Below are 143,248 nucleotides of genomic sequence, written 5' to 3' on the forward strand. Positions count from 1 at the left end.
TCCTGATTATTGTCAGTATGACAGATGTCCTAAATACCAGGTTAAAGCTGAATACCAGACATTTCACATCTGCAGGAGAAAGGGCACTGCACGGTTATTTCCCATCTCCATTAAGTGTGCGGTGTCCTTCGCATTCAAACAGAGCACTCGATCTTTCTTGGACAATTTATCTCTCTCATTCTTTTCTCTTATGGTCTCCCACAGCAAGGTCCCCAAAGTTATTTAATAAACATAGATGTTATGACATCCACCCACAATAATTCTAAATATCATACAGGAAACATCGCCTAATAAATGATATAATTACTGTGAAGAAGGAAACCAGCACTCCTGAAAATTCACTGCTCTTTATCTTGTTGTAGAAATTGTTTCCATTTCTTTTCCTGAGTGTGTTTTTTTGTCCTGCTTTGCTTTTCAAACTCCTCTTTTGCCTCAATGCTTGTGATCACGTGCAAGAAATGTATATCTCCAGGCACAGAAATACAAAGTGCAGTCATTCTGAACTGGCACGGGAATGCAGGTCCACCCAGTTAATTTTTTCCTATTGTACTGGGTGGAGTGGCTCTGCAGAACCACTCATATGCACACCCTTTCTTTTTTGGTATTGTTAATTATTTTAAACTGCTGTTCAGGTTGGTAGCATAGCTTATTACTAGAGAAAATGGGCAGTTTCTCTCCTTCTGTGGTGACTTGCAAGTTATGAAAAGCTTTTTAGCTTGATTTTTTCTGAATTCTGACATGTCTTGCTGATTTATCTATTATGCTCTAAAATAAGGCCAATTAAGCCCAGCAGTTAAGCCAGACAAAGAGAAAGACATGCATTTCCCTACCCAAAAGGTACTTTTGAAACAAAAAGACAGTGCTTTAAGCCAGTAAATGGTATCTTTTGCTTTGAACTAAGGACAGCACCATAGGATTATCACTGACTCTGTTGTCATGGGCACCTCACATTATTACTCCACTTTGCTTTGCTACCACATTCAGTCAAAGCAGTGACACACAAAGGAGAAGGCAGCACTGTCAAGTGCTCCAAGGACGGCATTGCTGAACGCTGTATTTTAATAATCTGACTTGTTCACATGAGCCACGCCAGCCTCAGCCAACAGGAGCTGTTGTTGGCCAACCAAAACACAGCTGTTGTAACTCATTTTGAAGTCTACCAGCCTTTCTGCTGTCCCCTTTCAGAGATTAAGCTTAATCTTCTGTATGTGAGGCTTATGTCACCTTATTCAGGAAGGGTTTCACTGACAGCCTTGGCATTTTTTTCCTCTTCCCCTCATCCTTTGTGGTTCTGGCAGGGAAGAAGATTTAATTTTTTGTAAAAAGCAAAACAGTGTGATTGCCATGGGTTCTGCCTCACAGCCAGCCCGTGGCTGTGCAAGGGCCCAGGGAAACACAAGGTTTTTGGGAAAAGTGTGAGCTGTATTTTGGAATGTTCTCCATACTGGGGGAAGCCAACCCTCTAGTGTGGCTTAAGCCAGTGGGCACATGCCCAAAACAGAAGCTGTGTTTTAAGTTGAATTTTCTTCTTTTTTTTTTCTTTTTTTTTTTTTAGCTTTCCCTGAAACCCAAGTGAAATTAAAGTGTGGGAGGGGAGGCAGTTGTCTAATCTGTATGGATCAGAATTTCATAAAATCTTGAGTAGCAGCAAAACAAGGCAGCTGAGCCTCCTCAGCCCGCCGGCCTCTCCCCATGGCCTCATCTGTGCTGTGCAAAAGCCAAATCAGAGCTGTGAGTGACTCTGCTCCACTGCCAAGGACTCATCACATCGGTTTGTGCAGAAGGGCTTCTGCACCAAAGATAGCCTCAGACATGTGGGTTACATTTCAGGTCTGCTTTTAGAAGAGGGCTGTTCCCAGGGAAGCTGAATGTTGCTCTTCAGACCTATGATTGTTATAAAAGCCTAAATTTGAGCTTTTTTTACTGCCTGGGTCACAGTGCTCCTCTAATGACCACTGGTTGTTGCCACATTTGAATAAGTTTCCCAGATTAACCAGCAAAAAGAAGAACCCTCCACCCTTGGTTCTTTTTTTTTCATTTTACAATTATCTGCTGTTTCTCTACACTTGCTCTTTTATCCTTACGTTTTGCTCCTGCCTGGATGTGCCCAGTGCCTTGCAATTAAAACGGAGCTGCTCTATACAGTTCACAGTCTAAGATCACATGCTGCCAACCCCTGCTCATTAGAGCAGTCCCACCGGAGAGAATAAGGCTGTTTCACACCAGGCCTGCCTGTTTGGTGTGGTTAAATTCTGACCTTAAGTTAGGTATTTTAAAACATCAGCAAAACGTTCTCTGACTCACTGCTAATAATATAGCTGCTAATGCGACGAATCTCTAAAAAATACAGCCAAATATTTTTATATAATAATCAGAAAACTTTCATTCCCAAAGGGAAGGAACGGTTGCACTTTCAACATCTCTTGTGTTTTGGCCTGGAGGTGTCCTACATGCTGTGCCAAAAAGTAATAATTAAAGGGACACAGTCAACATAAAACTAAGTTTATTGAAATTCCTAACCTGTGCTCCTTGGCAATGCAGTAGGGTGTTCAGAGTGAAGAGTTTTTTAATATAAGTTTGTTTTGCACCACTCAGGTTCTTTGTTCTTTCTGCAGTGCTCAGTTTTAACTATAAAATCTGTTTTTTCTGGTTTCGCTTCTAGTTTGTGTTCGATCACTCAGTGTTTCTGTGCGGTATGTGTTCTGAATTTAAAAGACATCTGCTTCACTTCAGCTGGATCCCCTACTGTCAGTCTTTGCTTCCTCCTGTTATGTGCCTGTTAAAATATCACTGGCATGAATATGCAAGGAAACTAAATGCAAAGCCAGCACCACAAATAATTGCTGATCCTTTTAAAGTGTCCAAGCCTCTCATGAGGTCTTTGATGCAGAAGCTGTTAAGCAAGACAAAGATTTGGACTGCTCTCTTTGCAAGCAGTAAGAGTGAGCATCTGCAATTACTTTATGAAAGAAACCGCTGGTGGGAATTACAAATCAATACAATGCAATGTGCCTGGTGTATTTTATTTTAATGAAACCCTGCTTCACACAGTGTTTGGAGTTTCTCAGCTGCCTTGTTCATCCCTGGCATCCAGGCAGGGTGGTAAAGGAGTGAGCCACCCCCTCCCCAGCTGGGGTCATGTGGCAGATGCTACAAGAGACCCCACAAATTTTGCCGATTTCTTTTTTTTAGTGGGGTTTCCCCTGACTGGATGGTGCTGCAAGTAATTCACTGTAAATCACAATTTGCTTGGTTGCCAAGGGTTTGCAAAATTGCAAGAGATTGGAATGAAAAGCAAACAAGAAGTATAAAAATGCGTGGCTGTGAGTCCGCGGGCGGGCGTGCCGCCCTCGCCCGTGTCAGCAGCAGCCGTGCCAAGCAGACATTCCCCAGCCAGATGTTGGCACCCTGCCCTGCCCAGGGAGTCTCGGGTGGAGAGACAGACTCCCACCCCTGGGTTTGAGTGCAGGGGCTCTGCCCCCCATGCCAGGCTCAGGGCCTCGCTCGTGCAGCCCCCCAGCTTCTGGCCAGGAGCCACCTGCATCTGGCCAGCAAAAACACTGAGCCAGAGGAATTTGTGTCCATCTGCACCCATGGCCTGTTCCTGCCCAGGGTGCAGCTGGAGGTCAAAGCTAAACCAATCTTGCTTCTAGGAACACTGCCCTGAGCAAGGCCTGTCTGATCCAGAAGATTTGATGTTCTCAAGATGAAAAAGAAAAAATAAAAAACAACAAAAAGAACAAGAGTCTTTATGTCAAAGCTGTGCCATTATTTCCCCTCTTACAGGGGTCGGAACAAAAGGGTCTGGTGATCTTACAGGGACAATCACAGCCCAAAGGCTGTGCAATAGCCTGCTCTGCCAGTGACTCCTTTTAACATGCCCAGAGATGGGGAAAAAGCTGAAAACAAAAATTCTATCAGAAAGTGCAATGGATAGACCTGAGAAATCCATAGGCTGCCCATCAGGATTGCTCAAGCTGGAATGGAGGATCTGGATACCACACTCACCTTTGCCTGGGAGAGCCAGCCCTTCCTCTGCAGCAGCAGCAGCAGTGAGGACATGACCCAAACAAGAGACTCTGCACATTTCCAGAGATCCAAGAGAGCACTGGGAAATAAGTACTGTAAATATTTAGGTTGTGTGAATGCTCAGACAGGTCAAAAAGCCAAGGGGAAGAATGAGAGAGGCTCCCAGCAGAGCAGCACTGCCGGGGAGAAACCCTCTTCCTCCCAAGGACCGGGTGCTTTGCTGTGCTGCTGAGCTGCTTCTCTTTGGAATTTCATTTAATTCAAATCTCTTTCTTTCTTGATTTGTAATTTTCCATGAAAACCGGTTGTTTTATACTTCTAGGGCTCAGTAGCCACTTGGCTCCTTTCCAGCAGATGCTCCCCACGCACAGCCAGGGCTGTGTGCTCCTCTGTGCTGCAGCTTTTATTTATATATTCCCTCCCTTGAATGCAATGAAGAGGGGTTTGTCTGCACAGCAGCGGGGTGAGAGGGGGAGCCTGCAAAGCCCACAGGGTTCAAGGGTGAATTTAGACAGAATTACAGCCACGTGCAGGGGCTGCTCCCGGGAGCACATGGGGCCTTTGTGGATGTGAGCAGAGTTGGCAGCTCCGGGTGGCTCTGGCACAGCTGCTGGGGGCTCAGCCCCTCCGGATGAACGAGGCACTCCCTGGGACAGGCTCCTGCTGCTCCTGGGGGCCAGGGCACTGCAGAGCACACTCTGCTCTTGGCTGCTCTTGAAAGAGCAGCATGACCTCTCTGCAGAGGGAGGTTGTCTTTGGACCGGGAATAGCATTATTCCCTCTGTCCTTTTGCAGCATCCTGAGCAGGTTTGGATATAAACACCCAGGCTGAACAGCCTGGCCTTGATCTGCACTCAGCTTGGCCCCCTGCTGCAGTGGGCATCCTGGAGAAAGTGTGCCTTTTGGGCTTTGAGTGTTCCCAGGATGGGGAGAAAGCTCAGTGCACCCCTTCAAAATGCTGCATCTCTCCTGGTGAAGGTGTGGCCCCCAGGAAGAAATGCCTCATTTGCTGAAATTCAGATGGTTTCTCAGCCACATTTGGGATGTCCAAATCCTATCCAGAGAGGCTGGCCCGTGTGCTGCAGTGGGGAGCTCAATCCCTGTGAGAGCTGGTTGGGACTGCATTGTGCATGTGCACAAGGGAGAACCTGCTGAGATGATAAAAACCTGGGCTGTGTCCCCGTGCTGGTGTGTGGCTGTGCTGATAATATAACAGTTCCTGGGGCAACCTGGAGCAAAGTGACAGGATTGCCCTTTACTATGGAAGTGAACTGAAAGTGAAATTATATTCTGGATGTGAAAGTAAAAGGAGTTGAACAAAGAAAACATTGGATTAGTACTGAGGGGTCACCCAAACAGCCAGGAAAGCCCTCCAGGTCCCTGATACTCTGATGTGGGTGTCCAGTACAAGCCAAGAGCCCTTTGCTTTTGATGGCAGCATTGTGGCATGGGGATTTCCCCATGGGTTCCATTTTGGGGGAATCCTCTGTGACAACACAGGCTGTACCATGTGTTTGAAACCTTTTGAAAACTCTTCCTGCAGCAGCTGGCCACTGGTGCCCTAACAGTGCAGGACAGGCAAGGATCACCTGACAACACCTTCTCAAGAAGTGATAGCTGCTCTTCCTCAAACACTTTCAGCACTGAGCACATGGTTTGCTGCCCCACCAGCCCTTACAGAGGCAGGAGAGGGTGTGTAACAAACCTGGATGTCCCTCAGAGAAACTCCTTTAGAGCTACATTAACTTTTTGGAGCAAACTACTGTGAATCAAGTCACCTCAGTTCTGTTTTGCTCTGCCATTGACTTGTTCTTCCATCACAGGAAAGTCACTTCATCTTGATATAAGTATTGTAGGAACATATATCCAGGGGAAATCTGTTCCATGCTTTTCTGGTAATGGCTGTGTTCACTTTCTACTTGTCCATGTTCAGTTGATCTGGAGATATGCCTTTAAAATTTAGAGGAGGGTAGTTTGGATTAGAAGTCCTTGTTAAAGAGTCAAACATGCAACAGATGGTTTAAAATTGTAGTGAAGATGTAATTGGTTAAAGAGTGAGTTAAATGGAAAGGAACCTGTGGTTGGTAGGGCAAAGAGCTCCATGTTCTTATCCAATCAGCCCACAAAAACAATTATGGGGCTCCTACAAAGATTTTAAGATTCATTGTGCACTTGGCTGCCCGCTTTTTGCTGTAAAGAGTTATAAATGTGTCATGCTCCCCATGGCATTAACTTGTCTGGCAACACAGCCCCTTCTGAATGAAGTATTTCTATGGTGGCACCACACAAACAGTGCTGGAGCTTGCTACGAATCACTGAGTATCCCCTTTCCAGAGCAGAAATGAGGGGGGGAACTGCTGACACCCCAGGGCCTGTGGACTTTCCTTCTGCCTGTGCCAGCTTTGGGACATTCTGCAGAGCTCTGCATTCCCCAGCTGCTTCCCATTGCTTTTACACAGGACACATGCAGGGTGGTAAACTGGGAACAGAGCTTGTCTTTGGGTGTGGCTTTTGAGGTCTACTTAATGAGACACTTGTGCTCTTTTGCACATCCTTTTGATGTGCTTTAGTACAATTCTGATCCTAAAGGGTATAGCCCAGCAAATATTCATCCCAGACAGTCTTTGGGGTTCTTTGTGTTTGAACTTTGAAAATTCACCTGTCTTGCTTAGGCAATAGCAAAAATATTCCCCTAGAATCTGGTTGAAGAATTTATGTTCAAGACCCAGGATGCTGTCATTATACTGATCTCGTTATACAACTGCCAATCCAGCTCATAGACCGCTCCTTCTGCACCTCTTACCATCACCTCATTCTTCATCCTCACTCTCCTATGCTCCATATCTTATACAAACTATGCCCACATTTTCACCCCTGAGCTTCCAATGTAGAGAAGACACAGCACCCATGTCCCTGGGTCCAGCAGTGTCCCCTGTTGCTCCCTCTTCTGGCCCCTGTGCTGGAATGGATAATAAGATGCTTCTCATTTCATCTTTATTAGGCTTTCCAAAAGGCTTTGGGAAATAAGATGTCTGTCTGAGGGGTTCTCAAAATTCACAGGCTCAGTTAACTAGACTAGAAACCACTTGGAGGGCTTTTTAAAAATTTTTTTTACCTGTGAAAATTTAACTTCAGCAACCAGTTTTCTCTGCAAGAAAGACTGAAATTACAACCTCTTAACTGCAAGAAAAAAGCTGCTTTCCCTGAATTCCTTAAAATGCTATAGGTGTTAGTGATTAACAGTGTCAACCTTCATTTCTGTCTTTGCAATACTGAATTTTGTGCATATGGCAAGTGACGCAGGTACACCACCTATTGCTAAAATGGACCAGCACTTCCAGCAACAATAATTCATTGCAGCTGCTCATAGTTTTGCCAAATTGCAACTATTTGGGTTGAAACTTCCTGAGCAGAGAATATCTGCTTCATGCTGATTACTTTGCTTTAAATATCAGCAAAAATGTTTCAGCTGTTCTTTGGCCAAGATTAAAAAGATCAATATTGGGCATTGTTCTTACTGCTTTGATTATGGTGTAGGTTTTTATCCCTTCCATAAAATAAATTCTACCACCCACATGTGTTGTACTCTAAGCTTGTCATTTCTTGGATGTGATTTCTGGTGTCAGGCAGGGTTGTCCGAGAGCCTCTGTGAAACAAATGGTAAAATCACAGCTGATTTCATTGCCTCCTGTTACAGTCTGTCTCCTGGAAAACTTGCCTTCTCTGCTCCTGTCCTCGATCCCACCATCCAAGCTGAGTAGCTCTCTGCTGTGCTCTCTTTCAATCACGTGCATTTGGGGGTTTCACACCTCCTTCCCCTCGGTGTGGCAGAGCTGAGATGTGACCCAGGTGCTCTTTTCCCTCCCTGAAGTCAGCAAACAGACTGTTTTTACTTGGTTCCATGAGTCTGGACATTGTGAACATTTCCCACTCGATAAAACCTCTCTGCACTTTCTGCATCTGGAGTGTGGACACTCAACACCTGGGAAATGCTCGTGTTACATGAGTTTCTTCTGGTTTCTTCAAATTGTTGTCTGATTTTACAGCCAATATTCTAATGGGCAGGTTTTTCGGACAAGGAGAAAACCAGATACCTGAAGCTAGTTATGAAAAGATTCCTCCCCCTCCTGCCCCCTACTTAGTTAATATGATAGTTACTTAATATCACTTAATATGATTTAAAGTTGTCAAGAAAGACTTGCTGCAGGAAAACAAAAATATTCACATCTGTCACTGTAACTAATGGGGACTTTCTCTAAGCGCAACCCAGAAAGTCAGGTACATTTGTTTTCATTGCTGTTGGATCTTTCACCAAAAGCATTTGGTTCCCCAGCAGGATTTCCTGCTCTGGCTTCCATGAGATTAATTGTTTCAAAAGCTGGAGTGGATGGAAAGTTGTGATGACTAAGGCCATATAGAGCTAGCACTAATTCTCCATGCAGGAAAAACTGATATTTTGAGCAATGCCATGTGTTTCGGTGCTGTCTAATACTTCATTCAGCTGTTACATATTTTTACTTTATTCAGTCATTATTTAACACACTAAGGAAGGACATGAAGAGGTTCCATGCTGTTGTTGATTGATACCTTTTCCTTTATAGTCCTCTCATAGCAATTTTTTAAGTTTCATTGTCACACTCACAAACATTACCATGCAGTCATAGATGAGTCTTCTTCAAACTCAGGGCAGGTGTTTGAGGCTCTGCAATCAAAAGGAGGAGATTTTGGTTTGTGTCATTCATTGCTACTCCTAAGTATGGTCACAAAGAATGGGATTTAGGATAAAGTTTCTCTGTGCAGTCCTGGCTGACTGAAGAATACATTTGAAAGACTTCAGCTGAGAATGGTTTTCTTTTCTTGGCTTCTGCATTGTCCAATGAAGATTTCATTGGAAAACTAGTTAAGTATATCTCTTCTTCAGCTGAAGCTGTAGCAACCACACAGCTATAAATTCCTGTGTAGCCAGACAGTGGCTCACGAGATCCATGGAGTCATGCCCACTTTGTCAAGCTCTGGACGTCCTGAGAGGAGAGTCTGGAAAGTCAGCATTTGCCTTGACTGCATGCTTGGCTGGTTTAACACCATGAGCTCTGCTGGGCTCTGCAGGAATAGTCTGGCTGACTACAAACCAATGACCAGAGACAGCACAGCCACGGGAGCAGAATAGGAGGAGACAGTGGTCGTGGTTTAACCCAGCAGGCAGTAAAACACCACACAGCTGCTTGACAGACTCTCAGACACACACACACAACTGAGGAGAGAACTGGCAACAAAAAGTACAGGACAACAGTAAAGTCATATATACTGCACTGCAGTGTGGATGATAACTGTCAGAATAGCAGACCTTTACTACATTTTTTCCCCTAATTCCTAATCTTTTCCTAGCATGGAGCCAGAGTTTATATTCTGGGCCAGCCCTATTTCTAGATAATGTTTAACCATGATTCCCTCTCACTGATTATCTTACAGCTCAGTTTCAGCTGCTTTGCTGGGCAGCATGAAGCTTTTCCACATGGTCTGTGGACATTACTAAAACGTGACATGAGCCTGGTGCTTTCAGCCTGGAGGGATTTGACCCCCCTTCAGCAGAAGGCTGAGCAGCTCCTGGCTCTCCCCAGGCTCATGGTGCAAAGAGGAGCACAGAGAGCCTTAACCCACACACTCTGTGCAAGCTTGGGTGAGATCCATGTTGCAGTACAGCATGGATTGATAGTGCATTCAGAGCATGTCCCTCTCTGCCACCCCTGCAATTTGAGCAGCAAGTGTTTAATCTCTCATTAATTATTAGGTATTCCTTGTCTTGCTTTGCTCAAACCAGGAGGTTGGGGATGGCTGTAATTCTCCATCCTGCCTTTGGGAGAGCCCTCTGGAGGATTACAGGACAGAATTGTTGGCCAGGGGCATTTCAGGGCATAAGCCACAGAGAGGCTGACTGAGGCACTTTGTTCAAGATCCTTCACTCCATTAGCTCCAGGATGCCAAATGAAAATAAAACAGAGTACGCTTCAGTGCAGCTCTCATTGCTTCAGGTTTTAAACATCGCAACATACGCCTCAGCTACCTTGTACTGTCTCCAGCTGGTGCTTTCTGGACATGCCCTCATTGAAAGAGATAATTGTGTTTTGTTTAAGTTAATTTCTGAAGTTTAAAAGCCCATTTATATCTGCCCAGTTCAATGAATTGAACCTCTGCACAATAGCATATTCAGTTTCTGCTGTAACCTGCTACTGCTGCTTTTAGCTGTAGCTGTAACTGCAAAATAGCAGCCAAAAAAAAAACCAACCAAAAAAAAAACCCCAAAACACAAAAAGCAAAACAAAAAAAGCCCCCCACCCAAAAAAGCACCACCACAAACACTCACTTCATTTTTTTCTTTTTTTTTTTCTTTTTTTTTTTTCCCAATGACATATGACTGTGCTGTCTTCCTCAGCTGAGAGAGGAATTGGAATTCTCTCTGGCTTTGCTGAAATCACTATTGCTGAGAACATCTGTAGAAACGAAGTAGCTTTTTCTGTTCCACTTTCACTGATGGCAAACTTCAGAGAAGGTCAGGCTCATGGGTGTTTGTGTGGATTATTTTCATGACACTGAAAAGGGTAGAGCCTGTCTCACTGCAACCAGCTGGAAATACAGCAAGCTCTTTAAAAAGTACATGATTTAGCTGCCATCAATGTATAGATTTGGTAGCAGCCAGACTGTTCTTCACCACTGTCAGCAGTACTAACCCAACAAGCCAAGGGCTCTGAGAGGAGGTCTGGCCATGTCCTGAGCAGTGCAGAGCACTGTTTGTGCTTGAAATGCTCTAGTTTCTCATTCCCAGCCACCATACTCAGGCTATAAGAACAAGCACTGAAAGTGAGAGTCCCTGCTCTGTGCAAAGCCTCACTCACAGGAGATCTGTGTGCCAGCAGAAAAATTCCTTCCCTCCATCTCCTCCCTCTGAGCTGTGTGCCCTTGCAGGCCAGAGCAGCTGTGCATTGAGCTGCTGTGCTCTGCCACATGTGGGCAATGCCCTGGTGGGGTTTTGCTGTAGAGATTTACTGGGTTTCCTTGGGATACGGAGTCCTTGGTTCCCATCTGAGCCATCTCTGTACAACCTTTGTACATCTTCTCTTTGTACAACCCTGACCACAGAGGTGCAGGGCAGAGCCAACCAGTTGCTTTGGGCAGCATGGAGAAAAGCTGTGGTTGTGTTCCTGGGGTGTGCAAGAAACAGCAGAAAACAGAAATATTCTGCAGAGCAGGAGGCAAACCCTGACCATGCTCCTCATGGGAGCCTTGGCAGGTTTGCTGCTCTTGCTGTCAGAGGAACTGCACAACTCCCATCCTTGTGCCAAGGTCAATTGGCTTTGCAGTCTGCATCTGTAAATCACATCCCTTCCTCAGGTGAGCCCCTCAGACATCTGCAGAAAGCAAACTCCCAGCTGGGAACAGTATATAAACTAATGAAATAGAAATGCCTGGTACAAAAGACAATAAAGACCCTACTTGTTACTACTGAATAAACAGTTTGATGGGAGTTTCCATCCTACCACCAGCATTTTCAGTAGATGCAGGCAGAGGGTTGTCCTTAGAGCCTGTAATTTGGTTTGCTTCCATCACCACTGGTGCTTTTAAAAGAAAAAAGCTGCTGCTTTTTGTTTTATTTTATTTTTAAATTCTGGCAGGAAGAAAGTTAAAGGAATGTTTCCTTGAAATATATTTTGACAGAGGCCAGCATGTTAAAAATCAGAAGAGACAGCTCAGTTTTTAGTTCCTTGGTCTTTAGGAAGATTTCAGAGGAGATGAGGAGATAATTGTAAAATGGTCCCTGGGAAGTCATTAGCTTTTTCTTTTTCATGTGGTCAGGGGGTAACAGAAAGGTTGACAAGCTGTGGAATTAGCCAGGTTGCAATGTTGACTACTCAGAATCAGATGCTACATGCACTATTCTAACCCTTAGCACTTTTTTTCTCATGAGACATAAGAGCCTGATTAATTTTAGGCAATGTACACTCTCATACCCACCAAACCCATGGGATTCCTCGGGATGCAGAATGTCTTTGCAGTTGGCTACTGTTGTTTCCCTGCCCCATCCTCATGGCAAAATCTGGCCCCAGATTTTAAAAAGATACAGGAAGCATCTTGTTATAATCTATGTAAATAGCAATCCTCTGGTCACCTCTTCTTGTTGGATATACTGACCTTGCCAATATTTAGTCCAGCACCCAATGGTGAATAGTAAACCATTGTTCCCTGCTGCTGTGAAGTAAGGCTCTTGTATCAGTGCAAAGTGAGCATAAACACTAGTGCATTTATGAAATAGGATTTGAAAAGTCACATTCTGCAGGTGCAAAGTAAACAGGAAATGATGGAAAATCAATGCACTGCTTGAGAAAGCAAGTATTCCAGCTCGGTGCTCTCAGCAGCAGTGACCTTTCCTTTTAATACAAGAAAGTGGCAGAACCTGGCACCCTATCTTTCAGGGCAAAATGTCATGGGTCCCCATTTTGACAAGGATGGTTCAGATAAGGTGTTAGGAAAACTTTTTGAGAGTTTGTAAATCTGGAAAGGATTGCTTGGCAAGATCTTAGGTGTCCATCTTGGGGTAACTTGCAGAACAGTCTCAAGCAGGGGATAGACTGAGGCTTTGCAAGGTTCCTCTCAGCCAGCATGTAACAGTGATGCCATAACATTTAAAACCCAGCACTGAGTATCAGGACACACAGAAGTCCATGGAAATCCCAGAGGCAGGGTGACATCTAATGCTGCTGGTAGGAAGCAGAGAGGAGATGACCCACAAGATGATCACAAGCACCAGTGTCATTCCCCCCATCTCCTCCCAAGCCTTTCCTCGGTGAGCCGGGGCAGTGGCAGCGCTGTCAGTGCACCCGGGCCACCAGCAGATGGGAGCCTCACCGGCAGGAGGCCAGGGAAAGCTGCTTCTGCTGCTCCAGAATTAAACAACTGGGTGCAAAGGCAAAATATCCTCTAGAAAGGCTCTTTTTCACAGTGGCCAGACAACCAGGCCTCAGGCAGGAGTACAACAGATTCCAGCAGAAACTAGACACTGTTTAATTTCTATTCAGCGTGGTCATCAGACCAAAGCTTGGGGTTAATCTCACTCAGTGGCACCAAGGTCCTGGGAAAAAGCAAAGCATGTGGCAGAAACCTGCTGAGAAGACAGTAACGAGCACTACTAATGAGAGAGGGAATCAAGCATGCACTGCATCAAAGGCACAGCACTTCCTCTTCACCTACAAGTCAGCTGCAGTTCAGACCTTGGCAGTAACGAATAATTTCCCTCTGCAGTGTGTTTTTAACACCTTTTGATCATTATTTTTCTTTACCAATATTTTGTTTTAACAGCCATAAATAGCTCCAGCCGTGGTCTGAAGCCCACGGTGGGAGGCACTGTGCAGACAGGGAACAGGGTGTCCCTTCCACGAGGAGTCCACAGCCTGACAGGGAAGGAGCCATTGCCACTCTACAGCAAATACTCATTTCTCAGTCCTTCCAATGAACCTGGCAAAGCAACAGATTAAGACACCAGGGATCAGTGCTTGCCACACTCATTTCATGTGTGCTGCTGAGCAGTTGTATTTTCATGTGTGTTTTGTGCATCTGCTGCTCTCCAGCCACCAGTGGTGCCTGGGGAGGGAGAAGGGCTTCTCCAAAGCAGACTGAATCTGATGGCTCATTAGAAATAATATTGGGATCATAATCTGAGACTCTGACAGCTCCTTCTTGTGCCCTTCTGTGTGTCTGCAGCGATCTTCTCAAGCAAGCACTGGTTGCTGTTGTCTGCCTTAATGGGCTGGGGTTTCTCTTTTCTGAATGGTGGGGCTGCAGGGGAAGGGGGATGTTATGAGAGAGCAGCATGTGTGACCAGGGAGGTCTGTCACACACTCAGGAATAGGCAACAGCAAAGGCCTGACCTCCCAGCAGCTGGTGCCATAGCCAGAAGTCAGCTCTTATCATAATATATCCCTTCTTCCCCCTGGAAAATGGGTTTGTCCTTCTAAAAGAGGTTTTCTCCTTCTAAAAGGGGTTTGTCCTTTGAAATGGGGAGCATTTGCAGCTGAGTCCACATAAGAATCCTATGAAATCCTCATGATGGGCTTGTTTTTAGCCCTGTGGATCTGAACAGCACGTTCACCTCGGGCTGCTGAAGACCAGCCCTGCATATGTGATGTGCTCACAGATGGCCCTGGCCCTGGCCCCAGGGATGAAATACAGACAGCAGGCAGCAGGACTCGACAGGTCCTGCTCCATGCCTGAGTTTCCACTGGGATGTTTTACTGTATTTTCTTTAAAGGGAATTTCCAACTATGGGTGAAGTTTGGTTATTTCTACTGTTTTTATTCATCCTGCTGAACCCAGGGAAGCTGGGCTAAAGGGGTGATTATTTTCCCTAGCTTCTCTGGGAGCCTTGGGCTAGATTTTCTGGTGTTTCAGTACTGGGAGATGCAAATAATGAAAAATTCACCAACAGTCTTGAGCATACCTTCCAGCTCCTGAAAAGCTACTCCAAGGGGGTTCCCACTGCACAGGCTGGATATACCTTCAGTCATTGAACTCTGGGGCCCCAAGGACAGCAGTACCAGACATCCCATTTTGCTGCCCCTGAGCATCTTTACGTGTGAGGCAGACCCCAAGTCTTTCCACACTCATCAAGGGGCCAAAATTACTGCACCACTTGCAACAGAGAGTCTGCAAATCTGCAGAGCCATTGCTGGCCACAGCGCTCCCCCAGCATTATGTCTTGCTCCCTAGTGCTTGGGGTCACAGTCGTATCACAGTTTGGTATTAAACAGACACAGGGCTCTGCTGCTGAGCCTCTCTCCAGCTGCACACACTGCTGTGCCCTTGCAAGGAGGGATATCAGGGTCTCATTCCTATTGCCCCTCTCTAGACCATCCAATAGGGACATCAAAGAGCTGTATGGTCATAGCCCAACACAACCTGCAAGAAGCTGCTTGTGTTCTTATTTCATTCCAGCTTTCTTCACTACATGAGATTCTCCTCCTGCTTCCCCTGCCCTAAATGAGGGCAGAATGAAGCCCAGCATGTGCACATACCTAGACTTTCCTTGTCATTCCCAGTGACTCCTCCTTGAGCTGTCCTCCTTTTCTTAAAACTAAAGTGTGTTGGGGCTGAAGAGAAGCAGTGAATGAGTGTTGTCTGTGGAATCCAGCTCTTGGCCTGGCTAATTTGGCAGGTGGCCTTTGAGCAGATCTCACATGTTTTACAGAGCTGGGTGAAAAACATTGCTGCTATTTCAAAACTGGGGCAACAGAAGCTCTGGGCTGGTTCTGCCTGTGATCACGGAGCCTGAGGGATAGAGGATGCAGTAAGAGAACTTTGCACTCTCACTTTCCAAAAGCATGCCGAGAGTAATAGAAAATTATGTTCTCCTTCTACAGAAATGTATTGCTTGAGGTGGAATTAGTCAGAAGCATTATTGCTTTCAGTAAAAGACTGCAGGGCCGGGGGTAGCCAAAAGAATATTAAAAAAAAAAAAAAAAAAAAAAAAGAAAAAAAAAAAGAAAAAAAGAAAAAAAAGAAGAGGTGTATTTTAAGGCCATGCGTATTTTAAGACCACGAAACTTTGTGACGCTTCCCAAGTACTGACCGTGCAAAGTCATCGGGAAACTCCCGATCCTGCCACCACATCGGCGACTCCCTTTTCCCCTCGGGGCGTCCCGGAGCGGTGCCGGGAGCGGGGCAGGGCAGCGCTCAGTGCGGACACGGCACCGGGCGAGGACAGCCCCCGCCCCTAGCCGGGCCGAGCCGCCGCCGGCGCCGCGGGGCTCTCGGGGGGCCGAGTTCCCGTCCCGTGTCACTTCCTGCGGGGCCGCGGGGCCGCGGGCGCGGGGCGGGGCGGCGGCGCCCGCCGGGGCTCGGGGCCGGGGCCGAGGATGCGGCGGAGCCGGGCGCCCCGGCTGGCGCTGGCCGCCGGCCTCGGCTCGCTCCTGCTCGTCCTCTTCTACTTCCAGAGCAGCCTCAGCCCAGGTGGGTCCGCGGGCGCCGCGCTCTCCGAGGGTCCCCCGGCGGTCGCGGGCGGGCGGAGAGGGGAGCGGGGCAGTGCGGGCAGCCCCTTGCTGGCTCCTGGAGCCCCTCGGGTGTCGGGCGGTCCCCGGGGAGCCGGGGCTGCCTCAGCCGGTGAGCTGCCGGCGGTGGCGCATCCCGCTCGACTTGGCGGGGACACCCGCGCCTCCCTCCTAAAGACACCTTCTTCTCTCGGCTCTCTGTCCTGCCCCGCGTCCCTGCGGGACACGAAACCCTGGCCAGCTTTGTGCCATCGTGGAACCGTGCACAGCTTCGTGCAGCCCTCCCGTGTTCGGGACGGGAAAAGGGAGCCGCTCCGTCCCGCAAGTGCCCATTTACACCCGCGGTCACTCAGATCCCTGGGACTCTGTTTGAATGGCTCAAGGGACTTCTCTACTGTGTGCTCTTAGAAATTTCTTTGAAGTTGGGAAACAATCCTGAACTAAAATCTGAACCGTTTTGTACTGGGGGGATAATTTATTTCCCTGCCTTTTTCTGCCCCTTTGGGGAAATTAGCTCCCCTTTCCCAAGAGACGGTATTGGGAAATTCCTGCCGTTTTAACAATGTACTAATGTTTTCTGAGTACAGCAGCAATCCATCAATGGGGCCTTTCGAGTTACATCTTAAAATTCAGAAGACTGACTTGACTGAAATGTTAATAGAATTTTATCAGTGTAGACTAAATGAAATGTGATTTTCCTTTTATAGGGGCTGCTCCATCACTTTAATGTTTTTTTTCCCTAAAAATAAAAAAAAGGCGTAACTTGTTGGGTAAGACTGAAAAGGAGTTGGGTTTCAGCAAGCATTTGTTATTTCTAGATGAGCATGTGAAGCTTGTCAGATGAATTCAGAAATCCCAGAAGACCATAATCAGTATTGTATTCCTTAGTAACTTCTTCTTTTCTTAAAGAAATGATTTATGCATCTTATTTTAGTGTTGGGACTGCTCAGTAAAAACTGCAGCACTGAATCAGCTTTAATCTCCAGGGGCGCTAATGAAGAGATGATTGTGTTTTACACTGGATACGCTTTCTAGCATCTGACTAGAAAACATGTCTCTTTCCAGGGCTCGGGTTTTCAAAAAAGAGATTCTGTTGGTCTGAGTCAGCAGAACTTTCTGTGCTTAGTTGACTTTAATTCCTTGCCTGATCTCAGCCCAGTTTCACAGAGTTCCCATGAGGTCAGAGCAAGCCAGGTGATGGTAATGGTGCTGGTGTCTCACGAGGCGCTGGAGGGAATTTGGGTCTGGAATGCTGCCTTGAGAAGTGCTGGCCAGCTGATGCCTTGGGGAACGCAATGCCCTGCAAATCTACTCTTTCACGTGGGGCAAGTGTGATTTTTGGAAGTTCCCATAGATGGTGATAGGTCTGAGGTAAAAGTCTCCAGCTGCTGGAACCGAGTCATGTTTGTCACTCAGTGGGAACCCGTTTGTGAGGGTGTGAATGCCCTCTGCAGATTTCCCCATTAGGTTCCAAAAAGAGGTGAGTTAAAGCAATATTCATGTTCTCTACCTGCTTATTTTCTAGCCACACAGTTGTCTCCCTGGGTACAGCCTTCATTTTTGTGCCATTTCTTTCCCTTATTATTTTTTCAGTTTACAGTTTTTCCTTTTCAGATCAGTGAGAAACTCACACTAGCAGAGGAAAGGTCATTACCATATACAGAAAAGAAGCAAGCTAAAGATTGCTTCATTTTTTATCCCAATGAAAAACAAACTGAGGCCAATTACTTGAACTTTAGAAGTTACAAGTTACAATAATAGGTAAACAATTTGCAAAAGAAAGTGTCATCTTTAATGTGATGGCTGCCTGGGGTTTTTTTGGAGTTCTAGTTGTCTGGTGTCATTTGGTTTTTGTATAATAATGAAGAAAAATGCTAGGAAAAAAAGAAGCAATGGTATGAGTTTCCCCCAAGAGCGGTCAGATCCTTTCTCCATCGTTAGCAGGATTGAGCAGGTTGCCTTCCCTGGGCCACCCACAGTCAATTACATGGAACAAGCTGAATTAATCCTTGCTAATGGCACATAGAGACCAGACTTCCCTGTGACCAGGACAAGGAATGGGAAGAAGGATGATATAGCCAGAAACCTTTAAGCTTGAGAGTGCTAAGGGCTCACTCAGCTCAGGGAGCAGGAATTAACTGCTGTGTTTGCACGACTCATTCACAGCTCCATCCGGACAGTTGTGCGCCGGAGTGGTTTGTGCTGAGCTCCATGGCTGTGCTGGAATAAGGGTTTCTTGTTCTGCCTCAGGAACACCCACACACCAGCCTGTGCTGAAATAACTCTGCTCCTGAATGCCACTGAGTTGGTTATTTTGGTGGTGGGCTGAATTAGTCTGTACTGATGTCAGTGGCAGAATTCCCTGTTGTACCTCCTGGAGGCAGGAATGAGCTCAGTGTTTGCCAGAGGGGTGGTTCAGGTCTTGGTGCTCCACAGGGAGGTGGTCTTGTGTGCTTGAGTGTGCCCTGACTTTGTGAACTCTGTTTGCCCTGGTGATTTTTTGCTGCCTTTCCTTCCTGCTGGCTGTACTAGTGAGCAGACACGGGGGCTGTAGGCCCAGCTTTCCCCTGGCCCTGGGGTGGAGCAGTGCCATCCCTGTCCCCTGATCACTTCAAGTCAGTGCTGACCTGTCTGTCCTGTTGGCCATCAGCTGTCCTGCCCCAGGCTCACAGATACATGGCCAAGGGCAGGATGTCTGTGTTGCAGGAAGGTGTTGAGATGGTGCAAAGACCTTCCACACCATGCCACGGTGGGTAGTTCCATGGTTTACCTGGAGTAGTCACCTTTCAACACCTCCTGCACCTGGGCTGGTGGCGTGGGCAAGTGTGCTCAGCTCCCAGGCTCTCAGCCATCTCATCTGGGCTCAGGGGGTGATGAGGGCCACCAGGAGTCCTTGGCTGTTCTGGTGTAACCCCTCAGGCATCCAGGAGATCCTGTCTGGCCTCAGCATGATTGTCATCTGTCTTCTGAGCTGATGTTCCTCTACCGTTCTCAGCAGGAATAGCGCACCGTTAGCTGTGCTGACTTGTGCACGCTGTACATTTTCTGCATAGAGGTGAGAATACACAGCAGGACTCCCAGGCTGGTATTTCATCTCACTCTGCTGGCAGCACATCTAGGCTGGCACAGCAGGAGATACTGGAGGCTGCCATTCCGTGTCTACATCAGCGCTTTGGTCACTGCTGTTCTCAGGGGGACCACACTGATTTTAGCAACAGTGGGGGATGTGGGATGACTCTGAACAGAATAGAGGGAACAGGGAACATTTGAAGGAGGTTGAGGAAGGTGAGTGGCAGGTCCTAAGGCCCTGTGTTCATCTGGTCTGAGGTTTCTGCAAGGCAGTGCTGTGCAGCTATGTCTTTGGGGCAGCTGTGAGTAGGCAAACTGTATTGACATCTGGAGAGCTGGCAGATTTTCTCCAATAAGAAAGAAAGAAAAGCTCTCAATCTCAAAGTGGTCCCTTATTTCTGCCCTGGTTCTGTCCATTTGCAGTGTCCAGCTGTTGTTTCTTAGGTCTTTCTAGCAGCATTTGCTCAGTGCTGGCTTCAGCACTCCCCATGTTGTTTCACAACCTGCTGTCAGCACGAGCTCTTGGACCTCACGGGGCTTTGCAGGTGAGATATACTCAGCCTTTGGTCTGACTCTTTCACAACAAGAGATATCAGAAGTGCCAGGGTTGTGATACTATTTCAGAAAACTTTCCAAGTGAGAAAGCAGCAAGAGCCCTCTCTCCATCCTTATCTGCTCCTGTATCAACCAGCTGGATCTCCTCTGGGCTCTGATAGAGCAAAGCCTTCTCCAACCCCTTCACCAGCCTGAGAAGGGCGTTGCTTCTCGTTGTTCCAAATTTATTGATCCCAGTCAGCTCCGTGTCTGTGCCTAAAGATTGGTCCCTTCAGGATGATACAAATTATTATAGAGATTATAGATTTGATAAGTGATTTGACCCACAGAGCTCAAGTCCCTGAACCTAGAACTGCACCTAGACCTGGCGTGAATGGAGATAAATACACACTTAAATATTAGCAGACCTTTGGAAACCATGGATTTTATTTTTATTTTTTTTCCAGAACAGGAAAGAGCCTATTTTAGGTCTCAGTTCCTCCCCATTGTTTAAAGGTATTTGGAGGCTGAAATTCAGCCCCTGCCTTGGGACCTGCGTGTGGTTCGGCCAGCGAATGCTCTGAGCCTTGGTCATGCCTGCAGCTGGCTGACACATGTCCTCAGCCTTCCAGATAAGGAGGGAGATGCTGATTTTACCCTGGCTAAGGCTGCAAGCACAGGCAGGGATGACAAATCTAAGCCACCCTCAGATGATATTGATTTCTCTTCTCTTCTCTTCTCTTCTCTTCTCTTCTCTTCTCTTCTCTTCTCTTCTCTTCTCTTCTCTTCTCTTCTCTTCTCTTCTCTTCTCTTCTCTTCTCTTCTCTTCTCTTCTCTTCTCTTCTCTTCTCTTCTCTTCTCTTCTCTTCTCTTCTCTTCTCTTCTCTTCTCTTCTCTTCTCTTCTCTTCTCTTCTCTTCTCTTCTCTTCTCTTCTCTTCTCTTCTCTTCTCTTCTCTCTCTTCTCTTCATTTTGTTTTGTCATGGGGCAATTTTGCCCACCTCATTTTTCCAGTCTTAATATCATGATGCCCAGGATGCAGCCCCTTCCTTTTGAGGAGCCACTACTCACAGGACATCATTTGTCAGCCAAGATGTTGGTAAACACAGGCTGGAAGCCCTCAGATCTGCCACCTTTGGAAAAGACGTGAAGTGCTACCTGTTGGGGTAGAAAAATCCACCCAGTTCAGTGCTGAGAGCAGGACAGTAATGAAGCCCATCTGCTCCTGAGGGCCAGGCTTTTCATGAGGAATGCTTTCTCTAGTCTTTCTTGGCTTTATACAGTTTCCTGAGAATCTCTGATGCAAGAGATTTTGGAGGGGAAAGGAGCGGGCTTAGCACACATGGAGTTAACTCTGTCCCTGCAGGAGAAATTTGTGTCCTGGTGGCTCTGCTGGCTGGCTCCAGCCTCTCCTGGCCCCACATTCTTCTGGCATCTCAGCATGGCTGTTTCTCTCTGGCAGCACCTGCATGCATCTCTGGATGCACCTGCATTTTGTTGCCACACACAAAACTCCAATATCCTGCAATAAGAACTCCACAAAAACAGCACCAGCAGGACTTTTGCCTGTGTTGGTGCAGGTCAGTGAGGTCCAAGGCTGGGAGACGAGTGCTTGTGCAGCGGCCAGGGCTCTTCTGAGGATATTGGGATTTGTTATGTGCTTTGTGTGTTGTTATTTGTTATGTGGGATATATTGTGTTTGACCAAGTTTATTTCTTGGTCCTGGTTTCCCGCAAGCATCTGAATGGAGAGCATGACAAACCCTCCATGTTAATTCCAGTGCAAACACAGCTGTCTTTCCCAGGACTCCATATCAGAAGCCAGGAAACTACAAAGGCATTAGGCACTTAACTCCCAGTACTGCCCCTTGGAGCTGCATGCCCAAAGAAGAGCTTAACTCCCCGAATACTTCTGAGGGGCCAAGGGGAGATGTTTCACTTTGAGCCTTTGAGGCGCAGCTGGGCAAAAGCCCAACACTTTCCTTGTTCAAAGGCAGTTAAGGATTGCTAGCAGTCTGACAATGGGGAAACATCTCACTGAGGGGCTCTTGTGGCCTGAAAGACCTGGGTTTAACACCATTGTGCCTTGGTCCTGCCTGCACAGCACAGTTTGCACTGAGAGTGAAAGCAGGGGCAAATGGACCTACCCTAGGAGCTGGAGGTACCTTTCTCCCACAGTAAAATTCATCATGGATGGAGGGGAGTCAATGGGGAGTTGAACCCCACATTCCCAGGCTCTGCTGCCCAGTTTAGACCAGTCTGCTCTGTCCCATACATACACCTGTACCTGCAGAGCTTTCAGGTAAACTGAGACACTCTGTCTCCTGTCTGGATCTGCAGCTGTGGGACAGGTCTGTATTCAGCCACAAGCTCCCTGCAATTTCCCCACTGATTCACATGCATCTTTTAATTTTTCCCTTCTTCAAGTGGAACTTCCTCCGTGGCAGTAAAATGTTCCCAGCAAGGCTGGATGGTGGGAGATATTACTAAATGCCTCCTGTAAATGCTGCTGCCCTGTGAGGTTGTCCCCCATCCTTGATGCTCATGTCCAGATGCTGAGATCCTTGCTTCATGGCTGGCTGTTGTGATTTATTCTGGCTATGCCAGTTTTTGCTGTTGGAGGTTTGTACTCCATGTCTTTCTAGTTATTAAATTACCCATTGAAGTCAGTTGTAGAGCTCTGATAAATAGGGTTCAACCCCCAAATGTCTCTTCTTGCTCTGTTCTCCATTGAGAATTGCCTGTGGCTTCCACTGGGAAGCCAAAATTTCAGTCTAAGTCAAAGGTCTGCTGGGCAGAGGTGAGAAGAAAGAGTTTTTTTGTATCCCCAGGAGCTGGGTGGCCGCTGCTTGGGCTCATGCTGTCAGGAGCTGTGGTGTGCTGGCTGCTCAGCAAACGGGGGCTGCAGCAGCAGCCAGGCACTGGCACCTCTGCAGTCTGCAGGAGGCAGCAGGGGTGGTTCCAGCAGCCAGCAGTGCCAGTTCCCCTCTGCATGGAGCCCAGCAAGCCCAGGACACTCAGCAGCCAGAGGAACCTGCAGTGGCCAACACCCTGAAGTGTCACCCCACCACTTCCCAGCTCACAGATCTCTGCTCCACTCTTGGTGGGCTGAATCTGTCAGAGCTCAGGAGTGCCCTGAGTGTGTTTTCAGTGTGAGCCCCTCAGACAGGTCAGTGATTGCAAAAGGCAAATACACGCACACTGCCCTGTGCACACACACTCCCCTGCCACTGGCAAATTGATTTCTGCATCAGCCCCACACATTGCTGTGACTCACTGCCTGAAATATGGATTTTCAGTCTGAAAAGCTGATGAAAGGCTGTGTGAGGGCACCACATGGGATCAGGACCACAGTCATGGCAACAGATCTCCATCTTGCACCTGGTGCTGTCCTTCTGACCTGCCACCTTGTTGATGTGGGGACATCTTTATTCTGGCTTCTGGTGGACAGGGAGAGGGTAAGTGGGAGGGAAACTGAGCTCTCTTTCAGAATTTCTTTTGAATGCTATTGAGCAAGTTTCATTTTTTTCCCAGACCCTTTGCAGCAGGCCTTACTGGGATGTCTGGGGTCTGTAGGCTTTTTGAAGGGCCCTGCCTTGTAACCTTTTCCACCTCTCACCTTTTGAAGTCTCAGAGGCAAAGATCTGCCTCAGTTTTGTTTCTAGACTTGGTGATCCTTGCCTCAGAGATCCTTGCACAAGTCCACTCCCTTTAGCTTTCTGGCATGGCATTGAACACGTTTAGCTTCAGGGTGTGGAGGTGTCCAGCCTTGAAGCAGGCAGTGGGGAATTCCTGCAGCCTGCTGGAGGAACAGGCTGGCTGCTCTGCCTGCTCCTGTTTTCCCCATAGTGCCCCTGAGCTCTTAATATCTGGATGAGTTTTGACTAAATAAATAGTTGTAAATTTATGGGCAGGCAGCCTGATGGGAATTTGGCTGGGAAGGGCTTGGAGTTAGGTTTTCCTGGGAGAAAAAAGCAGGGTTTTTCCTCTCTGGTTAGGAGTGTAGCAGCTCCATCACCTCGGGTTCAGCAGCTACATCCTCAGCTGAGGTGGCTCATCACTGTCTGCCAGTGCAGGAAGGTCTGGCCACATAACCCACATCCTGTGGCAGCTCTGTGCCGAGAGGAGAAGCACCATGGGGTGTAGAAAATGGTTGAGGACCTGGTTTTGAAGGTGTGAGTGTGTGTGGATTTGGTGTCTGCCAATTCTTCTGTCCCAGTTGAATGTGCTGTCCTGTGCCACCTCAGGTCCTTCCCTGTGCTGTGACGAGAGCTTCCTGACCTACAGCGGGGCTCTCCAAGCACCAGCCATCCCCAGCCCTGGAGGCAGCCCTGGCTCTGGGGTCTGGCTGCCTCCCTGTCTCTTGGCATGTCCTACCTCCCCTCCACCTCACCAGGGGTCCCTGATGCACTGGAGCAATGATGGCAGAGGCATTCAGTGCTCCCAGCACTGAGCCCTGGGGGTGCTGTCACACTGTGCAGCTGCTCTGGCAGCTGTGAGACCCTGCAAACCGCAGTGCCCTGGGTTTGTGCTCGGGTGAGTCTGTTACATGGCCATGTACACAAACCGTGCTGAGCACAGGTGCTGAGACCTGCTGGGCTGAAGTAGCACTTGATCCTGGTGAGACACAGCTTTTTCATAATTGGACTTAATTTTCATAGACTATCTCAGTGTAGCATCCAGCTGGACTTGGAGCTGTTTTCTCCCAAAGAGTGTCTCTGAAGGTGTGAAGCCTCTGCAGTGGCTCGAGTGACAGATGAGGAAGCCTCTAGCCTGGCAGATGGGCAGGTGCTGGTGTCTCTACCTGTGGTACTTGTGCAAGGAGATGTGCCATTAAATGTTCTGGATCTTCACAGCAGTGCACAGGGCCCGTAGGTCCTTCCCATCAGCTTGTCACTTGTGATGTGGAGGGATGCTGAGGCCGTGAGTCCTGGCCTCCAGTCACAACGTGCTCACAGCTTTTCCTTCTCCATGTAAATGCCACTTGATTTATAGCCCTCCATCTCCTGGCTGCTTTCTTCCAGGGAGGGAGCAGCAGCAGGTTTGAGCCTTCCTTTGAGAGAGAGAGAGAGAGAGAGAGAGTGTGTTCTCTCTCCCTACAACTTTGCAGCCTCCCTGCTAATGTGGAACCCAAACCAAGCCTGCTCTCTGGCCAGATGTTGCTTCACTGACCTTGCAGGAGGATGGGTAATATTGACATGAGGTTCAAAGGTGCTGTTTACTTGGAGCTGCCGTGTGTGGGTGTCTCCGGGGCTGCCTTGCCTATTCTAGAGAGCTTTCTTCAAAGCAGGGACAAGCTGAGAAATCAGCACAAACTAATTGGAGGTCAGAAGCTTCTCAGGAGCTCCCCACCCCCATTTGTACTGTGCTTCCCTGCGAGAGTGTGGCTCTGCCTGCCACAATCTCTGCACAGGCAGATTTCCCCACAGCAGGAGAGGCAGCGAGTTCAGTCCTGCACATATCTACAGAGCCAGGCCCTTCCTTTTGGCAGGGGTGCAGGAGCAGCATATTCACAGCTGGGTCGCTTCCAAGTTTACTCCTGGCAGTATCAGGGAGATTGATTTCCCTTTAGCTTAATAGGATCAGCAGGCACAGGCACTGTGAGACCCAAACAAGGCTGAATTGATGCTGGTGGAGTTTTGCATCAGTAGCCCACAGCTGCTGGGTGATGTAGACACCAAGCCTCGCAGTTCCCTTCTTCCTGAGGTCCCCAGCAGGAAGGGTTAAATCCAGCAGCCACTCAGACAAGCAGCTGCCAGTGATGCTGGATATGTTGTGCCCCAGAGTTGCAATGGCACTGGAGGTGTTTGTGTCCTTTGCTGAACATGCTGGCTGGGGAGACAGGGCTCTTCAGTGGTCATTATTAAATGCAGGAGAAGTAGACACGAGGGGCTGTGTGGTGGGACCACCACACCACTGTGTGTTGGAGATGGTTCTCAGAGATGGTTCTCCCTAGTCTCCAGCAGGCTGTAATTCACTCCTCCTCCTCTGCGAGCTCATGCACCTCTTCAACTCCTTGTAAAGCCTCTTGTTGTATAACTTGTGACAGAGAGTCTCACCAGCTAATGACCTGTGTCATTTAGAAGGGCAGGACACAGCCCCTCATCTGCCTCAGCTGGGAGCAGAGGGATGAGAGCCATGAAGCAGAGCCAGGGAGGGATGGCTGTGTGCAAGGTGCTGCACTGGGAGGAGTTTGCTGAGTGTGCATTTCTTCTCAGATCAGCTGGCTGAGGCTTTCATCAATCCCAGATGCACAGAGCTGAGAAGGTGGCTTGAAATATATTCGGGTGGCAAGTTGAGCCATCTGACATTGGAGAGACTCCTCTTTGTTGTACCTGTGCAGGTGGCCCGTGTGCGGAGGGCACAAACAGCATCTGCCCAAACCAGACCTGAGCGTGGGCAGGTTTTGAGCAAGCCCAGCCTGGTCCCCTGCGTGCTGGCCTGCCGTGGCCTCAGCAGCTGAGCAGGAGGCAGCAGGCTGGTGCAGATGGTCTCTTGGCTTGGCAGCTCCGTGGTGCTGTGTGAGCAGCTGTGGGCTGCCTGAGCCTGCCCAGAGATGGGGTCCTGCAGGGGTATGGACACCACATGGGCAGGATTTTAGGGAGAGGTGGATCTCTGGTGCAGCCTTGCCCAGGGAAAATCAGCCCCTGTCCATCCTGGCAAGGATCCCTGCCTTGGCACTGCTGGTGCAAGCTCTTCTTCTGCAGTTCCTTCGGGCAGCAGGCTGCAAAGGAGGAGTTTATTGACAAGGAATGGGAATGCTGGCAGTTCAGGCTTGTATTATAAATGCAAGCAGCCAACTGGGGCCAGGAGAACGACAGGCGTAATGAGGAAGAGAAATTGCTCTTGGAAAGCTTCTAACTTGGCTTATAGGAGGAATTAACCATTTGGAAACAGAAGATTGCATGGTACTTACACACAAATACTTTTATTTGCTCACAGAGGCCGTCTTCCTGCTGGATATTGTTAATTTTCTGTTTCCTATAAAGATCTTAATTGCAGTCCTTGTGACAGTAGAGACCTAGGGACACTGCCCCAGCAAAATACATCCCTCCAGCCAAAATGCCTGTGATCTTTCTATTAAACCTTCCTGGCATCTGCCTCAGGCTGGTACCAGGTGACCAGAGCCTCCTGCTGCTGAGGAGACATGAAGGTTTAGGAAGAACCCCTGCAGTGAATGGGACAGAGTGTCCAGACCAGCTGCCATTGGCTCTGTTCCTAATATGATCCCCACAGACGATACTGGGGCATTTGGCAAGCTCCTTGAAGCAGCTGGATTCCTTCCTTCCCTTTCTGCATGATTTATTGTGAGCTAATCCTATAACTGTCACCATTTTCCATCACTTGATTAGAGTTTCCCTGGCTGATCTTTGACTCAACTTGACTAGATGGGAATAAGAAGGCCTTCCTTGAAAAACAGAGCCTGAGCTATGCCCACCTCTGGGGAGGAAGGAGCCACACAGCCAAGGCCCAGCTGTGCCAGCCCCTGAGCCTGGGTATGGCTGGTGGCGCTGTGATAGTCCAAGAGGTGCCATCGGTGAGAAACGAAGAAAAGTTATCTTTAGAAACATAAAGGCAAAGTAAACTGCAAGAAAGCAGGAGCCAAAAGAGGAAAGAGCTTTTGTGAAGCTTTATAGAAAACAAGGAGGTTCTTTATGTAATTTTAATATCTTCCTAATGGCAATAAGTTTTTCCTAAGTAAACCTTCCAGAATCTTGAACATCAAGAGTAATGCACAGGTGGTTTTAAAGCATGTCCAGAAACCAGATCTCTGAATCACAGTCACTTCTGCAACCAGTGGCAGCCAGTCCCTGCACTGGCTTGGATACAGCCAGCACTCCCTAACAGTAGACATCTGGCTGAAGCCTGGGCAGACCAGGGATTTCACATTTCAGAGGTTTCTTCCAGGCAGTTAAAAGATGAGCAGCCTCCCGTTAGGGGAAAGAAAAAGGCAAAAAAGTGAAGTTAGAAAGATAATTATTTTCCTGCCCAATGCGTATGACATGCAGTAGAAATCCAAAGTAGTGCAGGATGTTCTGACCCCATCTCACGTCAGGAGTTTAATGTTCTTTTTGTAGCAGCTTAAAAAAGCATCCATCTGACGACACCCCCTCAAACCTCGCAGCCACCCTCCGTGGCTGCTGCCTGAGCTTGTGTACAGCAGATGGGAGGCAGAGCTGGCTGCAAACCCCCCGGCACTGGGTCATCCCTCAGCCTGGGTTAGCTCAGAGTGCTGAGTGTGCACTGCAAATGTGAGGCTCTGTGGGCTGCGTTTGTCAGCCAGGCACGAGGAGCAAAACACACACAGGTCCATTGTCTCTTTTGCCAGGCAAGGGCTCCAGCAGCCTGCTGGGAAGTGCCCCTCCAAAGGGTGCTGGTGGGGGCTGCACACAGGGTCACACTGGCTTTGCTCATCTGGGAGTTCTTGCATGCCTTGGATAGTGGAAAGTCAGCTCCAAGCTTTCCAGTTTCTGCTAAACCTGTAAGAGCATTAATAGAAATGGACAGTGGAGATTACACTGTCAGCAGTGCTTGCTGTGTTTCTTTGGAGCACTTTCAGCAGAGATCCCTCTTTTTTAGTGGTTTGGAGCAAACCCCAAATAGCTCTGAGCACTGGACCGCTGCCTCCTCCCTCCCATTCCACATCCCACATGGTGCTGAGCAGGGGCTGATCTCACCCAGCCACCCAGCATCCTCTTCCCAGCCATCAACTGTGCCAAAGGCACAGCAGATCCTGGGGAGTGGAATGGAGAAATTGCCCCTTGGAGAGGCAGTTTCTGGATCCATTCAGTGGAGGAAGGAGTGGTGATGTGAAATAAGGTCTGGTTGTAACATTTCTGTAGTGATGGCAGTGCCAGCCCCATGTGTGACCTGTCAGAAGGCTCCCTTCAGGTGTGACTGACTCCTGGCAAGGAACATGGCTGGGACATGTTCAAGCTAAGAGAGAAGATCCTGAAATTTGGTGGCGGGGGGACAGCCATGAGGAGGCTGGGAAGGGGGTCAGGTCAGCTGTGGGGCTGTCACAGCACCCGCTCAGGAGGTGTCTGCGCTGTCCTTGGCACATGGGCATTGCCTGCCCCACAAAGGCTGCCACAGTGCTTGAGAGGAGGCATTTTCCAATGAATGTCAAGGTGTCTGTCTTGAACTGGATCCACATGGAGAAACCTGAAGTCTGGTGGCACTTGAGGCCAGTGGCACCTTATGCTGCTGGCCCCTGCCCTGTGTTTGCTGTCTGTGGTTTTATTGCAGCTGGCAAGAGTCACTCAGCATGGAAATGGTTGTGGGTAGGTGACAGTCGTGAGCATGGGTCACTGCAACCCCAGAGTGAGGAAGCAGGGAGCATCCATCTGCCTCTTGCAGGCTGGAAACCATGTCAGTGCATTTAACGTGGGGCTTCTGTGCTGTCCCTATGCCTGTCAGCCCTCAGATTTCTGTGAGAGAGTCTGCACTGTAATTTGCTCTGCCACCTCTCGATCACCCATGCCAGAGGCACTCCAGTCCCACGAGCCCCATTTACAGGGATGCTGCCTGCAGATGACTGTACACAGATATCAGGGATCTTGGGCACAAGTGGAGGCAGGTGTGCTTGGATTTTTGGTCCCACTTCAGTTCCCTGAGGCTGTGTGTTTCCACCCCCAGACATTCACCATAACCACTGCTGCTTTTGGCAGGCCTGGCTGTTCCCTGGCTGGCTGGAATGAGAACAGGACATGTACTCATCCCTCTGCGTGGCTCTTCCCATCCATCACTTCCCAGAGAGAATAGCTTAGAACCTTCTTCCACACCCTCATTAACATTTCCTGAAGGCAGCACACCCCTTGTCCCTCTGTTGTCTGTGGACTACTGCATTCCAGCTGTCAGGCCACATCCCAGGAGGAGTGAATGACTTTTCCTGTTAAAGACGGTGCAGTCCATGGAGTTATCCCATGTAAAACAGTGACTCACTGTCCCCTCTTTGCAGTGTTTCTTGGCTGGAGGAAGGCTGTCAGTGCCAGGCAGCCTAGCTGCCATTACCACCCAGTTGTGCCACACAGCCCTGGCACTCTGGAGAAGCTGCAAGGGAGTGATTGCTGAAAACAGGGTATTATTTTTAGGGGGTGACACCTCCTTTCATCTCCTTCCCAAAGGAAGCAATCTTGGACATCTTGCCTATGTACACCTGGTTATGGTGAGGCCCAGGGATCCCAAATACCTTTATATCTGTCTGTGTGTGTGTAGGAACTGTGTGGTTTGGGGCAGGAAATTCTGCAGAAGGGTTTGTCCCTTGTGCTTATGCATTTGGTGGAAATGCATAAGCACAAGGAAAATGGAAAATGCTCCTTTCCCTCTTGGCTGAGAGGTTTGTACTGCTGTGCCTCCTCAGAAGTGAGCTGTGTCACCTCAGTTCAGTGCCTGTGGGTGCTTCAGCAGCAGACACATGGGATGAAAATGGGGCCTGAGGATGGGGTGCCCCATCACCCTTCAGGACCCATCTATGACTGCTTGGAGTTTGCCTTAAGTAGCTTCCCAAGAAAACAAGAGAGTCATTTGTACAAAAAGGGGAGATTTCTGGGCAGGAAGGTCTGTGTGATAGAGACTCCTAGGGGCCCTCCCTTGGCTCCACAGGAATGTGCTGTGTTACAGCCAGGTACTGGAGAAGAGGAAGAAGATGGACCATTGTTCAGCCTCCATCCCTCTTCTGCACCCTACTATGGATGTTAAAGATGAGCAAAAGCAGGGAACACAGTGCCTGCTGTTTTTTCCACAGTGCCTGTGGAAAAGCAGGCCACATAACTTTCTCAGTCTCGACTGAGAAAATGGCCTGGGAAATCATAAGGAGGAATTAAAACAATCCTCAGAGATAGAAGACAGCCTTGCAGGTGTTGTTTGTCAGTTTCTTGTTTTTTTGCAAGAGAAGGTCGAGGGGTGGTGTACCCCACTGACCAATGATGGTGATGTGTTAATTCACTAACCAATAAAAGTTTTACCTTCCTGTACTTTCACATATCAGTCTATAAAAGAAGATCTGAGGTAATAAACATCGCTCTCCTGTTCAATGCACAAGAGAGTCCGTGTCGTGCTTCTCGCTGTTCCCAATAGAGCAACAGCCTACCCCTCATCTTGCCGAAAATGGTACTTTATCACTGTGGCTAAAACATCACTTCTGTGTGACCCCAGTGCCGGTGGAGATGCAAAACTACCCTGTCACATATGCGGGTTCACCCATCCAGGCTGATTGGAGAGCCGATTTTTCACCCCCTGCTGCAGCTCCTTGTACGTGGGCTGTTCTCTGTGTAAACCTACTCATGTGCACGTCCTGTCTTGCCCTGCTCAGGTTTGCCCTGAGCTGCTTTCCTTGTGGTTTATCCCTTGGTGTTGTGGGTAACCTCCTCCCAGTCTATCTCTATTTCCAAGTGCTGGGAGGTGAGGGGAGGTGGTGGGGTTTAATTTCTTGGTTTGGCTGTTTCAAGAGGACTAGGGGGGATGGGAGAAAATGTGAAGCTCTGGGAAAAAATAAAGCCTGAGATAACCATTCAAGCTTCCCTGTACTGCTGGGACTCCGTTCTGTCTGGTCCAGCCAAGTTCAAGTCACTTGGTTTAATTTCTGCTAAATGAAATATCATTAAGTCAGGAGCCACCAAATGGAGCCCCTTTGCCATGGGGATATCCAGGCTGACAACATCTAGACACTGGCTATGCTTCAAAATAGAATTGTATGGCCCAAAACCAAGCTATTTGAGGTGATTTCTGAGCCTGAGAGTTAGGGTGCAGCGCTGGTGAAAGACACTCACCCAGTGGTTTCAGAGGGACAGCTGAGCTTCTTGGTGCCATGCCAGTGCCTGAGGGTTGTGGCTCAACTGGTGACATGGAGAAATGCCACTGAATCATCTGATGGCTTTGCAGGGCACAGGGATGTGCCTGCCTGCTGATCTGCTCAGGGAGGCAGAATCACAAAGGTCCTGCCCTTCTCATACGCTACATTAGCCTGGCTGGGTTGTCTGGGAAGGACCTGCTCCAGGACCCTTGCAGGGATACAACAATCCTGGCCCTTGGCTCTGCTCTAACGTCTGAAAATGCTCTGGAGCAGGCATGGGAAGGTTCTGCTGCTCCCCAGGATGCTGCAGGCTGTCAGTCTGCTGTAGGGAGCAGGAGGGGAGCTGGCAGGGGAAGGTCTGATGGAGAATTATTCCCGTTCCTGATCAAGTGAGCTGAGACAGACGTCTCCAACAGACTCTCTGCCGCCTGTACCTCAGCAGAGAGACATGCAGAGCAGCCAGCCCTTCCCAAGGCTTGGCCCACAGAGCCAAGGGCAGGCTGTCAGGAATTACTTGGGTAATACATCACTGGCTTGTTCATCAGCAAGGAAAACACTGGAAGAGGCCGGTGGTGGGTCTGCCTGTGACCACACTGCATGGATCTGTGTGAGCTGGCAAGCTGTTACCTGTGTCAGTGCTGAGCCTCTGCAAGAGGACATTGTCATGAGGCAGAACAGGCTGAACAAGGCATAACTGGGGAAAAGCACCATGAAAAGAGAAGCAACGGTGGGAAGGGCCACAGGGGCATTTCCTGAGCTATAGAGGAAGTTGGTCTGGAACAAGAAATGCATGTTTGTATTGTAAATATTAGAGTTACAGAGTCTGCGAGTTGATGCCAGCTCCCCTCCATCACTCCTGCTCACCACTCACTGGCACAGCCCCAGGATGAACAAAAGAGGTCAGGTACAGCCTTTGCTCCACAGGGATCTGTTTGCTGCCATGTGGAGCCTGTGCAAGGTGCAGACTGTTGATATCTGAGCTCTCCTTGGGGAGAGGTGCTGTGCCTGGGACACCCAGGGAAAAGACCAGAAATCATCTCTTCTGGTAGTTCTCTATGGGGCTGGTTGCTTTTTTGCCATTGCTTGTGCTTGTCTGAGTATTGTTGTGACATGTTCTCTCTCCCCAAAGTTCTTTCTTGTGTATGTTCTGCTGCCTGTTACCTGCCAGAATGGGGCATGGATGCTGCCCACTCCCTCTGAGTGTTCTGGGTGCAGACATCTGGATGAGCCCTGGCACTTTCACCTCCTTCCACTTGCAGTTCCCCAGCAGAGGTGATTGTGTCTGAATTCACAAAGATGAAGGATGCATTTAAGCAGATCAATCATGTGGCTCTATTAGATTTCTTTTCCTAAGCTTTTTAATTAAGTCTCTGTTGTCTATATCCTTGATTTTCTAGATGCAGGAAAAATGAGCAGTCACAAGAATCCAAGGAGATTTGATTGCCTCTTTGAAGCCAAAAATTTGATTTGCTTTTGGAGCCAAAAAATTCCCATTCCCAAATCAAAACCTTTCAGTAAGAAATAAAATAAAAAATAATTCCCAAAGGTCCTCCCTTAGCTCTGTGAACACCAGAACTGCCACATTGTTCTTTGCAGCCAAGAGTATGATGCGAGAAAGCAAATGGTCACTTATTTTATCATCTTGTCCACCAAAGAGAGGTCACTGCCTTCCACAACATTAAGGCAGTAAATGAGTCTGGAGTTCGCTGTGGGATCCTGTTGTTGGATTCTCACATCACCATAGTTTTGAAAAATATCTGTATTTAAAACCAAACGAAAACAACAAACAACAATCAGCCTTTGTGCTTAGACAGAAATTAAGGAATCGTGTTTTCCACCAGTAGGAGCCCAAGCATAAAGGCCAGAGCTCCCTGGAATTAAACTGCTTTCTGGAGAGAACATTTTTTGACCCTAGAGTTCTGATCCTTCCAGTCAGGGCTCTTCACATGGGCCACTGAACACTGCCAGGGGTTCAACTGGTGCATCCATGTGGGATTTCTTGGCCTCCATGTGTTCATGCATCCTCATGCAGTCTGTGTGTCTAGCTGCATGTCTCAGTCTTTGCTATCAAACCAGGAGGGAAAGCTGAGCTCAGACTGCAAGAACTGTCTGGATCCATCACTGCTGCTGCCAAGCTCTATTTTCTTTTTCACTTTTTTTCCCCATTTTTTTTTTTTTGTGTGTGTTCTGTTTGGATGTTAAAATCAAAAATTGGACAGATTTAACAGCCAGTGGCTGCAGTTAGGGTTTGGCTTTGACTGGCACAGTTACAATATCCTCTCAGAAATTCTATGGCAAGATCCTTCTCTGTGTCTCTCGGGTGCATTATTTCAGTAGTGAGGAGCCTGTCTTTGTGGAGTGGCATCTTTGTGGTCAGGGGTGAGTGAGCTGTGACTGCTGAGGCTGAAGCACTCACTGATTACCCCTGGCAGGTCCTGGAGAGGAGTCAGCAAGGTCTGGAGAAGCTCTTGCTGTGCCCACAAAGAGATCCAGGTCCTAATTTCTGGCTCTTCCAGCGACTGACTTAAACCAAGTGCTAACCCCTGTACACCGCAGAGCTCCGGTTGTTCACCCTTCTGGCAGTACAGTTATTTGTTTCCCACTGTATACTCTTCCTTCTCCCATCAGTTCAGCTGCACACATGCCATGTGTGCCAAGCAGACAGCTCCTGTCACCAGTCCTTTTTCCTTTGTTCAAATCAGAATCCATTGAAAATATCACCTTCAATTTCAGAACAACTTCTTTGGTGTGAGGAAGAGCATTCCCTTCCAAGAGGGTCTGCCCTGAGAGCGGACTCTTCCTACAGAACAAAGGAGCACCTCTCCCACTGCCCTGCTGGCATTTGCAGGCTGTAATTTGCACTGATCATTTCAGGCACCGCAATTATTTTTTTCTCTTTTTTTAGGTTTTGCACAGACACAACAGGAAGCAAAGCTGGGGCTGTGAGACAGCAGCAGGGAGGCAGTGGTGGGGTCAGGATTAGCTCCTCAGGGCCTCTGGGGTGCCTGCTCATGTGCAACATGTGTTGTCTCTTCACTTCCCTTGGCTGGAGACCACTGGATCTCCTCCAGGTGTTAACCCTCTCCAGTGTTTCATATTGGAGATCACATGTGGAGTTTTTGACTTCTTGTGGCTGCAGGATCCAGGTTATACTAGTAAAGAACTGTTATTCCCATCCCCAGATCTCTGCCTGAAAGCCCCCTTGATTTCAAAATTATAATAATTCGGAGGGAGGGGTTCTACATTCTTTCATCCCAAGGGAGGCTCCTGCTCTCCCTAGCAGACACCTGTCTTCTAGAACCAAGACAGGTTCCTATGAGGTTCTAGAGACATCCATGGGGTTCTAGAAGCATCTATGAGGTTCTGGAAGTTTCTATGGAGTTCTAAAAGCATTTATGAGGTTGTAGAGATTTTTTATTGAGTTCTAGAAGCATCTTTGGGGTTCTAAAATCATTTTGGTTTTTCGGGCGCCATTTGTCGAGTTCGGCGGGAGAAATGCAGCACTCAATATGAATGATCAGCAAGTCTCATTTATTGGTAACTCTAAAACCACTTATATAGCATCAATAATTAGGCTCATACATATTGCAAAAGCAAGCTCATTATTGGATATTTCTTTTAAGGCCAACTCCACCCAGTTCTACATTCCTGTGATTGCTCATCTATGCTGAATTCACATTCTTCTGAATGCAGCGTCCTGTTCTCAGTTAACAGTTATCACTAAGGTCTTCCTGACTTTTGCAACATCTCACACCAACTGTACTCCATTGTCTAATTCTTTCCCAGCTAACTGCTGCATGGGAACATGACCTTTGCTCTCTAGCCATCAAGCCTCTTCTAGAGGTTCTAGAAGGTTCTAGAGGTCCTAGACTGTTCTAGACTGTTCTAGACTGTTCTAGACTGTTCTAGACTGTTCTAGAGGTTCCAGGCTGTTCTAGACTGTTCTAGAGGTTCTAGGCTGTTCTAGAATGTTCTAGAGGTTCTAGAAGTTTCTAGAGGTTCTAGGTGGTTATAGACTGTTCTAGAGGTTCTAGACAGTTCTAGACTGTTCTAGAGGTTCTAGAAGGTTCTAGAGGCTCTAGATCGTTCTAGAGGTTCTAGACCGTTCTAGAGGTTCTAGACTGTTCTAGACTGTTCTAGAGGTTCTAGAAGGTTCTAGAGGCTCTAGATCGTTCTAGAGGTTCTAGGTGGTTCTAGAGGTTCTAGACCGTTCTAGAGGTTCTAGACTGTTCTAGACTGTTCTAGACTGTTCTAGAGGTTCTAGAAGGTTCTAGAGGCTCTAGATCGTTCTAGATGTTCTAGACCGTTCTAGAGGTTCTAGAGGTTCTAGAGGTTCTAGGTGGTTCTAGAGGTTCTAGAGGTTCTAGATGGTTCTAGAGGCTCTAGACGGTTCTAGGTGGTTCTAGATCGCTCTAGGTGGTTCTAGATGGTTCCATGGGGTTCTAGGTGGTTCTATGGGGTTCTAGAAGCATCTTTGGGGTTCTGACTGTGTTATGGGGTTCTTCTATGGGGTTCTAGATGTTTCTATGGGGTTCTACAGGAACCTATGGGGTTCTAGAAGCATTTAGGAGGTTCCTATGGGGTTTCTATGGGGTTCCAGAAACATCTATGGGGTTCTAGAAGCATTTATGAGGTTTCTGGAAGTTTCGGTGGGGTTCTGGAGGTTTCTGAGGGGTTCTGGAGGATTCTACGGGGTTCTGGAGGTTTCTGTGGGGTTCTAGAAGCATCTATGGGGTTTCTAGAGGTTTCTATGGGGTTCTAGAAGATTCTGTGGGGTTCTAGATGTGTCTAGAACCCCACAAACTAGGATTTAGCCTGGAAAATATCTGACAGCTTCATCCTCAAGCCCAAAATGAGTTGGGGTTCCTCCTGTTGCATCCCAGCCACTCACTCCCACTGATCTGGGGTTTCCAAACCTCTTCCTGTCTGGCACCTGAGCAAGTGGGTGTGAAGATGTCCTGCATGTGAAACACCTGCCATCCCTCTCTGCTGGTGTGTTCCCAGGGGGTGATCACATCCCAGCTCAGCCCGTACCCACATCCAGCCCCTGGCACCTCCCATGGCACAGCAAGTCCTGGGATCACCCGCTCACCTGGCAGCCCTTCTCAGCAGCTCTGGGTCTGCCTTGGTCCCAGGAGAGCAGAGCTGTCAGTGCTGCAGATGACAGTCACCAATGCTGTGGATAATAGCATATGGATAATGCTGGTTTTTGCTGTGATGGCAGATATTTCACCTGATTTGTTTCAGGGCTTCATTTACCTTTTTTTATGACTATCACACTGGCAGCTGATGGCCCAGAACTAATGTATCTGGGACCTCCTGCCACTTCCAGCAGCAAAGTAGCAGAAACTGCTGAATTCCAATATTGTGAAATTAAATCCTGTTAAATTTCACTCCCCTCATCCAGGATGAACTTCAGTTTCCCTGTTGGTGTTTGTCTTTCCCTGACATGGCATCCTTTCTCAAGTCTTTGGCCATCATCAGTATCTTTCTCTTTTTATGGCAACTCCTTCTCCAAGTATTAATCCCAAAGCTAATCTGAGAAGTATTTTTCTAGAAATCTGCCCTCTGCCCAGTATTTCTCATTTAAGTGCCACCTGCTTTCTTGTTGCTTATGACCTTCACAGTTCACCTAATAAACTTCATCCTCTCTGACTGAAGTCCTTGTTCCCTCTGTTGTCTCTCTGTGTGTATCTGGGTGAGGATCTACCACATAGGCTTGATCTACAGAAACAGCTTATTTTATTTACAGACAAGTTTGCATGGCTGTGAGCTGTGTCTGGTAAGTGCCATGTTGATTTTCATTCTTAGTTATTTATTATCCAGTTGCACCCACATCTTTTAATTGCTTTCTTTTCTCCAGACTGTTTTCTAAAGCCTGGGTAATGCTGATGTCAGCCTAGCAGGCTTGTTGCTGCCTGAATCCTGTCTCTAAGCCAAACTCTTCAATTCACGCACTGGATTTGCTGTTGTGGTTGCAGAGAACCTCCCTCCCTTTTTAAGGGTCTCTGCAGCCAAAACAGCATATTCTTTCACTGCTGCTTCCAGCAGTCTGGAATAGGTATGATCCAGTCTTTCCCTCACCTCACACATGTCTGGCTGTCTTTGCAATCATCTAGTACACCTAAATATTCACAGCTTTAAAGTCTATTCCCTGTTCCAAGGACAGCTGGCAAGACACTGAAGCCCCAGGTCCTGCTGCAGTGTTTATGTCACACTGTGGGAGAGTAGCTTAGCTGTGATGGGACAGCACTGAAATCTGGGGTACAGGAAGAAAGAAAGGAGGAAGTGTGATATTGTCTTAAGCTCCAAAAGAAAGCCTGAAGCCCTTGTAGCACAGGAGACTCAAAAATGTGCCTGAGCTTCCTTTCAGGCTCATCTTATCCAGTGATTTCTGGTCAGTGTCTCTGCCTCAGCACAGTGGTTTTGGTCTGCTCCACATCACTCCTATTCTCTTGTCTCATCGTTTGAAGATTCAGAGAACAAATGTGGTCCTTCCTTCTGCCTGTGTGAGTGAAAAACACTTCAGATTTGGATCACAGACATGCACTGTGTTGATACTTCTCACCCAAATAGTGATCCTGCAGTTGCCAAGGGTTGGTGTTTTTTCCTCTTTAGAAAGTTGATATGCCTTGGCTAAGTGATGTCACGGCTTTCAGATGCAATTGTGGCAATGCTAAATTTCCAGGGATTACCACTGCATGTGGTGGAATCTGGGAACCTCAGTAACAAGCTATAAAGTCAGGAGAAAAACCAAGATTCGAAGGACTTGGCAGCTGCTCCATGATGGAATATCCTGCTGTACTCAGGGCCATGGTGCCAAATTGCAACACAAACCATTAATTCACTCACATGATACTCCCTCCTCAACACTGTCATTTATTTTAGTATTCCTTGGCCTTCTCTAACTTTTTGGGAGTCCCAGGGGTATTCCAGACGTTGGTAAACCAATGGTACAGGGAATGGTTTGCTCTTGCTCTCATCATGAATGAGTGGAATAGTAGGGATGTGTAAATTCCAGCCATCTGGCAAGAGGGAGGGCTGGGACAGGAGTGTGTGAGCAGTGATGCTGCAGGTGCTGGGACTGGTGAGCAGGGGGTGGCCACAGCCTGGGCTCATGGGGCAGGGCTGTGTCGGGTGTCCAAGGCTGATCTTAGTGGGGTGGACTCCATTAAATCACTGTCTCCAGCCTGTTGCTGGCTCAAGCGGCTTGCAGCAGCCCTGGCCTGCTTACCAGTGTGACAGCCAGGTGATCCCAGATGTTTTGGGGATGCTTTGGGCACAGATAGCCTGGACTTGTCTCTGTTCACACACCTGCAGCCTCTCTGACCAGCGTTATGGAGCATGGACAGTCCATCCCACGGGACACAGCGGATGCTGCCCTCCTCCTGCAGGGTGCCTCATGGAGGTGTGCAGGGCCACAGCTGCATCTGCCACGGGGCTCCACCCTGGCTCCAAAAGTCACCATCGTGGCCCAGCTGGGATCCCGGCTGCTTTTCTCCTCGGGATGCCGTGCAGACAATTTCTGAGCGGAGAGACTGCCTGCAGCGGAGCCGTGTAAAAACCAAAAACCTGCTGCCAGGCCAGGCCTGGCTGTGAAGGGTTTGGCAGCGCCTGGGGCAGGGATGGTGTCATCGCTTTGGAGCCGTCAGGATGCAGCCAGTGCCGAGTGCCGGTGTCTTCCCCTGCCAGCTCAGCACTCCTGGCCTCCTCCAGCTGCACGGGAGCAGCCTGGCAGGGATATTTTTTTTCCGTTTTTTTTATGTCTTCCCCATTTTTTCTGGAACTCTGTACAGCAAGAGCATAGCAGGGATCCCAGGGGGTTTGCTGCTATCCAGAGAAAATGCCTTGTTCTCTGCCAGATCTTGTGCTGGGGAAGGGCTGGAGGAAATCTATTTTGCAACGTTTCTGCTGGGGCTGTTGGCAAGAGCCCTGCAAAGTGCAGCAGCCACTGGCCAGGCTGGTCCCTCTGAAGAAAAGAGGACTGAAGAGGTCAGAGCATGGCTGTGACCTGCCTGACCTCTGCTCCTTCCCCTCTTTACTGCAGATTTGCCTTTTGTTGAGCCCAGAGAGCCTCCTGCCAAGCCAGTGTTCCTCGGGGCCATGACCTGACGCTGCAACAGGCACCGAAGCCTTTCCCTGGGCCGTTTCCACGCTGCCCTGTGCAGCACCAGCATGAGCTATTTGCATTTCTAACAGCCTTATGTCAGCCTGAACCACCTGGGGTTTGCTTCTGTCCCGGTGAGAAAGGTTCTGGCTGATGCACGTGTTAATCACAAAAAACAAACGCCTCCACGTTGTTTTACTAAATATAGGAGCAGTGTCTGCTGCAAGGCACTGCCAGCAGCCCTCAGCGGGGTCACAAACCTACATCCAACAGGAGTTTATCAGCCCCAGAGGGGAAAGGGGCTCAGGTTTAGTGCTCTCTGTTTGCAGAGGTGAGCTGCAGTGAGTCAAGTTTTCAAGGTCAATCTCGTTCCCTGTCATTTGCAGAGGGCTGAGCCTGGAAATGTGAAACTGGGCTCCTCTGGGATGAGCATCGCAGCCCAGCACTGCATGTTGGATTTTCTGCTTATCTCCCACTGGCACGGATGCTATTTCACCCTCCTGTGGGGTAACTGATGTAGAGGATTGAGGAAGAAAGTGTACCTTCTCGTTGAGTCACATCTTGATCAATCCAGTGCTGCAGGATGTGTCATTTCCCACAGACGCGCAAGCGTACAGGCACTGCTGATGAAATCTGGTGAGGTCAGGCAGTCATTTCCTCCTAACTGCAGCTCCAGGAATGAATAATGTTTAGCTGAGACCCTGGTGACTTTGTGCTTTGGAGCAGTTTTCATTTAAGCAAAATACAAGCATGTTAAAATGAACTCAGGATCTGGATTTTTCCTTTTGGTTATTTTGGTTGTACAGACGCCTGGGACATGTATAACAAATTTGGGGTTGTTCGGTGACGGTCAGTGAATGAAAAGATCCAGAGCCCCAAACTGTCATGCGAAAAGCTTCTGTTAGAAACCTTCACATTGCCAGAAATCTCTTGTGGCAGATGCTTTTTCCAGGAACTTGGAGGACTGGAAGAGCCTCCCAGGCCACAGTCTCCTGAACAATGTGTCCTATCTTCCCCTTCAGAAAAAACACAGTTCTCCATTTTAAAACTCATGGTGTGATTCCTTCTGTGGAAGCCAACTCCAGGGCTGCACAGCCCCCATGGTTACAAACCTTGTCATGTGAAAACTGTCATGGCATCCTCTGCCAGTGGAGAGAGTCAGAGCCAAGAGGCAGAGGGTGGGTGTGTGGTGGAAGAGCTGCTTGAAGTTGCTGCAAGTGAGAGCCTGTGCCCCTGCCATGGCTGGCTCCATGCATTGGCTTTGGGATATCCAGGCCACATGGTTTGTCTCCACTCTGCTGGAAACAGGTCCCTGAGGGGACCTCAGGGGCTGAGGAATGGCAGCTGAAGCAGATGCTTCCTACCCTGGAAGGTGGTTGCATCCCCAAATAATTTATGAGCATGAGAACTTGAGCAGCTGTCACTGATTGGGTTTCTGGTGCCACATCCAGCCCTGGGTTTGGTGCTGCTGCAAATGGACCTCAAAAACAAAACAGCTGATCTGCAGGGTAGGGAGGGGACAAGGACTGCCTGGGCTGCTGTCTTCAGCTTCCAACACCAGAGGAGATGCTGCTGGTTTAGAAGGGAAGAAAAAAAAAAAAAGAAATAGCAAATAAGAACTTCAATTGATTTACCAATCAAACAAAGCACGTGACCAATTTGTGTGCTCCTGTCTGTGTCTCTGAGCCTGGAAGTGCAAACTCAGAGCCTGTGGGAGCTCAGCACAGAGCTGCCAGTGCTGGATCTGCCCCCTATCTCTGCCAAGCACAGAGGCTATCTCACCCCTCACAGGGCTGTGGCAATGCTGCTCAGGGTCCTGTCTCCTCTGGGTCATTCCCTTGAACATACAGCCTGGACAAAGTGGCATTTCCCAAAAGCATATGGATCAAACTTTTCCTAGGAGCTCTGGAATTTGTAATTGTTACCTTTATTTACGGTGTTTTATTTGTTAAAAAATAGGTCTGAACCTTTAGAGTCCTAACTGCAGGTTTTGTTGTAAAGTAAAGGGGAGGGAAGAGCATTGCTTGAGAATTGCTTCCAGTGCAAAATGGGTTTGTCTCTTCTTGGGAGAGGTTGTCTTATCCCAGCTTGGGCATCTCAAGAGAAGGTGAGGGAAGCAAACCCTTCCAACCCCTCTGATTTTTCTCACTCCTTTTTCAGCCTCCGAAGAGATGAGATCCACCTGGCGAGGCAAGGCTGGTCGCAGCCCACTCCAGGCCCTGTATGAGAGCGACCAGGTAAGGGGACAGGGACAGAGAAGTGCTGGGATGAAGATCAAGTGGAGCACTGAGTTCTAACCCTTTCTTCCTCTCCTCTGGTGTGTGGGACACTGTGCCAGGTCCAGCCACTCCCAGGATCCTTGCAGCTGAACCTCTGGCTGTGTCTAAAAGACAATACCACACTGCAGGGAGGAGTAACTTGATAAAAACTGCTTATGGCCCTTGCTGGTACTTGGGCAAACATTTTAATTACTAGTGGGCTGAGACCTAGCCAGGCAAACCTGGGAGACTTTGCCATCTGAACATTTCAGAGCCAGCTCTGGGCCATCATAGGGAAAGAGCTTCATTGCTGCCCTTTTTGAGCTAATAAATGACATGTTTCTGTGCTAGCTGCTTCATATCTATGCATGCACATAGGTATGTGCACATATATATGTTTACATAGATATAACTGGACTCAGCCATGGGGGATTTATAATTCTGGAACATCTCAGGCCTCTCCATCACTCTGAGCTGTGACAGCTATTCCTGCTGAGAAATGAGCAACCAGGCACAGCTTGGGCAAGGAATCACTCCCCTCCAGGTGGGCTTAGTGGGTCCCTCCCTGTGCAGGAATCAGGGAAGGTGTCCCGCTTGTCCTTCACAGCAGGGCATGTGGTCAGAGCCCTAAAAAGTGTCTGTTTCTTTCTGCTGCATTTCCCCCTGGGCAGTTTTCCCCTCATTCAGCCACACTTGCCTTTGCAGAGGGATCTTCACCCACAACTTCCCTGCAGGAAGCCCTGTGGGAAGCCACCCTCCAACGGGTGCATTGCCACATGCCCCAGCCACCAAATGTGCCCTGCACCTCCCCTGTCCATGGGGCTGGCAGCTGTTGCAGCCCCAAGAGCAGAGGGCGATGCTGGTGGCCCCTCAGTGGGCTGCCATCCCTGCTGCCTCCCCACTGCCCGTGTCAGATCTTTCCAATGCAGCCAGAGTCAGATCTTTCCATATGTGTTGCTTTGTGTTATTGTCTAGGTTGATGCTCTGATGTCTGTAAGCAACCAAAGTACATTTGCTCTCTGAAAAATGGCAAATATGGACTCCCTTGGCCATGATGCCAGCAAACCCTGACGCTGCTGGAATGTCAAGGTGTTATTTCCTTAAAAGTGATACTTAATTTCCCTGGCTTTTAAAGAGAAGGAAATGAAGGGAGCAATTTTGGTCTGAAATAACTGCAAGACATGCATTTATTCCAGTGGGCGGCTGCTGAAAAGTAGTCACATTTATTTGTTGCCATGCCTGCAGACAGTGTCTGTCTGTCTGTCTCTCTGGTCCAATAGTTTTGAATTATGCCAGTGCAGGGAAAAACACCTGAAAAAAATCACATTATTAAAATGCCTCTTTTTCTAAACCCTTTCAAAAAGGTTTTCCAATTCTAAAAGCTGACGGGAAGGCTCCAAACAAAAGAAATTGCTACTGAAAGGTTTGGCTGTGTTGCAAGGCAGCATGAGAATGCTTCTTCAGCTGTGGTTATCACCTCCCTAGGTGCTGTATTTTCTTTGTAGCCTAGTAGCCAACAATGTCAGAGTCATACCTTGCTGGCAGTTAGCATCTGTTCACCTGAATTTCCTTCATTTTTGCATTTTCCCTTACCATGTTCCTGTTGGAAGGAGTAAGGATAGGATACTTTCTCCTGTCCTTGTCTCAGATTCCTGCCCATGCAGGTTCCTGGAGAAACTGGTCAGTAAGGTGACTTGGACTAGGTTATTTCTTTTGTGGAAACAAGATCCAAAAGAGTCTGAGTGTGGTCCATCCCTTGCAGAAGGAGTGGTTTGCTCAGATGTTTAGTGTCTCTCTGAAGATGACAGGTCTGCTGGATCATCCACAGGATGGACAGTTTGTCTTAGTATCCCAGCTCCTGGCAGGAGCTTTACAAGCCCTTATAATTGTCCCTGGAAACACGTCACTAGCCCCCAGGGAGCAGTGAGAGAGCACCTGAAGCCTGGCAAAGGGTGTCCTTTAGCAGGCCTGGGCAGTGACAGCTCTCAGCAGCCATGTAGGCAGCAAGGCCTGCCCTTGCCCTTCATCTGGAGGTTGCCACATCTGTGCAACTGCAGAGCTGTTTGCTGTGGCACCCTCTGACGCTGGTAGGATTGTCTTTACAGCCCCAAAGTGGGAGCCACTGTGATGTTGGGAGATGGTGGTCTCTGCATGGCATTAAAGCCACAGCCCTGTGGGGTCAGGGCCACCCTGGGTTAGCGGCTGCTTGCTGATGCTGTTTCCAGATGAGGCTGTTGGATGTTCCCAGCAATGAGGAACATGAAATTTCCCAACCCTTGTGAGCAAAACAGGGACATGGTGGGCAGGAGGAGGAGGGGACGTTCCCCTTCTGACTTCCTGGAAATGGTTTCCTGCCCCAGATGTTCTAATGACATTTTGGGATTTCTGACAAAAACCATGACATGAAAGGTCATGTCCCCAGATCTGCAAGGGGGTTTCAGCTGGGCCGGGGTTTAAGGGACTCTGGGCTTCTGGTAAGCCAGTGCAGCAGCTGCCAGTTCTTGATGTGACGGTCAGAAGGGTTAAAGAACCGTGTTCCTTGTCCCTGCAGCCAAAGGAATCTGACCAGACTTGAGGCATTGGACTGGGCATTAGAGACCATTTCCATTTTCCTTTCCTTGGCAGGACACCCAGGCCGTTTCCGTGCAGCATGCCCAAATGTGTGTGCCACGTTTCTGCCCTTGGCTGGGGGTTCCCAGCAGCACACATGTGTGGGTGTCAGTGCAGGGCAGTGCACAGGCTGTGCTTCTGTCCCTGGGGCATGCATCCCCCCACACTGGTGTGAGGGAGAGCGCATTGGCCCAGTGTGTGTGTCTGCTTTTAAAAACTGCTGTTATTGACTCTCTCTGCTCTGCCTGTTCTTCACTCACCCCCTTCAATTTTCCTCCTCATCCAGCTCCTCATCACATTTTGTCCTTTCTTTTGATGCCAACCTATCCAAGGATTAAGTGCACCAAATCCAGTTGGGTTCACAGTGAGTGCTGTCTCCAAAATCCCGTGTGGGTGACTGACCAACCCAGTAAAGGGGAAGCAGTGGGGACAACTGTGGGCCAAATGTTGTGTGTAGGCCACAGTCAGCTTGGGCAAGCCGGTGACCATCTCTGTTGGGTTTTTTCTCCCCAGTTTGAGCAGTCGTCCCTGCAGGCCGTTCACCAGCAGAGAAGGGAGATGTTGAGCAACGTCTGCAGCCGTTACACCCGCAAGCGGCGTCTCCTGCAGCCGGATGACTTGCGGCACTTGGTGGTGGATGACACGCACGGGCTGCTCTACTGCTACGTGCCCAAAGTGGCCTGCACTAACTGGAAGCGGGTGATGATGGTCCTGACGGGGCAAGGCAAGTACCAGGACCCGCTGGGAATCCCTGCCCATGAGGCCCACGTCCCCTCCAACCTGCGCACCCTCTCCGAGTACAGCGTTCCCGAGATCAACTACCGCCTGCGCAGCTACCTCAAGTTCGTCTTCGTGCGGGAGCCCTTCGAGCGCCTGGTCTCGGCCTACCGCAACAAGTTCACTCTCAGCTACAACACGGCCTTCCACAAGCGCTACGGGACCAAGATCATCCGGCGGCACCGGCGGGAGCCCAGCGAGCGCGCCCTGGAGCGCGGGGACGACGTGCGCTTTGAGGAGTTCGTGTACTACCTGCTGGATCCACGGACACAGCAGGAGGAGCCTTTCAACGAGCACTGGGAGCGGGTGCACTCGCTCTGCCACCCCTGCATCATCCACTACGACGTGGTGGGCAAGTATGAGACCTTGGCCGAAGATGCCAACTACATCCTGCAGCTGGTGGGGGCCGACACGAGCGTCAAGTTCCCGGCTTCATCCAAGACCACCAGGACGACAGACGACATGACAGCCCAGTTCTTCCAGGACATTAGCCCCTTCTACCAAAGGAGACTCTTTAATTTATACAAAATGGACTACTTGCTGTTCAATTACTCCATCCCCTCATACCTCCGCATCCGATGAGGCAGGGGCTGCCGGGGATGAGGTGAGGGAGAGCTGGATAACTCTCACCTTGCCACAATTCCCCTCCTCCTACTTTGTGCTCATCTCTTGGGTGACTTCTTCCCTGTGCCCTTTTATTAGGGTCTGCTCCACCTCCTGATGCCTTGTTCATGCATGACCTGGAGGAAGAACACTTCTCAAAACACTGGGGCTGGAGCTTTTCCTTCCCTTTCCCTCCCAGTCTTCAAATCTACAGGGAATGGTGGTGGGACTAGACACTTCTTGCCTTGGTTAGGGACTTTCTATTAACTAAGAGACTCCTCTGTAGATCCAAATCTTGGGAAGGCTCCTTTTTTGGGCAGGATCCCTTCAGGTCTTTCTCCTCCATACTGAACTGTTTGGGGGCAGACATGGAGTCTCAGGAGTCAGAGTGGAGTGTATCAGAGACTTGCATAGAATCAGAAATAAAGCAATAATTTAATGTATTTTTTTCATTTTATTTAAAATTGCCCACACTTTTTCTCTTGTTCTCTGTCCTCGTCCCACTTCCCACGCCATCCCCTGCTGAGGGGGATGTAGCACACAGAGGTGTGTTACTCTGACCATATTTTTATCCCTGCAGGGATTTTTTGTTCCTCTCCTTCCACATGTTCTCAGTTGGGGTGCAAAACACTCCGAAGACAGAGAGGAAAGGCTTGCAGCAGGTCCTCAGTGCTTTCCCCTGAACTGCCACAGCAGAGCACTCAGTGCCTATGTGTGCATGTCTCTGGATTTCTGGTCAAATCCATTAAATCCAGGCCCCACACCTCCCATTTTTTAAAAGCAGGTGATAAAGTTGTAAAGCCATACAGACAGCATGGGCGCAGGTGTCGGCTCTGATGAAATCACATCATCCACAGTGTCCTGCCCATGGCCCTGCTGGCAGCACTGGCTTCTTTTCCCATGAAAGCATGGGCTGCTCCTGGGTGCAGCCCCTTTATAAAAGTTATAAAGTGTTTGGGGGAGCACAGGGCTGGGATGTGCAAGATTGCTGTGGTAATGGAGAGGTAATGTTGGACTGGACAGAAAAATCTCTGCGTGTGTGTGCTTGTGTCCCTCTGTGTGTCCCTGTGTGTGTGTGAGAAAAACTTGAGGATAAAAACGGGGAGAGAGACACCTAGAGGGAAACAATCCTTTGCCTGGTTGCCTTTGGATAATCATTCCTTGAAGAAAAAACAGGGAGGAAGTGTTGAAACACAAAAGAAAATGACAAACCGAGCCCTAGGATTTTAAATTAAAACCAGTCCATATTTCAGTCTTTCCTCTTTTCTGTTTGGCCTTGGCTTGCTGGCTGCCTTTGTAAATAAACACACTGGTAATAGATGCTGTAGAGTGTGTCTGCTGGCTCGGCTGCAAACACTTGACTTATTAGTGCAATACAATGGGAGGTTTTATAAAACCGCAGTGCTCTCAGTATCTGTAAAAAAATGGTGTTTCCATCTAACAACTTTCAGCTGTTATATCTTAACCTTTTCCCTCTCTGCCTCTGAGTGGCATCTATATGCTGACACTCCCTCCTTGCTTGCTCCATTGGAGATTGGCTTCAGCAAAGCAATGAAAAAGAAAAGTAAATGGAGCTGCTGGTGATCCTGGAAGTGTGACTGATTCTCCCAATCTGCACTAGAGATCTTGAAGAAATGGCCTTTCTCATGCTATCTTGGTATCTCCCTGTCTAGCTGAAACACAAAGCACAAAAACAGATTATATGATGCAACAAATTTCATCTGCAGCGTTCAGGCTTGGAGTGCATTCCTCCTGCTTTCTCAGGAGTCTCGTGTTCCCTGCTTAGAGCTGCCTTTGCCTGGAAAAATCATTGTTCAAATCACTGCAACATCTTTTCATCGCTTTTGGTCATGAATCATAATTTGGGGTCAGATACAGGGTCATAAAGGGATGGATTTTTGGATGGTTGTTTGTTTTTATTTTTCCTAAATACTGTTCCCTGCCAGTATCTGTAAAGTGCTGGTGGCACAATGAGTGGCAAGGACAGATATACTCACTCCCAGCTGTGCTGTCTGTGGGTGTTTAGACAATATCTGGCTGGCTGGGAGCTGCTTTGGGCTTTCTTTGGTGTGAAAGTGAGGAAATAGAAACCTCAGGGTTTTGTTCTTCAGCCAGGTGGTTTCTAATCTTTCCTGCAACAGTGGCAATGGGGAGGTGGTCCCAGCTGTGAATGGCTGTTTGATTGGCAGCCTGTCCTTGTATCCCCATCAGACCTGACCCACTGACCCAGTCAACAGCCCAGCCACACACAAATGGACCAAATGCAGCCCTGCATCCTTGGCTGTGAGCTTCTGAAGGCAGGACCCTGTAGAGGTGTGTTTTGGGTCATGTATGACCTTTAGAAATACCCACCTTTGGGCTGTTTCTATAAAATCCCAACATCCACAATCCAAACCACCTAGGTCATACCCTTGACTTCCTCTCTGCCTAAATCCAAAGCTTTCCAAAGGAAAACCTAACTATGCAAACAGAAAAGAAGCACTTTGTATTTCTGAAGCTAACACCTTCAACCGGGGCTGGAGCTTTCCAGGACAGGAATCGCTCAGCACATGCCAAAGTCAAATCCCTGGGACCGGGATGCTCCGGGGCCAGCTCTGGAGTGCTGTGGGTCAGGATGCTGCGGGGTCAGGATGCTGTGGGGTCAGGGATGCTGCGGGGTCAGGATGCTGGAGGGCAGGGATGCTGCAGGGCAGGGATGCTGTGTGTCAGGGATGCTGTGTGTCAGGGATGCTGTGGGTCAGGGATGCTGCAGGGCAGGGATGCTGCAGGGCAGGGATGCTGTGGGTCAGGGATGCTGTGTGTCAGGGATGCTGTGGGTCAGGGATGCTGCAGGGCAGGGATGCTGCAGGGCAGGATGCTGTGGGTCAGGGATGCTGTGGGTCAGGGATGCTGTGGGTCAGGGATGCTGCAGGGCAGGGATGCTGCAGGGCAGGGATGCTGTGGGTCAGGGATGCTGTGTGTCAGGGATGCTGTGGGTCAGGGATGCTGCAGGGCAGGATGCTGCAGGGCAGGGATGCTGTGGGTCAGGGATGCTGCAGGGCAGGATGCTGCAGGGCAGGGATGCTGCAGGGCAGGATGCTGCAGGGCAGGGATGCTGTGTGTCAGGGATGCTGCAGGGCAGGATGCTGTGGGTCAGGGATGCTGCGGGGCCGGGGCCGGCTCTGGGCAGCCGCCGCCCTCGCCGCAGGCACGGTCTGACCCTTCCCAGTCCGACCGAAAGCGCTGGAGGACGGGAGCAGGACGGAGCTAGGAGGACCCCGTGTGACCGGTGATCCCAACTACAGGCGGTGTAATTCCCTGTACGGGCGCTGGGAACAATATCTCTGAGGGCTCCCGGTTGGTTGGGCTTTTTAAACTGTTTCATTTCGTCCCTCTTCCTTTTTAGAGGAGTAATTATCAAGGAGGCCTGGGCTATGTCTGAAGTGTAACTGGATTTGGTTTTCTCCTCCACTTGGAAGTGGGAATGTGGCAGTGGCTGATGTTCAGCAAGGGCATGAACAACAAGGGGATGCTGGGGTCTGCCCCCCAGAAGCAGGGCAGGGCATCATCCCCTCAGCCCTGTCCAAGCACTCCTCCCTGAGCAGGGAATGTGACCAGCAGAAGGTGCCAGTCCAGCCTCCCTGAAGAGACAACCGTGGTGGTAATGTGCCCCCAGCCCCCTGAAAGGTTCCCATCCTGGCCTCAGGCTGCAGAGCTTGGGGACCAGAAACTCTAAATGAGTCTGGTTGATCTTAGAGTCCTGAAGTCTTGGAGTCCTGGAGTCTGGCCCAAGGCTTGGGAGCTGCTGGGGAGCTCTCAGAGCACCAGGGACACAAAAAACAAGAACAGCCTCACTTTGGTATGTTCATGTGTGCACAAATATACAAGGAAAATAATGATTATGTTATAATGTATAACAGAATTACTGCTGGGTCAGTGTATGTATTATATATTGAGTAGTTACATTTGTATATGGCTATAATACTTAATAGACATTTGTGTTACGTATGTCTACATATGTGTGTCTGTGCACCATCCCATTTATTATTTAAATACTCATGTACCCCCCAGCATAAAAGAGAGCAACATTCCCTTGCTGCACTGTTGAGCTTTGCCACAGTCCAGCATGGCTCAGGAGTTAATGAAGAGCCAGCCCCTTCCTCCCAGTGCCTCCTTCAGCTCCAGCCTTCCAAGTGTGGTGGGCACTCTGCCTGGGCTGTTGGTTTTCCATGCTGTGGAGCTGCTGGCCCCATCCTCATGGCCCATGTGAAGCTGTTGAGTTTCTCCTTCCAGTGGAACAAAACAGAGCTTCAGTGATCAGGAGGTTTCCTTCCAGACTTTCCTGTACACCACAGATTGGGTTGTTTACCAGTTGGAGGATTAAATAGACATTCATGGAAGAGAGGGGGGAAAAAAAGTGTGCTCAAGTATGTCTTGGAAGCAGTGTCTCCCTTGAAGGAGGCTTTACAGATTTGCTGTGTTTGCTGGCTGGCACTTCAGTAAGGAAGCTCCATCTCACAGAGTTTCTGGAAAATTACTGTGTTAGGATGGAGGCTGTTGGAAGCAGTGTGGGGAGAAAAATAAATTATTTGGCTATCCCTGAAAACAAACCCCTGTTCCCACCTGCATGTCTGCTAACACTCCACATTTTCCTTTATTCCCACTAAAGTTTACAACAAGGTAAGCCTTCCACAAGCATCTCACAGCATTGGATGGGTTTATCAGTCCAGGACCAGCACTGAGCCCAGAGGGGCAGATCAGCAGCCAAGGACTAAAGAGCAGCAAGAAAGAAGCTCTCTTCTTCCACCTCCTCCTTTTTTAAGCTATGGCTTGTTTGGGAGCTGTGAGGACTAAATGCAAATAAAAGTCACTGTTGGCTGAAACTGAGGTGCTGGTGACTCTGGCAGGGTGGATCCAGCCCAGTGAAAAGCTGGCACAGTAATGACACACACACACACAGGCACAGAGAAGCCAGGGCCACTGCTGCCAGTGACTTCCCTGCTGGGTTCAACTGAAGACAGAAATCACTATGAAATGTCCCCACCCTGTCTGGCCTCTGCTACCCACACAAGTCTGCTCTGAAACTGAAACTTGTGGAGGAAAAGGGAGGCAAACAACCCCTTCTCCAAATCTCCCTGACCAAATTACTCCAACACAACACCACAGGGAGCATAAAACCAGGTAGGGCCCGCTGCGATGTACTGAAAATTCTTAGAAGCTGAGGAGCCTGCAGATATTTAAACATCAATTTTCTGCTTTTAAGGGGAGGGAAGGGGGAGGATGTGTGGGCAACTCAGGGGCTTTTGGCCCTGCTGGGATGGCTGGGGCAACTGGTGCCAGGGGACAGAGCAGTGCTGCCCACTCACTGGAAGGGCTGGGGGTGCTTTCTTAGAGGAGCAAGTTCAGGTGGAGTTACAGGAATGCTCATCCAAGCTGTGCTCCAGGGTTACATGTAAGCTTTGTTAGCAAAGGCCCTATCTCATTTGCACAAAGAAAAAAAGAGGAAAGAGTAAACAGGCTGAGCAGCCACATAACTAGCCTCTCGCTGCCCTTAAAAGAAAGGAGAAAAAAAATCCCCTTTTATTGAAACCATTTCCTTTGGTTATATCATTTCTCTCGAGGCTGGAAGCAATTTTAAGTCTTAAGTGCGTCTCCTGCACTAAGTGCTCACGCACGAGGCTGGTGTTTGGCTGCCCAGCAAAGGGTGCCCTGGAGAGCAGCACATCTTGCTGTGCCCTCTTCATTTCCCCACATCACCTCTGAGCCCCAGTGCCTCCTGCAAGGGGGGAAGCCCCAAGTGCAGCACAGACAAGGTGCAGCATCGGTCACCTTGGCGCAGCTGAGTCCCACAAGGAGGACACAGATGGCATCCATTACGTGTTCCCATCCCTGTCCTCTGTCAAGTGACAACCAGATTAAGCTGAGTTCTGCCCAGAAATCCCCCAGTGAAGGGACATGCCAGTGCCAGGGCTTTGCTGCAAGCACACAGAGAAGCACCCATGCATTGGGCACTGGGATTTGATGCTGGATGGAGGAGTGTGACTGGGGTCCCTTGCACCAGCCACTGGCTCCAGTCTGAGGTCTTCTGCAGACCTAGAGGAAGCAGGGGCAAATCTGTGTTATTAAGAGAAAAGCAGAAGGAGTTTCCCATGTTCTGGATCCTGTAGAGGGCTGGGGTATCCCCAGCAGCTTACCTGATTCACAAGAGCAGCAAAAGCACCAAGCTCCAGAGAGGACCTCTCTGAGGCAGTGGGGACAATGCAGCACGGAGGAGCAAACATGGTGTTGAGGCAGGGGGAGCTGCTTGCCAAGACTGCTCAAGCCAGTGCCGAATTTGAGCTATTAAAGCTTTACAAAGTAAAGCACTAAGCTCAAGCTATTAAAATACATACATACATATCCTCTAACACAGCCCCTCAAACTGGAACTGGCAGTCTGATGCTTTGCTTTCCCCACTGGCCCCTCAGCTGCTGATGCAATCCTCACCCACAGGTGCCCTGGCAGAGCTGGCAGCACAGAGGCTGCAGCAGGAGATAAAGCAGTGACCCCCGAGGCAGGGCAGGGTGTGCCTCGCCTGCTGACACCTCCCTGCCAGGGAGCTGCCCTGCACAGCCCCAGCTGCTCTGCCAGCATCAGGCAACTTGTCCTGTGTGACAAGAAAAAGAAGAGGAAGCTTGGAGAAAGGAGAGGCAACAGCTCTTGTGTTTTCAGGGAGTGCTTTTCCCCATGCCTGGCAGCCCAGAGCTGTTCAGCTTTTGCTGTTCAGGACCTTCAGCCACGTGTCAAACCCACACAGTGGCTTTGGGACACCAGAGCAGAACAGGGAGCAACGAAACACCCAAGGCACTCAACACAGCTGAGATTCAAGTGTTTTAGAGCTGGCAGATCCTTGGATAAGGCATCTGTCTGCCAGCAGACTGGGAGATTGACCTCCCCTTTTCCCTTCTCCAACAAGAAGGCAGATAATTAATAAAGATGAGGCCTAGTGACATTTTTCAAAGGTTTGATCCCTGTCCTCAGCTCCTGACTTTTCAGCATCTTATTATCTGGAGGACTCTATTGCTTCTTTAATTTCAGTGAGAACTGGCTCCTTTCAGCCCCAGAAGCCTCCCTGACATGTCCCTGGTAGCACCAGATTGCCAACCTGGAGCAAGGACCTGAGGAGTCACTGCCACAGCCTTGTGCCTGATCGTCACCCAGACCAACACAGGCAGCTTCTGGACTCATCCCAGAGCAGCTGTTAATGAGTGGATGGTGACTGTGGGAGAGGCTTTAATTCTAACCTGAAACATGTGCATGGCAAAAAGTTCTTGGTTAGGAAACACTGATTTTCCTGAAGCCCTGTTAAAATTGTGTTGTCCAATCCTGAATGGATGAGAAAAAAATCAAGTAGTTCTACCTGACAAGTTAGAACTAGAAACAGGCAGTCATGGCAAGAAAAAAGCAACCTGCAAATCCACAGCATTACATTTATTTTTTTTTTTTACCCACTTTATTTGTGTGTGTATTACTATAAACATTTTGACTACTGGACATTTCATAAACCGTAAAAACAAACCTTCCTGCCCTCAAAATGCAATCTAACCAGCTTTTTGGTCAGGCACCAGCAATGCTGTCAGGGCAGGTAGGTAGTATCCCTAGATAACCTTCCGCTGGGCATGAGCCAGCAACTCGCTGCCTCAGATCCTGAGCCTCTGAGCGATGGAGAGGAGACAAGTTTAAAGACCTGGTTGCTCTGCTACTCCAGGGATTCAGCAGGAGAAAAGTGGGGCAAATAAAGAATTTCCCTTGATGGAAAGTCAGAGTTCGATGGAGGGATGCAACATCCGCTTGCAGGATCAGACGCAGTGACCTCGGCCGGCTTTGGAGCAGCCTCAGGGCTGTGTCAGCGCTGGGGATTGAGACCACAGCCCAGATGCTCCTTCCTTCCCTGCGGCCCAAATGCTCCTTTGTTGCCTCCTTTGCCAGGTGCAGGTGTGAGCAGCGGGTGCTTCTTAAAACCATCCTGCTCCCTTGCGAGGGCTGTGGGTGCTGATTCCTCGGGGCGGGCGAGCCCGGCTTTAAGGCACGGTGGGGAGGGCAGGGGGGTGTCGGGGTGGCAGGGGAGGCCCAGCCCAGCCGGGTGAGCCGGCGCTGATCCCAGCGGTGCCCCGGAGGAAAGCACCGTATGGCACGAGGGATGAGAGCAGCACGTGGAGTCTCAGTTCCCCAGGTTCATGTCTGTGCCGTGGATGAGCCAAACCAGGCGGAAACAGATGGCCAGGAACCCAGTGCCCAGGAGATCACCCAGGGCAGTGAGGTAGGGGATGGAGAAATTATCCGGGTCCAGAGCCTTCCTCCACATCAGGCGCACAATCAGGTCGGCCACGTAGAGCAGGATCCCCACCTGAGGGAGGCAGGACAGCCCTGCTGTGAGGCACGGGAAGGTAACACACAAACCTCGGCTCAAAGCCAAAGGGATGGGGCCATGGCCAGGGTACCAGAGCTAACAGGGGGCACTGAGCAGCCACACCTTCCCCAGCAGAGCTGAGCTTCCCTAGTGGGATGGATGGGATGGGATGGGATGGGATGGGATGGGATGGGATGGGATGGGATAGGATGGGATGGGATGGGATGGGATGGGATGGGATGGGATGGGATGGGATGGGATGGGATGGGATGGGATGGGATGGGATGGGATGGGATGGGATGGCATGGCATGGCATGGCATGGCATGGCATGGCATGGCATGGCATGGCATGGGATGGGGGGATGGGATGGGTGTAGCTGCCTCCTACCCTTTGTCATCACATAATCCACGGTGCCAGAGTCCTCTGCTGCCAGCTACAAGTGTGGAGACCCTGCTTGAACTGCTCACCATCACTGCCTGCCCAAACCAGAGCCTGGCCCAACCAAAAACATCTCCCAAATGTTCCTATTCCTGTGCCTTGAAAGGGAGAGCTCCCACTCACTCCACCAGATGAAAGGTTCCTGTGAATATACAGGCAACCCCAAAGGACAAGTTCATAGCCAGACTTTTTTCTCTCCATCCTTCTTTTTTCCATTAGAAATTCAGATCATGTCTACTTTGTTTTTCCTAAAAGTCTCAGTGGACAACTTGAGTTTGAGGCACTTTTTACATCAAAGATATCCCAAGCAGAACTGACATGTTAAAAAAAAAAAAAAAAGGAAAAAAAAATCTTTGTTTCATCTCGACAGTTTAAAAATTTTTGTTGTGATTTCTTTTAATTCTTATTTCATTCCCAATTCTGATAAACAGATGGAAGAAAAAAATACTTTGGTTAAAGATTAAAGACTGTCTAGTTAATTGAATTAAGAAGGGAGAGAGTATTTGCACCCCACATCTGTGGTCCCTCCATGGGAGACCATAGCACATCAGTAACCAAAGCCTGAGGCAGCATTTCTAAAGGTGAAAACTGCAAGCTGGGTTGGGAGAAAGAGAGGAGGAGAGATGGGGGAAGCAAATTAAATAACAGAATGACAGAAACTAAAGCTGGATGGAAACTCAAAAGTTATATAGATAATTTGTCTTCCTCAATTCAGGATCAAATACATCCACATCTTTCCTGATGGAAAATTGGTTTGACTTGTGCTAAACAACCCTCAGAGATGGAGATGCCACACTCTAAGCAATCAGCCCCATGGGTTTTTTTTCTCCATTTTTGTTTTCCCAAGGCCTAACTTAAACCTGCCTTTTTCCATTTGAAATCCATGATTTCATGTTTCCTCCACTAGTGACCACATAGCAAATGTAATTCTGTCCCTCCCTACAGAAATTTGGTAGCTTAAAGGCTGTTAACCTTTTTTCTCAAGGCTCTCTACGTTGGACTAGTTAACCCCAGTCCATTCAATCACTCCTCTGAGGTCATGTTTTCTGGGCCTCTGATCTTGGGCTTCCTCCAACGGACCCAAATTTTCCCCCCAACCCTCTTTCTTTCTGTCTTTCTTTATAAAGCATAATGGAGGGGAGAAAAGGGCCAGGCTGAGTGTATTCTCCTCCACTGGCCTCCATGGGAATCTTCCAGGGGCAGTGGTGTTGCTGGGATGCTGCTCTTTATGCTGTCATTTATTCTTTGTATTTTCATGCTTGGCTTTGGTTGAGGAGTTACCTCGATGCATAAAGAGAAGAATAAATATTTTCCTTTACAACTGTGGCTGTGCTGCTGGGCTTAGGGTTGTGCAAAGGTCAAGAAAAAGTGATTGTTTACACACACAAGGAATTCACCCTCAGACACAAGGCTGCTTGTAAGGCAAAGTGAGAGTCAGTCACCTCATCATGCAAATTAATGAACCACTGATTTAAAAGGGCAAGTGAAGTCAGAGCCTCTGAGTTCAGGCAACAGCCACATGCATTTCTGAGTGAGAAAAATAAACTTTACAGGGCAGGAAAAACAGCAAAAGAGAACAAGCAGGACAAATCGGACGATCTGCCCATTGCCTACCAGGAACTTTTACTTTTGAAGATGAACTGCACAGGGCCTGGGCTTTCCCTTTGTGTTTTAGCCACATGGCCCTGCCCAGAGGGATTCCCTAGGTCTTCACCATAATACGTGGCAGTGGTTTCTAAATTGGGTGAGGAAACCTGCTGCCTGGAGTTCACTGCTCCTCACTTGCCCCTTGCTGCGGTGACTAGTGGCAGCCTGGAAATGCTTAGAGACTCAAGGAGTGAACGTTTTAAAACAAGGTGCTTCCTTGCTAAGAGTGTCTCTGCACACTTACTGCAGCTCAGTGAATGTTGAGAACTTTTCCTCCTCTCATGCCTGATCCCTCACTCACCCTAAAGCACAGCTGTGCTCATGTGGGAGACTAGAGCCTGGCAATTTGGGTGAAGTATTACTGGACCTACAGAATGTACATGATTCTTGGTAGAAGCACAGCTGAAACGACAGCTGAAATGAGAGGCTGCTGCTGAATGGTTTACTGTGGCTCCTTTTTAACCTGGAGAATACTTATCTGATAAGTTCCTTTTGGATGAGAGTTTGGGGCTTACCTGCAGCAAAGCAGCAGCCAGATAGAACATCACAAAGGTGAAGGACAGGGATGTGTGGCCTCCCTGCAGCAGATGGATGGTGTACAGGAACACGAGGTGCCCTGGGATAACCAGGAGGAACAGGACCCGGGCTGACTTGGAATTCACCCCTGCAGAGCACAGAGACAGAAACAGAGGTAACAGCAGCTGGAGAGGGGGAAGGGAGGACAGGACACTGCATATTTTAATGCATAAACCTGGGGCTGCCCCCTTCCACCAACCACATTGCTAATGCCTTCTCTAGATCACACAGACATAGGAAGCATCTGCAGGATGAATCCAGCAGCTTTGTCTAGCGTTGAACCTACATGTGAGAGGTTTTGTGCTCTGTGCCAACCCACTCTGACTCTTGAAGACACTCCTCTCAGCTGCTCTCTGCCTCCCACAACTCCTGCTCTGCAGCACTACAACACATTTTCCCAGCTTATATTTTGATCTAGCACTAACTCTCAACCTAACAGGGAAAATCAAGAGGAGCTCTATAAAGACTACCAGACCCAAAATTGAGTTTTGCTGATGCTTAAGTATTTCCAGTGCTGAAGATGGAGGAATTGCTGATTTTCTGCAAGATTATGGTCTATTCACTGCTCTGTCCACAGGTGATGGCTCTAGGCTGGCCATTAAAATTACTTTCTGTTAGATCAAATCTAAGATTCTATTTCAATTACTTTCTTTAGTGCTCCCTGAAGGCCACTTTCTTTGCATGCCAGTGAGCAAATATGCCATAAGCCTTTTTTTCATGCTGCCCACTGCAAAGATGCTTCCTCTCCGATCTGAGTATTCTCTGTGGAAGGGGAAAGTTCTGCCTTTGAAACCCACCTAGTCCTTCACCAACCAGGCTTGGGAAAGGAGCTATCTGTGATGACAGGCCTTGAGACATGGACAACAAGGGCTCAGGGTCTACCTGATGAGAAGAATGTAGTGCATGGGTTGGGCCAGTTCTGCCTCATCTTGTAGGGCAAAACTCCAGGCATGCTCCAGAAGTGCAGGAATGTAGAAATTCGGCTGGCTTGGATGGCAACCAGATTCCCCCCAACACCTGTGAGGACAAAACACAGAAAACCTGTAACCCACCTTCACCACAACAGGAAACATCAATCCAAAATCTAGCCTAAGGTGAGCTGATCTGCATTCATTGAGAGCAGCAGTGAGAGAAAGAGAAGACCTGATCCCTGCATCCCTAGTGGTGCTGCACTATTCACTCTGCAGGAACAGCTCCTAAAAATCAGGAAGGCTCCAGTAATTGTGTTCTTCTGACTGCTGACTGCAAACATTTTCCCTTTCTCCCCAGCTCTGGATGTAAATGCCATGTGGCCTCTGAAGATGATGTAATTGCACCTGGTTTGACACAGTCTGTGAGCAGCACCTGAGGAAAGCAGTGCAGATGCTGCTCATGGCCACTTCTTGGATTTACTCACTCAGAGAACCATTATTGTTAAAAAGACAACAAAACATCACAGAGAGTGATTATATGTCTGTCTGAAGGTACCTAACACACTTGTTAAGTGAGAAAGCATCATGAGAATGAATTAGAACCCAAATATGTTAGCTAATTAAAGTAAATTAATTCCTTCTAGACTGATTAATTGAAGCAAACATTAAAAAGCAGCTACATTTTCCAGTAGAAAATAGAGGATAATGAGCTATGGAGCAAACTTCCACCACCCTAAGTATTTTCAGGGTGGAAATGCCACAGGAAAGATAACGGTGAGCCAGATGCTACAGGCTTCTCATACTTTCCCTTCCTTGGAGAAGAAATCATCATTAAATGTGAGATTTTCCAGATGGGAATCAAAGAGAAAACACCCAGGCTGTCTCACTGTAGCTCAAGATGGGACCAGTCTGAGCCATGCAGTGCCACACTTTGCACAGGCAGGGTCAAGGGCTGCCTGTGCAAAGACCCAGAGCACCTCCTAACTCTGCCAGCAGCTCTGTCAAACGGGTCACCTGTCCCCACAGAGCCATGCCTGGGGCTGCCACTGCTCTGCTAAATGGCTGCTGACCTTCCCAAGCAGGTTCCTTGACTAATCATGCTGGAAAGGGTTTGTCAGCAAGGTGGTTGTCTTTATGCAGATCCAGGAAGGTGGCAGCAGGGTGACACCCGCTGGCACAGCAACAGGACACCATGCTCTGAGGGTGGCATGAGGCCCGAGGAACCTGGGTTTGCCTTGGAATGGGCCTGTGCTAAAAGAATATTATATTAGCAGAAAAATATGATAGTGGATCTTCAGGGATTACCAGGATGCTCAGCAGTTTGTACTGATAGGTGTGTGTATAAAAATACTGTGAATATAAAAAAAATATAAATATATATAGGTATATAGATATAGATATACACATAAAATATATTGAAATATATATAAAATCCAATTATATCCAATCCATACTTACCATCTTTTAGATACTTACACATATATAATCTTATTATATTAATATTTATCAACAACCTCTATAGGGGATGATTGCACAGCACAAATTACTGAGCAGAGGGAAGGAAAGAAGGGAAAATGGATTTATTATGACATCCCAGTAGGTTTGATGTTATGAAAAGTCTCAGCCTAGCTCTCAGAGATGCTGTTAACCTTTTTGTACAGCTCTGTCCTCGCTGCTATTTTGCTCCAGAGACACTTCAAAACATAACAGGAATGTGATGGGGACCAGGAGCTTCACATCCACTCATGATGGGACTTGAACACTGTGTAGGGGCAATGGTGGGTATCAGAACGCTTGGGAGGAAGGGGGGGTAAAAATAAAAAGGATGCATAGAACCCCCATGCCCAACCTACCATTAATCACAGGTGTGAAAACTGCCATGCCTTCAAAGTTTGGGTCAGTTACAGTTTTATCCAGGATGAGCCCGCCAATGCTGTTAAGAAAAGGACAGGAAATTAGAGTGGATCAATCTTTTCCCAGGGCAATTCCTACACTGTGAAAATTGCACATTGACATGGGTTACTGCATCTTCTCCATTGCCAGGGCTGGACTGTTCACCATGTACTCCTTTTACAGCTCAGTTTTCACCAACAGAAAGCATTACAGGTTTTTTTAATGGTATAATGAGTTCAGGAGGGCTTCCTTGTCCACCCCCAAGCAAAACTGGTAGTAGTTAGGAAACCTTTATCATCCTCCCACAAAGTTTTGTTACACTTCTATACTGGTTTTAGCAGTTTTTTAAAATTCTCTTCTAGATCTCAGCTGGTTGTGAAAGATGTTGCACAGGAGGAATGAACCACCTGGCTCTACATTTACCAGTATTTTCTCTTTGCAGCTGAGTAAGAATGAGGCTGAAGCCTGACAATTTGTGATGATCATCATCTGTGCTTTCAGCTTCCTGGCTTTCAGCCATGAGGTGCCTGGATGTGCAAGTGAGACTTTTGCTTTTCCCAGTCCTTTGGGGGCTTCTCATCTGCTGTCTCACAGCCTGTTGGAGAGTCAGTGGCTGAGAAGCTCTGGGCAAATACCCTTCTGCTGTCCCTCCCAGGGTCACCTCTGATGGCCCTCTAAGTGAGCCCAGGGTCTCTCTGCAGTGTGCAGACGGGGCAGGGTGGGGAGCAGTGCCTCGCTCACCTGCTGATGCTCATGGCAACAATAACCGGCTGCCACCCAGACTTCAGCACTTCGGCCAGGGAAGGACTTTGCTTGGCAATAGCAACCCAGAGAGGGATCATGACAATGAAGACAGCACAGATCAGAGGAGAAAGGTACTTCACATCTGGCAATGTGAAAAGAAATGAAATCTTGATTTAAATACCCGTAGCTTCACTGGTTGCCAAAATTGTATTGCACAAAGATGGGAAGAAAGACAGCAGGACTCTTGCTCCAATTGAGTTATGTTAGAGGAAAAAATCACATGAAGCATGATAGTCCCCACAAAAACACCTCACTCCACCACAGAAATCCATAATTAATCCCTGAAATTCACTGCTAGAGGATGCTGTTTGAAAATCAGCAGGATTCAAAGCAAGTTATATTTAAAGACTAAGAGCTCTCCAATTCCATCTCCAACTAAGAAAGACAAAAAGTTACAAAATGTCTGGCTTCAGGGTACAAATAAAAGAGCAGGGCAAGGGGGAAACTCCTGTGTGTACGCTGTATCCCACTTAGAGCAGACACCTCATACCTTCACCTAAAAGAAGAGGTAAGAAGTACTTTAGGAGGCAAGCTAGCAGAATTGCTGAGCAGCTGGTCTGCTCTATAGGAACAAATGTTCTCTGGCACATATAAGCCAGTTAAGATCTGGGGTTTCTTTTGTGCTAGCTTGAATGTGTTTCCATTAGGTGCTTTTTCCATTCAGCAGAGGCATAGCCTTGGAGTGATCTTTAGAAGCAAAGAAATTAAAAAATAAGTAGATGTGCAGCACTAAAAGAAAATAAACATGACTCAGAAGCATGAGAAACACCTTCGAGCAATGGGGCTGATGCCAACCCTTTTGATACAAAAATGCTGCTTCAACAAAGCTCTCCATCTGGTCTCTGAGCTGGGGCCAAAGGCAGCAGGATGTAACGCCAACTTTGCAGGTATTCTGGGAGATGAAGCAGCTCAAAGTGTGCATTTTTAAAAACACCACTGCCAGGGCCTTGGGCTACCTGGATGCGACAGCACTGATGTGATGGCATCCTTTGTGAATGAAAGGCTCTTACACAAAGAGGTGCAGCTCCTCAGGAGTGGCTTCAGTGGACACTGAAACACAACTCCTTCTGGGGACTTTAGAGTATTATCAGTGCACTTTGCCCCCTGGAGTCATCCAGGATGAGTGGGTTGTACAACAGACAGCTGCTGTACTGGGTCTCTTACCCACACCACATGACGTTTTGAGCAATTAATTCCTTCTTAAGTAATGCAGACACAGAGCACTGGAGGTGATCAAACCTTATCAGAGCCCACAGAAAGACTCCTGGTAGGATGAATGGTCTTCAGGCTCCGCATTCCAGTTCTGCCACATTCTCTCACAGGCAGCCCATAAGCAAAATGAAACCCTTTGGCCCACTTTGTATCTCCTTTATGCAGGACTGAGAAGGACCAGAGGCAATTTTAAAAAAATTTGAGAATCTTCTGTGGCAAGAGGATAGTCTGCAGAAGGAGAATGTGCTACATCAGGTGGCACACAGTACTTCAAACATTACAGACTCTTCAGTATTTTTGAAGGATACATATACATTTTGATAGGACCCAGAAGTTTTTCAACTGTGACCTGTACCTTTTTACACACTGGGCAGGGAAATGGATTTGTTCAAGCACCATCAGCAGTGCCATCCTCCTACCTGCTTCACTTCATGCTCCCAATGACTTGGTGTCTGTGTGCTGACTATTTTCCCTCTCAAGAGGCTCTTTAAACTACTCTGTCAACCCCAGAAATGCTCTCTGGTCACAGCCACAGAGGTTATCATGTTTTTCTGACCCTATGCTCCCTGGGAGATATTATCTGAGGCACAGCAACTGAAAGACAGATTAGCTTTATGGAGGCAGGTGTGATGGCATAATGGAAAAATCCTATTTAAAAAAAAGCACCTCTGAAGCTCAGGGAGAAGTGGATGGAAGCAATTCATAGGCCTCTTCCTGCAGTGTGTGCTCCTTCATTCCCTCACTTGTGCTTGCACATGGAATGAGTTATGCAAACTGAGAACAGCTGCCTCACTGCTTCTGCTCAGTCTGAAGCAACAGTTTGGGTTTCAAATGGTATGGAGTTTGCTGGATCTTTTAATTTTCCCCTGTCTGTTCTAGCTTAGGCACACAGGAAGTAGCCTAACACTTTAAAAGCAACAGACATATATGACCAATGTTTTGAGCTTCTGAGGATCATCAGGTGCCCGAGTCTTTGGCAACCAGCAGCACAGCTAGCCCCAGACCACAACTCCTACCCAGAGTCCTGCAGGCACAAAACACTGCAGACTACTTCCCTCCAGCTGAATACCCCATTCATCCATGACTCTTCATGTGAGAGGCTACAAGAATATTTTACTAGTGCCAAAACCCTGAAATTGCCTTGTGAAGAAGGACCTGCTATTAGCCATGCACAGGCAGTAGTTTTGCTTGGCTAGTGACAGATTGAGGAACAGAGTCAGTGTCACATATGTCAGCCTTCTGTTCCAAAGCTGCACAATACATGTTGGTCATTTCTTTGACAAATCCCAGTTGTGTTTATTAGGTTCTGCCTTCCAGTTTGTTACTAAAACAGAGTCTGGAAAAAGCCTCTTTGGTCATTTTTCTACCCCAGCGGCATGACAACCTCCATTCTGAAACATACCAGAAATGCTGAGGCTGCCTGCAATAATTTCACAAGGATTTGTGAGCTCCCTTGCTGAGCTGCAATTCCCTGCTGAACACTGTACCTATGTATTTGAAGAGTGTACTGCTGATTCCTGCAAGGAGGGAGAGGGTTATCAAATCTCCAAGGCTCGCTGCTATGGGTGTGGCGACATTGTCTGGATTGATCCCAACTTTCCTTGCTCCGATGATCACACCAATCATCACCAGACCTAGAGAAGACACAGAGCTGGCATTAGAGAAAGCCTTCTGCTGTGTTTTACCCCAGAGCTGCTGTTCTGGTTCCCAGAGGGACGTGGGGGTCAAAGAGAAGCAAGAAGCACATTACCCACAAAAGCACCGTGCAGCTGGAGATTGGACACCCCCAGAAATTTGTCCTCTTGTTTTCACCAACCTGAAGTGCATGACTCTGTCCTTATAAACTGCACCAAGGGCCCAGAGGCACACAAGCAAATTCCAGGGATCAAAGGAGATACCAGCAGGCAGCCCAAGTGTAGAAGCTCCCCTCCTGAGCAGCCTAATCTTTGCTGCCTTGAAGCAGGACCAGGCACGAAGCAGAGTCATAGATAAGCACACAGAAGGCATGCAGCAGCCTCCTGGTGCCATCCCCTCCTCTGGATTCCACAGCACAAAGATATTTTCCATATTAGACTGAAATTTCTCAAAGTTTGAATCACCAAGGAGCAATGAGCTTCCTTACAGTAGCCTGCATTAGCCTTACAGGCCAGCCATCCGACTGAGCCCTCATGTCCTAGAGCCTTTGGGGCTGTTTTTATTTATACTGGGTGGATATTGATGCAGTGAACAGCTCCAGAGTCAAAGGGTGATGGTGGTGGCCCACATCTCTTCCCTTGTCCTCTGAGGTGCACCTGCAATATTGAGCTGCTTTCCAGCATTTTTGGGGAGAAGGGAAGTTTTGCTTGCCCAGGTAAATTTAGGAGCACAAACCCCAAACCCTGATGAACATGTGGGAATCCCTCAGCTATCAGATCTCTCACAGGCCTGTGAAAGGAGCGCCTGGAATAATCCCTGCCTGGCCAGGCTCCACTGCTAAGTAGCAAAGGCAGCCTTGAGACAAGACGTAAGACATCCCTTCAAACTCCTTCCATGGCTGACAGGCTGCATCAAAGGAAGCCCGAGAAATAGTGATTCCCTCCAGCTCACAACCTCTCAGTGCCTGTCTACACAGCCCCTCCAAAGCTGAGCATGCACAGGAGCATCAGCTGTACCCCAAGAAATGCCACATGTGCATCTTCCCTGATACAACATCCCTTATACAAAAACACATCCTCACACAACATGACATTTCCACAGCAGCCCTCCCAGACACCCACCTTCCCCTCCCCACTGCACAGTTCATGCTGTCCCTCCCTGGCCATAAAACCAGCAGCTTCCCGTCGTGCACACCCACACACAGCCTGCCTGAGACCGTGTCCAGGGACAAAAATAATGTCACAGCAAACCTGAGACAGTGCAGCAGCAAAGCCTCTCTGTAGCACACCATGCAGGGACATTGTAGGGAAGAGTAATGAAAGCTGAGCTGCTGTTTTTTAACAACTGCCTCATCCCACGTTTTCCATCAAAGGCATCCACAATCCCCCTTTAACTCCAGCTTTGGGATAAGCACTTGTTCTAACTCGTCCCTTTAATTTAGAAAATTCACAGTATCCTTTGTGGCAGCTGCCTCTATTCAGGGTATCATGCTGCCCTCCTATGGCAGACCTGCAAACTGGAGATCTTCAGGCCACTCGGAACTACTGTCCAGCCCATCATGTTCCCCTGGAAGAGCCATGGGGAGAGGACTGTCTGGTTCCCAGCTCACAGCAGGAAAGCTACAGGGCTGGCCACAGCCCTGCTCAGGTGCAGGGTGACCCAAGTCCATCTCGAGCATGGGTCTGGATTTGTCTGCTGACAGACCCTCTGTTCCCTGTGTGACATTATTTCACCCTCCCCTGGGAAAGGGCCAGTGTAGATGGCTCGTGTGACACCCAGGAGACACAGAGTGGGGGTGTTTGCACAGCCACGCATAGCTTGGGGCATTTTTCATGTGCCAGCTGAAGGACATTTTGATAGCTCCCTGCGGATGCTGAGGGCCCAGTGAACCACAGATCATGGGGGAAAAGAAGCAAAGGCAGGATGCAGAGGATGAAAGCAGCAGACACAGCTCCCTGCATCCCTCCTCCCTCTGCCAGACCAGAGAGATGCCTCCCTGGTGGAAGGGACAGTTCACTCCCCACCTGAGTGCTGCATGTCTGATCTGAGGAAGCAGAAGCACTCACCAAGGGAAAGTGCAGCTATGAAGGCCGTGGTCACGCTGCTGGCACACAGCACAGCAGCCTGGCTCAGCTCCACAGAGCCCTTGGAGATGGCTCCCAGGATCACAGCAGCAACAGCAGCCAGAAGTCCCACCACAGTGGCCTGGACCTGGGGACCAAAGGACAGCTGGTGAGCACTCGTCCCATCTGCTCCCAGGCAGCCCTGGCTCCACACAACTGCAGCACTGCCACACAGCTTGGAGGGCAAAGCCTGGCACAGATGCTGATTGTTTGAGTATTTAAGCAGCATCCCTGCAAGGCTCCACTAGATCAAAAAAGAAATCCAATGACAAAGTTTGGAGAAAAACTCTGGGGGCCTGCAAAGGGCAGATAACACTTCAGCAAAGGACACTGAGTCCATTGGCATAGTAATAGCCCTGGTTGATACAAAAATGGGCTCCCCATCAGCACTGCACTCCTGGGGAGCTTGGAGCTGCAGAGGGAGATAAGGGAAAGCACACAGACACATGTTGCCAGCCCTGTGGTCTTGCCATGTGCAAACTCTAGGCTGGTTCCTGGATTTTAGCAAGCAGAAGGAGCTACAAGAGGCAGCTTCTCCCATCTCTTCTCTCCTGCCCAAGGCTGATTCCCAAACACTGCCAGTAAATGACAAGCTTTATCCAGAGACTGCTGTGGAACAGGGATTGTGCCATAGCTCCTGCTGCAAAAGGAGTTTTATTAGTTCCGTTTGTCCACAAAGGCAATGAATGTTTAGATGTGTTTTACAGCTAGACTACAAGCTCTGGGGCCATACAGAGCTTTACTGGAGGTCAAGTCCTGGCTCTGCTTGTCTGTGTTGAGGATACCTGCCCCAAATCACCAGCTCTGCATTCAGCACTGCTGGAACAGATGCTGCTGATCTGCAGCATAGCAAGAGAAAAGGGACTTTTTCATCTCCCAGCTGAAGTGACTCACCTGGATAAGGGCTAGATTGCAGGTGGCCATTTTCCATTGCTTCTGGGCATCATCCATCTGTCCAGTGTTAGCCTAGGAGTCAAGAGAGATACCCTGAAAAGCTGTTTCTGTGGTTCAGGTGGCTGCTGAAGGCAGTTTCACCTGGTCCCTGGGGGTCAGAGAGGGGCAAATGCAGGTCACCATCTCCCAGCCTTCCCTGCACCTCTTGATACTTTTCTACCAGCCCAGTGTGCCAGGGGCATCAGAGGCTCACACTGGAGGTGCAGAGGTGTTGCAGGGCACCCAGTTAAAGGTGGAGTGGGCATATCCACCATAGCCCACACACACAAGAAGCTGAACAAATTAAACCATTTTTCAGCCTTTGTTCCCCCTAAATTGCTCTGGTAAGCTACAATTTCTCCTGAGGCATAATAAAAAAAGGCCAAAGTAAACAAAATTGCGTAGGGGAGATAGAAGAGATCAAATACAGAGCAGCAAAAGCTGCTGCTGGTTCTGAGAAGCCTCAGTCTGCTCCCCCCGAGGTAGGATTGCTGGGAAACCCTCAAGGATCAATAGGCACAGAAAAGCAATCCAGTACTGAAGCTGACAGCTGTGGAGCCCTGGCTTTGTCTCCTTCATGTGTCACAGGGCCCCAAATATCAGCAAGTGGCCACCCAGGGATTAATTCACCTTCAAAGTGCAGATGGAAATTCTCTGTTCCAGTTACAAAATGAGGGCATACACATTATTTTAATGCTCACACCCCACTAGTTTCTACTTAGCAGAAAAGGGCATCTCTCATACACAGTGTGATTATATAAATGAAGAATCTCCTGATGTTTCCTGCTAATCACCCGCCTCCCAACACCCCCTACCAGCTTGTTAACACTCACAGCAGTGGAGAGCCTGGATGCCAGTGTCATCTCCAGATTACCCTTCAGGCCAACCAAGGCAGGAACCAGGATAAACACTTCTGTAATTGTCCGAAACACATCCCAGTGCTGGAAGAAAACAAAGGCAAAGACCTCAGTTTGTGATGCTGAGCAGTCCAATGCTGTTGTGCCCCAGGGCAGCAGGTTTTTGTCTCACCACCTCCAGGCATCCTGTGCACACAGGGGCAGATGCTGCCCTGATGCATTTTATGTTTTGCATTCTGGGAGTGAAAGAAGGAATTTTCAGCTTGCAGTATTCTTTCTCATCTCATGCACAACAGAGCACTACCCTAATGGGGAAGGATCTGTCTAGGGGCAACAGAAGATTTTGGAAACCCACAAACTAAAATCTGCCTTTAGCACCAGCCAAGACCAATGTTGAAAGTAATTAAGGTTCACAAGGCAAATGAAATAGAGCACGTTCTCCAACCTTTGCACTGACACTGGATACAGGAGCCTCTATTGCTAACCAAACTCATAACAAGAAGTTGTGTCTGTCTTTTCCTACCAAACTTCTAGTCAAGCATCTAAGACTGGTGGTGGGAGGGCATGGGAATTTTGCATCTCTTCTGCACAGGCAGCTTCTAAATCTTCCTGTTACCAAATATATTCTTGTTACAGCTGGAAAAAGGTTTTGAATTAAGATATTTCATAAGCCAAACTGCCAGGCCAATGTCTTGGCTGTTGCTGCTCCTCAGAAGCTGAATTGTACAAACCTGTTAAATCAGCTGCAATACCAGAGACAACCTGAAAATGTAAGAAACTTTGTTGACTGACATTCCTTCTCTGATTTTTGTACTATACAGTGCCTTGGAATAGAATTCCAATAGAAGTCCTCCTCTGTGCATTCAATGGTGTTGGCAAAGTCCTGCTGTAGCCAGAGAGGTTTAAATCAGGATGAAATCACAGAATGGGGCCACTCAGCATGAAGGAAAAGTAATGAGCCCAACATCTAAGAACAGAATACAAGGAAAAAAGGGTGGCTGCAATGAGCAAGATCAAAGGTCCATCTAACCCATCCCTAGGTCTGCCAATAATCCAATCTGGGTGTATAAAACAAGAATCTACAAAAATGACAAGTAAATGGGATAATTCCCCTGTGTGTTTTCCAGACTATAACTGTCTACCACAGGGTACTGAGCTGGTGGGGGTTTTCTGCACACTTACCAGTATTGAAAGGCTTTCCCTTTCAGATCCTCATCCAAACTCCCCCCTCCAACCCATGTGCCATCCTGTGGCAAAAATTTCCATGGTTTAGCTGCACATCACATGAAGAATCAATTTGTTCACTATTTCCAACTTGTCACTGGCTATTACCCATGCTGGTCCTGAATTCTGGCACTAGAGGACAAAACAACAGCACATCCCTACCCACCTTTTTCACATCCACTGGGAATCTATAAACCTGAATATCCAGGCAGTTGGACAGACTCAACAAATGGTGACACATTCAGCTGCCAGCCTGTTAGGAAATATATACAGGCTGTAACAGCTTGGTGTTTTTCTCTGGCTGTGCCATGGGAAGCTGTGGGAAGCTGTGGGAAGTTGGTGGTGTCTGTCTGCTGGGAAGACCTCACAGCTTCCTTCTCAGACAAGAAAATTGAAACTGGGGCTGAGCCAGTCCTGAGCATGTGGTGCAAGGCACCTCAGAAGTGCAGATCACAGGCGAAATGTTATTATCAATATAAAAAAGGCACTTTTCCTGGCAGTGGTGACCTGGAAATAGGCACATTTCAAAATGTTCAAGGTATGTTACTGCTACATAAACAACAAACAACACAAAAATTGTTCCCTTACTTGACACACTGCAGTTTTGTTTAAATTTGTTAACATAGAACTTAAATACCTGAGAAAAACTAGGGGTAGATATCTCTTTTAAAGATTCATATCCCCCTCTCTCCTCTCTCTTTAATTAAGAATAAAGATCCAAACACATCTCTGAAACCTTCAAAAGAAAGAGGAGAAAAAACAGATTTCATAGTCACAATGTAAAAATCCTCAATCACTTAAAGCACAGAGGCATGCAGAAATTCATACTTAAGACCTTGCATATTTTGCACATAAAAAGACATAAATAGAAAGCAACAGAAAAACTCAACTGTTTGTATTTTCTGTGCATGTCACCTTTGGGAAATATGACTTTGGTATATCTAGGTAAGCTCCAACCCTTGTAACTTAATAGATTTTGCAGGTCTCAAGCCATCAGAACAGAAGTTTCAGCATATGAGGTATGTTTTTTTGGGACTCTGCCTTACATATAATTACACCTGAAAGCTCTGAACAATTAATAATCACACAACTGTACTAATAAAAAAAAGCTGACTTAATTGCCTCAATTTGAGTCTCATTAGTGACTCACTGAGAGCCTGAGGACAGATTCACAATGATTTCTACCTCAACAGCCAGGACTCCATTGTGTTAGTGACTGGGAAATACAGAATAAACAGATGATGCCTGTGCCATCACCTTGCAGGACTGTCAGCTGGAGGAGTGGCTGAGTGGGGCAGTTTGGAGCCATGCAGGCAAGCAACTACCCAAATGAAGACACCTGGAGAAAGCCTAGGAAAGGTTTCTGTCCTTTGAGACAGAAACTGGCCTAGAAAGAACAAAAATATTCCATGCAGCATTGCAAACCCACACAGGGGGACACAGAGCCAGAAAGAGACTCTTTCCCACTTCACATTTTCATAATGGAGTTCCAGCCCTATAACTCAGCTCTGCAGAAGCTTGGTGAGCCCCACAGCAGCTCCATCTGCTCGTGGGGTCCCTCAGAGAGGAGAGGTTATCGTGGATGCACTGAGCCAGCTCCCCAGCCTCAGTGCAGCCCTGCTGGAGCTCCTCACACTGTCCTCACAGACCCAACCACGTCCTGTCACCTCCCCAGGACATCAGCTCCCATGGCAGCAGCTCAGAAGCCTCAGAGGTTTTCCATTGCTCTGAACAAGTCAACAGAAAGATCAAAACATCCTGGAGTACAAAATGCAAGCCAATTCAAAATCCTTTTCAAAGTAATCATCTCATGGGCTTTTGTCAACAAAGGAAAGAGATACCTTATATCTGTGACTTTTATTTGGACTGTGTCCCACTCCAGTGGCATGGAAAGGGAAAATGAACGGGAAGCTTTCCCCTAGAATTCTCTGGTTTGAAATCTGATCATCCAGCTTCAATATGATTCTTCACCTTACTGTAAAAAAGTGGGCCAAACACTGGCAGGGCCCTGCAAGGTCTCCAGCAATGCCAGCCAGCCCAGAATCCAGATGGACCAGTGGGCCAAGGATCACTGGAGCAGAGGCAGAAATATCCAGAAGGAAAAAAACTGTGCCATGCTATCAGCCCTGCAGAGAGTCTGCATCACCTGCACACACACAGGAAGAGACAATGGAAAACATCTGCTTCTTTGGGCATCCTTTTCCTGCAGCATGGGAGACCCAGGTCTGAGCCTTAGAGTCTGGGCTAGATTAATCTCTTCTGCTGATTTTTATTTTAAACAATAATATGTACAGTTCTTGGTTTCATCCCAGAGCAGATCAGAAACTGCTAAAATCCTGAGAAGTTTGATAGGATATGAACGAGTAATTTACACTTTGTTCTCTTTACAGCAACGTGAGCCCTGCAAAAGACAGCATCAGCTGGACTCACAACACAAAATCAAGTACTTTCAAGATATTTTATATGTCATAAAAGAAGGCCAGCAGGATTAAACTCAGTATTATCTATGCTCTAGATACCGTCCTTAAGCTTGTCCATATATCTCCCTGTCCAAGGCAGACACAGAGTTTCCTAAGAATGTTTTGCAGTTAGGGGAAAACGTTCCTTAGCCAGAAGAACCACTAGAAAATGGGCAAATCACAGACTCCTGGACTTGAAGAACCTGTAGTTTCAGTATGTGAGCCCTCATGACTGGCAATATGAGTCTTATGGTACTTGGCCTCAAGCAAACAAACTTAGTGTCAGGTTTTTGTTGGACAGGACTGTGAGTTTCTAGCTCTCACACTTGCAGGAAGTTGCAAATAAACAGCTCAAAGACAAAGAAGCACAGAAGAATATCCTAAACCTTTAAAGGCTAAGATCTCTGCATTTTCCCAGCTACTGGTTTTGTTTTCAGCTATGGGGTTGTTGGTTCCATGGCAGCTCACCTCTCTCCCGTGCCAGTTGTGACTCTCAATGCATAGCTAAAAACTGGGCTCCCTCCTCTGGGAGCTGAACCCATGGACTGACGGTTTCTATTTCAACATAGTTCACCAAAATATAAACTTCCTGTGGTTTTGGTTTACACCTGACCCCATTTCTAGGAGTCAAGTGAGCAAATACACAAACTGGATTGCACATTGTTATTTAATGGACAGGTGCAATGCAGGCATACATGGCTTGTGTTTCCCATCAGTTTGGATACAGTCACATTTTTGAACACAGCTCAGTTCTTAGCAAGTGAATTGATTTCTTCTAGACAAAGACCTATTCACTCCCAGGTACAGAGTGGGTATGTGCTACGTCTTTCTCCTTCTTTGAGACAAATGCTAACTATTAACTTAACATCTTGGGTAGTGTGAGAACTCCTGTAATGCCGCAGGACAGGTCTGTGCATAAGCACGGCACAAGGTGGAGATGACAAACACAGCACAGCAACAGCCTGTGCCACTCCAGTTAACCCTTCTTGATATTCCTTGTGTTGCCTTTAGTTTGACTTCTGTGCCTTCTTTGTTTCTTCCAGAGCAAGGAAAAAAACAAGCAAGGTATTGTCTTTCCAAACATTCAAGTATCCATATTTAGCCCCTCCTGTGGTATTAATGCCAGAGAATCCAATGTACTCCAGTGAGCTCAGAGTGCAGGATATATCCTTGGGAAACTCTGCCAGCCTTTTGATCTGCAAATCCACCAGCACAAGATGCCCAATCTAGATCAAATTTTTCATTTCTATTTGTGCCACTGGTACAAAGGAAAGACAGACAGATGGGATAGATCCTGGTTGTGGGCACAATGGTGTAAACACAGCAGCACTCCCTGGCAGTCAGTGGAAGTTATTCTAAATTTATACCCACCTCAGAAACTGCCCAAGAAGCACTCAGTTTGTAGGCAATGCTAATCATTTTATGGTGGCATGCCTCTCATCACAGTTTCTAAATGCATTCTAGACCAAAGATTACATTACATTGTTTGCAAAGAACTGAAAGCATGAACTTGCCTCTCAGTAAATCATGTAGTTAATAACAACCCTGACCTAGATCTCCTTATCAGCAATTTTTGAAGAAATGATATCATGCAACAGGAGAATATGCTGCAGCCTGATCCAGCTGCTTCACAGGAATCTTTATCAAAGTGTTTAGCTTGATAGAGAAAAGGGAGCACCCAGTCTAGCTCACCCAGAGCAGTGTTAGGCAGCCATCTGAAAACCAGTATCCCACATTACAAGGAGCCCAGCTACTGATCTAAAGGAGATGGATAGTGTCCCTCCAGCACAGAAAAAGCCTACAGCCACACTGCTGACTGGCTGCTAGGACCACACTCATTAGAAACAAACAAGCACAAATACTCAAGGTCAGAGCCTTAGCCCACCCTCTCACTACAAGTTGCCTAAGCACAGGTACCTACTTGAACAACATCCATCAAGAGGCCAGCAGCTACCATTCCCAAGCCAGCCAGAAGGAACGGCACAAAAATCTGGGAGGCAATGGAGAATGAAGTCTCTGGGAGAAATCCACTGGCTGACCTGGTCAACTTGCAGGTGAAACCTCTCAGCTTCTTGCCGTGGAAGCACAGTTCCAGCTGTAACTGGGTGACCACCATGGTCACACACTGTTACCCCATGCTCAGCAGGAAATGAAGGAAGATCAGGACATCACACAGATCCTCCTTGTAGCTCTCTCCAAAGTCAGAAGGAATGTTTTTCCTCAAACTACAGCAATGATGCCAAATTCCTTTAGTTTCTTCTCCTCCTAGGAGCACGTCCAGACGATCGCAGCAAGGGTATCCTCCAAAATTGGTTCAGCTGGGTTGAGCCCAGGTGGCAGCAAACTCGATGGACACAATTTCTCTGATTTAGATCCAGGGGGAAATTAAAAAAGAGAAGAGAAGATTGTAGAGATGCCTGTGGAGGAATAGAAATAAGCCCACACCCCATTCAGCTCCCACCACTTCGGTAAAAACCAGTAAGACCTGCTCAGGCTACAGCACTGAAAGAGTGACAGGTCATACAAGAATCCCTCAGCGTGCTCAAACACACTGGTGTCCTTTCTCCTCGGGTTACATTTCTCGTCAGAGCGCGGCGTGTGTTTGATACGATGGTTTAATGTGTAAGCCTGCTGCAAACCAGCCCAGCTCCCTCGCTCCCACCACAAGCCCTGCTGAACTCTCCTGACTGTCCCGAGGCCCGGGAGGTGGGGAGTTACCAACCACGATCCATTCTGCACTTCTCCAAGGTGAAGAAAGGTCAAGGAAAACACGAGCCCGAGTTTCTCTCAGCTGACGGGATCACGCAGGTCTCATCCCCGGGCAGGTGACACAGCTGAGACAGCTGGTGACACAAGATCTGCCCTTCCAGACCCCAGCCCCTCGTGTCCGCTCCGTGGTCTCTGCGGGGCAGAACAATCGGGCTATGCCAGCTGAACCTCTGAATGACTGGCTCCCAGGGGAAAAAAAAGTTCAGAGAACCAGCCAATAGGCTTCAAAAGTGAACACCCTTATCTGCTGTCATCACTTCAACTTTCTGCTAGTTTGCAAAGGCCAAGATAAGAGTCCTAGCTGGAGCTTATTTAAGGTAGCTCCATAATCTCTCTGCACGACAGGCAAGGGAGAGAAAGGGCACGCTGTGAGCTGCTCACCCCTCCTGCTCCAAAGTGATACACGCTGCACGCTCCCAGGAAGGTACTGTCTTTGAAAGAGGGGGTCTCACCCCAGAGGCTCCATGGTTAAGCAGCTTATACAAGGTCAAAAATCAGAGCTGCACCATGGCTACATACAGCCAAAAAATTGTATCATGTTTTGTAAAGGCTTCAGCTCAAATTCAAGCATGTAGGGGAAAAGAGTCACGGTATTATGCTTGGGCTTCTTTCTAATAAGTAATTTGGGCAAACAAATTGAATCAGAGGGTGCAAAAGCTTTTAAAACCACCATTTAGGATGGATCAACCCCTTACCTCACATTCTCTGCAGAGAGAAAAAGGCTAATATAAAGTTCAGGCTTGTGGACTCTGTCCTTGTGACAGGGTCCCCGGCACTGCGGGGGAGTTGGAGAGAACACGACATGCTTGCAGCTAAATTGGGAACTGAGGAAGCTCTCGGCCATTTAGACAGGGTTTCTTTGGTCTGAATTCACACAAACTGAGGTGACAGAGCAGATCTCCCTGGAAGCAAGGCAGAGTGGAAAACAAATGCAAGCTACAGAGGCTCTGCCCTTCACTGCTTTCTAGGCTGGTATTTTGGTACAGCCCCTAAAACCTTCTCCACTCCCAGCTGCCTTGGTGTGTACATGTGTCTCCACCACCTAACAGTGGTCCAGTTAGCTGAAAGCTAACATGAGAGTACATTTCAGCTAATCTAAATGTAAAAATAGTCCCACAATATCTGGAAGAGTCAAGTTAATAAAAATCCTGTAATGACCACACAACCTCTTTACACCAGCTGGGAAGAGAGAAATGACAGCATGAAAGCCCAGTTCTGGTTAGTCATTCACAGAGGCTTCAAGGAAAGAAAAGACAATTTCTGGACAAAATTTCTGGACAAAAACATATGTTTTCAAGTTCTAATAGTGTGCCTACCTAGTCCCACATGCCATTGTATCAGCCAACTGGATTGATGACAGGCAGAAACGTTAATGTAAAGGAAATATCAATAAGCCTAAATGACTCAAATGACATTAAAAAACACAGCAGCAACACATCCTGTACTAAAGCGTCAGCCTGACAGGGTTTATGAGTTTATCACGCTCCATCTGTCTCCTCCTAAGCAAGCACCATAAAAAGCCCTCAAGCGATAAATCAGTATGCAGAGAGGTAATTGGTTCAGGTGACCCATGTGTGTACACTGGGTCATTTTATTATGCATTTAAGGAGCCTCTGATGAAGAGCTATACCATATTTATCAGCAGAGAGATGCATCACATTTTCCTGGCAAAGAAATATACCTTATTTGTCCAGAAAAGATACATCAGGTTTGAGAAGAAAGAGAGCATTGCTCAACAGTGGAAAAAAGATTGTAACTAGCTAGTGAAAAAACTAAAAAAAAAACCCAACAGCTCATGGTTGTACCACTGTAGAAGGCAAAACCTGCAGAGGTGCACTGCTGCCCTTCTCTGCACACAGATACACCTTATCCTCATGTTGCCAGCTACTCAACAAGTAGCCGTGTCCTGGAGGAGTCAAAGCAGAAACAGCCTTTGGTGAGTCCTGACCCTGATCTAGATCCTCCATCCACTGGCACAGTACAAAAAACAGAACAGAAAGATGGCAAGTGTCTGAGAGCACAGTTTTCATACATACCTTGCATCCCTGCAAAGAAGAGACAGAAATACCCGTGAATGTTCCCACAGTGGGGCAGTGTTAGTAACAGGCAGCACTGTTCCCACACCAAGGGCTCACTGGGGAACGATGCTTCTCAGGGACTGCACGTCCCAGTGGCTCGAGCACAACCACTCCTGACTCTGTGAGCTCCCTGCTCCATCAAGCAGTGTATTTTTGTTTCCAACCTTGCTCTTCTCCTCCCCACTTCAGGAAAGGGCAGAGAACTTTTGTGGAAAGCAGGCAGATGGAAAGTGCCTGGGGCCCAGGGACTCTCAGGGATCCAGTGCTGTCCCACAGAAACAACAGCAGCAGCCAGGCAAAGGCCAGGGCTGGCTCAGGAGGGAAGGGCAGCAGCAAGTCCTTGATGAGATGTGCTCAAGCACTCCATGGTCATGCACGAACAGCCACTGTGCTAATTGCCAAAAGCCATGTTTCCTATGAGATATTGCATGGGTTGCATGGGTTGATTTCCCATAATTTAAACACTAATATGATGGCTTTTAGTGAGCTCTTTATTTGCAAAAACAGAAAACAGACATATGCAATTTCAGAGGAGAACAAGGTTTGCCTCACATTCTGTTCATATTAGTAGCTCAATTCCTCCTAGGAAAAAAAAACTCCCAGGGAAGAAACATTGAAGGAAAAGTCTTCCTGCAACATTATAAACCCATCTGCAATCCATTTCACACTTTAATAACTCACAGTAGGAAGAAACATACATTTAATGTCACAGATCCATAGGAACAGGGAGCTCTAAAAAGTCTAAAAAATAAAAATGGTGTTTTTATTTGCTCAGTGTTCAAGACTCTTGGGAATAATATCTAGGGAGACAAAAAGTATTTGACACTGGGTTCTGGATTTGCCTGGTGTTCTGTGATCTGACTAGACATTCTGCTGTGTATCAAGTACATGCTAAGGTCAGTTAAGGATACTGTGTCACTCTTAAGCCTTTATAGCTCTTCTAGCTGAGGGAGCTCAGCCCTGGGTTAATGACAAAGGAACACAGCTCCACATTTGTGAAAGTTGTCAATGTAAGCATAGTCGTTTCCATGTCACTGTATCAGATAGGGCAGGGTAGTTTGACCTCACAGATAGTTAGTCAAATAACAAGGTTAACAAAAAGGCACGCTGTTAGAGTAACCCAGAGTGCAAAGGCATGCTAAACTATAATCTGGAAATTAACTGCAGCTTTAAGCTGTCTAAAATTAGGTGATGATCATTGCCTTAAAGGTCTGTATTGCTGTACCATAGGAAGAAAGGTCGCATCCTGATCACCAGAGAGTCAGAAATGGGACTTAAAGAATTCAAGTCATCTGCTGTGAGGCCTTAGAAAAGGATGAGGTGCACAGGCAGGGCTGTGCTGTTGTATGAAGTGTTAAGGGTGCTGGGCTGGCTCACGCCTTATGCAAGGAAGCAGCGGGTGCAGGACTGTCCAGAGTGACATCCATGAGAGATGCCACCAGCCTACCTGCTGCAGGAAAGCACTGGGCCACCCCAGCCATGAGGCTGCACTCACCACCCTCTTCCCAGGACCTAGGGGAGATCTCTGCATAGAACTGCACATTCCTAATCATCCTTCATGTACTCTTTAGTACCGTGTTCTCTTTTTTATCCAGAGGAAAGGAGCCAGAAAAGCACCACACATCTCTTGAGAGCTGCACAGTACATAATAGCTGACTTTGAGGGACATGCTGGCATAGGAAACTGCTGCAAATCCTCCCTTACTATGCCAATCCCAGAGCAAATCCCCTGCTTGGGAAGAAAAGTCCCCCACTTATCCCATATCAGGTATGTCAGATGAGTTTCCTTCCCTTACCTGAACATAATCCAAAACCATGCCTGCCAAGACCATGCCAAGCCCAGCTAGGAGGTATGGCAGGAGCACTTGCAGGCAAATTGAGATTGCTGACTCTTCCTGTGACTTTGCCATGGCCGCTTTCTCCTCAGCCAACAGCTTCTGCTGTGCATGCAGAGAGACATCCTCTGCCTCCTGGCTGCCAAGTCGGCTCTCTCTGTGTTTACCCTTGCTCTTTCCTTTGTGCCTGGATCGCTCTCCGTTCCTAGACCTGCCCTCTTTTCTCCTCTGCCGAACTTCCTCACCTTTCATGGTGGCTTTCTTGAATCACACTTTTTCTGAAAAAAAAAAAAAAAAAAAAGTCAGAAAAAATGAGATAACAAAAATAAGTATCAGGCAGGTGAGAGACAGGAAATTCTTTGGCACTGTGTACACTCCATTAACCTGAAGGCAAACTACCACTTACTCCCCAAACCCAAGATACTCTGCTGGCTCAAGTACTAGTACTTAGTTTACCTTCAAGTTTGTATAGTGTCAAACCAATCTCCCTTTCTGTAGTTGCATCTCTTGCTAGGCCTGTGTTCACGCTGCAGTGATTGCTGTACATCCTTGCTCTTCCCCTGAGAATGCCTAGAAGAATGCAGAAGATGCTGCACATGGCCTGAACTCTTGACCCACCACCTCTCACACTGGGAGTCACAAGAACTTACGAGCCCAGTAGAATCCAACCCTTTTCAGGACCTGACCCCTAGCCAAGAAATGGGAACAGCTGACTTCCTCATATCCTAGCATCCCACAGTCCATCAAGGACTAGCATCCAGGTGTGTACTAAGCTTGCTACCTACCATAGCTGTCCACCACTCCTCAATAACAAGACAATTCTTTGATCTTTGTGCTAATCTGGATACTTTTCCTCCTTTTTGTGCCTTAGTTGACATGCATGCACTACATGACTCATCTATCTACAGGGAAGTTGCCATGACCCTACAGCATCTTACAGGAAAAAATAAACATGCAAAATTCTAATCAGTAGCCCTTTTGCTGCCATCAGATCTGATTTTTTGATGGAACTGTCACTCATACTGCCTGTCCCGCTGCTGGCCCAGGCAGTGCCCCAAGTCTTTCACCCATCACCTCCTGCCAGCCCTCACCTGGATTAACCCCTGTCAGATGTTCTCTGTCCCTCTCATTTTCATGATGGACCCCTAACACCCCGGGGCCCTGCTCTATCCCAGGAAGGACCAGCCCTCTTCTTGCCCCAGCATCTGGGGAGCGGAGGAAACAGCTGGGAGGCCCCGATCACGGCTGCGGAGGGGAGGGAGGGAGGGTGGGCAAGACAAAGTCCCTCTCTGCGGGAGGAGGAACCGCGGCCCCGTCCCCGCGCGGCGCTTACCGGCTCGGTGCGCTGCCCGTGCCGGGGCTGTCCCCGCCGTGTCCCCGCCGTGTCCCCGCGGGCGCGGCCGGGGCGATGCGAGCGCGGGAGCCTCCCGCCACATCTGGGCGCGGCGGCCGCGGGTTCGAGCCCGGCCCCCGCCCGCGGAGGCGGAGGCGGCGCCGTGAGTGGCAGGCGCCGGTCCTGCCCCGGCGCCGTGCCCGCAGCGCGGCTGCCGCACGCCCCGCCACGCCGGCAGCGGCCCCGGGACCCCCGGCACGGCCGGGCCCTGGCAGCAGCACGGGGCTCGCCCGGGGGACTGCCCGCGGCAGCCCCGCTCGCCCCCCGCCGCTCCCGGAGCCCGCGGAGGGTGGAAGGGAAAGGAAGGGAAGGGGTGACAGCTTCCAGCGTGGGCAGCGTAAACAGGAGGCTGCAATTAAGCGCTGCGGAAAGACGTTTCCTCTGTTTGGGTTCGTCAGGGTATTTTTTGTTGGCTTGGTTGGCGGGTTTTTTTTTTTTTCCTCCTCATTTTGGCACTTGCAAGAGCTCGTGTTGCAAGCTTCCTGCTCGAATGCCTGCCTCCACCAGCGGCAGGGCAGAACTCCTGTTGACTTGATCTTTCTCCCCCTCCCGTTCCGAATCAGCGTGTTAGAAATGTGATTACAGCATCCATCACATTTAAGCACATAAATCTCATTAAGCACTGGAGTAACCATACTCATGCAAGTCTCCTGAATCATGCAGCTCAAATTTCCAGAACAATTGAGGATATTAAATCATACCTCAGTACCAGAGCAAACTTATATCCTGCTGAAGTCTCTCAGATGTCATGCTACGCTAAAGGGCTCTTACAGATAAAATGATGCCTCTGGTTCAAAGTAGGGCACACCAAAAGGAGTTGAAGGTTTTTGTAAGTGGCAGTAACGAAACCCTGCAGCTGCTGCTGTGTCGAGGCCGCACGGTGACTGCTGAGCGTCACTCTCTAAGGGCAAGGCTTTAAATTTCAGCTCACTTGGTGTAATTTTACGTCCATACTTTGCAACCGATGCTTCCCTGAGAGTGGTCAGAAGACAGCGTCTTGGTGTGAGAAATAAGAGGGGAAGGAACACGGTTTTAAAAAGTAACAACGTTGCCAAGACAGTTTTAGACCTGTTAAGTGTATTCTCCTATCATTTTACCACTGCGCTGCAAAGAAAAACATCTACAGAGCAAGCACAAAGTCTCCCGGGGAACTTGACTGACAAGGGCATTTTGGTGATGCTTCCAGCCCAGGAATGTCACTGTTCTGCAAGGGATCTCACACCTGTGTGTGAGCAGCAGCCACAAGAGCTCCCAGCTCCCTGCCAGAGCTCACAGTGTGTGCAGAGGGCCCGTGTGGCTCATGTGCCATGACCTGATGTGGCAGCTGCAGTCCCCAGAGCATCCCCAGTGGGTGTATATTTGAGTAGGCTGCCTTTCAGCAGCGGCACAAAGCTGCACTTTCTCGGAAGTGCAGCGACACTGTTTGGATTGATCCTGGCTTTGACGTAAGGGATCAGTGGCTGGACCTTGATTGCAAACAGAGCTCTGGTGACCCTTCAGATAGGATAGCTCAGCTGCTCCTTGCAGCCTGGGAAGTGCCTGTCGGCACAAAGCTGAGCAACCTCATGCTAAAATGTTTTATCTCCCCCCGAGTTACAATTCACGTGTGCTGCTTTCCTCTGCTCTCTCACAGATGTGCAGGCAGCACCAGCAGTCACAAGGTGAGGACTCAATACACTCATTTCTGTTTCTCCCCACAGTGCTTTTGAAGGCTGTTTCCTTCAGCAGGGGAAAAAAGAATAAGATTGGTATTCCCTTTGTTGTTGCTTCACAACTGGACTTTCTTCCCAGCACTTATTCCCTCAGCCAAGAAGAGTGGAATTTTACAGCTTTCTTCAGTATTCTGTCTGAAGACGTGATATTTTTTTTTTTCCTTCACTGTTTTCCCCTATAAAATGGCATTTCTGGGGTGACTAGGGACTACTGGAGACACTTCTCAAATATAAATCTTGCTTTATTACTTCAGTTAGCCATGGTCACAGACTTAGTTGGACTGCTGGGCCAAGCAAGCTCCCATGTCACCAGTGGGGCTGTGTTAAGGCTGCTGGAGACTGCTGCATGGCTCATGAGGCTTCATTCCCCTCATGGGACATGCCTCTGGACACCCCCTGCTGCAGCTCAGGGATGCATAAAGGAATATGCATTCTCCAGCCTTTCTCCTGGGTGAGACAGTGTTAGATAGCATGGCTTAAAAGAATTATTTGGAGATATGTGCATGGACAGAAACAGGCAGTGCAAAACTGATACATGATCAATACCTTTTACATAAAGGTCTAAGGGTTTAGAGACAGAAAACAGTAGGAACTTCCTGGAGCCAGTAAAGGGAGAGAAGGAGAGATCTCTTCTCTTTTATTTTCTTTCATGTAATATTTGAAGGAAAGTGAGCTTTATTGTCTGCTAGGCCAAGCCAAATAATTTCTAGGTAGTTGGGTTAATTTTGTTCTAATCTTCACCTCCTTCTCCTTCTCATACAAAGTTCTGGGAAGCCCAGATGTTTTATGTGCACCAGTGGTACCAAGAAAAATTAAAAGTGCCATCTCCTACCTTCTTTTTCTCCTCACCGCCCCTTGTTATAGGCACTCACCACTCAGTTTCCATTGCATTTGGGATAGTTGTTAAGCCAGGCTACAATCACAGACTTACCCTCAGATTTCCTATATGGAAACAACCCAGCAGAGAAGAGCAAAACCTGGTGTTTATAGTGGGACCCTTTTGTGCTGAGTTGCAGCACAGCAGCCCTTTGTCAAACTGCTCTTTAGAGGAATAAAACCAGCCTAAATCTCCACACTTCCCCAGCACTCTGATGAGAACCATCCCTGCAGGTTCTACCACCTACTGGAGTCCCCAGGGTGAGATTTATGTTGCTTTCTATTGCTTGAGGCCTTTCCACTCTCCATCTGCCATTAGATGGCAGCAACTGAATGCGAATGAGGCTCTGCAGGTCCTGTTTATCCTGTGGCTTGTGCAGGGATTTCAAGCTTTTCGCTTCTAGGTCAATGGTTCAAACCTGGCCCAGGTCAGGAGGGGCCAGAGATCTTTATAATCCGACAGCTGCTCAGCGTCCTCTGTGAGAGCAGTTTGTGCATTTCTGCTTCTGATCTTGTGGACGAGTGCCCTTCTCATCACTGGCACTAATGGGCACCAGTGCTTGACACGCCAACAAAGAGGCAGAAGATGCTCCAAAGAGACTGAATTCTCCTCCCTGAACTCCGTATGACTGGACAAAGGGGAGCACTCATCCCTGTGCACAAGTCTGCCCTCGGTAACGATGCCAGAAGAATGTGCTGACCCCATTCCTCCTCTAAGCGAGTGACTGCCCAAAATTATCTCATTCCGGACAGGAGGGTGACAGTTGGGGTCTTGCAGCAGATAAAATTAATTTGTTATTAATTTGAGATATGATATTCGGATAGAGTAGTGATGGCGCAATGAAATCCTGTCAAACATGTTGTAATATCTATGTTATTTACAGCCTCTATAACTGCGGGGACAAACTCCATCCAGAACTGCCTTACAAGGTGACCTAATTTGGAAAAGAAAACAGATAGAGAATTTTCTCACATTAGAGGACACCTCACTGTGACTTCTTCCCTTACAAATTTAAAGCCCTGTGAAGGACTGGAGCAACTGATACTCTCCAGAGAAACCCATGAGATAAGAACTGAGCCTAGCAAGCATGTGATTGTGATACAGTTCAAGCCCCTGTGTGTATCACTCAGCTTGTTCTATAAAGATTTGAGAAGCATGTCACTACGTAAATCCCTCTGGGCAGCTGGGCTCCCCTCCAACACACAGATTTCCCTTGCTGCTAATGAATCAGCCTCTTTTGCTAACTTACCTCCAAAGCTCGTTTACTTGGAAACCAAGGGAGCTTAGGGAACAGGGTTCTCTCCATGCATAACAATGACCTATTTTAGATACTTCTCCTCACGAGGTCACAGAGAAGGGGCAGCAAAAGAGTGCTTCTATCCAAAAGGCATTTGCTGGAATCAGTCCTAAACAATGCCAGCCATTTCCATTTTGAGACCTGACATTTCATGGTGCCAGTGCCACCACACAACAGAAAATGCTGGTGTGAGCCAGGGATGGGATCCAGCTGTCTCATTCCAAGGACACAAACCCAGGCCCTTGCATACGTGGGTATTATTCTCCAAACAGCCCCCTTTCCACAGAAACTGGTAACCCTGGATGGAAATGCTTCACAGCGCTCCCAGAGTGTGGCAGATGAGGCCAAGGGCATGTTTCACACATCTGGGTATGTTTACATCACTGGGCTCTCTGAAGTAGCATGAGCAATGCAGTAAGGAAAACACAGAGATGCATTAGGGAATCTGTCCTTCCTCACCAAGCTCTGAGGTGCTTCCCATGCAGAATTAGCAGCCCAGTTTACGGGACTGCAGGAAAGAGGCACCTGGTAGCCCCTCAGGAAAAGCTTGGAAACAGGAAATGTTTCATATGCCATCTTGCCTCTGGGATGTGGGCTACTGCCCGAGCTTGGGATGAATTCAAGCACTTTGTGATTTTTCCCACAGTTAGTGCCCTGAAGCAAAATGGGAGGAACAAACTGATTATAATGTATTCATTTTGTATTTTATTTAACTCAAACCTCACCAATCTGATTACAAGGCTCAGATCCCAGACTGGAACTTTGATATTTCAGCCCATCTATGGTTGATATCCTGCAAGGCAAGAGAGGACCAGTGTCCTGTGTGATTCAAAGAACACAACATGTCTTTAATTAGCTCCTGGTTGAACTGGAGCATTTCTGTTAGAAATTCTGTTAGAATGTCTTTATGAGGCTAAATTCGACCCATTTCAGCTCTCAGCCCCTGAATGCAATTACAACTTTATGACTGTATAAGCTCATTTCCAAGCTGCCTTTTCCCTTGTTGTCATTCTCCTTGAGTCCCTCACATAAAGACAAGCAGTTTAGCTTCCACTCGTGTGGGTATCCCCAAAACTTCCCTCACTTAACTAACTTTCCAAATAGTGCACAAAACAACAGGGCCCACTGTTGTCCAGTAGTGCTGAGTCCAGAGAGAATCAAACTATCTGCATGGGCAGCAGACTTCTTCGTTTGTCAAACCAGTGACCATTTTAGCCCTGCTAGACCTTTAAGGACTGGCACATATTTTCATAACTGAAGTGCTGGTTGTTTGCCTGTGCAGCAGGAGACTGTCACTGTGTTACAGTGTCACTTCAGCCCATCAATAACAGATCTCTGCCTGTAACCCGTCAGCCTAACTGGATTAATTTGAAGGGACCCGTTTTTCCTAAATCAATGTTCACTGGTGTTAATTACTCAGTTATTTTCACTCATGAGTCACCTCTGAGTTCTTCCATTATTTTGACTAATAACGCTGTCACAAGCAGTGACACACAGCACAGCCTTTTCTCCGCTCTCCTGGAACATACCTGTGCTTTGCTGCCCCTGCAGGGTACATTTCTCATCACCACTGACAGCTCAGGCTACTGAGTAAGAGAGAAAAAAAATAAAATCAGTGTTTTCACAGAATCACAGAATAGTTGGAGTTGGAAGGAATCATTAAGATCATCTATTTCCAACCCCCTTGCCATGGGCAGAGTTTCTTTCTAGTTAGTAATAGGTAGTTATTCAGTCTGCTTCATCTCCCAGGTTTACTCATGGCAGCACCAAACAAGCTCTGTTCAGTTAATGCTATTTTTAGTATTAAAAAGGGGGTCATCTGACCCCTGAAAATTCAGTAAGATAGCACGATGAGTAATTATTCTTAGTCATCTCAGCATGTTTAATTTAGCATAACTGCACCTTTGCTAAGAAACAAGATGGCTGTATTTATGCCAAGCACTACAATTAGTTCCCTGTAGCTCACACAAGTGTATGAGGTAAAAGCTGTACTCAGTATTTCTGTTTCCCAGCTTGCAGTGATCACTTCAAGATACCTTGCAGAACCATTAAAGAATACTTACACTTGCAGTGCCCTGGTATAGGACAGCCTCATAATAGATTTTTTGGGTGCTTGAGTATGATGGAGGTGGCAGTAGGAAATCTTTCTGCTGCGATGTGGCAGCTCCAAATGTAGGTAACAAGAACATCATTTCTTCCATTCAGTTCTGTTTGGAACAGATGCCTTAAAGTAAGGCAGTGATCCTTCTACTCATTTTTTTTTTTAAAGTTCTTAAAATAAACCATCTTTCAAAACCACTCAGTTTTGCGGAAACTTGGATACTATTGAATATATTTGGAGCTGTGTCACTGCCCCCAAGGAAGATGAACAAAGCAACCTTTCCCTACAGATAAATGCCTCTTGCTTAAGAGGAATTAAATATAGACACTTATTCCTTAGGGCACAGCTGTACTGAAATGAATTTTATTAAGTGACTTTAAAATGATCATTTTGAAATGTCGTTCTGGTTTGTTATGATATTTCCTCAGGAAACAGTTTCATTCTTACCTTTTGCTGATCTGTATTATGAATTGTTGCCTTTGATTTCTTAGCTGTTTGCTGCTGCAAATAGCAGCAAACTTTCCTCTCTGAAGTCTTTCCAGAAAAGCTGAAGCTTTCTTGAGAAAGGATCTGGGAAGTCCAAACAATATTGTTTAGCAAAACAAAATATGCACTGAAAGTGTCCCAAAGACCACCATAAGAAATGACCTCAAGCTTGGCAGTCTTAGCCGAAAACTCAGGGTGTAAAGAGGACTATGAAGTCTGAGTGTGGATGCATTCATTACCAAAACCAGGCTTTTAAAAAGCATAGTTATAGCCATAGACTTTCAGAGGCACCTTTTCAAAGGACCTGTCTAACAAGGCAGGTGCATTTTGTGTACCCTGTCTCAAGACTTGCCAAATGAATATGTAAACTGCACACAGTTATTATGCAAACGTATTTTAATCCCCAGACATCTCAATGCAAAACTCCCACAAGACAGCACTTAGACCTTTGGGAAACCATGGGAGGCACCAGGGTCTGGGCACACACCTCTGGCAACACTGTGCTCTTTACTCAGCCAGCCCTTGGTCACCTGGGGGACCAGTGTGCTACCACTGCCAAGGGACAGGCACACACAAATGTCACAGATCACCTTCTAAGAGCAGAATCTGCTTCTGGGTTGGGTGGCAGGGAAGACATTTCAGCAGCATGAAAATAACAGAGTCATATTTCCTCCAAGGATCCTTGAGCAATTTATGAGCTTCCTCAAAAGATTTATTTGTTGATAAATGTTACATGCATATCCCAATGCTGCTGTTATTAGGCCCAAAAAGGCAGATTATGGAAGCAGACCCAGTCCCCTTCAAAGTGCAGATACTGAGGGGTTTTTTTCCCCATTAGTTACTGTGCACTTACATGGTGCTTCCCTGGCTGCAGGCCTGCACACCTGCAAACTCCTGCTCAGGGTATCATTTATTTGTGCAAGTCCTAATCTAACAAACTCTCCTCACTGAAAACCAACAGCAACAACTTTTTCAGCACTTTCAGTTCTATTTCAGTCATGACTTTTCTCCTTTTACTCCCACACACCAAGCAAAGCACCCAGTTTCTTTTCCCCATCAATGTGTTTTCCACTGGCAGGAGAAAGGGATGTTGCTCATCCTTAGTCACTGCAGCCCAGTTCAGAGCACGTCACCCACAGGCAAAGAGAAATGAGGGGGGAAACTGTGTCCCTGCTGTGCAGCTGGGCTGCAGAGTGTCAGCCTGGGCACATATTTAGTAGGTTTGCAGCTGCCTGTTACTCAGCTCCACAACAGAGGCTGATCAGGCTCACTGGGGCTGTGCCAGGCTCTCCTGAAAGAAAAAAAAAAAAAAAAAGGAAAAGGTATTTATTTATAACTGGCTTGTGAGATGGAAAAGTGGTTTCTATATTTAATAGAAAGTGTTCCCGGCAGATTAACCCTGGTAGTATTAGGTTTGGGGACTTGTTTAGCTCTATTTGAGCATTAGCTACGATACTTATCATTTTCCAGGTCCAATCCTCCACAGAGTGGAGTCCCACAGCATAATTGTTTACTGCTTAGAGAGGGGATAGTTTATTGTCAACCTGTCAGAAGATCCAGACTTAGAATTGTACAGTCAAGAGGAAAGGAAGACAGTAATTTCCAAGGTTTTGCTGAGTTCTTATTTTATATTTGAAAGAGAATTGGTGCTTTGTGCTGCAGCCATCAGTACCACATGAGCCCTGTTCTGTGATCCTGTAGTAAAATCAGTTCTGCCTTTTGAGGCGAAATTCAAGGCCATGTTCCCACCTAAACATCAAGTTTAGAAACATTGCATAAGATCTTCTGGGGGGATGCCCACTTCAAAGTAGGTTTGAGTACATATTTCTGAGTAGCTCCAAGCAGTGAGGTGATGCAGTAGCTGCAGTGCCCATGTGCAGAAAACAGCTGGCTGCAGGCAGACAGTGCACTCACAGATGCTTCTGGAGCTGCCCTGCCAGCACCTCACAGTCTCTGCAATCAGTCTCCTGCCACCATAGCACAAAGGCAAAAGGCACTGTGTGAGAAAGGCTGTCAAACATGGCTGCAAACTGAAGGAAAGAAGTTCCTTATGCAGATAATCTCTGAGTTCCAGCCTGGGTAGATTACACTCTTCAAATTTGCATCACCATTTCTTCTTCAAAGGTATGCAGTGCATGATCCCTCTACCCTGCTGTGAACTGCTGTGCCAGGCTGTGAAAAAAGCACTGCTGTAACATTCAGTCCCAGACATGGGTACATTCCAGGAGCAGGAGACACTATTTCTGTGCGTTTCCTTCTACTCTGTCCAGCTGAGCTTGTTTTGAAACTGACTTTCTATTTGTGAGAGACTTTGGGGATACTTGGCTAAAACATACCCATAGATCTCCCTTTCCAACTTAGGCTGCATTTCTCTTGTGGTGCATCAAGGAAACTGAGGCACAAGGAGCTTTAATTAACTCACACAAAGCTATGGACATATTTGTAGAAGATTACAAATAGAAAAAAACTCTGTAACCTCTAGATTGTATCACTTTTCATTATTCTCTAGCCTCTTGTCCTCCAGTCCCTTCTCCCTAATAATGAGGAACATCTTTCCAGACTCAGATTCTCATCTGGAGTGTTCATATACCCCACCATGCAAAGAGATCCCATCCTGATAGGTCAAGCCTAGATACTCTGTCAAAGTAGTTTAGAATTCTGATTATGTGCAAGTGTGTATATGTGTAACATTAAAACACCAGAGACAAGCAGAATTCTAGGAAATCTTGGTTTTTTCCTTTAATTTGCAACCTGGCCAAAGGGAAAAAGCCGCATGTCCTTGCTTGTGTGTCACCACTCATTTAGTGCAGGGAAATTCTCAGTTCCTGAATGCAAGAAGTGCATGGTTGGAGAGAGGTCTGCCCATGGGTGTACAACCCACCCGCTGCATCCAAGTCTCATTCCAGTATGCTGAGAGTAGCCATCACATGCCTTGGCTTTTCAGGAGCCTGTACCTACAATATTACTCAATCCTCTACACCCCTGGCCATAGGGAGAACCATTGCTTGCCTGTATCAGCAGTGAGAGGTTTCTGTTAAATGCAGAGCCCTTCTGGTTCAGAAACAATGAGCAGCCATAGCACATGATATGTGCTAAGTAGCTCTTCAATCTGTTTACCAAAAGCTTTGATATGATTCTGAAGGATACTGGCAGTGCTGGGCACTTCAGAGGCAGCACAGCCCAGCTGTTGAAAAAGCAGCTTTGGAGGAGGCAAAGCAAAACTTACATTTGCGTGTGCTGCTAGTTTGAGCAGCATTTTAGTCTCCTGTGTCTCAGTCTTCTCATGTATACTACCAGGATAATTGCAGTTAATAACTGAGCACAGTCTGTGGTAAAGCTTTCTTAAACATTTGGGTGATAAAAGCTGCCGACAACATTTATGGATTTTCATTCCATTAGCAGTTAGCTTCTACCACAAATAGGACCCAAACCAGCTTTGATATCTTAAGACAAGATCTATTTATGTATCTGTGTGCTAAGCAAAAAAAATCAGAGTCCTTGAAATGACAAACAGGTTTCTCTGTGTGGAGAGCCAAGCTGCTAAGGGGAACCAATCTGCTGAGCACCATGTGTTTAATGTTCTCCTGTGCCTCAAGACACTGGTGAATGGGCACTGCCTGGAAGCTCTGACCTGGCAGCAAGGCTGTTTGAAGTAATGGGAGCCATACTAAGTATGTGAGCCCTGAGCTTTCAATATTTGTGGGGAATGTGGAGCCTGTGGCAGCACTGTCAGTCGTATGTTACATCCCATGACCTGCTCTGCAAGAATAAGACTGAATGTACGGTGACATTAAGACCAGGGGTAAATGTTCTGCAGTGTGTACTCCAGGATGAAGGTAATAATTTAATGAGCTTCTGAAGAATTTGCACCCTTCCAGAAAACTGCCTGGGAATGAACTTTAAAACAACTTCCTTCCCATCTATAAGGGACTATCACGCTAATTGAACAAATACCACGTCACAAGTACCAGAGAGAGTCTTGTGTTCAGGTGCAAAAAGGATCCTGCTGAAGCTCTACTTCCTTTTCAAATTGCTATATAATCAAATATACTTCATTAACTTGAACTGGAAGAGCCCTCAAAGTCACTTGCAGATTTTCCAAGCAAAGTGACTTAAAAAAAATTTCCAACCTTCCACAAACAGAGCACTTCCTAAAACGTCTCTTTAATACTACAGACAGTCACTATCTTCTCACTGTCAGAATCTCACTATGTCTGCAGATAAACTGCGACCTCCCTCCTCCTCTCTTGTCCACTTAAACATCCTTTAGGATTATTTTTTCTCTATTTAGTTTTTCATTAATACATTAGTTTAATTACCTATGTTGAAAAGCTAACAAGCACCCAGAAAAACATGGTAAATTTGGCTTCAGCTTAGGAAGAGCTTTCAGACTGCAGAGATAATAAAGCATTAGTCCAGCATGCCTCCAATAATTGAGATCTTCACAGGCAAAAACATCTGTACACAGGTAGCTGCAGCAGAGGATGGATGAGAAGGCTTTTAGAGTTGCCTTCCCACTCTACTGTTTGTTAATTAGCTATGATAAACATCAACTACCCAATTTCTGAAAGTAATGAAGCATAAGCAACTAGAGCTACATCCTCTGGTATTTTATAAATTGCAGTTAAATGTGTCTCATTCTCAGATGCTCAATTGAGTTGCTCTGGTTTACTGAGCTACTGCACATCAGCTGAGCTACATAAATCTTTGCTTTTCATAGATAAGGGGGAAAATGTAAGCTGTGAGCACTGTTAACCCAGATGAGTAATGCCTAAAGGCCCTGACTCTATATGTCAAAATTGAAAGAGTCTGGATCATACCCATTAAACATTAGGAAGGCTAGAAAGCCAGGCAGCAAATCCATCTTAAATCCATCAAATCCATCTTAAACACGTGTCTTCAGATGGGACCCAGTAAAAGTGCTCATTGTTCTCTGCTGGTACAGAAGGAATCTGCCTTAAACACTGAATTTTAAAGTAAACAGACAACATGAGTCTTGGAAGAAATCTTGGGCACTGAACAAAGCCTAGTAACACTGCCCACCTCTGCTTGTAGATGGATGTGCTGCTTTTGGTTAAACAAGGACAAGGAGGAAGGCTTTTTTCTCAGTGAACACAAGATCCAAGTGGCTTCAGGGTTCATGCCTGTGGACTGAGGTGGATTTCTTCTCATCTGGTTAACTACTCTTTTGGCAGAACTGCTTATCTCAGCCCTGCAGCTATGCAGGGAGGTTTGCATTCACAGGAACACTGTGAGAGCCTCTCAAGGGAAACCTGTCCAGCATTTTCCCACATTACAGCCTTAATCCTCAAAATTCACACTGCCTCAGCTCACTGCATCTTTTGCACATGGCAATGGATTCTGTGCAAGAAAACACTGAAATATGAGTGTTTAGCATTCCTTTCCTGATGTTGACACTGTGATCCTTTTAGAGCAAGGAAAAAGTAAAGCCCATGATGAGATATACAGATATGGCTTGGTAGAGTTTCCCAGAGTAAAATATAGATCACTTACTCTTCCTTGTCAGGCAGCTGTTTTTGCCAGTATCTGCCCAATATCCTGCCCTGTCCCAGGCAGCAGAAAGTTCACCTCTGTCTACTGACAATCCATCCTCTGCACAAGAAGTACAGACACTTTCATAACATGTTCATTATTCAGTGTGTTACTTCTCCCTTACCCATGCCCAAAGAAATTAATCCTCAAGCCCAAAATTCATCAGAAGATTAAAGCCTTAGGAAACGAAGACCCAAGTTGGAAAGGGGCAGACTAGTGTGGTTCAGTGTTGCAGAGAGCAGGCTGGATGTCAGAACCCTGCGCTGTGGGCACAGCCAGCACTGTCACGTGGAGGCACACAGCGAGTGTTGTCACAGGACAAAAACTGGAGTTTCTGTTCTGGCCCTTGTCCATGGAACTGAAAGCCAGAATTATGATAATGACAGCAAAAATATTCAGCAGTTCATCCTCAAAGGGTGTGGTGGATGGCTCAGTCAATGCCTAGCTAATCGATGGCACAATATGAAGCATACCATCAATTATTCATACAACATCTTTGCAAACTACATATGAAAATATCCTGTGGGCTTGGTATATTTAGATTTCTTTTTCTTTAGAGTTTCCCCTATTTCTAGATTTCCCAACTGTAGCAGCAGCAGTAATTTTTTTTAAAGGGTGTTGTTATGATCTAGAGGCAAGCTGGAGGGGAGGTGTGAATGGATACTCCTAAAGTGATCACTTTTTACTTTGCACGTGGTTTTCTAAGCAGTTCCTGTGTGTCTTTTTACCCTCCTGCTGAGGGATTTGGCTGGAAACATCCTCATCAGCTGCACTGCCTCCTTGATTGTTGGAAGCATTTCCTTGGTGACCAGAAAGTGGCACAGAAGAGTAATTGAACGTGAACTCTTTAAAGGGCTGGCACAATCCCAGTAAATGAGCGATCAGAAAAGCCACTCTGCTGAGCAGCCTGAGAGGAAGGAGCATTTTGCAAAGCAACCAGACTGGGAACAGAGGCTCAAGGTTTTTAAGACGGAAACTTCTTGTCTGGAGGATCAAAGTAGGTGCATAAAGAAATGCAGAATGAGTGGCTCGGAGTGCATGAGATGCCTGGAGAAGATGCTTCCTTTCCTTCTTGGCTCAGGAAAGGGAAATTTTCTAGAGCCACATCACACTACTTATATTAAGGAGCTGATCTTGCTATGTGCTCAAGAGCTTTGGCTTTCACACTCATCAGTGACTGGTGATCACCCAGTATTTTACAGGAACATATTCCATGGCAGGCCCAGGCTCTAAAGTGTTTGATGTCCAGTCCTTTCTTTGCTCTTAAACATGTCATATATCTGTTTAGAAAAGGATCAAGTTCCCTTCAGGGCACAACACCCTTAAGATTTTTCTCAGTGCAGAGCTGTGCTATGTGTTTACCCTTCAGTGCACTCCTGTGGATCACATACACACCATGGACTGAAAAAACCTCACAATATTCCTTGTACTGTCTTCAGCTCAAGACCAAAAGGTTCTTCTATTTATATCAGAGCCCAGTTTAGATAATTTGAAATAATCTCCTGAATCTCAGCAAAATCTGGCTTAATTGATCTCATTACCTTCCTTTCCATAGGCAGTTTGCATTGATTTCTTTAGCTACAGTCAATCCACAGCAATCTCATTCCTGAAACTCTGCAGGTTTTGCTTTGAAATTCTCCTTCTGAAAGGGCGCAGTGTTAAATGATCATGTTATTGTTGTCCCCTCAGCACTTTGGCTGGTGGCAGGGGGATGTCATAGCTTCATGGCAATTACTACAATCAGGGAGACCTTCCAGCACTTTAAATTGTGACCCTTCTTCTAAAATGTATCTTCATAGCTCCCATATAAATAGAGGACTTGCTCCAGGAATTTTTGGATATGATTGTTTGGCCTATGTCATGGAGGTCAAAGGAATTGGTCATAATGGTCCCTTGTGGCCCTTAACATCTATTAATACATAAATAATTTCATTTAGTCCTGTCATCTGGTCTCCATTGTGGCACTAGCTCTTTTCATAACAAAGCAAGGGGTCCATCATGTCTTGGAGAATGGAAGGAACAGGAAATTCCATCAGGAACACCATGAAATAGCGAAGAGGCTGTCACTGGTCTGATTTCAAGTGCACCTCATTATCCAAAGGCAACTGGTGACTTTTTCCAGTAGTTTTTTTCCAGGCTGAAGTGGATTTATTGAGCTCCAGTGTCAGTTTATAGTTAATGTACCTTCCTGAGGAGCTGAGGCCTTGCAGCACTGTGGGGTGTGACTGACAGACCTGGAGCAAGTCTGCTGTCCCCAGGGAGGCCTGCACCTCAGGTGTTTATGTGTATTTGTTTTGCACAGCCTGGTTTTTGGTAGCAGGGGGACACAGAGGTGGCTTCTGTGGGAAGCTGCTGGAAGCTTCCACCATGTCTGGCAGAGCCAATCTCTGATGGTTCTGAAGATGGACATACTGCTGGTCAAAACTGGGCCAATTAGAGATGGTGGTAATGCCCCTGTGATGACATATTTAAGAAGAAAACAAAGTCACACGCAGTGTTAATTCCAGCTAGAGAGGAGGAGGAGGTGAGAACATGTGAGGGAAACAACATGGAGACACCAAGGTCAGTGGAGAAGGAGGGAGAGGAGGTGCTCCAGGTGCTGGAGCCGAGGTTCCTCTGCAGGCCATGGTGAGGCAGCTGCACCCCTGCAGCCCTTGGGGATCCATGGGAGATACAGAGATCCATGTACAGCCCCTGGGGATCCATGGGGGAATGCAGAGATCCATGTACAGCCCATGGGGATCCATGGGGGATACAGAGATCCATGTACAGCCCCTGGGGATCCATGGGAGATACAGAGATCCATGTACAGCCCCTGGGGATCCATGGGGGAATGCAGAGATCCATGTACAGCCCCTGGGGATCCAGGGGAGATACAGAGATCCATGTACAGCCCCTGGGGATCCATGGGGGATGCAGAGATCCATGTACAGCCCCTGGGGATCCACAGGGGATGCAGAGATCCATGTACAGCCCCTGGGGATCCATGGGGGATGCAGAGATCCATGTACAGCCCCTGGGGATCCATGGGGGATGCAGAGATCCATGTACAGCCCCTGGGGATCCATGGGGGATGCAGAGATCCATGTACAGCCCCTGGGGATCCACAGGGGATGCAGAGATCCATGTACAGCCCCTGGGGATCCAGGGGAGATACAGAGATCCATGTACAGCCCCTGGGGATCCATGGGGGATGCAGAGATCCATGTACAGCCCCAGGGGATCCATGGGGGATGCAGAGATCCATGTACAGCCCCTGGGGATCCATGGGGGATGCAGAGATCCATGTACAGCCCCAGGGGATCCATGGGAGATACAGAGATCCATGTACAGCCCCTGGGGATCCATGGGGGATGCAGAGATCCATGTACAGCCCCTGGGGATCCATGGGGGATGCAGAGATCCATGTACAGCCCCTGGGGATCCATGGGGGATGCAGAGATCCATGTACAGCCCCTGGGGATCCATGGGGGATGCAGAGATCCATGTACAGCCCATGGGGATCCACAGGGGATGCAGAGATCCATGTACAGCCCCTGGGGATCCATGGGAGATACAGAGATCCATGTACAGCCCCTGGGGATCCACAGGGGATGCAAAGATCCACGGGGGATGCAGAGATCCACCCACAGCCCCAGAGGAGGTGCCCATGCTAGAGCAGGTGGGTGCCTGGAGGAAGCTGTGATCCAGTGGGAGACCCAGTGGAGAGAGGGGTCCCTGCTCCCAGGCTGGAGCAGCCTGTCCTTGGAGGGCTGCACCCCATGGAAGAGTGACCCATGTCACAGCAGTTTTGAGAGGAACTGTGTGCCCGTGGGGGGAATTCACATTGCAGCAGGTGCTGTAAGGCTGCTGCTCGTGACAGTGGACCCACACCAGAGAATCCCAAGGAACAGAAGCTCACAGGCACTCAGCTTCACTGCATACTGAAGCTCTGTGGGGCTCCTTACACTTGAATGTGTGAAATTTATCATGGATATATGCACATATATTGAGTCTTTCCCTCTAGCACCAATCAGCAAAATTCTCCCTAGCATTGTATCTGGAAGCCCTTTGAGCAGGGTCATTTAAGAAACCAAAGTCATTCCTTGGGAGTGATTAATCCAGTCACTGCTCCACATGGAAACTATGTCTTCCCTTATATTTTCTCATGGGCATGAAAATCTAGATTTGGAGATGGAGTCATACACAGATGTTTCAAAACACAGAAAGTCATGCTGACCATCCCCACACCAGGAAAACCACCTGCCTGGGGAGCTCATTTAATCCTGGAAGCTTCCTGGAGGGCTCCAAAACATTTTCAAATGTTGTGAAATGAAAAACCAAATTAAAATCCTGAATACTTAGTGCTTAGGTTACAACACAACCCCAGCCCAGCTCTAGGAAAGTCATGCTTTGCCTGCTCTACAGAGATATTTCAGAGATCTTTCTCTGGAGGTTCAGACGCTAAGAAGCATGAAATAAGACACTTGGAAGTGGCAATTCAATTCCATCTTCATCAGTAACAGGGAATTAACTGTTAATGGCTAATAGCTGACTGTAATTACATATTAAGTATAGTAATGAATGAAGATGAGAAACATGAGAGCCTTCATATGCAAAATTACCCAAATTACACAGTCCTTTCTGTTTTCCAAACAGTAAGCAACCTCATGAAAAGGGCTTGTAATAAAAGGGATTTCTGCATTTTATTGTTTCTACAGATATCCCAGGAAAAGCAGCATGGTTTCCCCAGAAATCCAGGGCTGCATCTGAAGCCTAATTTACCTTCTTGCAGCTGAATCAGCAGTCTGGGCCAATAGCTGGGACAACATGTCATATCAAACAGTAATAAACCCGAAGTCTGATGGTAAAGTTGACTGACAAAGAAGAAATTTCTTGTTCTATGGATATCGCCAGAGTAAAAGCATCTCTCAAAAGAGAGATCTTCCTTCTGCTGGCTCCAGAGAACTTCATGTGCTACTGAGAATAACCAGCCTGTTCATTTCCTGATCTATTCACCACCTCTTCTCAAAGGTTGTTCTGGCAGGATGGCAGCTTTCTGCAGATGTGGGAGCACAGGCTGGATATGCCCCTTTGCTGGAGAGGTTCAGAGACCTGACACCAGCAAAGAGGTCTGTGAGTACCACTAAAGGTCACTGTGCAGTTGGGAATCTTCTCTGCAGGGACAGCAATAAGCTCTTGGCAGCTCTCTCAAACTCCAGGGGATTTTGGGAACCAGTTTGAGTGGTGGCACCAAAAAAGGGAAGCACAGGATGTGGAGAGAAAGACAAGAATAAAGCCTGTCGCCGTGTCCAGTAAGTAGCTGCAACCTGATGACTCTCATTAGTGCCACTGAAGGGAAAAGCAAGCCCCTGTGAACTCACACAAGTTTCTTCTCGTTAACATGATTTTCACGTACCACAAGCTCCCTGGCTCACTTCAGGGGCTGGCTCACATCATTCCTCACAGACTTGCTTGAGCCTGTGTCAGACATACTCCCTCTTTCCATCCTCCTTTCACACCCACTTCTCCCTTTGCTTTCCTGCCACCTCTCTGCCACCCTTTTTTGCAGCACCATCTGTACAGAATGGATTTATCTCTTTTTCCTCAAACCAGGCTCTTCCTGAGAACCACGTACACAATTTGAGTGAGTCCAAAATCAAAAACCAGGCTAATGCTAAAAGAAAACACATCTTTCTGACTGCCCCTCATTCAGAGTTCCCACCTGGCAAACATTTTCAACTCATTGTCAGAGGATTGTTTCCTGCTGGATATGCACTTCACTCCACAAGCCAGTTCTTCCCCAGGTGTCTTTCACGTGGGGTCTTCCATGCCAAGTGACAAACTGCCACCTTCGTGTGAGATAGTGGCAGCAGCTCAGAGAGAACAAGCTTGGAAGCAGCAGGTTGGAAGGAAAAGAGCAGGAAAAGCTTTGAGATTGAAGGGGACTTGTTTGAATCCCTTCCATCAAACTCCAAATGCCTTCAGTGATGAAGGGGGAAAAGAAAAACCAGAAAAGTTAAATACCCTGCATGCCAGAACTACAGCCATTGAAAATCAGCACTGCTCCACTGCCATGTGGGTCACTGCAAACACAGACCCTCCCTCACCCCTTCCATGGGGAAAGTCCTACAAAGTGCACATCCACAGACACACAGGACACTCTATCCTAAAGGCAGAGCAAAAGAGATCCCAGCTGAAATAAATCAATATATGGCTCCAGAGGTGCAGCATTGAACTGTTGAATTTCAACCAACTTTATACTTGCATTAAGTATATGTTATATAAAGTAAATCTCAGAAAAGGGATTCTCAGATACCAAAATCAAGCCAAGTTACAGCCAGCTTCTCAATTCCCTCATCATACTTTCTTAGGCAGCTTTCCAATTAGTGTCAATGAAAGTTTTGCCTGAGTAGTGGCACAGTAAAAATAGACTCAGAATTATCAGGATTTGACCCAGAGCCTTTAATACACAGAAATAGACAGACCCACACTCCAACGCACACAGAGAGGGCAAACCGCAGGAGTGATAATGAGCTTTGATTTTTCATCAGCCACAGAAATATCAGCTATGCCACCAGTACATTCCACAATAGGGTAATATTTATATTTGATCCCTGCAGTGGTTTCACACTGCACGTTACATAAGCCAGTCATTCCCCATACAGTAATGGAAACAGACAGCATTTGCCATGGTTTATTTTTTGCATCAGGCATTCTTTGCCAGGTACTCATGGGAAGCAAGATGGCAGGGGAATGGCACTAAATTTCCCCTGTGCTGACTCCAGGGAGGCCGTGAACAAGCAGTGCAGGAGTTTCATTCTTTTTTTGGAACTCTTGCAGGAGCTTCTGGCTCGTCTTGCCCCCTTTGCATACCTAGAAGGTGTCATGTGCTACGAGAGTGTATTTGCTGACAGAACAAATTTGGCCTCAGTGCCCAGAAAAGGCTGTTCTCTGCAGGGAGTGCCCCTCCTCCTACCTGTGTGAAAGGGGCTCAAACAAACCTTGGGGTGAGATCACCCTTCCCACAAGTGCCATTTTCTTCCTGTGATCTCTGCTAGAAAAGCACCGTAGATAATGAGCTCAAAGATAGGTTGAACCCTTCACTGAACCCTAGTCTGTGGGATAAATTTCTAGGCAGAGTGAAATGAAAATTCAGTATTATTGAAAGGGACTGACCATTTAATATTGCCACCAGCATTAACTACACAAAATAGCTACTTAGTAACCTTTTGTGAGTCCATCCACCACCATACTCAGGTTATATAAACATATGACTCTGAAAGAAAACTTGGATCCAGAGTGAAGACACCACAACTTGACTTCAGCTCTGGATTTAGATGGAACCCACTACAGATGTGGGATCATCCAGCAACGTTGCCTGTTCTCTAACATTTTTTGAATCTGTGCTTCAGGGTAAGATTTGGACAGATTATTTCCTGCTGTTAGACATTCTTAGAGGGTGAAAACTGAACTCTCAAGAACTTCACAGAGCTGTAGTATTGTTCTTTGAGTCTTTTGGAAACAGGCTGGAACAAAAGAAGCTGCCTAAGCCATGTCTCCCACACTAAAGTAAGATCACTCAAGCCTGGAATAAAAAGCACTCTCCTTATTTCTGAACAAGCCACTCTGTGCACCAGGTACAGAATATCCTGAGTCCCAGTGGCAGCCCTGAGGAGCTGGGAGCGTTTAGCCTTTGAAAGGCTAGGCCCTAAGCTTGTGCTTACACAGAACAACATCTTTCCCTGTGTAATCTCAGCCCACCCTTGCACAGTGCTCAGAGCCTTGCAGAGGGCTTGGCAGACAGGGGACATGGTGCTCCACAATGTGCAAGCAGTGCCCAATGCTGCCCAGGCAGACTGCTAACATCTGACTGCAACAACAAGGTCAGGGAAAGAACTGCGGTGAGAGAGCTCAGAACATGCCCTGATGAGCTAGAAGGGCTTGGGAGCAGCTTGAAGGTTTTATTGGCAGGGATCAGAAGATAGCCATGCACTTTTCTCTATAACCTGTGTAAGCTCTTTCTCGTGGTGCCTAATTGCTTACAAACTGTGAAGGGACACAAGGGCTGGCATTTTATCATGTCTTTTGCTTCCAGCAAACAGGCTCGATTATTTTTTGCATCCTTGCTGGAAAGAACAGAGCAGACTGTACTCCAGGACTTTGTTACCTCAGGACATATGATCACCATTCGTATGTGTCACACTCAGACTTACGCCAGCCTGTTAGCAGAGCTGGAATAGTAAAGGCAGTGAGAGACAAGTTGCATTTCCACAACCCTCCAGCTGTCAAGAGGAGCAGAGACTGACAGAAATAAGCTGCATAGAGGAGACAGGCCAAACCAGAAATAATCCATCATGTGCCACAGTTCCCAGATTCCTCAGGATCCTTTCCGAGGAATCTGATGTCAGGCGTTGGGCATGTCAGCACGATTTGCACTTTGGTGATTTTCCATCTGTAGCTGCTGTTTCTGATATTGTACAAAGAGTTAACACTGACATGGAACACTTTAGGAACAGCTGGAGGAGCAGTGGCCAGCCCTCCTTTGCATACTGAAAGTCTTGCACAGCCAGCACCCACAAGGCACATTGTGCAAGGCTGGGAATATCTCAGAGAAAGGAGGACAGCAGCTCCACTGGGGACTCACTGCTGTCCTGTGTGCTGGCACCAGGTTGAACATGCTGTGGATAGCAGGCTTAGCCCCCTTCTGGCTGACTTCCAGAGACAGCTGAAGCCACAGAGAAGCCCCCGGAGCCCCACAGACCTCTCTGGTGGGTATGGGACACAGTCAGTGCGCGAGGAGCTGAACTTATGAGGCAACTGTGGCTCCAGAGCCACACAAGCATCTTGAGAAAGATCAAGGCATTAATGAGGGGAGTCAAGTAAACAGCCAGAGGGAGGCAGATTTGTAGTTCTTAGTCCAAATGGAACATCTGGGCTATTTTTGAGGGGAATGTAGCTTGGGGCTTTCAATATCTGGTTTGACAAGCAAAACAGACCTGAGAAAGCAAGAGCAAAAGAGAACAAGGATGTTACAAAAACTCCTCCCAGCTTTTCCTGTTACAACTTTCTAAAGAGTCATTTAAGATGGGGCACCCACTATTTTTACCTTTCTCCCTCCTAGAAGATCCCTTTGTTAAAAATTTTTGGAAGCTACAGAAGTCTACACAGGTTCCTTCACCAATCGACAACATAAACATTTCTTTTCTACCCCAAACCTGGCCATCAGTCTTGTTCTGCTCATTCCCTCTAAGGCAGATGCCAAATTCCTGCAGATCTTCCATGGGACCAAACTCTGCTGCCAGCCAGTTCTGGCCAGTCATAGAAAGGGAGCAGGAATCCAGAGCATGGCCCTGCCCTGGACACACTAGTCAGCAAAACAATCCCACAGAAACTGAAGTTTGGATCACTCTGACTGCTCACATGCACATTTCACCATCACTCCTCCACTTGCTCTTCATCTCCATTCCTATCTATTCACAATCATGTTAGGCATTTCAACAAGTATAAGGAGAAAAGGATCTGTGAAAAGAAGACAGTTGAAAAAGAGGTAAATTGGTATAATTATGTTTATTTTGGAAAGCAGAATACCCTTAGGAAGTAAGAGTACTTATGACTGTGCAGTTTCATCTCATTAATCCTTGTTGTGGGGCTACAGCACTACAAGCATTAGAAAATATGGAAAGAACTCATGTTCAGAAGTAAAACACTCAAAGTCATCTGGATAGACATTGAACAATGCACTGAACAAGAAATTAAAAGGTATTCAAGAAATGCCAACCAGCAGAAAGAAGAAACACAGTCACATTTCTCAGCCTCATGTCCCAGCAGCTGAACTTTCCGTCCCCTTCTGTCATTTAATCCCAGCTTTTCCCAAGTCATCAGAGGGCTTCAAAGGAAACTGTTCACCAGAGTGCCCTGCACAGCCCTCCTGTCTCAAATTTAACACCTCTTGAGCTACTGGATTTCATACCATTAAAAGGGCCTTATGGGTATATTTTAGGCACTAAGTGACCGTTTGCAGCATTTACTGCAACAAGCTCACTGCTTCCTCTCTGGCCTTTATAGGGGGAAGATTGTTTTTTTATTTTAAAATCTTGCTGTTCTGGTTTTAAATGGCTTTTCTTCCCTTCCCACTCCCTCAATGATGTTTTGTATTCTTCCACGAAGTCACACTGCCTTGTATGCCTCTCTCCTCATTCTGTTGTTGCAATTGAGTTGTTGCAATCTAGCCAACTAGACTGAACGGACAGATTCCTGCACAGGGCTCTCTCTCCTCAAGGTGTTCTCAGCCCTCTCCCTACCCAAGTGCACTCCCTGTTCACACAAAGAGAATTAGGTCATCTGGTGTACACAACAAATGCTGCAGCAACAGATGTTATAGAGCTGTGGGCTGTTCAGTGACGCAGTTTACCATGACCCAGTTTTCAGTCACCATCTATACCACTGGTGTTCCAAAACGTAGGAGCTTGCTTTAAAAAAAAAATAAAATCACATTCATTCCATAGAAAGCTCTGCGGAAGGTTCTATGGCTGAAGTGCTCATACAGCTGAAGAAAACAGAAAAAAAAAAAAAAAAAGGCATTTGTGCAAAATAAGATGCAGAGCTGCAGCTGCCGGTGTTGTCCAAGCCATGATGTTAATGTTTGCCACGTGAGGGTTGGGCAGAGCTTCAGCACACGCTGCACTACAGCAAAAATCCACACTTAACTCAAGACTGGGGTAGCCAAGTATGGCAATGGGGATCATCTAGAGCTCAGTTCTACCACTGTGTGCTGATTTTGCCTGGGATAGGGTTAGTTTTCTTCACAGTAGCTGGTATGGGCCCATGTTTTGGATTTGTGCTGAAAACTGTGTGGATAATAGAGGGATGTTTTCATTAATGCTGAGCAGCGTTTGCACACGAGTCCTTTTCTGTCTCCCACCCCACCAGCAAGGCAGCTGGGGGTACACAGGAATGCAGGAGGGGACAGCTGACCCCAGCTGACCCAAGGAATATCCATGTGGCATCGTGCTCAACTCACAAAACTCAAGAAAGAAAAATGAACAGGGGACATTGGGAGTGATGGCTCTTGTCTTCCCTGGTGACCATCACACACAGGACAGAGCCCTGCTTTCCTGGGCTTGGTGGAACATCTGCCTGCCCATGGAAGGGGTGGATGAATGCCTTGTTTTGCTTTGTTTGTGTGCACAGCTTTTGGGTTACTTACTAAATCACCTTTATCTCAGTTCATGGGTTTTCTCACTTTTCCAATTCTCTCCCCCATCCCACTCCCCCATCCCTGCTCTATAGCACTGCCGTGAGATGCCAGAGCTGGACAGTTCAGCCCTCCATATCATCAGCTCTTTATTATCTCATGTACTATCAGCCAGCAGGGATGGTCACAGAAACATAATCTCTTCATAAAAATAAAGAATGTCAAGCTATCATATCTAGAGGAGTTTTTGGAAACAGTCCCTTCACTTCTTAATCAAGAAACAACACCCTCTGAAGTCAACAGCACAACCTATTGCTACTAATTCCCAGCTCAGGCAAAGGAGCTGAGTTTCATATTTCTAATCAACTTCACCACCAATGTTTGATTTTTCAGTGACTCACTTGGACCCAGCAGGGAGTCCCAGAGGAGAAATCAAGAATGGAGATCCCATAGCATCAGCATCCTTTTTTTTTTTCAAGTAACTTCATCTAACTTGCTTCCATCCAAGCCTTTCCCCCTTTCAACAAAACTTTTCACCAGTCCAATTCTAGCTCCAAAGCCTTTCTCTTTCTCTTATGGGGCCCTCGTGAAAGTCTTGGACTCACCAGCACTGGGAATTAGACTGTACATGGCTGTCCTAGCACAGAACAGAGAGAACATGATGTAATTTCCATTTTTCTCCCATTTGTGCTCTTTCAAAGCCCCAAACTACTTATGGTTTCCACGCCACGTATTCTTCTGTCCGTTGCCATGGTGCAGCCACTGGTTTGTCATTAATATTGTGGGTAACTTCAGATCCTTGACCTCAGGGCTTTCAGAGCTTTTCATGGTGTATTTTCCTCTTGATTGAATTGCTCTGCATTCCCAAGCACAGCTAAAACAAAAATAAAACACTGCTGCTTTTGAATGGTGAAAATTCATTTCACAAAGACGGGCTAGCAAAGGCTGGAAACCCATTGAAGAACAGCAGATTAAAAGGAAAACAGCCATTCTCTGCAGACGTAGCAACTGTGGCACAGATTTAAATTTACCTACAGCATCTGAGTCCAGCAATGGTCCCCAGGGCCTAGGCATGAACTCAATATCTGGCACAGTTCTGATCCTAATAATACGCCACCCCACTGGAGAGAACCTCAAATCATTCCATAAATTCTCATCCATGAAGTTTCACAACTGTTTGAAGAGTTGCTTGTTCCCAGATCACAAACTGAAAGACTGAGGTATAGAGACAGCTGAATGAAGGAGAAGCTCCTGGCTCCCCGTGCATTTGCCCTGCCTTGATCTGTGTTCTTGCCTTAGGGCAATTTGCACACCCAGGGATGCCTCACTCCCCCTGCAGACCTGTGCAAATGATTTCGTGCCTGTGAATTTTGCCCAGCTGGATTACTATTTAGACAGCAATTAGTAAGTCAAGTGCTGTCTGTCATTCTCTATATTCTATATAAGACTTCACTGAGTTTACTGAGAGCAAAATTTCATGTCAAGTATTCTTTCATGCTTGTGATTTCACTTCTGAAAGCAGTCCTTTGCAAAAGTCTCTGAGAAATCAGAAAGTTTACAGACACTGGACTAAGTCTGTGGTATCCCTGAATAACAGAACTATGACAGCTTCTTTCTTTTCAAGCTTTAAGAAAATAGCCATTACCATGAAAAATGTATTAATTGTCATATGAAAAGAAAATTGCCAAAGCAAAACTATTCTTCAAGTGAAGAGATTTTAAAAACTGCACATAGATGCAGTTTTAAAGATGGTGCTTTCACACAGGCTCTTTCTCTTAAATGGGATCCCAGAAACATGGATTTGCATTTAAAAGGCCTAAGCCTCACATTTCTGAAGGTCCAACCCTCCTGCCCAGCCTGGCAGTAGTTTTTTTGGTGAGGGGCCCTTCAGGATATAAAACCCCAAGGGAACAGCAGCATTAGCATTTTCCTTTTCTTCCTGGACGTATTATTTGTTTAAAGGGAAAAATTAATCTATTACCTGCTTGAGGAAACTGCTTCAGAGGATGCAAAAATCCCATCTGGGTCTCCAGGCAATGCAATACTGCATGTACCAGCCAGGCAGTTTTGTGCACTTAAAAATGCTTAATAACAGGACTGGGAATGACACCAAACACTTGATCATATCAGAACCCATAAAAACACCTGACAGAAGAAATAAAGAGCAGCAAATGCCTGAGGGGTTTCCTGGAAATGCTGAGGGAGTAAAAAACAAGCCAAGAAGGACAAATAACAAAAAGTTATATCTGTTCTCCTCAGATTTGGGGTCTGGTTGAACTCATTTTGCCACTGAAGCAATTTTAGGACCACTCTCACTTCAGAAGTGTCTCCCCTAGCCCCCTTGCTGGGCAGGACAGCTCTGTCCCAGACACAGCAAAGCCATATCACAAGTGCTTAGGGACAAAACCCTCCCCTGCCACCAACACGTCCCTCTTGCCAGAGGCTGGGAGTAAAGCCAATCCCACAGCTTCTTCCCAGCAGAATAAGGACTCCCTTTAGGATTTGCTCAGTCAAGAGGACACTCCAGCTGGCTCCAGTCCCTCAGCAGGCTGCACTCCTGTGTATCCATCCTGCCAGGACAGCTACAGCAGGGCTGCTCTCGCTCTTGCAGTGAGGGTGAGTTGGCTGTGAGGTTCCTCAGGCAGCCCATTTGAAAGCCTTTCATTGGGAAAGCCAGGCACATTCCACTTTAAACAAAAACGCTGCCTGACAAACAGCCTTGCTCCTCAGATCTCTGGCTGGAATAAAGGGAAAAAAAAAAAAAAAAAAGGAAAAAGAAAAATAGAAAGAGGAAAGGGAAAAAAAAGGCCGTGAAATCCCAGATCTCCTCAGGGAAAAGTGTCTCTGTGTGCATCAGTGTGTCTGCACCTGACATTTGTTCTTCTAAAAGCAATTTAAAAAAATTATTTTATAAAAAATCTTATGTTGAGGATTTATAGACACACAGTAGAAATGCTGAGAAATGCCAGATGTCCCTTCCTGGGTTAAATCCTGTGAGATCCTGAACATTGCCATCTCCTTCTGAATAAGGCAATTTAAACCCTTGGATCATAATTTAGTTTTCGTCATATTATCAGCTCCATGCTCACAATCAAGATGCTCGCTTTGGATTCAGGTACCAGCCTACTGCTTCCCATTATCAGAAGTGTTGTTTTTTGTTTGTTTGTTTTTGTTTTTTTTTGTTTGTGGGGATTTTTAAATACATTTATAACAAAATAATGCCGTAAGTGTAACCTATATATCTATATATCTGTATGTCTATATATTCCAAAAAGCCACATTTGCTCCACAGAGTGAACCATGCAGGATTAGCCTAATAAATTCTGCTATGAATTAAATTAATAGCATCTTACTACATCTAGGAAGAGAAAAATGCAGGCTACCTGCTGAAATAGAGCAGCCTGGCCTTTCTCAGGCCCAAATCCATCCATCCATCCATCCATCCATCCATCCATCCATCCATCCATCCGTCCATCCATCCCAGAGCAGAACCAGTCCTGCCATGAAGCACATAGAAGCATAAGAAAATAATTTCCATACTGTATACTTTGGCACCTTCTCTGCTCAGGAGGGGTCAGAATTCAGCGTGGATGTAGAACTGCACCTCCTTATCACAGAGAAAAGAGATTAAAGAGCCTCAAAAAATAATTTTTCAGTTGAATGCATTTCATTAAACAAGATTTTTCCCACATGGCGAACAGGATGCTGGAATGGAAATAACTCAACCCATTTTATAAATTGGCATGAATCAAGGTAAACAGCAGGCGTTAAACAGGCTCCAGTCATGCTGTTTGCGTGCTTCACTTACTCTTTGATGATATAATTTCATCACTGTTGATTAACTAATTTTGTTAGCATCTAGAGTAGTCATCTGTGACAGCTGCAGCCGGCCTGAGGCTGCCCAGATAAATTTGGCCATAACTGACCAGTCCCCAGGTGAGCAATGGTGGGATGGATCCGAATGCAAACAGGGAACCCCAGCCAATCCCATTCAGCCCTGAATTCAGACACACCATGGGCCAGGGAGCTGGGCAGGGCTGAGACCCCGGCCAGTCATGTGTGTGAGTGCAGGAAATTTGGAGCCCCTATAAAAAGGGACACCCAACAATGAACTCCAGCTGTTGTCACATGAAGTTGGTGTGCTCAGTCCTGTGCCTGTCTGAGACCCCAACAGAACAGTCATCTATCAGGGCCCTGAGGTCTCCAATTATTTCTTTGCCAAAGTTATGACCTACTTATACATCATCCAGTTACCTCACAGTGACAATAAAATTCACACCTTGTAGTCAAACTGCAAGAGTGAAAGTCAGGAAATAGAAATTTTGCCCCAACTCTGTTATTCGCTTGCTGTTTGTGGCCAGCTCAGGTCACAGTTTCTTCATATCCACTAAACTGGGAATTCCTGTTTCAGACAATCAAGATCTCTATCTGACATCAAGAGAAAATATGGACACTCAGCGATTCAATCCCTCAGTGCTTTCAAGTGAGCTTCCAAAAGTAGTAGAGAGTACTACAGCTCAACACTGTAATGATTATTTAGCCTTTTAATCAGATATAACAAGCCTCAGCTTGATTCCTGCCTAATGTTCCCCCCCCAAAAGATGACTGGAACAGCTGCAGTGCAGATCCCTCTCTCCTGATGCAGCATCCCATGCATTGAATGCACTGTAGCAGCCACTCAGCTTTGTTTCGTACATGGAGACAAAACAAGGGGTCATATCTTTGCTTGGAGTTGGGCCACTTAACAGCCCCAAGGCCAAAGGAGCTGCAAAACAAAAAAACAAACATTCCCAGGTGCATCAGTAGGGTGAGGAAACCCACCCTGTGTGCTGCCTTGTGGAACAGGGGGAAAAGAGCTCTGCAAAACAGGGATGGTGTGTGTCTACATCACACAGCTGTGACAGATCTGAGGAGTGCAAACAGATTTTACTTCCTTTATGGAAAAAGTGCTGCACAACTCTCCATTCTAGTTCTGTTCTCTCATGTAGCACAGCAAGTTTTTAGCACTTGTTTTCAGTCCTGTAGCCTGGTTAAAAGGGAACACTGTTCCACTAAAGACGGAATGTGCTCTGGGCAGCTGAGCTAAAAGCAGAGCTTCGTGCTGAAGCTGGAACAAGGTGAATCCTTTACACCATGGCACCTACTCATGGCATAATGTGCAAGCATGAAAAATGAAACCAGCTGAGCTCTGCACAAAGCTTTTGTGTGTGTCTGTGTCTGATGTGCTCTGTGAATCTTTTGTCACAGCTCGAAGTGCTGTCCCCAGAGAGGGACAATTTTTTCCTTTCCCTCAACGGTGTTTTATGGTTTTATTCTAATTTTACAACCAGTCTGTGACAGCTGGTCACACAGTGTGTCTGGGCTGAATAAAGCCCAGGGACCCTTTGCCAAACTTCTACGCAATGTGCTGAGCTTAATGAAATGTGTCAGCTCCTCTGTGAATCGTGCATTCATGGAACTGAATGAATCCGAGTTTTCAAGGAAAACTTAAGGGATACATAACTGCACGCAGCAAATTTGGCGGGGGGGGGGGGTGGAGAGGGGAGAGAAATCCCACAGAAACATTTAGTAGCTCTACTAATAGCCAAATAGATCCTGATAGCTGGAATTTAATCAACCTGTTTGAGTAAAGATTTAAAAGTACCAGCCACTGCTGAGGCCTCAGGGGACACCAAGTGTGGTTCAGTGGCTGAGTTCAGACGCTGTGTCCCAGTGGTCGAGGTTATAGTGCAGCTCTGCCACACACATCCAGCAAAATCCCAAGAAAGTCACACAATTTTGGGGCCTTTCTCTCCCATTTATATAACAGGAACAAAAGTGCTTCATTCTGGCTCGGGTTGCTTCTCTGATCTATTTTCAGCCCGGCAGGACACTGACCACTGACACACAATAGTGTCTAGTCAGTACTTGAAGCTATTTTCATATTTGGGAGAGGACAGACATCTGAGAGATGAAAGGTACACAAAGCAAATGCATAATGCAAACTGGATTGTACTCTGGTGAACACAAAAAATGCTGATTTTGACAGAAAAAGAGGACTTTCAAAGGTTTAAGATTTTCCTGCATTATATTAATATGTGAAAGTCATGGTGCCATTGCATTTCTCATCCTTGTAGTTTCTTGCTAGAAATCAGTTTGCCAGTAAACAAATTAATATTTTGATTCTGTGGTGGAAGGAAAAGGAAACAGGAGTGCTCAGCATCCCTGCAAATCATGCATGGTCTGGGAATTTTTCTTGGTGTTTTCAGTTAATTGTCAGCTAAACTGCCCGAAAACCAGACTTAGTTGTGCCATGCCAAACACTCTTCCACAAAGTGGGGAGATCTGTAGGAAGGCACCTGATATCTGTCCATGGCTGAGCACTGCTGCAGTTTGCTGTCAAAGTCAGTCTGACATTTCTGGATTAGACAAGAAGTTATCTGACCTTAACACGTCAAGGAAAACAGCAAACACACTTGCACAAACATTGTAAAACAGGAGGACAGATGTCAAAACGTGTATGTCCTTTGGGGTAGAGTTAAAAGTCAAAGACAGGACTCCTGGATGGGTTAACACTGCTTTCAAAACTTTTCATCTCTCACCAGCAGCTTTTACCTTAGAAGTGCTTTACTGAAGAATTTAGTCTTAAAATATCCTTTTAGATATTCTATTTTACATTAAGGGAAACAGAAGATTAAATTACTCCTGCAAACTTTACACTTGTGTTGGAATCAGATATAAACCCCAGCTATCTTTGCTCCACATCTTGGCTTTAGCCCAAGGCCATATTTTTTCACCTCTTAAAACAAGTCCTGCAGACATGTGCTCAAGAAGAGAAACTTCCTCTGCAACCAAGAGCCCTTGGGCTGTAATCATAGCTCTGAACTCTGCCAACCTGCCACATGCACTAACAATGAGAAGAAAAAAATAAAAATCCACGGCCTTTTGAGAAGACGCTCTCCAAAGTGGCCCAGTTCCTACCATGCTGTCTCCAGCCACCTTCTTTTTGCACCTGAACCAACTGCACCATCCTCCTTGCCCCTGAACTCTCCTTCTCCTTCCACATCTGTTGCCTGCAAATCTTCCTGTCACCACCTCCTTTTTTTAAATGCCAAGATCTGGATTGCATCCCCATTCCTCCAGGCCTTGATCACTTCTGGCCACGAGGAAGAGCAAACTCCACTTCTTCCATGGAGCCTCCCCAGTTGCCCGTGGCACTGACCGTACCAGGTGCAGTGTGTAATTTTCCACCTCCTCGCCCTACATGGAAGGGTGAGATGAGGGCCAGTCCCACCCCAGACAGAACCTTGGGGATTCAGCTGCAGCAGGAATATGAGATCCCACATGTAACAGGATGGAGCCCAGTGCTGCTGGATCCAGGCTAGCACCCACAGCCCTCTGATTTCACCAGCAAGTCTTTGATCCAAGTCTTGCCTGCAATGTATTGCCTATATCCCATTGGTTCTGGGATCCAGTACAGAATAATCCTTTTGGATTTTCTACTTCTCTCTCTTTCATTGCTCCCTCTATTCCCTAATGCTTTTCATCATGACACAAATGCACTGCTGGTGCAAGACCTTTTTATTGTACAGAAAGCCACAGGGTCTTCCTCTTCTGCTCTGGGGATGAGTTTGTGAATACTTAAATATATTCCAAGTATTTTTAACCAAAGATTTATGTAATTACTAGCATCTATTCTCACTGCCCTGCACGTCATTCTGGAGATGGTTTGGGAGTGAGACTGATTCTGGGCCATGGCAGTGTGCTCTGTGTTGAGCCTAATGAAAGCAGGGTTTACCCAAGAGGAAGGATTAATTCAAGTGTCCTGTATCTCAGCTATAGCAATGCTTTTAATTCATGTTTGTAGACAAGCCAGCCTGTTCAATTCTAATGACCTGTGCAAAAAATACATTTTTCAAACAAATTCTCAGTAGGATACTTTTCTTTATCATCTCTGGCAAGAAGGATCTGAGGTGATTTAGTTTTGAATTTTATAACTTGCTCTGGAAGTGCCCTTAATGATGGTTAGGTTCTGAGTTTGTAGAAGTGTTTTTAATTACTAAGAGAAGAAAAAAAAAGAAGTCAAAGCTTAGCCAGCTGCCAGAGCTTCCAGAGGACTGACTACATTCACAAATCTTGTAATCTTTTTATGTTCATTATGAGGATACTACAAAAAAAAAGGGCAATCAGATTTTGGCCAACAAATTAAATGCTTATTCAAAGATTAATTCACATCATCTGTACTCCATTAGATGTTCTCCTCTGCCAGAGAATATAATGCAATATTTTCAGGGGGAATAGTTGCTGCTGTTGCCAAGAGCTTGCAGTTTACTGGCTCTTGCAGCACTGACATGGGAGTCACTGGGCTATGGGCACAGCTAGAGCAGATAGTGGAGCAATATCCAGTATGAAACATATGGAGCAAATCTGCTTCGTTCTGGTGTTAAAAGGTACTGATTATGACCCTGAGAAGCAGCCAAGTGGCAAGGGGGAAGCAAACCCTTAAACCAATAAAAGTTTATCTTTCCTTGTATCATGAATGAACAATTTGTCGCAGCTGGGTTTGGGCTCCCCCAGATATAAATACGTCAAGATTTCATTTGAAAATCACAATATATGGCTGAGGGGAGTGGGACTTAATTTCAGTGCATCTGTCCTGGAACCTCCTAAGAGGGCAAACCTTCCAAGAATAAATTCATAGTACTGTTAAAGGCAGATTCCCTGAATAGTAATTTAAAAACCAGCTTTCCTAATCAATTTGTGATTCCTTTCAGAACACACAGTGCCACAATGCAGTTCCCCTATCCTGCCTGTTTATATATTTGCTAAACATGAAGATTTTACCTTTTGTTTCCCAACAACAAAGGCCAGCTCTGCAGTGCTTACTCTTGGATAGATGTTAGATGGGTTCATGTACAACAGTGAAATTCATGAGAGCCACTGTGCAGTGCAGAATTACCTATGTTAGCCCATAGGAAATCATAAATACTTGATTTTTGTCCCTTAAGGAGCTGTTACTAGTGGATTTAAATAGCTACAAAGACAATTATACAAGGCAAAGGTGTTTGCACATTTTACTGGATTTGGTTTCTGATCCCTTTTCTGGGCAAACCTTCTAGAGCCACAATAGCAATAATTATCCCCAAATAGTACTTAATTATAAAAACCACAGTTTTATTTTTGGGGGTTTTTTGGGGTTTTTTTTTTGTTTTTTTTTCTGTTTTGCATCCAGGGTTCCTAATATAGTGAACACAAAAATCTCAGAGAGGTAAGACTTTTGAGTAAAAACTGGCATCTAAATGGCAAAGATGGCACTACAAAAGCAAACACAGAGAGTACATCCAGGAGAAGGGGCAGATAATTCTAGCCACTGAACTGATCTTGAGAATTCAACTGATAATACAGAGGCTGACTCATACTACACCTCTGATTTAGGAAGGCAGTTCTTGTTTGTGGAGCACTTGGTTCTTCCCAGATGTTCTATTGCATCTGTGTGTTTGAAAGAGATGAATTTATAGCTATTACAGATTTTGCCTGCAGTTATTTTTTTATTTTTATTCTGCAGTATTTACAATAAACAAATCACCATAAAATTTAGATGCCACAGTGCCACATAATATACCCCCTCATCTGATTTGTCTGAGGTTCAAATAAAAAACGAATTATATCCTTCTATTGACTTCCCTGGGTAGGTCCTGGAAAGGACCCTTCTTGCATTTGGCTCCCCATATGACAGATGCATAAAAGTGGCCATTTCAAATGGCTTAAGAGAAGAACTAAGTAACAGGAAGTTGTTTTTTTCCTGTAAAAGCCATATAACATCTGGGATGCCTAGCCTGGCTTTTAGATACAAAAGTAAATTTAATTCCTGAAACAGTTTTGTGTAAATTGTTACTTTCTGCCTGATCCATGAAGATTTAATCTCTGCTCTCCACTATAATGCACACTGCCTGTTTCTCCTACTGGCCTCTCAGGAGTAAGGTAAATGCAACTGCTCTGTTTAATGAGCTGCTATTATTCTTATTATGATGCCCAATAAAAATTAGGATTTATTTTCCTGAACTCTTTCCTTCAGGAAATGTCAGCCAAACATAACCCTGCAAAAGCAAACACCATGTTTGCCTTGGCTTCTTGGACATGCCATGTTCCCAGAACAAGAGCAACACAAAATATTGGGGCCTAAGCACATTGCCTGGCTTGCAAATTGGGCACTGACTGAACTGAAGCTGCTTTGCAGATACTGGAAGCCAAACCTGTATTCTGAGGTTTGCCAAGTCTGGTGCTTTTCCTCCACTTTCCCAAGCCCATGGTAGCCACATCAATATATGTATTTGAGAAAAGCTTGAGTGCATTTAAGGTGTTATGCAAATATCCTGCTGCAATAACTGTACTGAGTAACATCTTGTAAAGGTTTTATAGACACCAGGGTTTTTGGATTCACTACCAAGCTAAAGCCAACCATTTTCCTGTGTTACTGTACATTAATATAACCAATTAGCAGAGTCTAGTTGTCAAGCAGCACCAAAAATAGGATATCGTGCCAGGTTTCTGAAAAACCCTGTTCTCTGGTTTTGGCCCATGTACTGCTAGAAAGAGGACAGACTTTCCTGTTAGAAAGAGGACACACTTATTTCTCTAAATTTCACTGATGGAAGAGGTTCATACTATAAATTACTCCAACTTATATTGTGATTTTATTTTCTGCATTAGAAATTCCAGAACATGATTCACCCTCTTGTCACTGTATTTTGACATGAATACAGCTCCTCCACAATCAGTGGAGCCAGACCAAACTGGGGTGATAAAACACCCAAGTTTTAGGCAACTTGCTTTTTTCTAAGTCCATCTCTAATCAGTTTCTACTTTCACTAAGAGGATAAGATTGAACTACAAAATTTTCCATTCCATGATGTTTATTATCAAAAATCTCACAATCAAAGTGTGGATTCCTTGAGATTGAACTAAAGCCACACACAAAACCTAAGCTAACCACAGGTAGGGCATGAAGGTTACCCAAGTCTCCATATCCCAAAATCTTCATCTGTGAATGCAGCCTGAAAAAGTAGATGAGTTTTAAGAATTGTGTCCCCAGCCACATTTCTCAAGGAACAAGACAACTTTGAGGTTTGATCCTCAGATAAATAAATTTGGCTTGGTTTTCAGTCATATCTGCCAAAACCACCCATTCCTTCAAATGCAGGAGCTGTCAAAATAGGGGTACAGTTGCTATTTTCAGGATACACAAGCATAATCTGCTAATCCTTCTGTTTATCTCCATCTTGATTAGAACAGAAAAGTAGAAATAGATATAATTTCATACCCTTTTCCAAGGGACTCTGTTAGTCTTGCCCCCATTAGTCTCTGCTCTAGAGCCCCTCCTCCAAAGTGGTGTCTGCAGAATCTTTCAGTAATTTACATTGCCTAAATCTCATACTGAGATTTAGAGTTCCTGAAAGCCACATGAACTTGTGCACTTTAAAAAAATCAAAATCAGGTCAAGGTGTCAAGCTCTCTCTTGGTGCTTTCTGAGTCTATGTCCTGACATCTCTGCACATCTCAGTGTTAGACCAGAGAACTTTCAGCAGAATCACTCCTTCCAAACAGGAGAAGTCTCCAGTGTGGTGGTATCAGACTGATTTACCATATGCTACATTTAAATGCAGAAGTTTTCATTGGCACAGCATTGATCTGAAATATTCCTTTGGAAGGAAAATAAAGAGAGATTAAAAAAAAGAGAGGGGAAAACAACCTCATTCCTCTAACAAGTTCCCTTACAAGCAACCAGCTTCTGGGATCCTGGAAGACTGGGACCTGTTCTAGGGGAGAGAAGGGGATGCTGAAACTTGCACATGAAATGCAGTCCATCACATGGACTGCATATCTTTCATATTCTACTCCTATATGGTTAATATAACTCACAGACATAAAGTTGCACTTTACCAGCAAGTTTCTGTTCCTACACATGACCATCATCAAAGAGCTCTGCCAGTAGCTAAAGCAATGAACAGGAAAAAACTACCAATAATCCCAGGCTCTGTAGTTTTCTCTTAAGCAGCTTTGACAGGACTTGTTGAACAGACAAGAGAGCCCTGAAACTTTCAAGATGAAAGCAGAAATACAAGCAAAACTGTCAAACTTCATTTGAGTTAACACCTCTAATAAATATTGTGACCAGAAATACTTTTCCAGAAATGCTGGCATGAGACTAAATATATAACTGAAAGACACTGCTCCTGGACTGTAATCCCAGCTCTGCCACTGATTTTTTCAGTGATTTCATTTGGGGTATTTGACCTCTGGTTACACCACTTTCCCTATTGGTAAATGAATGTGAGGACACTGAATTTACTGGGGGAGGCTAAGGTAAGTGTGTGTGTTCAGACATCTGTTCCCAAGGCAAGCACCATACTTGTGTAATCAGTAAGTTACTCACATGTTAATTCCCGTCTCCATTTTGCTAGTGCCAGCAGCTCTGCTATTTATTTTAATTGAGAAACTTCATACTCCTTTTTCCATGGGTGCCCAAATTATACTACACCTCGTGGGAAGCTGATTCTAATAAACGTCTGTAAATCCATCTCATTCTTGATTTATATCCTCACACAACAGCAATTCTGCCACCCTAAAACATGACAATGATGAGGCAAGCTCATAAGCTGACACCTCCTCGTGTTGTGCCAAAACCAGCTGTGACTGCAGTGCAATGAAACCATGAACAGGAGGTGTCTGAAGCAGCACTGTTCTGCACATGTGAGTCAGTGTGTTCTGTACAGAACCATCGGGAAAAAGCAGCCTCAGTCAGAGCAAACTGAGAGCAGCTTTGAGACAAACCAGAGGAAGAAGTTTTCCACACAAAGCAAGCTGTGGAGCTTGTGACCACATGAGCTCAAAATGGGATTAAACACTTTCACAGGGTCACAGGCTATTAAAATCTCTAGCTCAGAACTGGGCTAACCTGCCAGTCAGTGTTCTGTCAGGGGACAGACCACTGAACACATGCCCTGCCCCCTGATCCTTTCCTTCCAGCCCTCGTTACCAGGGAGGTAATGCTCAGAGAGAACCTGTGCTCTCACCCAGTAGCATACCCTTACATTTTTAGGTAAGCTAGTAAGAATTGCTTTTTGGCAAAAGATTATTCCACCTGGCACAATATCATGTTATATTGCTTGTAGCACTGCGGCAGCTTTCAGGGAGCTCAGTACCCCTGCACACTCTTTGTGTCCTCATGTTTCTTCTCCCCACTTACTTGCTGATACATTTTATTTAGTGTGCATGTTATAGGGAGCAGGACATTTGTTCAATCTTGTTTACTGAATGCTCAAGATGACTCTGTGTAAATATTAGACACTAAGGTGAGCTGTCAGCGAGCCCCTGTTTGCCCAGACAGCAAACACATGCAGGCCCAACCTCCAGACCCCTTGATCCATCACCCCAGGTTAGCTGATATGATAAACAACATAAATAGAAACGACTTGTTCTGAGCAATAGCTGCTAAACCAATAAACATCCAAAACTTTGGAGAAAAAACACTGCTTTTCCTCATTTATCAAACAAGACTCTGTATCTATTTTTTTTCTCCCTCTTCTTAAACAAGTTCAGTTTGTAAAGACTGAAGGAAAACAAGACGTCCTTTCAAATGCCTCCTTTGGATCAAACCTCATTGGGTTTTGATGTCAATGGTGCATAGAAGGCTGACCACTGCCAGCACAAGAATTTGGCAGCCGGGCTGTTATATAATACAATCCTGTCTTTCACAGGAGAGAGATCTCTGTGCTACTCAATGTGCTAAAATTTAACCCACTGCTTTGCTCCATCCAGCCAAAACAACCTTGTACATTTTTCCATAGCACTAAATGATGGCTATTAAAAAAAAAAAAAAAAAAAAGGAAAGCTTCTGCTTGAAAAATAAAATACTCAGGAATACTAAAACTACATATAGGTATTTATTTAAGGAAGTACACATTTCCTTTTCCCCACCTCTGACCGAAATCTGCTCTGAGAAGGGAGATGTTTATCCTGAAAAGAAGGGTATTTAAAAAACTTGTACACCTACAGTAAGAAATATACTAACAAAAATAAAAGAAGTGTGTTACTCTCAAACTGTGTCACTGCCTCATGTAAATGTTTGGATTCAGTACTCTGGAAACATAAAATGTTTTCCAAGGCTGTTTACAGTAAGTTTGAGTTTTCAGCTCCCATGAGTAGGAAGAAAACGTGTAACTTCAACTTTTTTTCCAGAATGGTTTAGCTGTTCCTGTGTACCCTGTGATGCTAACAAAAAACAGTATCAGCTTTGAGTGGTGTAAATCAGGGGCACTTTTAGTCCCATTCGTAGTTTCTGCCAACAAACTGACACGGCAATTTACAGTGCCAGATGCTGACAGGTGATATTCCCACTGAACCCAAGTTTTAAAAAACAAATTATCTTTTCTGAGCCCCAGTATAAAACAGCCCATATAATATCACCCAGCCATCCCTGGACCAGCACCAATATCTTGTGTTCAGCTCATGAATACCCTCCAGCAATAGTGATATTAGCAAATCTGGGAAAGAGAAATCCCAGTTATGGGACTTACTGGAACTGGAAGAAAGCCTTCAGGATTTGCTCTATATAGAGAATGAAATGGAAAGAGCCCAGGAGGCCCAGATTTTCACACTCATTTTACAGTCACCAATAAAGATTACCCAATGGGATTTTCTCAGGGAGCTGGAGAAATACTTTGGGGATACAAATCCATACTTAAGCACGGAGTTAAGGGCAACTATGGAGCAGAGCAGAGGGAAGAGACGTGTACTCCACCCCACACTGAAGACATGAAGCATGATGTGACCAGCCTTCTTTCTACTCCACAGGTAGTGCCAGGCAGACAAAATCCTTCTCTTGGAAGCCCTGGTGACGGCTGCTGCTGGAAGAGGAGTTTAGAGTCATAGGCATTACTTTATTGAGTGTGGACACAGGTAGCCACAGACATCCAAACACAGCACATATTGTATAATGTCTAGAATTGGTGGCATCCCCTGTCCTGGGCTCCTACAACAGCAATGAGTGATCCTGAAGAAGGGAAGATGTCCAATGAAGCATTTAAGGAAACTTCAATCCATAAGCCCCTCTGACAGGAAAGTCAGTATAGGATTTATTATAATGATTTATGTAGTCTGAATTATCCACAGAAGGTGGCTCTCGCACCACTGAGAGCAGCAGCCTCAGAGAAACCAGGGAGACCTGAGTCCTGGGAACTGAGCTCACCTCTGGGAACACATCAGCCCAAATGCCCTGGCTCTGAACAAGCAAAGCACCATCTCCCAGTGGAGAGTGGCCAAGCTGGCCTGTGTCACTGGAGAATTCCCGTTCAGAGATTGCGCTACCATGGTGTCCAGCAAAATCCTCCTCAGCACAACCTGGACATCATCTCTTGGTGCTCCTCCAAACCCCAGTTGAGCCCAGAATGTTTTTAATAGAGCTGTGTGTTTCATGAGTGGCCATTTTATTGTACACAGGGAGGAGGACAACAGGGGAGAAAGTAGGTGGAAAGTGTTATTTATTTAGCTTTAGGGAAATTTAGTTTACTTAGGAATTTATCTTTTGTTTCCCTGAATCAGGAATCAATTAGCCCACATTACTCTCTTTGTTTAGATGTTGTGTGTTATGCTTTTTGGTCAGGAAGCGGCCTAGAGCAATAAACAAACACTTGTGCCTTGGAGCGCGATGGAAAACCTGGAGACACAAACCAGCCCAACAGAGAGACAGAGCAGCCCCAGGCTGGTGAGCGGCCTCAGCACGTCCAGAGCCCTCCGTGCTCCCCTTTCACACACACGGTCCCTCGGCCGAGGTCCCGAATGACAGATCCTGGGCAGAGCACGTTCCCCAGGCCTCGTGCTGCAAACGCTGCCAGAGCAGGACCCGGGGAGAGAGCGGGCTGAGCTCCTCTCAGCTCCGGGAACTGAGCGGCCCCCCTGAGCCCCAGCCCTGGCCCTTCCTGCAGCCTGCCCAAGCCCTTGGAGGGATGATACAGCAAAAACCTGGCTCCCACCAAGTGTTGTTACAGCCAGAGAGCTCAGAGGTTTCTCTTGGCTCGCTGGCTGACTTGTGTAACCAGGGTGAGGTGGTGTGGGGAGCACGGAGGACGAGAGGCCAGATCTGCAGAGCTACGGGGAACGGAGGGAGCTTAGCTGCACTTTACTGGGTGTGAGGAACATAATTAACAGTTTGGAGTCATTATGGCTGTGCAGGGACAAGGGCTGGGTTATGCAGAAACAGTGACTACACTGAGAGAGCTGTGGAACACCTCTGTGGGCAAGGGTGTAAGGAAACCTTGAACCAGCAGCCCCCGTGCAGGTTCCATTCCTCTTCCTACTTCACTCAAAAGTGTGTTTCTTCCCTTCTTCAACGTTTTCTTTTCGTTTAAAGTTCAACTTATTGCACAGCTCTCCACTGGGGCATTATTATAATTTTGAATAACCACAATTTCAATGCCATCTGTATGTGATTCCCTGATATAATTGGGCAAAAACCAAATTGCTCTGACTTTTTAGTAAGTAGGCATTTAAGAAGATGAATAGGAAAGGCAGTACTTACTCAGGAAAAGGACACTGCTCTCTTATGACATGACCATTCTAGAAACCACACTGCCTGCCAGAATTTGTCTGCTGAAGTCAGAGTATTTATTGTCTTTTGATTATTGCAAGTTTGCTTCATGCTCTCTCTTTGCAAATGACAGGTACTGAATAGTAATTTTATGAGAGTCCCTCGGTGCAAATAATACAGCAGAAACATAATTGCTTGTCATTCATGCTTGGATATTATTAAACTTCCATCATCAAACAGAGTAAGTCTTTATGACTAAAGATCTAAATGGGGAACTATTTCAACTGCTTACAATATTTTATCATGGAAACACTACAGGCTACATGCATCGCTCAAGGTTAAAGCATGCTGAAGAGTATTCAAAAGCTTTGGTGCCTAAATCACTCAAAATCACTTGATGAAGTATTTTAAATCTCACTGAAGTCTAACCTCTCTCAAACTCCCCTTTTTTCCCTCCTAATATCACATTACACACTACTCCAGCCTACAGACATGTTAGGCCTGAATATTAAATCATATCAAGAACAACTCTGATCAACTTACACACATCTATGACCACATAAGAGGGTTACTTGCATGTAGAATATTATTTTCTGGCTGAACTTACCAGCTTCTAGAAACTTTGGGCCACCAACAGAGTCCTCATTTACCCATAAAATAGAAAATATGGCTTTGGACTACACTTCAAAACCACATGACACCTTTGGTACTCACAACCCAGTTTGGCTTCCTTGCCCTTGCCTGAAACCACAGGAGAGGTTAAACTCAAGAATTAATTTAAGCCCTCTGTCTTCCCTATGATTTGGGAAGAGCTGAACAATGCAACCCACAGGCACATTAGCTGAGCATGAAGGTACCATGTAAGCAATGATGTTCTTACTACTACTTGGTGCTTATTTGTTTTCCAGATAAACAAGCAGATAGAAATGACCAGACAAGAGCATTTTTAAACTACTGTTCCATTAAATCATTCAAATACTGCAGAAGCACTTTAATTGACCACTGATTCATCCTTTGCATCCTTGAATTTGGACTCCTTTTCTAGACATGTCCCCTTATAATTATTAGATATGCTATTCTTTGCAGATAGTATGTTCAACTGTTCAATTTATCAAATAAAGATAAATTCATATCCCAGAAAGTCTACCCAGAGACAGCCTTTGGCTCTAGAAACTCTCTCAGAAGTTAGAAACCAGGCTTTCAGCTGGCCCATGGGCACCATAATTTATGAGCCACTAGTTACATATACCTGAGGGCAAGAAAAGCCCTGCAAAATCATCCTCCTCCTATTCTTTTTTCTCTAACGAAACTTTTTTATTTAGTCCTAGTTTTGTGGGGAGAAAACAAAAATCACATTTAATAAAGGTTAGCAATCAGGGCTTCAAGCTGGAAGCAGATGTGACCCCCCACACGAGCAGACATTTCTGCAGAAATCTTCAGTGAAAAGACAGGTGAAACATTCAGATTGACCAATATATGAGGGATCAAAGCAAGATCGTTGGAGCTTAAGTGATTTGTCACTAGAACTCAAGCTAGAATCTGAGTTTCTTTGAGCTTAACAGCCTCTAGAGACTGAGCAAAGATCCCTGTACTGCACACTCAGCACATGGAAACACTCCCCAATGCCCTGCAGTGGGGACTGAGGGGGTGCCAGGACTCAGCCCATCTTGCCCACACAGAAATCCCCTGCTCCACCCTGAGAGAGAAAAAGATGTCTCAATAATTCATGAGTGCTAAAAATAAACTCAGAATTAAATAAACAGTTTATCAGGTTGGGACATTTTGTGCTACAACAGATATTTTCATTTTTCTTTCTTTTTTTTTTTAATAAAGCTTCATTTGGCAGAGCAGTTCATTTCCCAACATGGCTCAGGCACCCTGGGTTACTTCAGAGACGATGTAAACAAGCCAAGTTTTTCAGATTTGCAAATTAGCTACTGCACACGTACATGTAGCATTTGCAGAACGATTTCCCAACACGTACATTTGTACCAAGAGCCTAAACGTCCCCGTGGTGCAGAGTGATTTATATCTGAGGAGTGTGTGCCTGATTCATGTTGCCTGCCCAAAGAGGCTGTGGTATACACCATATATCAATTCTCAGGCTTGTTTTCTTTTCATTTTCTCTATTAAAAAATTAAAGAAAATGAATCAGGGAATAAAGAAATGCAATTTGCCAGATTTTTCACAGTGATTTGAATAAATCAAATCACTATTATAAAAAGGCCAAGATCAAGAATTGCTATTGCATTAGAGAACATTGCCCTGAATCTGAAGCAGCTAACAGAATTAATTGCCTTGGGTCTTGACTCTTTGAATACAAACTATACAGGAGCAGCTTCAAGAAATTAGCTCAAGCAGGGAATTGTCTTCCTGAAAATATATTAAGCACCAACCTTTTAATATAACAGCTGGATATTTACAACTTTATAAAAAACACCACAGTGAGCCACACTGTCTCTGGCCCTTGCATGGGACAAGCACAGCTGGAAAAGGAAGACACAAGGAGGTGGCAGCATTGTGCATCTTGTTCAAAATCTAAAGATGATAACAATTCTTCTGCTGAGGAATGTTTAAGCAAGGGCTCTATCAACATGGGATGTTCAAAATCAACTTGTGCACGTACAAACAAGCATTGCATATTCTCATCAAGGGAACGCCAGATTTAAACACTCCTGAGTTTTGGGAACATTTGGATGAAAAACCACATGGCTCAAGTCCACTTCTTACTGCAGCCAAGTGCCCAGTCCTGATCTCATTGAAAACAATGGCAAAACTCCTGGAGAACAATCCAGGTCAGAACTAGCCAACTGTCTGTCATTTTTCTCACTACTTAAGCTCTTATTTTTACTATTATACCTGACTAGACTCTCCAAGTTGTGGGTTTTTTCCCACCCTGATCTCACTTGAATGATGTCAGAAAGGGAGGTAGGGAGACAAAACCAGAAATGTGGTAAATGACAAAGCTGAAAACAGCACATCCAAGAAATAAATATAATAAGTAGATACAGTGCCAAGGCTGGATACAGCAGCTGAGGAAAAATGGGAAATGTAAAACTTTTTTGGCAAGGGCACATGGATTCATCCAGCTGAAAGAGGCACATTCCGGCCTACACCATTGTAAGCAATAATTGATGTCTCCCTTGGGAAAGTACAGATGTTTGTAATTTTTTTGATTTTTTCTTGACTGCTCAAATGAAATAACCTTGTTGTCTTGAAAAATTCCTCTAGGACTTGGTATTGCAAATGTTACTTCTGTACAAACTGTAAACTGCTGATTCAAATCAAACACACAATTATATACAAGACAGTTTTGAAATGCATTCTAATAATAAAAACATACTTGAAGATTGACTGATGTTAATGAATTAAAAATTCATTCAGGGTAGATAAGATGCAATTAATAATAATAAAGAGTCTGCAATCAGATCTTTTTCTTGTCTGCAAGTGTTCTTCTCCTCTTCACCATTCATTTCAGAATTTTCTTTGCAAAATGATACTCATGAATACTGGAAAAAAAAAAAAAAATTCTTTTATTTTAACTGAGCTGATGCTTCAGTAACTTAATTGTCTTTTAATTAGATATTGCTGATTTACAGGAGTGCAAGTGGTTGAAGAGTACAGTCATCACATTCTTAGAGAGGCTTACTGAATTTGGCACCAAGTCCTGGCAAACTCGCATGATCTCGGCCAGAGAAAGACTTTAAGTGGAAAGGCCCAATTCTCCTCTGTTTTATTTACATAAGGCATATGGTAACTGTTGACTTCAGCCCTTCTGATTTTCACATCTTCTTGGGGATATGGACAGCTGTGTGCTGGGAAAATACCTCAATGTTCAGGTGAAAAAACTTCAGTGCTGGAACACATTTTATTACACAACTTTTCAGTTTTCATATTTAATCTTTCTCTACATTAACCAGAAGCCTGATTTGATTGTTCTTTTCTTTTTTCCTTTCTGGCTTACAGCTGCTGTAGCTTCAGTCAGCCTCCTGGCTGAAAGTCAGCCTTTAGCTTTTGTCTAGCTCTAGGGAAGATGATGAATTGGGAGAATTTAAAATACTTCTCCACAAAAGGGCTCAAGAGTCACCACTCAATCTGTCAACCTCAGAACTGAGCCCCAAGGCAGTTGCTGGGGACAAGTGTCAAATCTGTCAACCTGCTGGAAACCCTCCTGGCTTTGTTGAACACTGACAATTCACGCGAGCAAAAATCCACCCCAGTATTTCAAAAATGCCCACCATTAAACCCTAGAGAAGGGTTAACCTCTGAGTCCCTGGAGATGAAACACACCTTCTAAAGATCAGAGCACAACCATCAAGAATAACAACATATCCCTTCCTGTGTGGGATCATCACCTCACACTGAAAGCACACACTCTTCTACAAATAGATTCTAGTCCTTTCCTTGAAGGGGCGCTTAGCAGGATAAGGTGTCAGGGAATTATCCAGGTAGCTTATAAGAGCTTTGTGTAATCTTCTTTAGATATTCCATGTTCTCTTTTACTTGCAGAAAGCAGCTTCTTAACAATAGAAAGACAGGAGGATGCAGGTGAGCAGAGGTGGTTTTTCACAACACCTTTCATTATCTGCTTCAAGCCGGTTTCAGGTTAATCTTTTTTTACCTGAACACTTCTCTTTTCAAGTCCTCAGTGACCTCCTTGGTTAACAATTCTAGTTTTTAACTGATCACGGAGTCAAAAGCTTTTCATAATTTCTTACTTAAATTTGTATTTAATTTTATGGTGTAAGTCTTTGCATACATCACCTATGTCTCTCTCAGACATCATCTTCTCCTGGCTTTAGTTTTTTCCTCTCTCAGTTATTCATGTCTCAGTTTTCTTTCTAAGCCTTGTAGGGTATTAAAATTGGCAATTTAGATGCACTGTAAAAATAAGAACACTCCTTCCTGCTAAGAGGACACATGGTTTATTGTTTTCTAAGCTCTGCTGTGTCAGCTCCTCCAACCAGCAATTATAAAATTGAAGCCGCCAAGGTTGGTAAAAGTCACTTTCTTATTAGCATCTAATTATCTACCAGTAGATCTGGGTCCAGCCTTCAGTGCCATTGAACACATATGATATTGGCTAGGGCAAGCAGAAAAGTTATGATTTCATTTTTAAGGAGTCTTGTGGATAGAAATGGAGAAAGAGTTGGATAACACAAGGAAAGCAATTAAAAACCTAACACAAACTTTTTGTATTGCCAGAACCCATCCCCTCCAATTCTTTTCACTCCACACGTCGTCCATTATGTCTAACAGACTCAATTCCCATGCATGCTGCAAAGTCCCACTGGTGTAAGCCCTCTGAACTGAGAGTGCTCTTGAGTGTGGAGCTGCATCCACTCTTTCCTTCATCTGTAAAAGTGCAATCAGAGAGTTTCAGACTGCTTTCCTAACATCTCCCAAAATACCACGCTGACCTGACATAACAGATGCCTGTTAAATCTGAAGAAGACAGACAATTCAGGGGGTGTGGTTGCTCACACAACAGGTAACTGATCTGTGTGGTTCCCTGGCAATGCAAGAAGTTTACAAAGGCTCAATGGAAATAATTTACTTGGGAAAGATCCATTCAGGGTTACTAATTAGACTATCCACAGAAGGCTCATGTCTCAGGGAAAATAGCTGTGTGTTAAAAGACTGCCTTGGGCAGAATATCATGTGTGTTTGTCCTGTTCTTGATCTTCCCTGAGTATGCACTTGGACATCATTAAAGATGGGGTATTAAGCTGGAGGCCCTTTGGCATGTTCTCAGCACAGTTATTTTTATGACTTTTAAAATTAGGATGATATACTTAAGTACATCAAGTGCTGAGACAGCATACAGAAAACTGCAAACACACTGGTTTGTACCAAGCATCTGCATGAGAACAGGCATGGGAGGCCCTTCCTGGTTCCAGTTTCCTCCCAACCTGATAGAGCAGTGGTTTTCAAATAGAGCAAATGGGACTACCTGGATATCATCACATAAGGGAACAACTCCAAATTCAGCACAAAAATGCAGCAGCTTATTTACCTCTGGCATGTTTACTCAAACAAGGCTGGGAAACTGTCTAAAAAGCCAGAATGACAGAACGGGGCCCCTCTGCACAAACAGGCTGACAAGCTTTGTTAGTAGCTTGAATTGGATGTACTTTCCCCTGGTTTTCCTCCACTGAGGAGAATCAGAAAGTAGGCAAAAAATCAAAGCTTCACAGAGTCTGTCCAAGCACCCTGCCCATCTGTGTACATGCTCTCATTTTCTTTAAGGACCATTTCTGTCCCTTACATGCAGCAGCACCCCATGTTGTTAATGGCTCTGTCACCTTAGTTTACCAGGAAAAGAGGGACTAACCCCAAATCCTTTGAAGTTGATTAAAGTCTTGTAAAGGGACTTTGTTCAGTCTTTAGCCACTTTCAATCAGTTCTTATTGAGTTATACCATGCTGATAGACCACTGTGGAGCTTTCCTTCATGGATTTAGGACCTTCAGATCATAACTCAAGAGTTAAAATTAAGTACTAAAAAACCTGCTATTCAAGTAGATAGTGAATTACCATAGAATCATGGAATAGTTTGGGTTGGAAAGGACCTTACAGATCATCTAATTCCAAGCCCCCTGACATGGGCAGGGATGTCTTTCACTAGATAAGTTGCTCAGTCTAACCTGAACATTTCAAGGGATTTGGCATCTACAGATTCTCTGGGCAACCTGTGCCAGTGTTTCACTGCCCTTTCAGTAATGAATTTCTTCCTAACGTCTAATCTAAATTTACCCTCTTTCAGTTTAAAACCATTTCCCCTTGTCCTGTCAATATCTACCCATATGAAAAAGTCTCTCTCCCTCCTTTTTGTAAGCTTCTTTAAGGTACTGACAGGCCACAATGAGGTCTCCTTGGAGTCTTCTCCAGGCTGAACAAGCCCAGCTCTCTCAGCCTATTTCCACAGGAGAAGTGACCAAGCCCTCTGAGCAACTTTGTGGATCTGTTCCATCAGTCCATGTCCTTCTCATGTTGTGGGTCCCAGAGCTGGACACACAGGTGGGGTCTCTCCAGGGTGGAGTAGAGGGGCAGGATCACCTCCCTCTCCCTGCTGGCCACGCTGCTCCTGAGGCAGCCCAGGATGTTCTTGGTCTTCTGGGCTGCGAGTGTGCCGTGGAAATGGGTAAATTAGGGTATGTAGCTACAAAGGTCAGTGCAGAGTTCTCAAAACTGTATTTTAATAACTTGGATAAGTTCACATGAAACAATGGTTTCTCAGTGTATTGAGAACTCAGTCATTTAACAAACAGGGTTGTTTTCTGTCATAAGTAATAATTAGTGATGGTTAGGACCATTATTTTCCTATCATCAATGGACTCAAGACACTCAGTTTGGATCCAATTCCAAACAACCCCCAAATTCAGGGAGCTTGGATCTAAGGTTTGATTTCAGTTCAACCCCTTCTTTTTTATTTCCCTATGTTTTGGCCTATCTTTAAGCATTACTAGGGCCAGAATTACTATTTCCAGGATCCAATTCAAAAGGAAGCCCTCAAGTTGCTAAGAAAGGGGCTTGCCATTAAATTACATCCTCATCTTCCAATTTTACTGCTGAATAAAATCTGGACAGCTGTTAGCAGTTTTTTCAGTCTTGATTTGTAGAGTTACAAACTGAACAACATGTAGCTTGTACACGACTGTTGTATCTGAATGCTTGTCAGACACGGTTCTTATTCAACACTGTTAGCCATCAAAAACTAGAGAGAGATCTTCCTTCCTCAGCATGAGGAAACTTGTTTTGCTTTTCTGAATTTGTTGCATCAAAAAACCTGGCCAGCAATTGCAGAAACTTAGCTCTCCAAGGATGGTGAAAATCATCCCCTTATTACTTTGTAATTATCAGAAAGTTTTGGATGAAAATGCCTAGAGTCCACTGTCCACATTTCATCCTGGCTGACAAAGCTGGCAGATGATCCAGCATCAAGAACAAAAGAGAAGGAAATTATTTGGAAACATGCTAAATCTGGAAGACAATCCTTTGAAACTGCAAAGGAGCCTCTGATTAAGTGATCACTTGGAGTATTTGTGATTGATTCAGAAAAGAAGAAATGGAACAAAAAGCCAGCTCATCTGGGACTTGGAGCTGAACTGAACCCAGAGTAGGGAATTGTTCCCATCCCGAGGGTGCCTTAGCAAGGCTGGACCCATGAGGGCAAAGGGGAATAGGAAAGTCAAATACATAAAAGTTCCACTTTTCAAAGAGAAACATGGGATTTAACTTTACTTTTTTAATTGCCTCCAGTTTATATCCTTGCTCCTCTGGATTAAGGTCTTAGAACCACTGACCAGTACAACTACACAGGAGTTCACATTACTCACACCCCACAGTAACCTCCTGAGAGCAGTACGTAGCTCTCTTGGAGCTGAACTTCAAATTGTTTCAAGACCTTGATTCCAGAAAAGTCCTTGATCATATCCTGGGATTCAGAGAGGAGGAATGAAGTCTTCCCTTCCTCTCCACTCCTGGATGAGTTACCTTTGCTCTCCATTTCCTCTCTTTCAGGTGACAGGGACAGCAACTTATAAAGCAAGGAGAACTGTGAGTAATAATCTGGAATCTCCATCCCAGTTCCAGAGGCTGGGGTGGGATGCACAACATCCTTAGGAACATTAGGAACCAGACATTCATGCATACACAGCAGCACATACTACACCATCTCATTTAAAGAAATGTTCACTCTTCTTTGCAAATAAGTTAGGCCTCTTATTAAATGAATTCAAATTGTTGCTAAGTTATGAATAAACTGAGAGTAACTTAAGGCTCTCAGAAATCTCAGTTTAAAATGAAACCTAATTTCTGTCCCTAACTTACTTTCCTACTTCAGTAATAACCAAACCAGGGTTAAAAATGCCATTTTCCCTAAAGGATTAAGAGTTTTTTAGTTTTGGTTGGTTGTTTTTTTTTTTAAATAAGGAAATAAATAAAAAATCAATAATTTCAGAATTTAATTGGCTGGTGTCTCCCCATGACAAAGTAGAAACACATTCATGACATGACATGCATTTATCTTTAAACCACTCACAGTCAGTGCCATGGAATATGGATCTCATTGAACAGGGTGAAAAACAACCCAAGTATCTTTTGGAAAGAATAATTTTGTTACAATTACAGGTTTTCAGAAAGGCCTGAAATCTGATGATTTCCGAGCAACAGGGCACTAAAGCATTTCCCTCCAGGGAACTAGCTTTTGTTTAGGGACATTCCAGGAAAAGAGTCTGGACAGATCTATTTTGTTGGCTGTAGCTTTTTTGCAAACTTGGTTCTGAATGCCATTAATTAACTGAAAAGGCCCCAAAAGAGAGCCTATACCACATGAAAGCAGCAGCACACCAGAAGACTCAGAGCTCCACGATAAAGCTGCTTTTCTATCCTCTTCTGTTTTGCACCTTCCACATCCACAAAATTTCACTGCTGTACAGGACAAGAGATATTTCCTAAGTGAAATCAAACCTTGCATTTTGCTCTATTTTTGCTTCGTACTCAACCACCTCACTGTAGGCTTTGGTAAACCACATCCATCACAGGAGCTTCTTTCCACTCACAACACTTTCTTCTCTGAGGCTGTCTGCAAGGGAAAGCAAACCATGCCTCAGACCTATTTTAGACCCAACTGACCCATCCAGAGAACATGCCAAACTTTCTGCACCTCACTATTGAAAAGGGCCCTGGAGGCTGCAGCTTCATTTCTTGCCTTTCAGTTTAACCAAACCAATTTATCAGGATTAAAGCTAAGAAGTTTCTTCTTTGCAGCCATTTAACCTAGTTACTGTACACAAGATGCTGATGCTGCTTATCTCTTCTGTAGCTTTACATTTCCTTCCCTATTTCTTTGGAACTCTAAGCACACAGAAATCAGTCAAGAATACACAGATGCAGATAACCAGTTCAAAGAGGAGACCCCAGAAACAAAAGCAAAAAACCCCAACAACCAGAAAAGGAATACCTGCACTGTTGGTCACAACCAAACCTCACTAGCCTTTCAAAATACAAGTATCTTACTTCAAAATGTGTTAGTGAGCTGATCCTAACTCATCATTAGCTGATTTATGGGCTGCATCTGCTCCAGCAGACCAAGAGCAAGTTTGCAAACACCAGTGTGCACTAGATTCCTGCCTTCCCCAGGCTGTGTTTCATTTCACATGGTGGTGGTTTCTTTGACCAGGCAGCACAATGGGCTCTCTGTACAGCCAATGCACTTGGTTTTTCTGGAAATCACCATGTCTCCAAGAATTTGGGGGGGGAAAAAAGAGCAACAGCTGAAATCCAGATGACTTGAGTATTTTGCTAACAAAGAAAGATTGTTGGAGGCTAAATGAGACTGATCCTTCCTAGAAAGAGCTCTGAACAAATAAGTACTGCATGGTTAAGTGCTAGATTAGGACTCAAATGAAGTTTTCTGCATAGATCATAAATCAAACCTCGCAGTGGAAGGAGTTCATAGAAAAACAAAGCAGATGTGCAATCTCTGCCTAAGCATTCTGTTATTTCAATTCTAAGATAAGGGGGTTCTGGTTTAAGGGGTAGAGTAAAATTTGGAGTTATCCTTAAGATCTTGTCAGCTTTGTGAAAGGCAGTGAGCAGGAAAATGAGGGATAACATCATAGATTCACCCCTTTCTATTGGCTGCAGCCACATTTTAATCAGTCTGTAGCCCCAAACTCCACTTGCTCTGGGAAGTCCAGATGAATTCCACCAGTGCACATTTGCCTGAATTTCATGCATCTAACACTAATATCAACCCTGAGTGCACAGCCATGTGAGAGGGGTGCATGTCTGACCTGGAACAGATTGGAATCCAGCCATGAGCTCTCCACAGCAGAGGCACATGCCTGATGTTAGGGGATGATGCAACAGGAGGCTGTAGCCTAAGGCTGCACCCAGGGAACATGAATTAGGCCTCATCCACAAGTACATTTATTGGCAGACTGGGCATAACAACTAAAGTTAAAAGAGCTCATCAGCCATCTTTTTTCCCTAGGTAAGAGGAGCTTTGAGACCAGGAGCTAGAGTTCCCAGTCTGCAGAAAACAATTCTGGTTCTTAGAATAATTTCTTAGAGAGCAGTATGTAAATAAAACCAAAGATGAGAGGGGAGATATATATTTTTGTGTATATAGATGTATACATATAAGCTTATAGATGTAAATATATAGATATATGAGCTGTTTGCTTGGGGTTTTTTTAACCAGATTTAATTACACAAACCCAGCACCACAGTCTGTACATTAGACTTCAGACTCTCGAATCACAGGCCTCTCATACATAGTGAACATGAAATGTCCTTTAGCTCTTAGCCCCAAGTTATCTTCATTAGGCTTCCAGACTCAAGAAGGCATGTTTTTCCCACATACTTCAGCAAATCTCTTTTCCATCTGCCAGAGAACAGTGCTGAGACCAGGTACCAGTGCAGTCCCAGTGAATACTGCCCTCAGATATGCACTTGCTGCACTAGATATGGAAAACACAGCTTTCTGTTATGTACACCCATAAATAAGTGGGAGACTTTTTTCCTCCAAAAATCAGTACATTGTTATGCTGAGGTGGTGAAGTTGCTTCTGTGAATCAAATCTGTTCACCTGGTGCATAAACAGAAAAAACGTGTCCCATGAACCCTTTTCTCAAGAGGCCTGTATGCAGGGGATGCCTGGAACCCAGAACCTTATGTGCAACCAAGATTTTGAGAATGTCCTCCATACAGATCTTCCTTCCACTCATGAGCTCCAAAAGAGATCCCGTGTCCTTTCTCTGTAGACCACATCATTGAACAGGGAAGTAAAAGCATTTGTCCTCAGCTGATGTCCTTTTCACAGGGCCCCTTCATTCCCTGGCAACTGAAATCCAGCTGCAAACATGCCACAGCCCCCGCTGAGGGAAGGGGTTTATGAGCACAGGCCCTGCTGTAACATGGTAATCCATCACCGAGCCAGCCCAGGATGTGGGCACAGCTCACCCGACTCCCAGCCAAAGTTCCTCTGGATGGAGTGCTCACACTGTTATGTAAAAATTACAGCTCCTCGCTTTGGGGCTGTAACTGCCATGCCAGAGCCTTCAACTGACCAGTCCATAAAGTGAGGAACACACTAGTGGTGTCCATCCACAAAAACTGGGCTCAAATAACTTCCCTAGTGACAAGGAAAACCTCGGGGGGCAAGAGCTGGCATAGGCCCCAGCCCAGTAAGGTGCCACTCAGCTGCCTTCGTAAGAACACTCCCCTGTGTCATCTGCACCCCTTGGCCTGGTTTCGTCTCACTACATACTCCTGGCCTCTCTGCCCAACACAAATTCTGCCCCAGAGAATCACTACCTTGTGTCTTGAAGCAGAGATCGTAGGAGATGTTGAGCAAGAAAACTGAACAATGGAAGACTCTATGACTTGCTTATTCACAAAGTAGCCAAATTAACCTTTCCTGTCCTAAGGAGCACATGCCTTTGCTTGGAACACTGTAATTTGTTCCACATGGCAGTCAGAAAAGTAAACACAGACATAAAAATAGGTAAAAATCATATGGTTTAAGACAAGACTTTGAAAATCCATTTGTAAAGCCCCTACAGTGTGAGTTCAATGGGGTTTCCATTTTTTTTGTTTTTTTTTTTTTGGTTTTTTTTTTTTGTTTTCTCCAAATAGCCACATATGTGGCTGCAACATTTCTGTGGAGACAAATACATCTTTATTTTAGTTACTGGAGTCCTCTCAAAAATGTGCCTATAAATCCTCAGGGAGCGAGGAGGAGTCACAATGGAAAGACTGATGGACGTGCAGCACTACCGCGGCTCGCACGGTTCAATTGCCATGACTGCTCCTTTGTGGCCTCAGCGTGGCTGTGTGTCACCAGCCCTTAAATATATATTTTGAACTGTCATGTCCAATAGAGTGGGCCCTGGTGGGTAGTTAAAGGCAGCAGAAAAAAAGTAGAGAAGCATGGAAATACGATGTGAAAAGACTCACTTTTTAAACAAGAGAATAAGAGCTGTTGTTGAACATGGTGCCTGGTGCCCAGTATATTCTGCTGGCTTTGGGGAGATAAAGGATTTAGTAACACAGCCTTTATGAGCTTGCTTGGTTGTACACTCTGAATGAGGAATCAACAGTATTTGGAGGCTCTCCTTGCTCCTTTTTCTTTGTGTTCTCAAGACCAGAATATTCTACAGCAATGCAATTTCCAGCTGACCTATCCTGAGGCCAGATGGAAACAAAAGAGAGAGATTAATGGCCCAGGAAACTTTGAAGAGAACAATAGCACAATCTTGGGATGAACTAGAACACATGAAATGTAATAATCTTGGAAGGGGGAAGGCAGTTCTGCAAAGAGAAACCTTTTCCACGGCTTATTTAACAATGAGTGTAAAATGAAAACGTGCCTGACTGTTTTGATTTAAAATCTGCTGGCTACAAACAATGATTTTGAAATAACATGAGTCAATATTATTTTTCTTAAAATGTGACACAAGGTCTAAAAGCTAAGTTCTCCTCTGGGTGAAGCTGATACCAGTGTGATCAAAAGCAGAATTCATATTGATTGCATTTGGCACCTAGTGATGCTCACACATAAGACACGGGCAAGAAGAAAAACTTCATGAATGAATAGGTTTGATCTGAAAACAGTAACTGGTTGTTCCAAGAGGAAATGTGCTTTTATTATCAGTACAGAATGACTCCATGGTAAATAAATCATTTGTATTGCAACTGAAATATTACTCTATTATGTATCAAGGATGTGTGAAACTTTTCCACTTATTTTTTTTGTTTCATTTTGGTGGTTTTTTTCCAGCTTGTTAAGTAGCTCTCCAAGGACCTATGAACTATCAACTAGAGGTTAAAAAAAAAGCAAAACAAAAATATCCTAAGCAGTATTCATATTATACAGAAATCTGTCCAAGCTACAATAAAGCATACAAAAAACTCCATAACTAATCAGCTTAAATTGTCTTTTAGTCTCTGTCTTCTATTGTCTTACCCAAAATTCAGCCTTACAAAGAATCTATGCAGAAAAGCAATCTTTTCAGAAGGCAACTGAAATCTAAGCTCAGGCTATCCAAGAAATCAAACATTTTCAAGAGTCTGGAAGCTCTTCCATGACCTCTGGAGCAAGTAATGCACAGCTTTCTGTGGCATTGCATCCTGACGGCAGATCACTTGGTGTCACTTAATCATTTATGACACATAGCTTCTGTGGTATCTCTCACAAGATCTTCTCATGTGGCTTCTCTGACACCTTTTCAGAGATGACACAGACTTGCTCTCTTCTCCTTCTCTTCTCTTCTCTTCTCTTCTCTTCTCTTCTCTTCTCTTCTCTTCTCTTCTCTTCTCTTCTCTTCTCTTCTCTTCTCTTCTCTTCTCTTCTCTTCTCTTCTCTTCTCTTCTCTTCTCTTCTCTTCTCTTCTCTTCTCTTCTCTCCTCTCCTCTCCTCTCCTCTCCTCTCCTCTCCTCTCCTCTCCTCTCCTCTCCTCTCCTCTCCTCTCCTCTCCTCTCCTCTCCTCTCCTCTCCTCTCCTCTCCTCTCCTCTCCTCTCCTCTCCTCTCCTCTCCTCTCCTCTCCTCTCCTCTCCTCTCCTCTCCTCTCCTCTCCTCTCCTCTCCTCTCCTCTCCTCTCCTCTCCTCTTCTCTTCATAGAAAGATGACAAATTCCAGCAGAGCTGGAATCTACCAAGGGCTCCTAGCAGGAAATGAGGCCTGACACAAAGATTGTAAGTTACATTGCTTCAGAAAAGTATGTTTAAAAACAGTGTATAGGAGGTTGTAGGCTAAGATTTTCTAGCGTGGACAATTATACTAAATGTGCAACAAGGAGAGAAAATCCTAAAGTAATTCTAAGTTCAGATTTAAAATACTCCTGAAAAGAGTTATCCTTCCACTGCTTCAGTTGTGTTTTCATGGTAGGGTGGAAGGCTTTTATGTACTTTCCTGCCAGCCTTGTGTCTATGCTGAGAGACTCAAACTGCCCCTCAGAGCCTTTAAAGAACCAGGGGGCTGGGCAGACAAATTATCTTTAAGAACTCACTAAGAACAGTGAGCTCCCAAACACAACTTCATTTCTGCCATGGTGTCCTGGAGAGCCCTTTGTAGTCAATGTATCAAAGCTGACTAACAGTTGAAATAAAAGGAGCACAATCATTATGTATTCCCAGGAGAAGTCAGATGATCTGGTATCATCTGGTAGTGACATATATGCTTTGCCCAGCTGAGAAGGATTTAGAAAATTCCAAAGTGTCCCAGTTGCATCTGCTATTATTTTGATGACCTACTTCCCATTACCAAGCAAAGATGCAATGTGGATCAACACAGAGGAACTCTATGTGTCACAGGCAGAGTAATTCCAGTGTTTTCCCTTTTTTAAATCCAGATTAAGTCTCGTGGTTTTTTCCTTCCTATGCAAGAGAGAGGAGATAATCTTTCCCTTCATGCATCCCAAAATACTTCCACATGCACAATCAGCCACTAAAAGCAAAAATTGAAAAACAAGTGGGGAAAAATTAATCTACCTTGTCAGAAGCATACAAACAAAACCAACATGAACATCTACAAAACATCTTGAATGCTTAAACATTCTCCTTCCATTGGTATGCACTACATATAACAGACAATTGTTGAGTGGAGAGATCTGTCTTCTGAAGAATGAACAACCAGAGTCAGAAGCAAAGGAAATATCAGAAGTATTAGAAATGTATCCTGCATCTGTCTGCACCACCAAAAGCAGAGATTGTTAATCCAGGTTAGAGGTCAGCTGCATGGCAAGGCTGGAAGACATGGATTGGGAAAGAATGTACTCAGCAACTGAAACCAATGTTCCAGTTTACAGTATTTCCAATTTATTAATACTCGGATAAATTGCACAGTATGGATGAGCAGACAGCCCTCCTTTTACTTTAACACTTTTAAAGGATGGACAATACTCCCACTGTAGTACAACCTTTAAGGTTTACAAATTTCATACATTCACTTCAAACACAGGGAAGTTAATTTCATCTTCCTGTGTTTCTTCTAGAACAGATTGTTCATAAAACTCTCCTTTGCAACCATCTCTTCTTTTTAAGGAGAAAAATGTAATGGAGGTTAATTCCACAGCAAATTGTGATTTAACTTTACAATCAACTCAGACTAAAGAGCAGGAGAAACATCTCTTGAGAAGGCTAAGAGCACATGGGGAGTAACATGGCTGTGGTTTCTTTTCATTTCTCATTTGCACCCTGCTTGTTTGAATAAGTCACAGGAATGAAGCCTCCTTGTGGAAAGATTTTACACTTTTCATACATCCCACTATTCATGCAGAGCAAATGGGGCAGAGAAAGAAAGCAACACCTGTGTTCCCTCAGCTCTCAAATCCCTGTCCAGTCAGTGTGCTCACTTCATTAACCCAGGACACATGAAAAAAGGAACACCTTTCACCAGCAACTGCATTCGAGCAGCAGCAACCCCAGAGGCAGCTGCAACCCCTGACAGCCCAGCCCTGGGCACTGGCTGCACTTTCAGGGTCTGGCACCAGTGGCAGCAAGTAAAAAGAAGCAGCTGAATGACAGCAGACAGAGATCACTCTGCAGTTTTGCAGGTACAGATCCAGCATATTCCCCAAAACACCCCAGAGAGCTGCTGGGACAGGAGCCAGCACTGGCATTTCCTCGTGGCTTTGGTGAGGGTGGAGTTGTGACCATTAAATGGGTCCTGCCCCAGTACATGGCATGATGGAAGGGAAAGGCTGGAAGTGAAAGTGATAGAGGTAGGAACAGGAATCCTTTTACAGTATGTGGGAAGGTGGACTTGACATTTTACACTTTAGGAGACTTTAACCAGTTGGATGTGGAGCCAGAAGGCCACACTGGGTGAAGGGCTAAGGGTACATACTCAACATCCAGGCAAACCCCTTGTCTGATCTGGGGACTGCCTCATCTGGGGACTGTTCCCTGGGCTCCAGAATGTTCCAGCCCCATTCTGAGCTCTGTGCAAAACAGCCTCAACTCAACCAACAAATGCTGGACACGAGCAGACACAAAGCCTCAGCAGCACACAGATCTTCAAGGAGAAACCTTTCAAACAGCACAATGTGGTTACCTCAGCATTCTTGGCATGAAAAGGAACTGGAGCTGAAGGTGTTTGGTGGTTTTGGATAAACATATAAGGCCCTTTTTCACCAAATACCTTCATTTTTCTTTTTCTTTTTCTTTTCCCTGTTTGGGAATGTTATGCCTGGAATGTACAGATTCCATTAATTTGTTCTCTTTTCTATTTTTTAAAATTTCTCCTCCAGCTGCTTTCTCCAACAGCAGGCTTTGCAGACCAAATTTCTCTCCATATGCCTGGTTTTCTCTGTGAGTAAATATATCTTCTGGCATTGTGTTTAGCAGAGATGCATGGTCCTTCCAACATCCACAGTTATACACACTAAAACAATTAAACCTGTTTCTTTTCAAACCACTCAACTTGATAATTGATGCATTTACATGCTTGAAGATAATCTCATCCATGCTGGATCTGGATCTGTCCATGTGTGAAAACCGTAATAAAGTTCAGTGAAGATAGGACACTTGGCCAGAGCCAGGAGTTCTGCCTCTTCCATTCTATTCTAGCACAGAAAGCAGAAATAAAGGAACACTGACAAGTAAATTGGAAATCCTGGCTGCTTTGGAACGTGTGTTCCCTCCTCATTTCTTTATAGCACTTTGGCTTGCTCTGTCACATGAGCAGTGTCAGAGAGCCAGATTCTTCTTACTTGGTCAATGTACCAGCATTGATCCAGCTGCCTCTATGGCCCAAGAGCAATATTTTAATCTTTTTTTGTCCCCTCAGGCTTCTTAAAGTTATAGGATAGATTGATACAGAGCCCTAACATTTATATATGCCTTCACTCAAATCTTTCTTTTCTGAGGCTGCCACAAAGTTTGAACACAATCCCAGGCCAACTGTTTCCACATCCGAGCATCCCGCCCTTCTCTAACGTTTATACCACTTGCCCTGCTTACTTTGACTTTCTCCTGGCTGATTTCCCAGAATATCCTTTGCCTCTGGCAAGGTAATTGCACAAGTGTAAAATACTGCCACCACAAAACTTAGTTATAATATATGCTGTTCTCAATACACCCAAGGGATTGGAAGCCTGAGAGAGAGAAGTCCTAGTTCCTGAAGAGTTAATTATTTTTCATGTCCAAGAAATCCAAGACAGTCCCTCCAAGTTTAGCGTTTAAGATTTTTTAAACCTGGAGTAAAGCATTGAGGTTTTATCCACCAAGAGAGAAATAGTGAGTGGAGGTAAAGGGGGTGTCTTTTTGTCTACAAATAATAATAACAACAAAAAAAAAAGTACTTTTAAGCAATGTGGGTATTTTCACACCTTTTATTTTATTCAATACTTAGTCATCTCCTGAAGAGCAAATGGAAAATTTTAAGCTGCTGTCTTAAAATGTTTGATCCACTTTCACTACACTTTTCTTGACTATGCCCTTAATAGAATGAATGTTACCAGCCAAGTGCCAGTCAATGACACAGCAGAGACTAAAACCTCAGGTCAGTGACCTTCCATGGGCGCCATGAAAAAATTCAGCCTTCTTTCCAAAATTAGAGGGTGAGGATGATGACAGACAGCACAGCCGTGCTGGCAGGGCAGTGTTTGAGCTCTGAAGTTTCAATGTTTCATGAAGCAGTACATTACTATCAGCCACTCACCTCTCTGCTAGGTAGCAGCAGCCAGTTCCTGCTATGTTGGTATCTCACAGGGGCCAGGGACCTCATTCCCCAAGTCTGCCCTAGTCCTCAACATCTGCCCACTGCCCTCTTTAACAGTCTGTGATAAGGGGCCACTGAATTACCCTCTCTACCACTTCTTTGCAGGCAATTGAAAAGCATCCTTCCCATAGAAGTGTTGTTTACATCAAAAAGGCTATTCACTCCCATTTGTGTCCATTTCTGCTGTTTGATTCAGGCCACATCACACATCTTGGTGACACCAGCATTAGCACATAGCAGTAAATGGATTTTTGCCATTACCATTAAGGGCAGACTGTAATCTACTGTCTTCACTTTCACTGTTTTTGTTTTGCATGTGTGGTGGGAAAGAAAATGAAGGGTGGGTCTCTCAGTCAGCAAGGATCTCTGGCACTGGGGGAAATTTGAGGGTAGTCCCACAAGGATTGTTTGTGTGATCTTGGGATAGGAAGCCAGACGTAGGTGTAATTGCAAAGACAACAGGCAAGGCAAGGCAAAAGTTTCATGCTCCGAGCATTTGTTTTCCCTGTGCTACAGCCCTAGAAATCCACAGGGCTGTCTGAGGGAGGGCATAAGGCACCCAGAGCAGCAGGCCCTGATAGCAGATAACAGGAGGGGAGCTATGTGAGAACAGGCATTACTGCCCTCAGCCTCAGCTCTCCTCCTTCGGGCTCAACTCCAGGCATTTGTCATGTCTCTCTCACTGCAAGAACAGTCTGATCCTGTTCCCATTATGGTTTCCAACTCCACCTATAACCTAGAGAGCCTTGTGTCAGGTCTGCCCACAACCACAAGGATACTTAGGTATTTTGCCTGTCTTAAATGTGAAGTGAGCTGGATCCCTTTGAAAAATCTAGGTCTGAATATCTCAGATCTTTGTTTGGACTTTAGGATTTACTAACTCTTCTGACATTTCCCCAAATTCATTAATTCCTCAAGATCTTTCTTACCACTCTGTGTGTTTGTCTCTCCCTGCCTTCAGCTCTGTAAAGCATTTTTCATTGCTGACCTTTCTCTTTGCACACACATGCACACTCTGGTATTTAAAGGAAATTTAAATTTAAATTTAAATTTTCACAGCAGAGTAATTGCATTAAAAAAAACTATAGTGCTTTGCTTCAGCAGAAATCCTTACTTAGAAATAAAGATGAACTTCTTATTCAAACAAAAGGTTAAACAAAGAACAGTGATTGCCACACTGCTCAGCAGCAAAAACACTGATCAAGTATGATTGAACTCAGTCCAGGATTATATTGATTATAATCCCTTGGTATCTACTTTGATGAAATTAAAGATATTGGATTCTACTCTCAATTACACCACAGGTTTCAGTGAAATCACTTTGAGTTCATACTGTTGTCACAGGACAGCACACACCCCAAGTCTGTAATTCTTCCCTCCCCAGCTTAGTTTGTCTCACGTAATTCATGGCTGATTCTCCACTGCTGAGGTTTAACAAGTACTCAATGAAAAAGGCCATTCTTCAAACAAACATTCAGGAAAATGTTAATAAAGTAATAAAATGTCCAGCAAGTCAGAAGCCCAAGTTTTCTAGTGTGTTAGGAAAGCAAATTTTATTTGGAGCTTGGGAAGGGAAATTACAAAACAATTCCATTAGTTGGTAGGAACCCAAGGAATGGTTTTACACCCAAATTTTTGACACCCAAATTCAGAATTGCAAATTACACTGAAGAGTCCAGCATGCTGGCTGGGCTGATCTAGGCAATGAAGGAGGAAAATGGAGTTTAAAAAGCCAACTTGCACACAAACCCTAACAACCCTTATTCTTATTTTACTCATCCACATGAGCAGCACAGTTGAGAGTATTTCAACAATCTGTGTAATTTTATCTTTCCTGTGTTCTTTGGACATTATGTGTCATCCCCGTTTGCACAATAGCCAAGTGCCTGATCCTGCTTTCTCTGCCAGCCACACAGATCATAAATCAGAGAGCACAGCTCATAAATCATGTGCCACTGAATACTGAATCAAAGTGAAACACCCACTTGGTAGGAGCTGCAGGACTTCCATGGGGCTGGAGGCAGCTGAAGTGTCCCTGAATACACAGGGATAGGCACAGGCCCAGCTGTCCTCAGCAGTAAATATCCCCTGGTGAGGTGCCTTGGCCAAGCTGTTCCCAGCCTGCTCCTTCTCCTTGGCCCATCCCAAGCCCATCTCTATTCCACATACATGAATTGGACAGTGCAACTTTTGCACCATGTCCCTGTAATCCAGTCTGTAAGTATTCTGAGCGAGGGAAAAAGAAAAGTCCACAAAACATTTAGACTTTATTGGGTAGTAAGGTTTGTTTTCAGTGACATGAAGGCTCCTTTCAAATCTCTATGTGTACATCTAAGGGAAGTCAACCAGTCAGCACACAGCCCAGCTGTGCCCAGTGAGGCACTCCAGAAACATCCTTCTGAAGATGTAACATGGCCCTGAATGCACCACAGCTGCTCACAACACACAGCCAGCCCGGCTGCTCATTCAAGAACTCCTCAATCCAGGCAAACATGAGCCAAATCAGTTTGAACACCAGATCTTTACAACACCATCACTTTCAACCCCTTCCTTCTGCAATGCAGGATGGAGCACCTGCATAGATGCTGTGCTACAGCTGAAAAGAACCATGCAAAATGCAGCTAAAAAAAACCCCATGAACAAGGATCAGCAAGCAGCCCGCACCCCTTCTCAGAGCTCTGTGCAGCAATACATCCCTGGATGTGGGTGGGGTGGGGAACACTGCTGGTGCTTTGGGGAAGAGCAAGCTTGGAGTGACTCAGTGTTGTTTTTGGCTCTCTTTTTGTAGAGACATGGGGAGGAGAAGCTAACAACATCCCCAGTGAGCTGAGAAAGAACCTACAGTGGAAACTTTCTCATTGCCTGATCTCTTTTGTCCTGAGTAGTGCTGAAATACATGAAAGGTCTCTTAGCAAAGTCCCAGATGATACTGGATGATAAGGGAGCAAGAATGATAAAAATCTAGAGGCATAGGAACAAAAGCATGTGGCAGTGCCTCTTTCTTCACAGAAACATTTATCAAATAATGAGCTATGCCACTCTCCTGCATGTGCTGAGCTGTCCATGCATAGGCAGCCTTCTACCTGAGCACTCAAGCAATGACCTCAAAAGAACAAGGCAACTGTCCCAGTGTATCATGGTAAAATCTATTTTGACTGCTCCACTTTGCTCCTCTCCAGACCCTGACTTAAGCAATAAAGGGAAATTTTAAAAACAGAAATGTGTGTGCTGAGTAGTGCCTGGATGTGCACACACCCCCACCATGCTGCTGGGAATAGAGATCACTTGCCCCAATTTTTCTAATGTCCTCCTCAAACTGCTCTAAGCCATAGAGAAGAAAATTAAAACAAATATACTAGAAGACAGAACAAGTAAAATTTCCAGCTAGTGGAGCCCAGTTGAAACTTGGGGAGTTATGCAACAGCCTTACAGGCCAAAATTGAATACAAATAATATCTCCATATATGAAGGCAAGATTATGTTGCCCGTAATCTTTGGTAATATCCATAAAGCAGAAAGTATCTGCATTTGTGATTCCTTTTCTCCTCATCCCTGAGGTTCAGGCTCAGTTCAGTTGTTAACTCAGATTAAAAAAGGACTAACATTACCTCACCAGCTGCCTACAAAGGTAAGATAGGGATGTGTAGACTGACTCTGCCAGGAAAAGCTGCTGTTGAAATGGCTGGGACTTTGAGGATGTTTAAATCTTTTTTTGGGTTTACTACTTCTTTTCAGAGGCTGAATCAAGCTCTGCTCTGCACCCATCTGCTGATTACGCAAGGGACTCAAGAGCTCTGGGGGTTTTGATTACTGGAACACAGATCTTTCCTCTGCTGAGGAAGGCTTCAAAACAAAAGATCAGTTGCCTCAGGACATGCAGAGACAGACACACTTCATCCAGTAGATTTCAGGACCAACATTCAGAGTCTTGGAGCCCAGCTCCTGCTGCACACTCAAGAAGAATCACAGAAACCTCTTCTAAGTTAATGGTATATCTTAAAATCAGGCACAAGAGCAACCTTTGGCTCTATGTGGGCCTTCCCCAAAACATAACCAGCTGTGGAGAAAATCCACAGCAGACTGATGCTTTGGCCTTTGTGGTAGCTCCAGAAAAAACCACACTGCCTAAAGAGCTCTTGGAGCTCCCTCAGCATGCAGCAATCAGACCCATATGGGCACTATTTTTGTCTGACTGACCTGCCCTGCATAGCACGGTTTCTCTGTTAGTAAACACACCACCTCCATCAGCTGCTTTAACTTCTCTCCTAAATCCTCTCATAGGGTCCAGGCCTGCAGAAACTCGCTATACACTAAATCCCATTGAATTTATCAGGATATCATGTGGCAGAAACTGCATAGAAGGTCACCAGCATGGCCAAGAACAGGGAGAGGCCCTACTGAGTTGAGAACTGTCCAGCTGATGTGCCAAGAAGTTGTAGCCTCTATCCATTGGATACCTGGAAAGTCAGTCTCATGCTGACCTGTTTGGTGGACTAGCCCACAGAAGAGAACTGCAAGACCTAAATTGCAGCTTAGCATAACCCAGATCTCCATCCATGCCCCATCTAAACTTTGATGGGAGTTTTGGAAGTCAAAGGAAAAGAAAAACTTGATTTTCTTCCAAAACCCTGGCAAGTTGCTTACCATTAACACAGACATCTGTCACAAGATGCTGCGGGATTACATTTGGATATTCTTCACCTTGTGTAAGGAGACCACATTTACAAAACATGAGTCAAGGTCATTTGCTTCCCCAAAAGCATCCAGCTGAGGTGAAGATGTTATGGTGGATTACAACTAAATGAAAACTGTACTTTAACCACAGTCCACAGATTATAAATGAGAGAACTGCAGTTTTTAGAGCCCAGGTAAGACCTTTCTAACTCTAGGAATCAAAACATAATATACAAAAGTACCACTAGTCTTTTGTTTCCTTGTCTCCCTAGAAAGAGTAGTAGGTACCATCACATTTTCATACCTATATTCTGCACTGCAAAAATCTGCTTTGAGACAGATGGTTTTTCCAGGCACTAGACAGCCACATCTAAGATAGCCCCCAGGAAATAAGTGACAGAGAGAAGGATGGACCAGAGGAACCTGGCTCCTGGAACAGATCTGTGTGGCTTGCAGGATCAGAACAAAGGCAGCTAATGGGAGGGAGTTGAAAAATGGAGGTAAACTCTCAACCTGTGTCTGCATCCACCTTGCTACTCAGTCACTAAGTTTTGCTTTAAACTGGTGATCTATGGGTTATGTCAAAGCAAAAGTAGAGTGCCTACAGTTACTGTGTAAATAGTTGACTCAAATACAGAGTAAACACTTCAGGATGCACAAAAAAGAGGTTTTTTTTTTTTTCCCTCTTTCCTTTAAATTTCTTAAATTTGGTGTTATCTGCTTGCTAGTGAGAAAGGACACTAAGTAGCAGCAAGAATATAGTGCCTCCCCACAACAGTATTCTGAAAATGACACTTGTAAACAGTTCCATCAAGCAGAGAACGATAATGCAACTTGGCAGAAAGAATCTTAGAAGCCAAGTTACACAGAGAAATTATAGTTAAAATTGCATTAATCAAAACCAGTTAGGAAAAGATGAGAGGACAACTCTGGCAGAACACATGTGGGATGTTACCAATTAAACTTGTTTTTCTTCCTAAAAGGCTACAGCATTCTTTTTAATTAGCCTCTGTCATTGTAATTCTAACAATAACCCACGGCACAATTACTATTTGAGCTACTTGAAAACTTAAAGCATGTGCCAGTTTCTTTAAAAGACTCCTCTGTGCACA

General features: G+C 46.0%; 2 protein-coding genes across 8 annotated transcripts; one reads left to right on the top strand and one right to left on the bottom strand.

Annotated features, from left to right (window-relative positions):
- The first annotated feature begins 15,684 nt into the window (after window positions 1-15,684).
- On the top strand, window positions 15,685-47,129 carry CHST13 (carbohydrate sulfotransferase 13). Of its 2 annotated transcripts, none has more exons than XM_058844801.1 (3): window positions 15,685-16,023; window positions 41,724-41,800; window positions 44,945-47,129. In XM_058844801.1, exons 1-3 carry the CDS (start codon window positions 15,930-15,932, stop codon window positions 45,788-45,790), a joined length of 1,017 nt encoding a protein of 338 aa, XP_058700784.1. In that variant the 5' UTR covers window positions 15,685-15,929; the 3' UTR covers window positions 45,791-47,129. The 2 variants fall into 2 exon arrangements, with proteins under 2 accessions (XP_058700784.1, XP_058700785.1); XM_058844802.1 differs by lacking the exon at window positions 15,685-16,023 and adding an exon at window positions 22,988-23,120.
- A 6,117-nt stretch (window positions 47,130-53,246) lies between these two features.
- On the bottom strand, window positions 53,247-79,846 carry SLC41A3 (solute carrier family 41 member 3). 6 transcript variants are annotated; one of them, XM_058844669.1, is made up of 11 exons: window positions 79,668-79,846; window positions 77,535-77,851; window positions 67,186-67,293; window positions 66,314-66,385; window positions 65,363-65,507; window positions 63,149-63,295; window positions 60,387-60,531; window positions 59,606-59,685; window positions 57,724-57,858; window positions 56,781-56,929; window positions 53,247-54,176 (listed from the first exon to the last, which is right to left on the bottom strand). In XM_058844669.1, exons 2-11 carry the CDS (start codon window positions 77,823-77,825, stop codon window positions 53,991-53,993), a joined length of 1,458 nt encoding a protein of 485 aa, XP_058700652.1. In that variant the 5' UTR covers window positions 77,826-77,851; window positions 79,668-79,846; the 3' UTR covers window positions 53,247-53,990. The 6 variants fall into 6 exon arrangements, with proteins under 6 accessions (XP_058700652.1, XP_058700654.1, XP_058700658.1 ...); XM_058844671.1 differs by lacking the exon at window positions 79,668-79,846 and adding an exon at window positions 78,907-79,045; XM_058844675.1 differs by lacking the exon at window positions 79,668-79,846 and adding an exon at window positions 72,814-73,255 and having other exon boundaries at window positions 77,535-77,652.
- Window positions 79,847-143,248: the final 63,402 nt, after the last annotated feature.

This window comes from Poecile atricapillus, chromosome 9 (genome assembly GCF_030490865.1).
Source record: "Poecile atricapillus isolate bPoeAtr1 chromosome 9, bPoeAtr1.hap1, whole genome shotgun sequence".
NCBI lineage: Eukaryota > Metazoa > Chordata > Aves > Passeriformes > Paridae > Poecile > Poecile atricapillus.

What these genes read in the sequence shown, in the direction of transcription:
- CHST13 (XM_058844801.1), top strand. Translation starts at nt 15,930, where the DNA reads ATGCGGCGGAGCCGGGCGCCCCGGCTGGCGCTGGCCGCCGGCCTCGGC. An exon ending in CCAGAGCAGCCTCAGCCCAG is followed by an intron (nt 16,024 to 41,723) that starts GTGGGTCCGCGG and finishes CTCCTTTTTCAG; the next exon opens with CCTCCGAAGAGATGAGATCC. An exon ending in CCCTGTATGAGAGCGACCAG is followed by an intron (nt 41,801 to 44,944) that starts GTAAGGGGACAG and finishes TTTTCTCCCCAG; the next exon opens with TTTGAGCAGTCGTCCCTGCA.
- SLC41A3 (XM_058844669.1), bottom strand. Translation starts at nt 77,825, where the DNA reads ATGAAAGGTGAGGAAGTTCGGCAGAGGAGAAAAGAGGGCAGGTCTAGG. An exon ending in TGGTTTTGGATTATGTTCAG is followed by an intron (nt 67,294 to 77,534) that starts GTAAGGGAAGGA and finishes GTTTTCTTCCAG; the next exon opens with CACTGGGATGTGTTTCGGAC. An exon ending in CATAGCTGCACTTTCCCTTG is followed by an intron (nt 63,296 to 65,362) that starts GTGAGTGCTTCT and finishes TGTCTTCTCTAG; the next exon opens with GTCTGGTGATGATTGGTGTG.